The 133,469-nt window shown below is 56.7% G+C and overlaps 9 protein-coding genes across 17 annotated transcripts; 5 read left to right on the top strand and 4 right to left on the bottom strand.

The window, feature by feature from the left end:
- The first annotated feature begins 16,946 nt into the window (after positions 1 to 16,946).
- On the top strand, positions 16,947 to 27,387 carry LOC104350292 (epoxide hydrolase 1). The gene is made up of 10 exons (XM_086460548.1): positions 16,947 to 16,975; positions 18,290 to 18,313; positions 19,226 to 19,439; positions 20,232 to 20,412; positions 21,193 to 21,408; positions 21,790 to 21,919; positions 22,868 to 23,082; positions 25,730 to 25,838; positions 26,160 to 26,285; positions 27,186 to 27,387. Exons 1-10 carry the CDS (start codon positions 16,947 to 16,949, stop codon positions 27,385 to 27,387), a joined length of 1,446 nt encoding a protein of 481 aa, XP_086316674.1.
- A 1,816-nt stretch (positions 27,388 to 29,203) lies between these two features.
- On the bottom strand, positions 29,204 to 30,809 carry MAD2L1BP (MAD2L1 binding protein). Its single transcript, XM_086461863.1, has 2 exons — positions 30,414 to 30,809; positions 29,204 to 29,734 (listed from the first exon to the last, which is right to left on the bottom strand). Exons 1-2 carry the CDS (start codon positions 30,807 to 30,809, stop codon positions 29,204 to 29,206), a joined length of 927 nt encoding a protein of 308 aa, XP_086317989.1.
- Positions 30,810 to 32,195: 1,386 nt separating this feature from the next.
- GTPBP2 (GTP binding protein 2) lies at positions 32,196 to 41,369 on the top strand. Of its 3 annotated transcripts, XM_086460528.1 has the most exons (12): positions 32,196 to 32,399; positions 34,697 to 34,723; positions 35,368 to 35,552; positions 35,857 to 35,965; positions 36,497 to 36,694; positions 36,961 to 37,135; positions 37,780 to 37,999; positions 38,285 to 38,420; positions 38,822 to 38,880; positions 39,588 to 39,759; positions 40,031 to 40,195; positions 40,620 to 41,369. In XM_086460528.1, the coding sequence occupies exons 1-12, from the start codon at positions 32,196 to 32,198 to the stop codon at positions 40,815 to 40,817; spliced, it is 1,848 nt and encodes a 615-aa protein (XP_086316654.1). In that variant the 3' UTR covers positions 40,818 to 41,369. The 3 variants fall into 3 exon arrangements, with proteins under 3 accessions (XP_086316654.1, XP_086316655.1, XP_086316656.1); XM_086460529.1 differs by lacking the exons at positions 32,196 to 32,399; positions 34,697 to 34,723 and having other exon boundaries at positions 35,381 to 35,552; positions 37,783 to 37,999; XM_086460530.1 differs by lacking the exons at positions 32,196 to 32,399; positions 34,697 to 34,723 and having other exon boundaries at positions 35,381 to 35,552; positions 38,312 to 38,420.
- Positions 41,370 to 44,966: 3,597 nt separating this feature from the next.
- POLH (DNA polymerase eta) lies at positions 44,967 to 54,397 on the bottom strand. 2 transcript variants are annotated; one of them, XM_086461823.1, is made up of 10 exons: positions 54,261 to 54,397; positions 54,023 to 54,157; positions 53,680 to 53,930; positions 53,153 to 53,322; positions 50,204 to 50,307; positions 49,080 to 49,199; positions 48,352 to 48,475; positions 47,650 to 47,715; positions 46,796 to 46,959; positions 44,967 to 45,968 (listed from the first exon to the last, which is right to left on the bottom strand). In XM_086461823.1, the coding sequence occupies exons 1-10, from the start codon at positions 54,395 to 54,397 to the stop codon at positions 45,119 to 45,121; spliced, it is 2,121 nt and encodes a 706-aa protein (XP_086317949.1). In that variant the 3' UTR covers positions 44,967 to 45,118. The 2 variants fall into 2 exon arrangements, with proteins under 2 accessions (XP_086317949.1, XP_086317950.1); XM_086461824.1 differs by having other exon boundaries at positions 53,710 to 53,930.
- Positions 54,398 to 54,686: 289 nt separating this feature from the next.
- XPO5 (exportin 5) lies at positions 54,687 to 83,914 on the top strand. 4 transcript variants are annotated; one of them, XM_086461821.1, is made up of 33 exons: positions 54,687 to 54,791; positions 55,132 to 55,253; positions 55,853 to 55,925; positions 56,520 to 56,657; positions 56,962 to 57,144; positions 58,126 to 58,167; positions 59,032 to 59,058; positions 59,348 to 59,533; positions 60,197 to 60,273; positions 60,709 to 60,808; positions 62,184 to 62,267; positions 62,704 to 62,829; positions 63,069 to 63,159; positions 64,608 to 64,736; positions 65,548 to 65,663; positions 66,611 to 66,766; positions 67,191 to 67,232; positions 67,847 to 67,936; positions 69,248 to 69,447; positions 70,062 to 70,161; positions 71,024 to 71,205; positions 76,109 to 76,209; positions 77,308 to 77,404; positions 77,908 to 78,044; positions 78,606 to 78,703; positions 79,197 to 79,243; positions 79,428 to 79,522; positions 80,388 to 80,450; positions 80,903 to 80,985; positions 81,745 to 81,852; positions 82,037 to 82,174; positions 82,322 to 82,486; positions 82,829 to 83,914. In XM_086461821.1, the coding sequence occupies exons 1-33, from the start codon at positions 54,687 to 54,689 to the stop codon at positions 82,967 to 82,969; spliced, it is 3,642 nt and encodes a 1,213-aa protein (XP_086317947.1). In that variant the 3' UTR covers positions 82,970 to 83,914. The 4 variants fall into 4 exon arrangements, with proteins under 4 accessions (XP_086317947.1, XP_086317946.1, XP_086317945.1 ...); XM_086461820.1 differs by having other exon boundaries at positions 67,829 to 67,936; XM_086461819.1 differs by having other exon boundaries at positions 67,829 to 67,936; positions 82,037 to 82,201.
- A 3,076-nt stretch (positions 83,915 to 86,990) lies between these two features.
- Positions 86,991 to 90,316, bottom strand: POLR1C (RNA polymerase I and III subunit C). The gene is made up of 9 exons (XM_086460527.1): positions 90,248 to 90,316; positions 90,087 to 90,158; positions 89,900 to 90,007; positions 89,309 to 89,441; positions 89,070 to 89,189; positions 88,729 to 88,881; positions 88,397 to 88,546; positions 87,686 to 87,802; positions 86,991 to 87,308 (listed from the first exon to the last, which is right to left on the bottom strand). The coding sequence occupies exons 1-9, from the start codon at positions 90,314 to 90,316 to the stop codon at positions 87,190 to 87,192; spliced, it is 1,041 nt and encodes a 346-aa protein (XP_086316653.1). The 3' UTR covers positions 86,991 to 87,189.
- A 360-nt stretch (positions 90,317 to 90,676) lies between these two features.
- Positions 90,677 to 95,942, top strand: YIPF3 (Yip1 domain family member 3). The gene is made up of 9 exons (XM_086460526.1): positions 90,677 to 90,760; positions 90,869 to 91,081; positions 91,171 to 91,277; positions 91,927 to 91,972; positions 92,344 to 92,436; positions 92,767 to 92,898; positions 93,421 to 93,534; positions 93,926 to 94,049; positions 95,465 to 95,942. Exons 1-9 carry the CDS (start codon positions 90,677 to 90,679, stop codon positions 95,584 to 95,586), a joined length of 1,035 nt encoding a protein of 344 aa, XP_086316652.1. The 3' UTR covers positions 95,587 to 95,942.
- A 4,970-nt stretch (positions 95,943 to 100,912) lies between these two features.
- Positions 100,913 to 106,793, top strand: LRRC73 (leucine rich repeat containing 73). The gene is made up of 6 exons (XM_086460788.1): positions 100,913 to 101,184; positions 101,702 to 101,862; positions 102,883 to 103,005; positions 104,223 to 104,323; positions 104,955 to 105,138; positions 106,723 to 106,793. The coding sequence occupies exons 1-6, from the start codon at positions 100,913 to 100,915 to the stop codon at positions 106,791 to 106,793; spliced, it is 912 nt and encodes a 303-aa protein (XP_086316914.1).
- A 4,479-nt stretch (positions 106,794 to 111,272) lies between these two features.
- On the bottom strand, positions 111,273 to 122,224 carry TJAP1 (tight junction associated protein 1). 3 transcript variants are annotated; one of them, XM_086460525.1, is made up of 9 exons: positions 122,114 to 122,224; positions 119,008 to 119,036; positions 117,705 to 117,866; positions 117,004 to 117,070; positions 116,519 to 116,548; positions 115,176 to 115,283; positions 114,386 to 114,469; positions 112,118 to 112,694; positions 111,273 to 112,048 (listed from the first exon to the last, which is right to left on the bottom strand). In XM_086460525.1, the coding sequence occupies exons 1-9, from the start codon at positions 122,213 to 122,215 to the stop codon at positions 111,378 to 111,380; spliced, it is 1,830 nt and encodes a 609-aa protein (XP_086316651.1). In that variant the 5' UTR covers positions 122,216 to 122,224; the 3' UTR covers positions 111,273 to 111,377. The 3 variants fall into 3 exon arrangements, with proteins under 3 accessions (XP_086316651.1, XP_086316649.1, XP_086316650.1); XM_086460523.1 differs by having other exon boundaries at positions 111,273 to 112,694; positions 122,090 to 122,224; XM_086460524.1 differs by lacking the exon at positions 116,519 to 116,548.
- Positions 122,225 to 133,469: the final 11,245 nt, after the last annotated feature.

Genomic DNA, 133,469 nt, shown 5'->3' with positions numbered 1-133,469 from the left:
GAACATTTAGCCAAAGGTATCACCAGTTCCCCCTTCTAATTTACCCTTAGGTCCATTTTGTGCCTGCTGCGTCCCTTTCTTTCTCTTGCCGTCCTTTGCTTTGTGTCCCTCTTCTTTGTCCCCGTCCCTCCCCTGTATGTCCAGCAACGTGCCTGGTACGTTCGTTCCCTGCAGTTCAGTTGTGCTGGTCGGCTCGCGAGGGCCGGAGGCACACAGCAGCTTTGGCACCGGCTTTGACGTGAGCTCCAGTAGTCTTGGCAAAAGAACAGACCCCAGCCTGGAGCTGCGGGTTTCCTTACAGGGCTCTGCGGAGGCCCCATGGAGCAGGGATGGCCGAAGGAGAGGAACAGCGCCGAAATGATTTACTGTCAAACAGTCGTTTGGTAGGAGCTGAGGTTTGGATCAGGCTAGTGCTGTTGTAGCAGCGCTTAGGTGCCCTCTGGCCCTGCTCAGCCCTTGGGCTGTAGCTGTTGGAGCAGTCAGGCGTTCGGTCTCGCACCAACCGAACCCTTGGGCTCTCTGCCGCGGTCCCGAGGCTGCAGTTTCCAGCCTCCTTTTCCACACTTTTGGTACCTGTCATCACCCGATGCCTGGTTCAGCAAAGGAGCTGTCTGACAGAAAACATTCGGTGACTGATTTAATCCAGGAAATTAATACATAAGAAACTCTGCTTGGTACAGTCTCCATCACCAGCCTGTCAAGAGCGCTGCAGTGCTACAAGGCACACCGTGCTCCTGGATAGAGAAAACATCCCTGTGCTAAGGAACCGGCAGTCTGGTTTAGAAATGACAGATGGCAAGAGACAACCAGGAAGAAGCGAGAAGACGTGGTCGGTGGCAGGGATCTGCCGTCCCTCCAAAGCATGCACATTGCATTGCCTGGAGTGTTTATTTCATGGGGGGGGTGGAAGGAACTAGGCATTAACTGTGGTCCTTCCTCTGCAAGTGAGAGGCAGGTAGTGGAAACAAACCAGAGGGTGGAAAACAACTGTAAAGAAAGAACTCAGATGTTCAAAAAAGGAGGTGAAATGGCCTAATTGCCTGGTGCCTCCTGGGCGGTAGTCCTGAACTTGCTGTTCCCCTCCTTAGTTCTCTCAGATCCAACACACTGTCAGTTAAGGATCTGAGTCATCCTCTTGTTTATTGCCTGTTTACGGTGCCCACAGGCTGTAAATGAGAACAGATAATTGTTTGCACTTACTGCAGTACCAGGGAACTTCTGCAGCCGATCGGAATCTGAGCAAGGAATACAAACAGAAAACACAGAAGCAAAGAAAAAAGCCACGTCGCTTTCAGTCCCAGCAGGTAAAAGAAAGAGCTGGAGAGAGAAAGCATTATCACCTCCTTTTCATGGATGGGAACTAGAGCATTAAGAGCTCAAATAACTTGCCCAAAGTCCTGGAGAGGCTGGGCCAGGAAGCAAACCCAATCCCTCCCCACCCCTGGCTTGCAATCCCATCTCTCCTTTGCGTAAGGGCGCCGCTCCACCTGCGCAGGGAGTGCGGTCACTCAGCTACCAGGCAAGAGTCTGAGAGGGGGCACGAAACTCCGGCTTTAGGATGTAAGCAAGCTGGCATTTCTGTAAGGTATAAGAATTAAAGTTTGGGATTTCTGTAAGAACTGGTGCTGCTAAGGACTGGCTGCTCCAGGGACCCATGAGAAGGACTCAGTCGGATGGTTTCTGTGTTTATATGCACTTGCAGCTGGGACTTGCCTAAATCTGACAACTTAGAGGAGGTGCAATAGCCACCTAAACACTAAGGGCAATACTTTAGGACGGGAAATCAGGGGAACTGAAGTCTTGGAACAAACCCCTGTTTTGTGCTACCTGTTTTTAATGGAGACTTCTCGAATTTCCTCTTGAAGAAAGCCTGTCTGGAAGTTGCTGAGGGATGGAAAAGGCAGCTTGTTTTTCCAGCGGCTGAAGTGGTTGTAGCCCCTTGTTGTACTGCAGGTGGGCAGTGGGCATGCAGCTGGTGGCTCCTGGGAGCCCATCCATTTGCCCCTGTCATCGCAGCTGCTGGAGATCCATTCCTGCATCCTGCCCTCTGTAAACAGCAGCTCGTCACCACAAAGCACCAAGCCTCCCTGGTCCAGCATCAGCTCAGGGAGCCAGAGAGCTGCTTGCTGAAAGCTGCCTTCTGTTTGCTTGCAGACGTGTCAATATTTACTGAGCGAGGCTCCACTTTTGCCCAGCTGGAGCATGACAGCTTTGCCACTCTTGCACTCCATGGCCCTTATCTTCCAGCATTAACGTCGGGAGGTGATGAGTGACCCGTCTGGCCTGACAAATGCAAAGAGATCTGCAAACAGAGAAGGGCAAACACTTCCTGGGGGACTCAGGACACCTGCTGAGAAAGATGTTCCTCCTTGCAAGGATCGGGTGGCCGGCGCCGCTGTATCAGGACGGGCGCGGGAAGGGTGCTGGCGGGGGCAGTGGGCGCTGCGGAGGGCCCGGCTGCGAGCAGGGGCGTGCAGCGCGCGGGTAAGGTGGCCCAGCGGCGACGGCACGGTGCGGTGCGGTCGTTGCTGGGCTTTCGGCAGAGCCCTGTGAGCGCGACGGTGTGGAGAACGAGGAGCGGGGCACGACGGTCCCAGAGGTGCCGCAGCAAGGCTGATCCCTCTGCTGTTGGGCGGCGCCGGAGGGGTGGGAGGCAGGCGCAGGGCACGCTCGCAGGGAATGCGCCGTCCCAGGCGGGAGGGCAGGGAGCCCCACCGCGGGGTTACCCCTGCCGTTCCTCAGACGGAGCCATTGCATCCAAACAACAGTCAAGAGGCCAGTCTCTGCCCTTAAGTCCTGAAGCTTCATTCTCTGCGATTTCACAGCTCGCTGCGGGTGCTGTAGCAGTAGGTACAGCACAACTGGTGGTTTGAATTTGGCCAGAAGTTACTGGCATGTTCTGCTCTGCATTAGGCGGACAATAGCTCCCGAGTGGTGGGGACTGGCAGCAGGGAGGGATCGGTAAACAGCAGAAAGGGCTTAGAGACACTGAGGGAGAACATTCAAAACCAGATTAAGCTGTACAGTTTAGGCCGTTTCTTCTTGGTTAGGGTTGGTTTTTTTTCATCCTTCTCCATCAGGACCCTCTAGGGAAAGAAATTTAAATAACCGAAGACTAGGCCTTTTTGTACTGGCTAAGTGACACAGGAGCATAAGTTCTGCAGAAGTTGACCGAGGCACCTTTGAAAATCCCTCAGAGACACCAGTGTGGGTGGCAGCATTTCCCTGAGGATTTACGAAAAACAGAGGGTGAACCGGGAGGATGAGAGGGAGTCCAGGCACTATATGAGCAAGTGGTGGCTTGATACAGCAGTCCAGAATAAGGAAGGCAGGGATAGACAGAGTATTGAAAGGAAGGCTATGGACAATGAAAGGAAGGCAGGAAAAAGGCACAAAAATGTGAAATCATGTGGCTTATGCACTAAGTGAGAAAAATGAGTTTTGGCAGCTGAACTCTGTATAGAGCCGGCAGTGTCAGCAGCCCGTTCGGACTTTTCTGAGGGCAAGCTTTGCATCACAGATGGTTTAACGTGGCTTGGGACTACCAGTGGTAAAGATCTCCTCTCCCATTACCACCCAGTGGTTCAGATCTCCTTTCCCATTACGGACTGGAGGGTTCATCTCAGTGGGGCCCAGCATCCTGCAGTTAAATGCTCATGTCTTGCGATCACAGGGGTTCATTTAAGTGAATTTTTGCAGAGAGGTCACACCACACACGCCACACACCCCCCAAACCAAGCTGCCGCCTCAGGAAAGGGTACCAGCAGGGCACCGCACCCAGGGCTGTCCTCTGAAGAGCAGCGCTAGGCTGCAAGGATCCCAGCGCTGCTCCCGGGAGCTATCGGAGCCTGGGGCGGGCAGCAGCTGCGCTGGGCTGCTTCCCAGGAGCGGGGCGGACCCGAGCAGCCAACATCTGTTCCCTTTAATCCCCCGTTCCTCGCGTTCTGGCGCAGCGCTTTTGTGCGCAACGAGCTGCGCGCTCTGGCGCGGCCCCAGCCGCTCTCCCGGACGGCGGTTCCCCAGCCTGGCCGTGCTGCTCCAGGGCTGGGACGTGTCAGGAGGCAGCGCAGGCTGGACTCCAGTGGGTTTCTGGTGGCCCAGCTCCTCCTGCCCTGCCAGGCTCCGCAGGATTCCCCGGGCTCGCCGGATCCCATCAGGAAGAGGCTGAACCGTGCAAGTTGGTTCTCCTTCATGTCACTGCTCCCAGTTGTTTTGATTCCAAAGGGTTCGTGTCAGGACAACCTCCAGGGCTTCCTTCCACTCACACCCTATTACGCAGTTCGTGTCTGCACCTGCAGGGTCTGCTTGCCTGGAGCCACTGACGCTTTTGACCTCCGATGTGTGCCGTTCAGTTGTGTTGGGAGAACTGGAAAGAGGAGAATCGTGTACTAACAGTCTTCCGTAAAGGCCTTCTGCTTTCTCAGCTTCCACCGCTGCCTCCAGAAGGTCACTGCAGCCCTGGGAAGGGAGACAAAGACAGTCTTCTGCTGAGAAAAGCGGTCACAGCCACTCTGTGGCATCTTTCTCCACTTAACCCGCTGCTTAAGGAGCTCACAAAGCAGCATTCAGGGCAGCATCCTGGAGGGTGAAGGCTCCTTGTGACCAAAGGGTTTAGGCAGACCCCAGGAGGGGAGGTGCTCTTCTCTCCAAACCAGGTATGAAACTCTGGATAACTTCCTTCTGCCTTGGTGTTCGATGGCACGCTTACAACTCTCCTCCAGGTCAGGAAGCACGAGAGGATAATACTAATTGCCTTCGACCTCTGAGCCTTTTGAAACACGAGGGCCAGGATCCATGCAAGTGATCCAGGAAATCACCAGCCAGAGGAACTTACGTGGGCCTGAACTCAGCTGAAATAGTGAGGCCCCAGCTCCTGCACGACAGGGCGCTGCAGTCAGCAGAGGTAGCAATGGGGGTACGGCACAGGGGAGAGCAGTGCCGATGGAAAAGGGATGTTAGGAGTATGCAACAGGACAGATATGGGAGGCCAGCGAACCCAGAGCAGCTCCCAAAGGATTGTGAAATGACCCTTCCCCATGTCCAGCCGTAAGACAAATCTGGCCGGATCTGTATTCCCAAAACTCAGAGCAAGGAAGATGAACAGAGCAGGAGGCCCCAAGCAGAGGGGGCTGCTGGCTTCCAGATTTCCCAGACCAACCTCATTTCGTGCTGGTCAGTTTGTCTCTGCTTTGGTAGATGTGTTCTCCTCCTCTGGAAGTCAGAAGGGGAAAGGGTGGGATAATGGAACCCTGCAGTAAAGCTGAGCTGCTGCCCTACTCACGCATCCAAGAGGCAGGAGCCAGCCATGGCTGTGACCTGTTGGTGACGCCCCAACAGATATTTGGACGCCTTGTCCTGCCCCCCTCTCTGTGCTATGGGGAGGATGCTGGACTTGCCCGCCCCCCCTCCCGCGGGGTCTGTGCGGCAGGGAGGGGCTGCCATGGCTGGGGAGCACGTAGAGCTGTGGAAGCTCTTGCTCTGCCATGGGTCGCCGTTCAAGGGCTCAACCCTTTTTTCATTCTTTCACGCTCACAACAGCTTTATTTTCCAAAAGCCAGTGAAAACAGGATATGGTGAAATCAAATGAACCTCTCTGACTGCTTCTCCCAGGAAAACAGCCTATGGGCAAGGACCCTGCGACGCCAGGAAGGAACTGCCAGGACAAACAGAACCGTTTGTATCTCCCTCCTCATGTCACTGCACAGGTCATTCACTTGAACGCGTTGCTGGATGCCCTTTGCACGTCGCTTTGCCGCAGTGCAACCTAAGGGTGGGAGATATTAGAGCTCAACTCAGAGCAACAAGCACTTCAGTACTGGTCTCCTTCTTTCCCCTTCTCATCCTCGGCTCAGAGACACCCAGGTTGGGGTCCTGCAGAGATGCTCGTGAAGAACAGATTGGTTGCCAGAAAGCCATGGGTTAGTGCCCTCTATTGGAAAAGCACTTTTGCCTTTTTTTTCCCTAACAATTTATTATAAGTTTGCAGGATAAGGACCTGTCTTACGGACTTAGGTGCTCCAGGTCCCAGCTGCTGTGCCACGGGGGCATGAAGGCCCTTTGGGCACAGAGCTGCCCACACCAACTGTGCAGAACAGGAAATTTGACCTCTTTCCTGGGAATCGGCGGTTCTCAGAGCAAACGAACGCTCGCTCGGTTTGCTTTTGCTTAAACAGAAATCCAGGCTGGAATCAGTATTAGAGTAAAACCAAAAGCTGTTTGCTCTGTGGTTGCTGGTCTTTAAGAGGAACCTGGGAACAGCGGGCTGTGGGCATAACGCTCTGGTGGACCCAGCGCATTAGTCTGCCTCCAGGGTCTGAGAAAGGCTGATGTATTTGAGTGTTGACTCCTCAGTCTCAAGGCAAAAAATACTGCTCCAGACTGCAGGAAAGGGATCTGGTTAGCCGTATTTGCAAATAATAAGCCCTCTGAGAAGAGACAATAGCTTTGCCTGGTTTTATTTTTATTTAACCGTCACCATTGTTACGGTTCAGCCCTACAACGGGACTGTTGGAAGCATTAGGATTTTCTTTCTTGAATAGGAGCTCTGGGCAGGGAATGAGGGGTTGCCATCTTTTGTTGCTTTCTGGTTGGAGTCAGTTTAGTTACTTGACCTCGGTTTGCTTCCAGATTTTCAGGCCCCATCACACTTAGGGCATGCCTACCCCAGCATCAGTGTTTAACTGCAGCATAGCAACGGTGTATAAACTCTAACAAGGATGAAGTAACAGCAAGACAGATTTCCAGGAAGGCCAGTGTAGTCAAGGGCTTGAGCAAGCCTGTTAGACCACTCTGCTGTAGCTTTGCTGCTGTTGACACCCCGACTACTTGGAGCTAGGTGAGCCTGCGGGTGCAGCATTCCCTTCTCCAACTGCATTTTGAATAAGGAACATCTTGCAGATCCTTCTGCAACGTCCTGGTGTAATGAGGCGCTCCATGCGTTGGACACGTCCAGAATCACTCCTTTTCCAGTGCTCCCCAGTGGCCCCAGATCACCCTGAAGCTTTCAGCTCTGCGCTTTTTAAGGAAATGAATCCCAAACCCACGCGGTGAGCTCTGTGCAAAGAGCTGATTTTCATGCTGACATGTTCCAAGGGCTGGTGTGGCCCCACCGGTGGCTAAAGGGTGCGGATGGAGGGACAGAGAGGGAGGAAAGGGAGAGCCTGGTATGGGGATGTTGGAATTTGGGTGCCAGGTGGATGACTGACAGCTGGTAGAGGGAAAAGTGGGGAAAGAGTTGGCTCTCAGCTCTACCAGTGTCCCTCAGGCCTCACCAGCAAGGGATACTGGGAGGGGAATGGAGCAGGAGGGCTGGGTTGGTGAGGGTTAGTAACTCCAAGACCCGCAAAACCCCACCCGCTCAGTGCCACGGGGGGGCTGGGCACGGCCGAAGCGCGGGCTGGGCTTCGCCGAGCCGACAGGAGATGCCAGCCCGGGGCTGCCCTGGTTCGTAACCGCTGCTTTACCGAGCGCCAGCGGCGTGGGCGGGCTGGCAGCTCCGACCAAACGACTGGCCGTGCCCCTCTCAGCACCACTTTCTCGCGTTGGGCTCAGAGGGGCACCCTGAGCCCCCCCGTCCCCGTGAGCACTGCGCGAGCTTTTCCCTCGCCGCGCGGGGGACGGATGCTCACCGACCGCCACGCGCCGCAGCTTGAGCTCTGCAGCTTGGCGCTGCCCTCCGCGCCGGCCCAGCCTGATCCCGCCGACTCTGTGCCTTCCCAGGCGGCTAAACCCGCTCTCTGAAGGGGCTCGGGCGGCACCAGGGCTTTCAGCGCCCCAGCTCCGCCAGCTCGCCCAGTGCCTCCAGCTCACCCTCTCCCATCCTCCTCAGCCCCTGACTGGAAAACTCCTTGCGCCTCTCTCCCACCGTGACAGGCAGCTGGGACGGGGCTGAGCCGCTTCCACCGTGGGCATCCCGGGGGCCGTTAGAGGAGCTCAGCCCTGTCCACACCGCCCGGTGCCCGGTTCGGAGTCCCCTTGGGTCCCTCCAGCACAGCCCTCCTAGCCCATGGCTAACTACTCGCTCACCAGCACGGTGAACCCCTCATCACCCGCTGCCGTGAGGCTCTGCCAGGGTCGTGCCACGGTAGGCAGATCCGTGCAGTGAGGCAGCCAAACCTGGAGGGCAGGGCAGGGGAGGCTGCTGTGTCCCCCCTCCAGACCTGCCTGCACGCGTAGGGGACGCTTCACATCAGCGCTATAAATTCAGCGCTCCCCTCCACGCCGTGTTCTAGCACCAGCTCAGTACTTGCCCCGAGCAGGATGCCTCCGCTCCCCTCCCCACCAAAAAAATGATTCTCCAGAATCAGGGCAGATGGTGATGTGTCCCGTGGGCTGCTTCCAGCCACTTTCACGCCTGACCAAGGCCCAAGCACCTGCTCCCTTGAAATGGCACGGGAAGGTCGAGAAGTAGCCCTGGCCTGAAATCAGTGTCGCTCTAGAACACCCCCAAAAATACGTCACAGGTTGGGAAAAAAGAAAGAACCTTCTTGGGGCCGTATGTATTTTGAAAGTTGTGGAGGAGGGAGAGCAGCTTGGATTTCCCAGGACTTCTGACACTTTTCTTGGAGGGACAACTTCTATTTTTCAAAGAATTTCTTACCTCGTGGTACCCCTATCTTCCTGCCCCCACGACATTTGTGTGCTTCACCCACTAGTCATCTCCTGGCTGCCACACAGACTGAGCTGCTCTTCTTGACCAAGGGTCTCTATTCCTGGCCTGTGCTACGCTTACCCTGACAGAGCCTTGATCCTTCACGAGAGGATCAGGCTATGAATTCACAGCCCGGTATCTCACAGGTAGGAAAAACACAACACGAAGACCAAGCATATTTTCCTTGCCTCATTTCCACCAATTACTCATAGTTCTATCTTCCTTTATTATGCCGAACAATTTCTCTTCACTCTTCAAATATTTGGAGGCCAGGATCCTGCTCCTAATCAATCACCCCTTGGGCAAACTAGATTTTGCTTTCGTCATGTTTTTCTGCGTAGTCGCTCCAGCTTCCTAATCATCTTTGTGGCTGTTCTCTGAGCTGCTGCTTGTTTGTCACGATTTTTCTGGTACTGCGGTTCCTGGAAGCGGGAGCAGTGTTCCAGGCACAGGAGCCCTGCGTCTCCCATCGTGTGGGTGATGTTGCCCTCAGGTGGTTACTCCGGAGAGAAGATGCAGCTTTAAAAAACACCTCGGATATCTTCGGGACAGAGATGTGTACCTGCAGGGGAGCTGCGGAAAGGATGTCTCTGTGACAGAAACCAGGGTGGCACTGCTCTATTCTGGCTGTCCGCCCTCGGCTCCAGCTCTCTGTGTGCTTCCCCACGTGGACGCTGCTGTGCCTGAAGAGCAGCAGGAAGAGTCTCGGCTTTAATGAGCTGCACAAAGCTGAACGGGAATCCTAAGACAAAAGGCACAGGAACCGACAGACTCTCGCCATCACCAACATTATTAATACTAATTTTATCACGACAGCGACCTGTCTGGGTCATGTTTTTCAGCAATTCTTTTTGTTTCAAAGTTACATGCATCATAAAGTCAGATTTTATTTGTTTATTACACCAGGTGTTGTGTAACTCCTAGGTTATAATTCATATAAAGTCATGGAAGGTGCTCAGAAGGTGACAAGAGACTTTATTAAAGGTCAAATTAGAAATTCATTGTGCTTGTCTCTCCCCTAACTCAATTCTTCACACAGCTAAAATGTCCTGCTTGCTCATTCCCTTCTCTCACCACAGGGGTTATGGTGCTGGCTTTTTTTCCTGCCTTTTCTGTTCCTCTCTGCCCCTTTATTAGGGAAGTGACCACAGCCAACAGTGATTTCGAGGTGCAGATACACAGCTGATTTATTTAGGAATTATTACGGTAGTAGGTGCGTTCCTGACCCGTTTAATACATGACACTTTACTTTGGTTTTGCCTTGCTCTGCACTGAGCCTCCTCTCTCAGCACGGAGCCATCCACAGAGGTGCCCAGAGCTTTTCCCTGAGATCAGCTCGAAATCAGAATTTTTCATATAAATATCAGGAAAGTGAAACCTTTATTTTCCAGCTTCCCTTCACTTATGCTGGCATACAGAGAGCTCCACCTGCCATCGCTTTGCCCTCACTTTCGGTCCGTCCCTGCTCCCACCAAACGCAAAGGCCAAAACCCTCCCGGGGTTTAAGAGCAGGAGGCTTTACCAGGGCCTTCCCAAGGCTGTCCTGTCGTTCTGTATCTTACAGAGATTTGGCCGCCTGGCTGAACACTCCAGCCTCCGGGTGCAGTGCAAAAGGAGGCTGCGGTCTCGCTAAGGGCACTGAAGATTTTGCTCAGAACTGGACGCTTCCTCCCGGATTTTCTGTCACGACTTCGCTTTAGTTCCTTCCTACCCGCAGAGCCGATGTTGTACAGTCACTTGGTGCGTCTGCAGGTGTGTCCTCCCCGCAAGTTTTTCATCTGTTTGCTGATTTCAACAACTTCGGCAACCAGAGATTTCAAAACCAGTCCTGAAAGGTGTTTCTACACGTGTGATGGAAACTGACTGCTTTGGGAAGTGCAGGGGGATATTTATAAACATACCTAGAGAAAACAAAGTCTTAGAACAGTTCAGTTAGAAAGTTTTTGTACTTGCAAAATACAAATCCTTCCTCTTTGCAACTAGTAGCTGTATTTTGCAAATACGTGTCGGAAATGAGGCCGCCTTAGTTCCACGGCTTGTGGAGCTGCTTGTTAACCTTTGGCAAAGATTCATCCTGCAAGCTGTTGTGGCCAAGTTCTCTTAATGGGCGCTTGCAAAGGGCTTTATCCTTGTACCTTTGGGAAGGGCCAGACAGTTCCGTACGCTGGGATTTTGCTTAAATAAGTATTTCTAAGAATGCTGAAAAGCTGGAGGAAAGGAAAAAGTCATACTCACAGACTTGTTGATAGAGTCTTGTTTACCACTGATATCTTAAAACACAATACCTGAATGTTTTCCCAGCTGTATGTGTGAGTCCTCATATAAAGCCCAAGGTCCACAGTGCTCTTTTCTCTAGACGAGATGTCTGCAGTGCTATTATTACATTAGACTCAAACATCTCCGTTTTTCCAGACTAGCTGTTTTTAATGAAAAATGAAAATCACATCCTTATGTTAGAAGTTCAGCTGATTCCATCTTCATTTTCTTAATGCCTCTGGACCTGAAGAGTTTCTCCATGTTGCTGTTGCTGTTGTACCATGTAGGCATAACAACCAACAACGGACCGTAGGAAAAAATGTAGAGAGGATAAATACTTACTCAGAAAGGAGGCCACCGAAGTATTTCCAAATAGCTAGTGCAGTTCCCATAAAGGGAGGAAATAATGCACAGGATCAGAGGAGAAAACTTTCCAAAATTCCCAGCGAACTGAACGCATCATGGGACCGACTTCTCAAAACACCCGTCTCCTCTTGCACATTTCTTCAGGCTGCAAAGGGGAGCTCGGCCTCTCCAGCAGCCGCTTGGCTGCCTCCCACGGCGGTCACGGGAGCTCTGCGGGTGTCTGAAGCTCAGCTGATGTCTCTGCAAACCCCACGCTTGGATTCGGGCTTCTGCTTTTCCCCCTGAAGCCCTTCTTTGGGGAAGCTGGCCATGCAGAGCCGTGGCAGAGCAGCAGGACAGAGACAACCCGCCCCTCTCCTGCAACGCACCTGCCCCCTGCGGCCGCTGAGCACTGGTGCCCACCGAAAGCGAGACCGGGAATTTGTCAGGATAAGGATGGAGAAAAGCAACTTGGGACCTGGCCCGTGGCAGCAGTTACTCTCACAGGATCCTCAGCAGCAGTCGTTGTTATCGAGGAGGATGGAGATCATTCTCTGCCATTTCTTTTTTCCTCAGCATAATACGATAATTGCTTTTTTAGATAATTTTTTATTAAACTAAATAAATTATTGAGTACAGCCCCCCTACGCATACTGATTTATCAGCAACCCTTTGTGGAAGATAAGGCCTTTGTTTCTGCCACCAATGCCTCTGCCACCACAGTAATGACAAATCACCCGGGATATTCTTTTCCACGAGATATTTATGTCCACATTATCCTACAGATCTCAGACTAATCCCTCTCTCAAGTGCTTTTGGCCAGTTGCATTCCTTTTTTTTAATAATTCTTGCTTTCTTTGCAAGATGATCATTTTACACGGCTTGGAGCGACGGTTGCAGGAGATGCACCACGCACTCAGAGAACAAAACGGGCACAACTGACATGGGCTAAAAGTTGTACCCGTGCTGAGCGTGAGGAGTACCCTTCTGCGTAAGAAGTCCTTCACGTCCAGGCTGCTGGGCACCTGGGGCAGCTCAGCCAAGCCCACAACCCTCCTCCACACTCATCAAAACGCCCACAATGTGTCCAAGCCCGGGAGGGCTCTGTCTCACATTATGCTCCAGGATTAACACTCCTGGCGTGCGGCGTAGCAGAACCCACACCCCAGAGCACAGAACGGAGCCCCCCAGCCGCCCTTCGGCGCCGGGCCGGGTCCGCACGCAGGGACCACCGCGTTTCGGGCATCCAGGCTCCCAGCACCTGCTGCCTGCCTGCCACCCCCCAGGTTATCCCCGGGCTACCAGTGACCTAAAGACGCTGGTTTGGACTTGAAAGTTGCTTTTGTTTTTAGCCTTGCTGGGTCTCTAAAACCAGCGCACGTAACAAACTGCCTGTTTCCAAGCAGCTGTTGTGTAACTTGGCTCCCCACCCCCAGAGATGCGGGCTGGGAAGCGCCTGGGGGAACCTCTTAGCTCCCTAATTAGCAACAGAAGCGGCCAGTCCTTGCTGGAGGTAGCGGTGAAACATTTGTGAGGTCTCCTGAGAATAAGGGAGGCAGAGAAGGGGCCATTTCCAGCTGGGAAATCGCTAACTTTGTGCCATGCACAGCGCAGAGCGGAGGACTGAAGAGAAGGTGTTGGGGGGAAGGTACTTGCAGAAGAGGTGGTGGGCTTTCTAGGCAAGAAAGGAGCATTTGTGATGGGAGAGGAGGGGACGGGAGAGATTGTCCCTGGCCCTCCCAAGCTGTGCATCACTCCTGCAGTCTGGGTTTTGTACAAGATGATACCGGGGAGCAGCACAGAGGCCTCGTGGGCTGGCCGCTGGTGGAGGCAGGAGCAAGGTGTTGCTGCGAGCTGCTCTTGGAGGTTGGAGCTGGCTCTTGTTAATGAGATTCGGGAGTTAACAGCTTGGAAGTGCTGAGGAGCTCAGCGTTTCCTTCGGGGACGTGGTCATCGAGGCTGAGCACAGAGCTGCCATTCAGGGCTGGAGGAGATCGGTGCAGAGCAAATCTGCCGACCATCTGAAGGTCCTGAGACCTCTCTGGGAAGGGGAAAACTTTGCCCACCCATTGCAGCCAGGGTGATGTGCTTGGGGTTATTCCTTTAGCCCCAGGACACGGCCACGTGTGGGAAGCTCTCCAGCTTTTCCCATGGGATCCCATTTCTGAGCAGGGCTGTGTTCACACCGTACCAACTGGGAAGAGTTGCGTGTGCACGGACAGTCCCAGCTTGGGCTGTGGGGAGCATTCCCCTTCAGAAGTCACGCAGGGACATACAGCGTGTGGGATCTTCAGCCTGCGGGAGCAAAGATCCAGCGAAGCAAAGGAAAGCCTCGTTAGCCTGAAGGACCTTCCTTAAAAGCAAAGGAAGAAGGCGAAGTTCCAAGTCAGAGGGATACCGGGGGGCAAGCAGGGTTGCAGGAGCCTAGAGGAGCACGGGGGAGATCTGAAGCTTCCAGATATTGCCCTGCCCTGCGGCATCACCGGCCAGCAGCTTAGCGGTAGCGGCCGCTGACCAGATAAAAAGGAGAGAGCTGGTCCCTGGTATAAGTCAGGAGACCGTATTCCTAAAGATCCCCCGTTACTGAGCATCCTTTGCTCGCTAGTCGTATTCTTAAGAGAATGAACTTGGATCCGTGCATGGAAAAGGGAAATTATGCATCGAAGCCTTCACGCTGCGAGGTGAAGGGCAGCGCATTGCAGCCAGGGCCATAAATCCCAGTGAGGGACTTCCAAGGGCTCTAAAGGTCAGAATAACAACTTCCAAGTTTCCAGAGCATCTCACACTATGAAAGAGCTACGTTCAACGTTTTCGTGCTCCTCTCGCCCCTGTTCACTAGCTCGTTTCTTAACCAGAGGGCACCAGCTTTCCTCCTTGTGTCTCGGGTTTCGGTATTTGTTAATCCTATTTATGAGGCTTGGCTTACGATTATATGCAATTGGCAATGAGAAAAATAGAAAGCCCGAAATAGAAAAAAAAAAAAAAAAAGCCCAAATTACACAAAAAAGTGGTATTACGTGTGCTGCGAGCTCCTCTTTCCCACCAGAGGGCACCCGGGATCTGCAGAACGGCTGCTCGGGCTCTGGGTGCTTTCCCCAGCGTTCACACCAGCACCGGCGGATGGGCCCGGGAGGGCTGGCGGGTTCTGGTGCGGTTGTCCCCTCCTGCTTGCGTCCAGCTGCTAAAACAGATGGAAAAATCCATTACGGCACCATTTCCATTTGCTATGGTTGCTGCAGGGGTGATCCTGCAGATCAGTGACACGAGCAAGAGAAAAATCGAGGAGACAAGCGCTCGGGTAGTGTGTGATTTCTGCGATGGAAACTTGTGAAATCCCTTTATGCAATTATGCCAGTCGTAAAGGGACTGTGGGATGGCAGCAGCTGGAGGCCCAGGAGGAGATGCAATAGCGAGGGTCAGTCTAGCAAATGTTATTCTCCTTTTTGGGTTTTTTTTCCCTTCCCGTGCCAGAATAGCAGCTGAACCAGCAAGATCGCAGCACTGGGACAGAGAGAGAAAACTTTCTAATAGGGCTCCGAGGAGGCTTTTGAGAAGTCGGTTTGCTGAGACAGCTGTCATTAAGGGTAAGGGATCCCGCCCCAGAGCAGGGAGATGCTCTGAGACACTTTAGCAGGTCCTTTCCTGTGGGATTTGCCTTTCCAGTCATGGGGCACGCATCAAAACCTCGTGGGAGGCAGCCTTGGGGGCTCCAGCAAGCAGTTTCTGCCTGGATTTGTGCATTGTGGCCACTGGAGGTTGTAAGAGAGAGGGGGAAAACGCCCTTGTTTTCCACGGAGGAGCTGCTGCAGCACCGCAGGGCAGGATTTCCTCGGGGACCCTTTGGTCTCTGCCCACCGGTGCTCACATAAAGCTCTTGCACGTACCCTGCAGCTCAGCAGACGGGGTCCTGGCATCTCGGCCCTGGCAGATTTGTTATCGGTGTTGGTTGCCTGTTGGCCCCAAGGCGTTCATGGCCTTGGTGTACATCCCAAGCAAAAGCCGTGATTCCCTCCAAACTTTCAGACAGAAAGCAGCAACTTCTGTCTTTGTCCTGCAGCTTTAACTGGCTCTTCTGGCTCTTTTCCCACATTCCTGGTATGGATAATTTCACTCTCAGGTGTTTAACCAGACCTTCCTCCACCAGCTTCTATGCTTTCTCCTACTGCTAAGTAAGAAATAGAATTTTCCTGAGGTCTCTTTTGTCTCCCAGAGACATCACAGCCTGTTGTACCTCAACCTGGCACCTGACGGGGTGTAACTTTCCACAGGGGTTGTAATTTTTTCCTCTTGTTGCTAATAATTCTGCAGCCTTCTGACTATATTCCCTCTGCCACCAGGGACACCATCGTCCAAGAGGCCTCCAGAGAGCTGGTTTTGTTTGGGAAACAGAACCTTAAAGCTAACCCCAGGTGGACACACACAGAAACAGCCATGGTGTAGCAATAAACGGAACTTTGGCCAAAGGAAGGATTTCCAAGCTTTTCTCCCTGCTGGCTCTTTTCGATGGCACGGTGGCTGCAGATGAACTCGCAGCGATACGAGACCTAACCGCCCCAGAACTCACGGGCGATGGCACGCCGCGTGGAGATCGGAGCCCTTCCCTCTGGCAGTAAAACGCAGCTCTCCCTGGAGCGGAGCACAGCATGGGCACTGCAGACGTTGAGGAAGGAGCCTTTATCCAGTGAGATTTTATCGACCGTGAGGGACACGAAATCTCGTTCCCTGAGCTGAAACAAAGCATTGATTTCTGTGGAAAGTGAAAAACTTAATTTGTCCTTTATTTTTTTTCTTTTTTGGCCGCTGCAACTCACGGGTGCACATGGAATACAGGCCCGTGACGCACCGGTTGTGAGGGACACCTGGAGGTCAGCTCATCCCAGCTCCTGCTCAGAGCAGGTTCAGGTAGGTCAGGTTGCTCAGTGCCTTCTTCCTGACAGATTTTGAGCGCCTCCAAGGATGGAGATCCCACAGCCTCTCTGGGCCCCTCTCCCAGTATCTGAATACACCCATAGTGAACCAATTTCTCCTCCTACCTAACCAGAATGTCCCTCGTTGCAATTGGCAGCCGTTGCGTTTTGTCCTTCAACTGTTGCTCCTCCCAGATGCGTCTGGGTCCATTTTCCCGACGCTCTCCACTAGGTAGCTGCAGATGGCAGCGAGACCCCCACCCTTTGCCTTCTCTTCTCCAGGCTGAAGGAGCCCAGGTCTCTCTGTCTCTCCTGGTGCCCCATGTGCTCCAGCCCCCCGGCACCCCGGTGGCCCCACACGGCCAGGGCTGGGCTCACACCAGTCTTGCCGGCAAGGCCGGAGCTGGACACGACACTCCACGTGTGGGCTCCGAAGCGCTGAAGAGGGCAACAGACCACTTGGCTCAGCCCGCTGGCTACCGCGCTTGCGATACAGCCCTGCAGGCAGCCGGACGGTGCTGCCCCCGGCTCCGGCCCCCCGGGCCAGTCACCGCAGCGCCGCATGCCATGCGCCTGGCGCACCGCCCACGCTGGGGCACAGGGCCGTTCCCTCCCCGTGCAGGACTTTGCCTTGGCCTCCGCTGAACCCCGTTCCCAGCGGCTCGCTGAGGCAAGAGGTGGCACTGACGGATGATGTAACCGCGTTGTCACCCGGACAGGGCGCTGCCCAGGAGCGAGCCAGCAGAAGGGACGTCGGCGGAGCAGCGGCCGGGCGAGGAGGAGCAGGCATGTGGCAGGAGGCCCTTCCAAACGCCTGGTGAGATCTTCTCGGCACTGGGCGGAGGGAACCCGAAGGCTGGGGCGGGAGAAAGGCCGTCCGAGGGTGGGAGCGTGCCCCTGAGTTCTCCGGAGCATGAGTGGGGCGGAGGTTTTGTTAGGCTGAGCCTTGTTCTGTGCTGCTCGGAGAACGGCTTCTGGGACTCGCTCGCTCTGTTAGCAGTGCCGAGGTTGTGTTACTGCCGCGACAGCTGGTGTCACGGCTTTGACTCACAACACTCCGGGATGTAGGTGCAGAGGGATTTTATTACCTGTTGCATGAGCTGCTCGGCTTCCAGGGAGGCGGAGGCTGATGCTGTTTGTTCTTAGGAGCCCTGTTCTTCCTTGTCTGGGAGTGGTTTAAGGAGATACCTCCTTAAAAATCACACATAGGCTGTCTTGGAGATCGTTAACAAACTGCCTTGGCGACTGCTGTGGTCTCTAGTACATGTAGCAGGTTCTGCATCACAGGCAGTGGTGGGAAACTGTACTAGGTGAAAAGAAACACCCAGCAGGCTTGGTTTTTCATGGAATGTCGTGTCCTGGGGTTTTTTTGCCTCAAGGTATCGTGATTATGACACCAAACAGCTCCCTAATCTAGCTGCCTTCCACAAGGCAGAGTAAGAAGACTTTCTCTTGTCACTTCTAGTTTGGCTCGATTTCAGATTGTGCTTTTCTTGCAACAGAATAGACGAGGCTGAAAGAGAACCGAGGAGGACGTTTTCCTTTTCTTGCAGGAAGATGAAACCCGAAAGCTTGGGATCCAGTCAGGAGTAGTTAGAAGTAGCAGAGGTATAGCAGCTCGTGAACTCTGAACGGGGAAAGGTCCCACAAGCCCCTCCTCGTGCCAGCCCTGCAGCACGTGGCTGGCAGCAGAATAACCCTTGAGCTCGCAAGCCCTCTGCCAAGGCCGTGCACCCATCGCTGCAGAGCAGCCGGACGGTTCTCTCGGCTGCAGTAACGCAGCGGCTCGTGGGATGCAACACCGCAAGGACACCTACCCCCTTGTTCAGCGCCTTTTATCTAAATTGTGCTGAAGGAGGGAATGTTATGGCAACAAACCCTCTCGCTAGAACACAGCCCTGACACCCTGTCTCTCCGTGCAGGGGCAGTGCTCTGAGCCCCTCTTCCTCTGTCCTGTCCAAAAAGTAGGAAAAACCAGGGCAGACGTTGCTGGGCGGCTAAACAGCTTGTGGTCCCGTGGCTGGGCAGTACGTGGTGCTGGCAGGTGATGCTCTGCACCATCCCCAAGGGCTGGTACCGTTCAGACAACACTCTCAGACTCTATTTTTTTTTTTTTTTTCCCTTTTTGTAGGGAGAGCATCTTGTCCCGGATCAGGTGAGTGGAATAGCTGCTCTGTGCTGAGGCCTCCACTTTTTATTAGCACCCTGGCTGAGGCACATCACCGTCCCTCCCCTGCCCTGTATGACAACAACAGAATCTTCGTGCACAGCCCCCTGCCATCGCCCCAGACACCTCCACTAATCTCCAGGGGAAGCTGGAGAGCTCGAGGCACCGTCAGAGGGGCAGGAGGGTGCACTACCCTTAGGACTGATTGCTCAAGCATTTGAACGGTTTTCAAACACGCTGCCTGTCTGTTCGAACCAGCCCCGGTGACTTAACTCCCACGGCTCCAGAAAGTCTGGAACCCGGCTGTCTGGAGCAGAAACAGGGACACGAGAGAGACGAGCTGAGCCCCTTTCCCATGGAATGCTACGGTGAAGGACCAGCGTTGCCCTGAGAGCTGACAGAGTCTGCAGGGGAGCTATGCATGAAGCACTGCCAAGAGGGGCACGTCCAGCACATCCAGCTCTGTCCAGCGGCCGAAAACCCCTTGTCTCTGCTCCTGCTCCTCCGCCCAGTCTGTCTGTGCAGTTTTTAGTCCTGGAGGAGTCCAGCTGCCACTATCCCATTCGCTCCAGTCCCTGCCTTCAAATAGATTGGCCCATATCCTATCGACCCTTGCTGCCCAGGGCACTCGGGTTCACAAGGAGAGGGACGAGGAAGCCTTGTGATCAGCCAGTCCCAATCAGCCAGGACTTGAGGTCCCTAAGAAGCACTGGTATATGCAACCCTGCCCCAAATCTTGCCTGTGATCTTCAAAAACAGCCAAAACCCCCAGCCCCTGCTGACTCCATGGGATTTGCAGGCATCTGCTCGGGCCCAACCAATATGAACACAAGCCTCAGCACAGTCCCTTTACCCTTGACACTTCTGTTGTTGAACAGAAACCGTTTGATGCCTCCCCAGGTCTTTTGAGTATTCCCAGAAGAATGCAGTCCTGGTGCCTGCAGCCGCCCTGGGGGTTGGAGGGATGCTGCTGTACTGGCTGAGATCGAGACACAAGGTCAAGACTATCGAAATGGGTGATGGATGGTGGGGCTCAGGCGACAGACCCCCAAGAGGGAAAGAAGACGAAAGCATCCGTCCCTTCAAGATCGAAACCTCTGACAAAGAAATCGAGGTACTGGTGGCTGGGGTGTAAGGAGGGGCAGAAAGCTGCGAGGTGGAGCCGGTCTGTCACCCCCCTTTCCGCTTCGAGGCGGTGCCTTGGGGGTGACAGCCGTGCACTCACACACACCAGTGCCCAGCTCCGCCGGGCGATGCTCTGGCTCGCTGCCCTTTCTGGGTGGGATCTGAGCTCCGATTCGTGGTAATGTCCCCAAAAGCTCTTCTGAGACCACAGCACCCCCCGCTCCCCACAACCCGGGGCTGCTCCTGCTGAAAGGCCGTGCTTTGAGCAGCAGGTCCGCAAGCGCTGGAGTGAGGCGGGAGGGCGTCGGGGCAGCGGCGGCGGGGCAGGACTGAGGGGCTTCCACAGAGAGAAGGGCTGGGAGGGCGAAGAGGGACGAGGTCTCGACTGAGTGGCAGCCGCTCTGTTCCTACGTGCCTGTCCCCAGTCGCCTGGCCGAGGAGCCGCTGGCAGCTCAGGCTGAGCCGCCGCTCCCAGCCAGCAGCGCTGGCAGGCTCCTCGTGCCAAAACGCCGAAAGCAAGTCAGCAGCGAGGCGAGGGCAGGGCCCGTCGCTCCCGGGTGCCCTGGGGGAACCGGCCGTGTGTAGAAAAGAGACATTCCCCACGTAAACGATGAGGGGGGGGGGGGGGTGCAGCAGGGTACGGCGCTGCTTCAGGAGGGCTGGCAGCGCCCCAGAGAGCGACACCGAAGCTGGCGGAGCCGGGAGAGCCCGTCCATGCCCACCCTGGGGCCGGGCACGCGCGGCAGCTCTCCGGGCTGGCAAGAAGGGCTCCCCTCCGCAGGACCTGCACCGCCGCCTGGAGCAGGCCCGCTACGCCCCGCCGCTGGAAGGGGCCGCCTTCCACTACGGCTTCAACTCCAGCTACCTGCAGAAGGTGGTGAGCTACTGGAGGAACCAGTTCGACTGGCGCAAGCAAGTGGAAGTCCTGAACAAATACCCCCATTTCCAAACCACCATCGAAGGTGAGGGGGGTCTCCGTGGCTTGAGCAGGTCTCACCGAAATGCACGGGGAGGAGGGGGGATTGAAGAGGTTACAATATGTAGGACAACAGCGCTCAGTGATAGGGGTGAAATATCACTAGTGGAGGCTACATTATTAACAGCCTTCTCTAGATTAAGACCATTACACCGCGGCAAGAAGATTAGGACTGCTTAAAGGTGGGCTTCATTTCGCTCTCAACCTGTGCTAACTAACGATGAGGTTCTCTTCCGCTGTTGCCTTGAAGCCACCTTTGAAAATCGCAAATTTTACCCAGACTCTGAGGCTAGAATTTGCCCCGCCACCACCCCGTTTAGCCAGGTGAGGTTAGCCCAGCCTCGGGTAAGCGACCAGCAGGTCAGACTCCCATCTTGCACTCACCTTTCCGTGTTTGTCTTTTTGTCACCCACGTATTTAGTAATTTTGTCGTGGTTTTGCATGTGCCTTGCCCGCATGACGCTGTTCATTTAAGTGCAGCTCTACTTACACGCTGTTAGAGCAGCTTCTCAGGAGAAGGACGCTCATCCTCCCGTGACCCCAGTATCTGGGGCTGGGATCAATACCTCTGTCTGCCTGTGAAAGGTGAGACATAGGTACGATACAAGGCATCTCCTCTCAGCTAGGCATCTTCTTGCCGTGGGTTGTTTGTGAAACTTCTGCTACCAATGCTAACTACAGTTTTGCCACCCTCTTTCTCCACAGTCCAGAGCGGAAACTGGGATGGAACCAGAGCTTTAATTTATCTGTCTTGGGTGTGTGGCAGGGATCGATATCCATTTTATCCACGTGAAGCCCTCCTATGTCCCTCACGGCCGCGCTGTTCAACCTCTGCTGATGGTCCACGGCTGGCCTGGCTCCTTCTACGAGTTCTACAAGATCATCCCTCTGCTCACGAAGCCAGCTGGGGATGACGTGGTGTTTGAGGTCATCTGCCCATCCATCCCAGGCTACGGCTTCTCGGAGGCACCGCACCAGAAAGGTAAGAGACAAAAAGGCTCTGCTGGAATCGCAAGGGTTTTGGGGCAACACCTTGGCCATCCCCAGGCCCCCGGGCCCGGCAGTTTGCCAACGCAGACGCTTGGCTCTGCACTAATACCCACGTGGCGGAGGCGCTACGGCTGGATGTGGCGATTTGGAAGGCAACAGTAGCCGAAAACCAGGTCTGCTTTTCACTTTCTCCCCTTTCCACTGAATTTCTATCACCTTGTGTTCACTTCACTGACAAGGAGCGAGGCGGAGCAGCACAGGACGCTGTGCCTTCGCCCAGCAGCACGCTCACGTGCCTCTGTCAGGCCATCACCTTTGGCCAGGGGATAAACAGGGTGACAAAGAGGTCTCCTGAGTTCCTCTTTCCCTCCAGGCTTTGACACCATAGCAGCTGCTCGGATATTTCATAAGCTGATGAACAGATTGGGCTTCAAGGAGTACTACCTGCAGGGAGGGGACTGGGGATCTCGTATCACCGCAAACATGGCCCAGATGCTGCCACAGTGAGTAGCGAAAGGAATTGGTGCAGAGAAGCTGACTCCAGTTCTTACCCTACACCTCCTGGCTCCGTGGTCCTGGGCAGGACCTGCCTCTCATCCCCTGCTGCTTTGTCTCCTCCGGGGACACCCCCACCCCCAGGCATTCAGTTGTGCCCACGGGCTCGGCATCGGTGCAGTCCTCACGCTTGCTAAACTTCAGTGCAGGTTGGCTTCCCTTCCACCAGCTGTGGAAGTAAACTCGGCTGCTTTTTGATCCGAGACCTCGAGGAGACAGGTCATCATTCTAAATCACGAATTTAGAGTCAGCAGGGAGAAAAGGGAGCAGCTCAGCTCAGCCTTTCAGCAGCTGAACAGTAGCGCAAAGTCTAGGACTTCCCTACCTAAAACGTAGCGTTCAGATCAGAAAAGGAACACACCAACCTCCCTTAGAAGGTGGCATCACGGCTCGTTGTTCAGCGTGTGACGAAAAGCAGGCGCCACAGCCACGCTTAGGTCAGAGGACAGACAAAGGGGGAAGCTCTCCCAGCAGTTAGAGCGCAGGCTGAGCTGCTCGCTGTTCCCACTTGCCGCTGTGCTTCGCAGCGCCCAGAGCACTGTGGCCACGCGTGATCTGCTCGAGCTTCTCAGGGAACACCCAACCCAACCCGTTCCCTACAGCACAGACCAGCACAAGATCGACAGCCAGAGCTACCGGCGTGGGTTTGCCACTTCCAGAAACCGAGTACCTAAAGACAACGTCGTACCGGTGGCACAGCTGGATGGAGATGGCACCAACTGGACCATCTCTACCTCCCATAATCTTTTTTCTTTTCATAGTGATGAGCCTGAAGGGCTTAATGTATTTGGCTCAGTGAAATGCTTCTGTCACAGCTCCAGTCAGCCTTATTTTCTAGCAGATTTGGAGACAGAAAGTCTCTTGTTTTAACCTTCTGCTCATTAACTTAATTTTAGATCGGTGAAAGGCCTTCATCTGAATCTCATCTTCCTCGGCCAACAAGGTTTGAGAAGGATGATCTCTGTGATGCTCGGGGCTTACGTGCCATGGCTCGTAGGCCTCACCAGGGAAGATGTTCGACGCATGTACCCTTTCCTCCAGAAGAATTTCTATGACCTTCTGCGGGAGTCTGGATACTTACACATCCAAGCCACCAAGCCAGACACCGCAGGTAACGAACCGTCTCCGTATCGCTGTGAACGGTGTGTGGTAACTGCTCGTGATCTGTAAAACCTGAGAGTTGAGCAAAGGGCAACCGTGCTCGAGAAGCGACGAGCTCTGGTGACTGAACGAGGCATGGGGACAGGCACGGTGTAAGAGGAGGTTGAAAGGAACAGCTTAAAAAAAAAAAATGGGCACTACAAATATCACTGGTCAAGGTCCCCTTGTCTGGGGGAGAGAACCCCTTTGCAAAAAGCCTCTTAAAGTAAAGCACAGGGTCCTGAAATTGAAGCTTCTAGAAATAAACGTGGGTGAAAACAAGAGAAGTATCATAAGCAAGTGCAGTTTGAAACTCGCCAAAAGGCAGGCACAGCCCTAACCCCTGAAGAGCCAGAAGGCTGACACAGTTAGCGGGGCCACGAGACGAGGAGTCTGAAGAAAGATATGGCCCTCTCAGAAAAGGTAAATGAATTATTCGCATCAGTCCCCACTAGCAAGGATGGTGGGGTATTCCTTTATTGAAAGGACGCCTCATCAGCAAAGACAGGAGCTGCCTCAGGCTGCTGTCGGATGTGGGGACCACAGAAAGTAGCATCCCGACCTGGCAATCCCTGGGAAAAGAAGAAACTCAAACTAAGACACCAGCCAATGCCTCGTCTGTACTTGAGCTGGTTGCCATACCAAGGAAATAAAAGGAGGCAAACAAGATACCAGGTCGAGGGGTTTTTAAGAGCCAAACAGCGAAGCCCCAGAAAAACAAAGACCAGCGTGTGTAGTCTCTGATTAGAAAACTAGCAGAACTATTTTAAAAAGGAGAATTGATTGCCAGGTGATAATATCACAAGGAAATCATGCTTCAAAAATCAGAGCTCTGGCAGAATCAGGGAGCTGCGGATCCAGTAATGGAACGTATTTCATTTCCAAAAGAGTTTTGTGGAGGTTTGTCCCCCAATGTTCTTAAAGAAATTAAACTGCCTTAAGAAGGGGATTAAGTTCACGGGTTAACGGCTAGTTAACATGAGAATCCAAGCACAGGAATAAGTAAGCAAGTTCCAGGGGAAGGGGAGTATCACGAAAATCGGTGCTGGCACCTGTACATTTCAGCATGATCCTAATTTCCCTACAGATGAAAGTTAATGGTTAAGTGAAAACTGGACTGCCATCCAGGGTTCGGTTTAATCTAAAGGTAACTGCAGAGAGTTGCAAAAACATTGGAGCCACTGGTTGATTAAACCGGCCAATAAAAACTGGTCAACAAAGTCCAAAGCAATTTAAGTCGAGACAGAAAATCACAACGGGCCCTAGTTCGGCTGCTGCCTTACGAGAGAATCCACTGAGCCACATCCAGTGCTTTGAAACGTTAGCCAGCGCAGAGTTCGAGGTCATCTTAGGAACTCTTAAAGAAAGCTAAAAAGAGACTATGACAAAACACCAAACCCATGGTATTCAGAGTCTGCTGCACCCCTGTTCACCCTGTCTCATAAACGTGTTTTAGAATCAGAAGAATACGGGAAGGGGAGCAAAGGAAGACTGAAGTGACCGAGCCGCTTCCGCACAAGCGCTGTACTCTCTAGGACTCCTCAGCCGGGGGGAAAGAAGAGCAGGGATTTTGGAACGTGCTAGAATTGTGACATGGAGAAAACTAATAGGGGAAAAAAAAAGATGTATTCCCTACTCAGCCTCCAGAAGCACCCACATTATTGGTTTAGTTCTCATTAGGCAGGTTTAAGGCAAAACTCAAGCATTTTCACTCACCACAAGTTGGGGTACAGGTTGAGTGCCTCAGCTGCAAACAAGCCGGGTATTTCTGAGCTGCCAGTCCCTGGACATCGGGGAGCTTTCAGACCAGAAAGTGCTCGACCCCAGGCAGGTCAGGTGCTGGCTGGCACGCTCTACCCTGCCCCACCATCGCTGGCCGAAGCATTTGCTCGGCCTCGATGCGCAGCAAATCCCTCCGGGCCTGCCAGCGCGGGGAAACCGCCGTGCCAGCGCCCCAGCCCCCTCCGCCTTAGCGCCGTCAGACCGGGACCGCGCTGGGCCTCGGTGCCAGGGTCACGCTGAAACGCACTTGAGGGCCGGCAACAGACACACCGTACAACTACAGCCGAGGGTAGGGGACAGGGATTTTCCCGAGGCGAGGCTCTATCGCCCCTGAAGCCGTGCCCGTGTCACAGGTAGGAGCACAGACACCGCACGCGGTGTGCCTGCTGCGTTTGCAGTGCTGTCGGCGTTCCCCGAGGCAGGCACAGGCACAGGCGCACAACACTCCCGTCTACATCAGACCCAAAGCGATGAGCAGCACCCCGGGGCTCGGGGCAGCCACCCTCGGCAGGGCAGGGCTTCCCAACAGCCTGTCTGAAGTTCCCTCCGAGCGTAAACCCCTTACACCTGCATTTTCTGACACACAGCACCAAGCAGCCAACGGGACTTCCGTAGCTCCTCGCTTCTTTTGTGTAGGAACTACCTGAGCTCGTAGCTCTGTCAGAGCCAGAATCCCACCGGGGTGAATTTGTCAGGAATAAAGCACTACCAGGGCCGGTAAAAACCAGGCTCTCGACTGAATTCTCATGGAAAACTCTGAAGAATTAATGAAAGTCCCCTGAAGTCTTGCACTGCCGGGCAACTGCAACAGCTCTCCTGTTCTTCTCCTGAATTAGGTTGTGGACTGAATGACTCTCCTGTGGGGCTTGCTGCGTATATTTTGGAGAAATTCTCTACCTGGACAGACAAATCCTTTCTGCATAAAGATGATGGAGGCTTGGAAAGGTATGAAAACAGATGCTCCTCCATGATTAAACTCATTAAAAGCATGAGTGATGGTAACTAACAAGGAGATAGGTAAGAGACTGGCCAAAGCTGAATTTTAAGGATGAAAGATTACACACAAGTAGTGGTTTAAACTCACCGCGGGCTGCCTGCAAACTACTACTCCAGCACCAGGCAGTTTCGCTCTGGGCACACGGCTGGCAATTAATTTGCTGCTTGAAAACGAGCGGAGAGAAAGAGGAACAACTGTCCTTCGGGGCGTGAGCCAAATGTAGTGCGTGGAGAAAAAGCTTCCGATGGAATTTCTTCATCTTTCAACAGCAAATACTCTCTCGATGAGCTGCTGACCAATGTGATGATATACTGGGTGACGTCCTCCATCGTCTCCTCCATGCGGTTCTACAAGGAGAACTTGTCCAAGGACCCTGGGCTGACTGCTGATGCCAGGTAACGGGGTGGCAGGCGCAAGACACTCGCAAAGGGGATCGAAACATATTTGCCCATATAAACATTTAGATCACTTACAACAGCAAATTTAACTAGTTTTAAAAAAAAAATCCAAGTTCTTCTTTTCTTTTGATAAATAGAGGTAAGAGTCACTTTACTTTTGAGCCTTGCCTAACTTGTGGCCAAGACAGCGCAGAACTTACCAAAGTACGTTCAGACTACAGGTCTGTGCTTACTCACCAAACAAACGTCATCTGGGGCTCGGCTCAGTAAAAACAAAACCAAATCACGAGCGTTTCTAAGCAAAAAGTTCAAACTGAATTAGGAAGGGTACGGCTTGCTGGCAGATACATGAAGAACTACAGCAGTTAAGCCCAAACTTGGGGAAGCGATTTGGAGGGCGGCACTGGAAACTAAGCCTCTTCTAACAGCCCCTGGCTTCAGGGTGACTGTAAGAGAGGCTGACCAGGAAAACGCTGCTGAGCAGAATTCTCCAAATAATTGATCATACAAACAAGAGTGGTTTTCTTTGCAGACTGAACCATTTACCTTTCTTCTCTAGAAAGTCTTTCTTAACCATAAATCTGAAGCAAACATGAGCTAGCTCATGTCTGACTTTCAGAGATGTGGCATCTTGCCACACGTCACAAAACTGCAAAAGCAGCTTGAAAACCGGGAACATTTCAAGATTGAACTATGTGCAGAGTTGGCTCCACCTCGCACATCTCTGGGTGTAACACTCACACTCAGGATCCAGATCTGATGCTCTTCAGCAGAGCACAGAGCAGGTTACTGCGGTGAGGCTTCCCCAGGTGACTCCGGCAGTCCCCAGAGCCAGAAGGCTCCTGTAGGCTGTCCCCAGGACCTCCCTCCAAAACACACCTCGCTAATGTCTTCCAGGGCTCGAGTGCACGTTCCCACAGGGATTGCGGCGTTCCCTCAGGAGATAGTGCACACCCCGCGTGTCTGGGCAAAGGAGACCTTCAAGAACATCGTCACTTACTCTTACATGCCACGTGGAGGGCACTTTGCCGCCTTTGAGGAACCGAAGCTCCTGGCAGAAGACATCGTGCGCTTTGTCCGGAAGGTGGAACAGCTGTGAAGCTGCACACGTGGAGCAGGAGCTGTTCCGCCACCGCCCGACCCTCTGCTTTGAGGGATGAAATACAACCGACGGAATCGCAAACAGAAGCCAGCGGTTTATTTTGATAATGCTCACAGTACTACATTTGCTAATCGAGCTCTAAATATCTTCATAAGGGAAAAAAAAAAAAAGCATCTTGTCTTCTGTCTTCTCTCATTCCGGGCACCGCGTCCTCGCTGCTTTCGTAGTTCAAGTACAACAGAAGAGGTAAACAGTTCAGTGCAGCGACATCGCACTCGTTTGGGGAAGAGAAGGAAGGAACTGGCCCTTTGTTCCCTCCCCAGAACTAAGGCTTCTGCTCAAAAGCTTCTTTAAACACAAGCAGCTTTGGTGGCAGCGTAAAGGGTTTTGATCTCCTGAGCACAAACACCCCCACGTTCAAGTTCTATTTGGACATTTCATGCACGAGCCCCGCGATCCCGATCCCCGCGGGCAGCTGCACAGCGGGCAGCTCGCTCCACCCAGCCCTTCCTCCCCCAGAGCTCACTTGAGCAGCTCCCACACGTTGTAAACAGTTGTTGACGGACAATAAGGCAGACAGCACGCCTACCCTTCTCCAAGCTCACAACCAGCAATTTCCTCTTCCTTCTATATTCTCATTCCCTTCCAAAACGGTCAAAGTTAAAATAGCACCAAGCACAGAGGATTCCTTCAACCCTTACCCTCCCTTCAAAGGATTTTTACCACCCCGTTATGCCATTTTTGCTAGCAAGAAACTACAAGCAACCTTGGTACTAGTAGGCTCCAGCTTCTCTTCAACTCCAGAGAAGCTGAGCTATTGGAGCTCTTAAGGAAATTCCAGTCAGGAATTTGACAAGTAAAGCTAGTGCTGAACTTGATCACACTCCCCTCACCTCTCCTCCACATTTCAGAAACATTAAGAGTCTAAGATTCTAGAACTTATAAGATGTAAAAGTAAAATAACAACAAAAAAGTTGGTTTCTTGCTTAAGTGAGAATAAACTGGCACGTTGGGACAGGAGCCCTAACTTCCTCTGAAGGAAGAGGGTTAGAGCAGAAACTACTTACTTCTGAGTGTACATCTAACATTGTCAGGGCCATTGGACTAAAGGTCAGTAAAAACCAACCAACCAACCAAGACGTGCTTCCCTGCCTCCCCAGGCCTGCTTCCCATCACCAGTACGAGGCCACGCTCGGTACCAGCCCGCCCGATCGCTCAGCAGTGCCGCTCTTCCCATTATTAACTGACTGAAATTGCGTTATGGGGAAGTGACATTTTATGAACCAGCTGGGCAAACCCTCGAGTACTCGAGCCTGATCAGGCTGCAGGGAAAGGCCTCCTCACAGGAACAGGGTAGGTAGGAGTGGTTATGGCCTTTGCTATAAAAGCCACGTGTATTAATAGTCACAGACGTTGTCTGGAGCCCCAAACATCAGCTGATGTAGTAAAAATGAGCAGAGAAACGGCCACATTAAACCTCAGGAGAGAGAAGACTGCATCCAGTATCTGCCAGTTCAGTCAACACGCAGCGGGGAAGTTCTGCTCCCAAGACACCAATTCATCTCGTGTGGCACAACTCAGGTCCCTAAAGAATCACGGTATCTATGTGCAACTGCGCATTAACGGGGATTCCCTGTCCACAGCAGTTCGGGAGAAGAGAGCGGAGCACAGCCAAGCCACAGGAAGGCAGCAGGTGACCCGGAGAAGAGATCCAGACAGACAAGATCAGGCGGTTACATTCGATAAAGTTATAATCACTTCAAGCAGCACCAAAGATGATTCAATATTTCACTAAAGCTCTGCAGAGCACAAGTCATTCATGAAAGCCTCTGAGCGTCACGGGTGCTTGGAACCACACGTAGTCCTCCCAGGGAGACGCCGTGCGCGGCGGAGGAGAGGCCGTGACGCCGAGCTCTCCGTCACAGGACAAGGTAACGGTGAGTTTCCTCCCTCGGGTCGGCACTTTGTAGTTGAGCTTGGGCCGGAACCAATCCACACCACAGTCCCGGTGTCCCTGGAGCATAACAACAGTGCCCGTGACAGGGAGAGCCTTCAGCTCACTGAAGACATCCGCCACAAAGAGGGAGTGAAAGAACTTGCGAAGGCAGGACGCGGTTTTCAGGCTCTCCTCGGCGCTGCCCTCGCAGATACCCTCCAGGTTGAGCTCATAGAGCTCCTTGGGGCTCATGACGTTGCCTCCAAGGAGAATGAGCACCCGAGGAACCAGCGTCAAACTAAACATGACTTCCAAGTGCTGGAGCACTCCCTCCAGCTCCATCAGCACCTGCTGGCACTTCTTGCTTGCCAGGTCCATGGAGGAGGGCTTCTTAATCACCTCTCCACCCTGGAAAACAAACCAAAAAAAGATCAGTGTACTTCATTATTAGGACATACTAGTCCTAACACACTCTTAAGAAAGCATGGCCCACCCCATTCCTGAAAGTCAAGGAAGGCTCAAAGGGTTTTATATTCCTTTTATGAGATATAGGTACCCACATATAGAATCAGGAGATCCAAGAGGAACACAAAAGGCCTCTCTATAGCTACTCAGTTTGAACCTGAATCATACTGATGAATTCCCACAAGAATTAGAAGCCTTATCTTTTAAAGATCATCTATCACTCCAAAATCACTTAACTTCTTTATTTTAGAGCTGTTTGAGTAACAGACAGCAACATGCTTTGAGCTGAAAGTGGGAGAAGAGATAAGCAGCAACTTGTTGAGACCTTTTGCCACCTAACTGAAAGTTTTGTGTTTGGGTTTTTTGTTTTTTTTTTTTTAATGAAGTCGCAGTAACATTTAAGGCTACAGCTACAACAAGCTCTTTACTTTAGAAGCAGCTGGCACACTAAAACACCCGTTACTGAGCTGGAAGTGTAAGCGAACAGGCACAACTCCAACGCCGCAGCCCCTGCGGCGAGGCCACCCCCAGGCCCAGGGGTCCCCCCCAGAGGTTCCCCCCCAGGGGTTTCCCCCCCCCCCCAGGGGTGTTTCCCCCCCGCCGCCGCCGCGGCCCCCCTCACCTGCGCGGCCCGCTGGCAGAAGTAGGCGAGCTGCTCGTAGGGCAGCGGGAGCTGCTGCCGCTGGTACAGGACGTGCTTGAGGAGCTCGCAGGCGAAGCGGCAGCAGCTCCCCCGGGTCACGGCCCCCGGGAACACCACGGACACGGAAGGGCTGGCCGCCACCGGCCCCCTCCGCCGCGGCCTCACCCCGTCATCGCGATCCAGGGCCGGCGACGCCTCAGCGATGAGGAGCGGGGACGGGGGAGAGGCCGCCGGGACGGGAGCGAGCGCTACCGCCACCTCAGGAGCCGCCATTTTCTGGCCGGGGGAGGGCGGCGGGCTGGGATTTGAATGGCCGCCGCCGCGGGGCACCATGGGAGGCGCGGACAGCCCGCCCCTCACGGCTGCCGGCGCCATGTTCGGTGGGGAGGCGGGCGGCCCTGCGGTGCTTGGCGGGGGCCCAGTGGGAGGAGGGCCCGTGGGCGGCCCCGCCGGGCCCCGCTGAGCCCCGGGGAGCGAGGCGGGCTGACCCGCCTCCTCTGCCCTGGGCTCGGCAGCCGCGCGGGGAGCGGCCGTCGGTGGGGCTGAGGGGCGCCGCGCTGAAGAGAGGCTGCGGCGCGCCCGGGTGCCCCAGCCCGGCCAGGAGCGCCGTGAGCTGCGGCTGCCTCCTTGCAGGGCTGCCCCGGGGGCTCCGGTAAACGGGTCGACCGGTTTTCCCCCGGCCCCGTGCTGGGGCCGCCGCAGAGCACGTCTGGAAGGGGCGCGGGAGCGAGGGGGCAAATCCCCACGGGTCGCCCCGGGGCTGCTGGACCTCCTCCGCTTCCCACCGGCGGCCCCGTCGGCGGCTCCGGTGGCTTGCGGTGGGGCTGCCTCCGCCCCGCGGCGGCGGGATCCGCTCCTCCCGCCGCCGGGAGGCGGAGGCGGGGAGGGTGCGGCGAGAGGGAGCTGCTGTGTTTGGAAACAACGCAGCCGGAGCCCCATTGGGTGCTGCCTCCAAAACACGGCGTGGAGAGGGCGGTCGCTGTCGGTGGGCGGCGAGAAGGAGCCGCTTCGCCGGGGCTGGCGACGGGCGAGGTTACTTCACGGCAACCCTGGCTGCCTGTGGGAAGAGCCAAAGGGTGCGAAAGTTTGACAAGCGGTAACCGAGCGTCGCCCTCCCGCCAGGGCTTGTGCCGGTGGTACCGGGAGACCGGCAAAACGCCCGGTGAGGAGACGCCGGGGCGCGGCAGGAGGGTCTGTTGCTGCCCCTCGCCCCGGCAGGAGCTCGAGGCGCCCTTTGGGGTAGCTCCGTGGGGGGCTCCCGCCGCCCCCCCCGCTCTGGTGATGAGGTACCTCCAACGCTAAACACCGCCAGAAACGTCCCAGCTCCCCGGTGCCGGTCAGATCGGCCGCTGACAGGTCGCGGTCGCTGAGCGGGGGACCCGGACCTCTGCCCTGCTCCGCCGCAAAGCCCAGGAACGGCCAACGGCTGCGCTCGCCCGCACCGGCAGGGCACGGGCGGCGGGAGCGGCGGCACCTGGCGCGTGGGCCACTAGGTGGCGCTCCCCCTCCCTCGGACTCCAACTCCCATCTGTGCCCCCGCGGAGGGAGCCCGTAAAGGAGCGACCGGGGAGCGCCGCGGGGCAGGCCGGGAGCTGTAGTTCCGAGGGGGGGCGCTGTGCCTGCTGGGAGCTGTAGGCGGGCGGGACTCGGTTTCCCGTGGCGCCGCGCGGCGGTTGCTGACGCCGGGGCGGCGGGGCCGGGGCGGAGAGCCCGGGCGGGGAGCGGGCGCTGCACCGGGGCGGCGGGGCCGCGCCGGCCGCTATGGACTCACGGGTGTCGGAGCTGTTCGGGGGCTGCTGCCGGCCGGCGGGCGGCGGGGCGGGCGGGGCGCTGCGCGGGCGCGGGGGGGCCGCGCCCGGTGGCGGCGGCGGCGGCGGCTGCGGCGGCGGCGGCTCGAAGGCGAAGAAGAAGAACGGGCGGAGCCGGGGGGGAAAGGCCAACAACCCACCGTACCTGCCGCCCGAGGTGAGCTCCCCCGGAGGGGCCAACAGCCGCCGCGGAGGGGGCGCCCCCCGCCCCGGGGCCTGGCGCCGCGGGGGCCCGCGTCGTTCCTGTCAGGGGCGGGCAGGGCCCGGGGGCGGGGGGCGCCGCCGCTACGGGGCTGGAGAGGGCGGAGGGATGGTTCCCCCCGCCGCCGAGCGGCTCGGTGCGACGCGGGCTGGCCGCCCCGCCAGCAGCCCCGGCCCCGGGCAGGTTTGGTCGCGGGTCGGGCCGGGGACAGCTTTTGGAAAGGCTCGGCCGGGGGTGTCGGTGCGGGGTCGGGCCGGGTTTGGGCTGGCAGCCTTGCGGGCGGTCCTGCGGCCCCCCTGCCCCGGTGTCTCCTCCGGGGGTTGACGTGGCAGCGCGCAGTGGTTGTGCCCCCAGTGCCAGCGAGCTCCCTGCGGGGTCCCACCAGACCCTGGCCCTTAGTGGTATCTCGCTGCCTGGCGTCTGCCTGCGGGTGCTTTGCTGTCTGGGAACTGAACAGCTTTGGAAATAAAGCTTTGCTCAACTCGCGGTCCCGAGCATCCTGTCCGCATCTCTCCGTGAGAGCCGATCCGGCGGGTGTAAGTCCCTTTCCGTTGCTCAGCAGGTCCTAGGGACTCCCTTCCCAGCTAATTTGACAACTGTTTTCTTCCTTGGAGGTGCAGATGGTCCTGACGGAGTGCGAGGCACTTGCCTTTTGCAGCAGGAAAAAATGGCACGGGTAGTAAGTGGGTGTGTTGGTTGGTTCAGGCAGTTGGCCCCACAGCAATAGGACCGGCGCTGCGGGGAGCATTACACTGCCCTGGAGTTGACTGCTCGGCCCCACTCGGTGAGCTTTCTGTAAAATAGACAACAGCCTGCGCAGGGAGGGAGCAATTCCTCCACAAGGCAGGGCTGTGACTCTTGGCAATGAGGGAAAACAGCGCTCTGCTGCTGTTAGAGCTTCTCCGCGGGCAGGATTGTCCCCTGCAGCCGCCGTTGGGTTTTTGTTCCTTCCAGCTGGAGGCTGGGCAGCCCCCTGTGGTTTCAGCACAGCTTCCTGTCCCCGGCTACCCTGGGCAGTATGTGGCCCAGCAAGTCGAGGCTTGTTGCTTTTCTAGTCTCAGCTGCCTTGAAGGAGACCCACCTCATGTAGACGGCAGCGCAGCACGTGAATGTGTTTTTCTTTGGGCGGTAAAGAGGAAAACCTTCTTCAAGTACCCTTTTCTCCTTGCATAGCTCCGCTGCCCGAGAGCTGAGCTGACAATTCGGAACTTCCTTCTGTTGGCCTTTTGCCACTGTAAGCACCACTATGGTTAGGAGCTGAGCTGGAAGGCAAGGAGAGGACTGTTGCCTCTCCTGACATGCACACTGGCCTCCAGAGGAAAAGGAGGGTGCTTAGTGTTGGCAGCCCTGTTTAGTCCACTGGTGTGCTTGGCTTCCTGCAGACTCCAGCCCTTTCTCAGTGGTCCTTGGGCTGAATCAGTGGGAAAATGACTTCAGTATTGGCTATATGTTCTCTTTGGAAAGCTGGAGCCTGTTGTGGTTGGAATGAGCTCGATGAGTACCCGGGCTTTTCTGTGACAACCGAGTTGAGCTCCAGCCCTTCCTGGAAAAGTTCTCCTGGGCGTGTTGTGTACAGACAGTCCCCATCAGGTCTGGTTCTCCAGAACTGCCAGCCAGTGACCAGCTTGCTGTTGTCAGTAGCTTGCTTCCTTATAGCCGTAGTCCTCTCTTGGAGAGAGAAGATACACAAAGAGACGGAAAGGAGTCAATGAAAAATTAATTGAGGGAAGGAGCGTATCAGTGTGCAGGAGAGGAGGCAGTGACTTTTGTTCCCAGTCCCCTGTTTCTGTGCACATTGGGTGGATGGAAGCTGCTGGATAGGGTGGGAGTGGGATGCTGTGTGTGGCATTGTGGGTCATGGATGGGTGAGGGGGGAGACTTTCAATCACCTGCTGGCCTGTGCCCTTTTGAAACTGGAATTCTCTCTGGGCGGCTGTTAGACTGGCCCTATTCTTTACTGGCAGTAAAAAAATCCCCCCAAAACAATATTACCACCTGTGTCCCTCTCTAGTTTTATCCTCTGATTCTCATGATGTGGGATGCAAACAGCAGAAACAAACCTAAAGCAAGTTCCAGTTGAGCGTAGGAATGAATGGCAGAAGAGGCTGTGACCCAACACAGTGTATTTCTGCCACTTTCCCTCTCTCTGAAACCATCAGCATGAGCTGCAGGGTGTCTGGGCAGCTGATACCTGTAGAAGTCCCTGCTGGCACAGCATCTGACCATTCCGTCTTGTTTCCTTCTCTGACCAGGCAGAAGATGGGAACATCGAGTACAAGGTGAGCCTTTAGCGGTTGCAGAAGGAGGTCTTCCTCCCAGAGGGCTATTTTGCAGTGAGTAACTTCACCAAAGACAGCAAATGGGGAACCTGTACGTCCAAGGAAGGGACAGAAAAGTGGACACTGTACTGGGGAACTATCAGTCATCCTCTGTGTCACTGTGCCTAGCAGCACCCAGTGTGCTGAGTTGGAAGAGTTGGATCTCGGTACTCATTTTTAGGAATCTGATGCAGGATATGAGAGACTCGCTGTCTTTCCCGCAATCATCTTCCCTTGGAGAGCGCTGCAGGGGTCCCTGATGATCCTCTGTCACTTCCCTGTGGCTGTTCTGCCATCTGCACGCGCTGGGCTCCTGTGGCACAGACGGGTCCCGTGGGGCTGTCCTCACCCCCCCAGCAGGTGGGGCACAGGTCCCTTTGGCAAGGTGCAGCCAAGTTCTCCTACCCTACGCGTGCCCCTTGGTGAAACCCTTCCTCTCCTGTCCCGGGGCTCCTGTGCAGGCACTAACCTGGGCTGTCTTCCCCAGAGGTGGGTCAGGGGTGAGGGCACTGCTTCCCCCCCGCTGGCTTCGGGGGACGCTGGCTTGGGCGATGGGGTTCCCTCTGCCCCCGGGCTGTGGCTGCAACCACCCCTCCGTTACACAGCTCAAGCTGGTGAATCCCTCGCAATACCGCTTCGAGCACCTGGTGACGCAGATGAAGTGGCGCCTGCAGGAGGGCCGGGGGGAGGCCGTCTATCAGATCGGCGTGGAGGACAACGGGCTGCTGGTGGGCCTCTCGGAGGAGGAGATGCGTGCCTCGCTCAAGACGCTGCGCCGTATGGCAGAGAAGTACGTGCTCCCTTGCGTCTGCGGGACCCGCAGGCGTCAGCAGCCTCCGGGGGAGAGGCTCGGCCCCAGGCATCCCCCGAGGAGCCCGGGGCTCCATTCTGCAAAGCCCCCGCGTGACTGACCTTCCCTCGTCAGGGGGCTCTGGAAATGCAAAGGCGGTGACAGGGCTTTTGGCTGGAAGCGTGTGGCTCCTTCCCTGCTCTCCCCAGCTTTCATCCCGTGCACTTGGCCAGCTCCGATTCTGGAGGTGCAAGAGCTGCCCAGTGCAAGCGTGTCTCACTCCTTCCTCTCGTGTTCCTGGCAGGGTCGGGGCTGACATTACGGTGCTGCGGGAGAGGGAGGTTGATTACGACAGCGACGTGCCAAGGAAGATAACGGAGGTGCTTGTCCGAAAGGTGCCTGACAACCAGCAGGTAGGGACCCGCCACTGGGCCGTCCTCCTCTGCTGGAGACTGCGAGGCTTCATCCAAGCAGCTTCCTTTTGGAATGGGAGCCCAGACCCTAGAGGCACTTTGTCATAAACTGGCCCATAGCAGATGCTTTAAAGAGCTGCCAGAGGGAGGCTTGATGATGGTGCTTTTTCATCTCCAGGATTGTGGTTGAGGCAGATGCCAGGAGGGGAGGTTGCCTGGGTCAGAGCTGAGAAATTATTTCGCTTCTACGGCAACAGTTTTGATGCAGGCCGGTGCGCAAACAAGGAAGGATTTAAAGTTCCTGTTGCAGCAAGTAACCTTTTTTGTGACACATCAGAGCCCGGTGTGTCACGTCACAACTCCTGGGCAGTGGTTTGCTGGAAGCAAGAGCAGAATCTAAGCCAGGTTATAGCGCCCGGAGCCCATCACGGAGGGAAGCTCTTTGAGGCACATCTCCACTGCCATGTAGCGTTCGTGCCCACCCAGCGCAGCAGTGGTTAAGTTTTATGATTTCTCTGTTTTTCTTCCTAGTTCTTAGACCTTCGAGTAGCCGTGCTGGGGAATGTGGACTCGGGGAAGTCAACCCTGTTGGGCGTCCTGACGCAAGGAGAGCTGGACAACGGGCGGGGCAGAGCACGCCTCAACCTCTTCCGGCATCTCCATGAGATCCAGTCAGGAAGAACATCGAGCATCAGCTTTGAGATCCTTGGCTTCAACAGCAAAGGGGAGGTGAGAGAGTGGGCTGCTGAACTGGGAAAGCTGGAGGAGAATAGGACCAGCCTCCTGTTACAACTGTGAGTGGGACAGGAGGGAAGAGAGGTGGCACAGTCCCTTCAGCTCAACCTGGGTGCTACTTGTCCATTTGCAACAGGCGTCGTTGCTTGCCCCCCTGGTGAAGGATCTCACTAATTCTGAGGCCAAAGTGGGTAGGGAGGAGCTGGGTTTTCTTCACTTGCCTGCTGGGGCTCCTCTCACCGAGTCCTTATGTTCCTCAGGTGGTAAATTACAGTGACTCCCGAACAGCAGAAGAGATCTGTGAGAGTTCTTCCAAAATGATCACTTTCATTGACCTGGCTGGCCACCACAAGTACCTGAAAACCACCATCTTCGGCCTCACCAGCTACTGCCCGGACTTCGCCATGCTGGTGGTTAGCGCCAACACTGGCATTGGTGAGTGGTGCCCTGCCTGCACGGGCTGACAGCAGCGTCTGAAGAGACTTGGGGAATGGGGGGAGTGGGTCCTTGTTAGCTGGGAATGGTTGTCGGAAGAAAATCCTAGTCTGGAAGCCTCTACTGATTTCTTGTAAGCCCGTGCCTGTGAATGCCTGGGAGGGGAGCAGAGCTGGGAGTCTCTCACCAGCTGTGCACTGCATTAAACTGTACCTTGGACAGAGAGGTTTTGTTTGGAATTTGAGGCTGTGTTTGTCAGAAAAAAACAAACAACCAAACTTTGACATATTCTTAGGGGTGCTGAATCCTGATGCCTTCTACAAAGGCAGCTGGAGTTCTCCCATATCTTTCCTCGACATTTTTGTGGCCGTTTTCTGGCAAACTGGCCCAAGAATGAAAACTACTGCATCCTCCTGAAGCAAACAGATCAGTCAGAAAAATTCTTGGTGGTTTTTATTCTTCTGGACTGATGTTTGGTTTTGTTTAAAAGAATCGTTTTGTTTTTTTCACCGCCTGATGAACTAAGCAGTTAGGCTGAAGTCTCTGGAGTGGGCCTGGGGGGAGAGCCGGGACACGCAGCTCTCACATAAACAAGCAACAGTGGCGACTGCTGCTGCACCTACAGCCTCGCTTGTCTTCTGCAGCAGGCACAACGCGAGAGCACCTGGGCTTGGCCATGGCCCTCAAGGTCCCCTTCTTCATTGTCATCAGCAAAGTCGACCTGTGTTCCAAAGCCACCGTGGAACGGACGGTGAAGCAGCTGGAGCGAATCCTGAAGCAGCCGGGTTGCAACAAGCTCCCCCTGCTTGTGAACTCGGATGACGACGCTGTTACGGCAGCGCAGCAGTTTGCCCAGTCTCCCAAGTAAGGGGCCGTTTCTTTCTTCTGCTGGGAGCAGGCCGTCCAGACTGGGCTGCTGCCAGCAGAGCTGGGGAGGGGTGATCTCCGTGACACAAGCGTGGGTTGGCAGGGATCCACCGCTCCTCGAGGCGGGGGTTACTGCGGGCTTGTACCTAGCCCCTGTGCCCTCCTGCTCTGGCCGTTTATCGCTGTAGTCTCTTGCTGGACTCAGCAGACTGGGAATCCCAGCTACCTTCTGCAGCTGCGTTTTGGGTCTTCTGCTTATTCCTGTCCATTTTTGTCTGACAGCATCACCCCAATCTTCACTCTGTCCAGTGTTTCTGGGGAGAACCTGGATCTCCTAAAAGTCTTCCTCAACATCCTCCCTCCACTGACCAACAGTAAAGAGCAGGAAGAACTAATGCAGCAGCTCACAGAGTTTCAGGTGCGTGAGGGTAGTTTGTTTGCAGTTCTGGTGCTGCGCTCATTGCTGTGGCCTGTGACAAACACCTGGGGGATCTCCGTGGGGAGGGATGGGGTGAACTCCTGGGCTATTGGGAGACATTAAAGTAGAGAAAGGACTTGGCCCTTGAAAAAAGCCTGTTAGGCTGCGCTCTGTCCTGACCAAGGGATGCCCGTCTCGGGGGTAAGACTGTTTCTCTGGCTGCCACTTAAAAGGCAGAGGTTCCTCTAACGGGAGGGTAGTGGGAGGAGGTGGAAGCTCTAAGGTGGTGTCTGATGGCCAGCAGAGAGCTCACCTCTGTCTACACGAGGGGTGGGCGCCTTGTTCTCATTCTGGAGTGCTGTTTCCCAGCTGAGCAGCTTATGCTTGTTGCCTTGATGCAGGTTGATGAAATTTATACTGTGCCAGAGGTGGGGACTGTTGTGGGAGGAACTCTGTCGAGGTAAGTGAGGCCGGGAAGACAAGAGTCTGGAGCTCTCACGGGGTTAGAGTCACCCACTGCGGGGGGAAGCGGCGCGAGGCTCAGTCCTGACTGCTGCCAGGTGACCGGGCCACGCGAGGGCAAAGCCCTGCAGGGTGTTGAGGGGTGCCATGAGCGGACCATTGGTCAGGTGGGGGCAAGCAGAGCCTACGGTAAAGTTGCCAGGTTAGGAATGTGGCCTGTAGCACGCTGAAGGAAGGCATGTTGGGACCCAGAGCTGGCAGAGGTTAGCCATGACCCCAAGGCAATCACCTTCCTCCTCCCGCAAATGTAGAGGGCACATCCTTCGTGCCCAGCAGAGGTTAGCTGTGTGCTCCCCCGGGAGGGGGCGGCTGTCCCTCCGTGTCCGGGGGGGATCAGGGCACTTTGCTGCAGTGCACCGACGCAGAACAGGCGTCAGCTGCGTGTCTCCAGCAGGAACAACGCAGCGTGGCCGAGGGCTGGGGACAGACTGGCCCCTGTCTGGCACCTGGCATTCTTAGGCTTAAGCTTCTGCTGCAGGAAATCCCTGTTCCCACCCGCTTTGCACCCCTGTTAGTTGGTCCTGGGTGAGAGCCCAAGGACACTCACCTCCTCGGCCCTGGGGAGTTGGTGCAGGCTGATCTCGGAGGGTGAAGTTTCTTCCTTGCCTCCTGATGAATTCTGTCCTGCTCTTGTGCTGTGGGCAGCGGGATCTGCCGAGAAGGGGAGAACCTGGTCGTGGGTCCCACTGACGACGGGAAGTTCCTGCGGCTGAAGGTGTGCAGCATCCAGCGCAACCGCTCGGCCTGCCGCGTGCTGCGGGCCGGGCAGGCGGCCACGCTGGCCCTCGGACCCTTCGACCGCTCCCTGTTGCGCAAGGTGAGTCCTGCTGGTGCCAGGTCGCTCCCTGGTCCAGCGAGCAGGACTGGAGGCTTCCCTGGAGATCCTCCGTTGGTCGGGTGGGAAGGAAGCAGAGGTGTTTGCAGGGAACTTGCTGGAAGGGGAGGAGATAGGCAGGCTATGAAGTAGGGCGAGTACCAGGCTGAGAATGGGATGCAAGCCCAGGTTGTAGTGTGGAGATGTTTGTGGTTTTGGGGGCTGTTCAGAAGCAAGGGGACGGGCCCTAACTGAGCTTTGGGTTGTTTTGCAGGGCATGGTCATGGTGAGCCCAGAAATGAACCCCACCATCTGCTCAGTGTTCGAAGCCGAGATCGTGCTGCTGTTCCACGCCACGACTTTCCGGAAGGGGTTCCAGGTGACGGTGCACGTGGGGAATGTGCGGCAGACTGCTATCGTGGAGAAGATCCATGGAAAGGTAGGCATGGCAGGAAGGTGGACCTCCCTGTGGGGTTTGTTGGGATTCCACCATGCCCTCTACTAAAGCTAGGGGCGACTGGTGTCTTGAGTAGCTGTGTCCCTTCCTAAGAGCACGCTCCATCCCTTTATCCTGCCCATTTAGTTGCTTTTCCTCCTGACACGTTAAAGAATTCCCTCCTCGCCCAACAAGCCGTGTGATGGCCTACAGCAAGACTGCGAAGGGAGCTGAACTCTCCCTTCTCCAGAGCTTGTGTCTTTCTGTGTCCGCTCACACGTACAATAATGGGAAGGGCTCAAGCCAGGCGGTCTGAGGGGGGCAACCTGCTCACGTGCCTCGTCCTCTTGGCGTCCACATGCCCCTCTCCTGCATGAGTATAGTGGGGGGGGGGTCGGGTCTAAGCTCTTCCCCTTCTGCTTTGCAGGACAAGCTGCGGACAGGAGAGAAGGCAGTTGTCCGCTTCAGGTTCATCAAGCATCCCGAGTACTTGAAGATCGGAGCCAAGCTGCTTTTCCGTGAAGGAGTCACCAAAGGCATTGGCCACGTCACTGACCTCCAAGCCATCACCGCCAAAGAAAACGGCCTGGAGGAGTCCCTGGGGCCTGGACAGCTGAGCTTCTGACTACCACGAGGTCGGAGAGATCTCCGCTCACCAGCAACCGGGGAGAAGGATGGAAGCTCTCGTGGCGCTCCGAGTGATGCCTGGAGCTGCTGCTGTCCCATTCTGGCGTGGGCGTCCCTCCGCCACACCGTGAGATGGGGCCTGGGAGAGTTTCTCGCATTCAGTGCCATACGTGGGGCGAGTTCAGCATGTTCTTCACGTCGCCTGCAGCTTTCGTGACCCTGCCCTCCCTCAGAGTGGATCAGAGGCACCTTGCAGACCTGGGCAGGCAAGTTCTGGCTTTGTTTACTGTTTGAGAATGACTGGTTGGGAGGAGCAGAACCCTTGAAGACTAGCAGTGAAGTGATGTTTTTCCATCTCTGACACAAGATCTGGTCCCGTTTCTGCTCTCTGAGCACTGGGTTGATAACAGTCTTGTCTCGAGTCATCCTGCGGCGCATCCCTCTGGGCAGGGGGTGGAAGAGGCCCTGCTCACCACAGCAGTGGCTTGGTTGAACCTCTCAACATGAATTCAGGACACCTTTTAACCGTTTTCATCTTGGTTGGCTTTAATCTGCTGTGTGTCCGTTTGCGTGTTGGTTTTGCGTTACTCCACCGGGAGCGTCTGCCTGTTGGACCAGCATCCCGTTCCCTAATCCCGTGTGCACGCTCCTCCAGCGTCCCGCTGGCTGACTCTGGGAAAGCTGTGGCTGCTCCGAGCGGCGGCGCAGCCTCCCGCTGTGAAGGCCGAGCCTGCGCTCGCAGGAGGCCGTTGTGGGGAGCGGAGCGGGGCCTGGGCCTGGGCTGGCACGTGCGGGTGGCTTCCACGGATGTTCGGCCGCAGGTGTCACCCGCGTGTCACCAGCAGCAGTGGTTTGCAGCGGGCTTCCTGGTGTGGCCGTTCCAGGGCCCAGCCCAGCTTGCTCCTCACGTGCTTGCCTTACCGGGTGAGAAGGACAGGCCGTGTTACGAACACAGACCCGGGTGGCTTTCATTGTTTAGATGTGGTTTGGCAGTGGCACTGATTTTATTTGTGTTTCTCCGAGAGAGAGAGAGAGAGAGAGAGACTTCTTTTCTTTCCCTGGCCGCTGGGGTTTGTCGTCAGAGGAGAGCTGGCCTGGCCAGCAAGGACTCTGTGCACAGTGGAGCGCGTTTGTCTCCCGCTTGCCGTTGTGCGGCTCCCCGCTGTGTGACTGTCGCTCCAGGCCGCCTGTCGCAGGGGCCGTACAGCTGTACATAGGCTTTTGGGGTGGTTGTTGACTGTTAGACCAAACGGGTCAGCTGCGAGCAACGGGCCCTCAGCCAGCCCTGTCGCGCGGCGTGGTGGCCTGCCAGCCCCGGCCAAAGAGACGAGCGAGGGCCTGGGGTAGCGCTTGGCCACCCCAACGGCCCTTCCGCCATCCTGAGGGCGAGTTCTGCCTCTGGGCTGCTGGCTGCGGGTGCTGGGCAGCAGCGCTCCCCGCCGGGCGGGCCTCGAGCAGGGGGGGCGGGCGGCGGGTGCCCCCCGCGAAGGGCACGCTGAGGCGGGGAGAAGCCGGTGAAACGGTGGGGTGGCGGTGACGGGAATCGGAGGCAGCTCTGTCGTGACAGGCGTGACCTGCCCCTTGGGGGGAGCAGTGACCCAACTGAAAATCGGCTTCTTCCCCATCAGCCCAGCAGTCAGGCAGCAAGTGCTGGCTCCGGGTCCCTGCTCAAGCAGGATCCCTCTTTCTTCCCATCCTGGCAGCGGTCTGGGTGTTAGGGTGGCGTGGTGTTTCACCCACGCCTGCAGGGGCAGACCCACCTGCCAGCGGGCTCTTCCCTTTGGTGCTAGCAGGTCACCAAACAAGCTGCCTGGGGGGGGGGGGGGGGCTCCAGCTGTTTGCAGCAGCCCTGGTGTTTTCCGCCCCAAAGTGGGCGCGCTGTGCCGTCGCCTTCCCTGAAGGAGCTGACGGCTGGTCTCGCCTCGTCCCCGCTGTCTGTGACATGACTGTTCTTGGTGCCATGCTCTTCATCACTGCTGGTTTGTTGTCTTGGATTTTTCTAATGCTGGGGCTTGTCCCTGTTCCCCGAGCATCTCTCTGTAACTGTACAGAATAAAGACGTTTTATTGAGCTTGCCGGCCGAGTTGTACAAGGAGCGAGGGCAGAGCTGGGCTCTCGCCCTGCTGCCCTTGGAGCTGGGTGGCGGTTGGCCACGGCTGCCCTTCACCCCTTCCCGAGCTCCCTGCGCCCAGCCCTGTACATACCGCCCTGTGGTGGGGAAGGAACGCGGGCGTGCTGCGTTGGCAGCCCTGCTCTGCCTCCCGGCTTATCTGAGCCAGCCTGGGTGTGCAGCCCGGGGTGACAGGCAGCCACGTCACCCTGAGCACAGCACTTCGGGCTGTTGTGGGCGGACCAGGCTGTGGCGAGTGGCTTCCTCGCAGCCACAAATTCCCCTGGAGCCTAATTAAAGGGATGCTTTCTGGGGCACCCATCTAACCTGGGGTTTGTTTTTTAAAAATAGCTTCGACCTTCTCAAGGGGTTTGTGGCTGCCTGCTCTCCGTGAGAGCAGGTTGTTCCCTTGGCTCAAGCGGAGCAGAAGCGCTTCCCTGCAGAGGTGACTTGTGTCACCGGAGGGATTTGCCTGTTCTCAACTTGTTTTTGTGTCAGGTAGTGGCATCTGCAGAGTCCGGTCCTGCCAGACACTTAGGAAATGAGACGTGCTGCTGTCACGGGAGCGTGAGGCAACCCTGCTGGGCGGGTTGCCATTCCTCTTTATGGCAGGACTTTGGGAAACTTGTCACTTTGCACGGTGAGGGCTGTCATTAATGGGAGTGACTCTCCAATTCCTTCCTCTGCTCATTACCAGCAGAGCTGCACGCACCAGCGTGAGCTTCTTGTGCTTCCTGAAGTCTCACAACTGTGTTGTGAAGCGTTAGACCCCCAGTGACAGCAGTGGAGCAGCTTCCCAGCACCGGCTGGCTGCTGGAAGGAGAGCAGCTCGACAGCTGCAAGTAGGAGAGTGCAGTTGAGAAAAGAAAGGGAAAGAGCACATGCAACCCCAGCTGCACTTTGCATCATCAGCTGCTGCCTGAAAGGCTCTCCCCCCGCTCAGGGCGGGGAAGCCTGCAGCTGATGAAACTCTCTGCAAAGTGTCTTTCCAAACCCTACCCAGTGCTGCCTCGACGTGGCACGTTCCGCCCCCTGCCCCAAGAGCCGAGCTCACGTTATTGGCAGCAGCACTTTTGGCAGAAGGGGTGGGCTCCAGGCAGTTAGTGGTGCGGTGTGGAGCTGAGGGCAGGCCCATCTCTCACCCTGGAGCTGGTCTTGCCCTCTCAGTGCCCGCTTGTCCCCTCCACGGTATCTGCTTTGTGGGCTCAGTTGTCAGTTGTGGAGGGCTGGGGCAGATGTGAACTGTGGCCCCGAGAGCTGACCAAGCCCTTGGGCAGAGCACGATCAAACAGATACCTGTCATCAGGCCTGGGAAGGAGGAAAAATGGGGTTATACATGCTGTGATGGAGGAAAGCTTTCAGAGCACTGGGTGCCTCTGGCATGTTTCCCATCCATTCTGTGAGGGCTCAAGCAGCAGGGTGTTTATGTGGCAACAGCAGGTATCAGGACATGGTGCTGAGGGTTCAAAAAGCCCAACAAAAAGTACACCCGTGCAGCCCCAGCTTCCTCAGACCTCCCTTGACAATAGCAGACGGTCTTGGGCACTCTGGAGCTGGTGAGAAGCACCACACACTGGACTGCGACACAGAGGGAATTGCCAAACCGTCTGCACCAAAAAATCCTGAGGAGAAGGGAATAAAACCCAGTGTCTTCCAGGTGGAAAGCAGAGGAGCAAGCACAGGGCTAAGCTACTATATACAAGTTGTATAACTTATAGCAGGGCAAGGCCTGCAACTGCAGCCAGAGGAGCACCACCTCCAGTAAAGGGTTCATACGCAGTGACTGGATGGGGATTCAAGCCTAGGCCGGGCTGGAGATGCCCTGGGATAAACTGCTGTGCTTGCAGTGCCTGCTTTTGCTGTAGGAACAGAATTACTGAGCAGTGATGCTACAGAAATGCCCGTGGTGGGAGGCGTAGGTGGGAGTACAACGCAGCTTCTGGTGGCACCAGGCAGGCAGAGGCAAGCCAGCTGCCACCAGCTGAACTGCGCCTGTCCAGCGTCATCCGCAACTCACGAGTTCCAGTTCCTCTTAGACTGGGGTCGAGATAATTTATTAGACTTTTCTGCATTAAAACCTGACAGGGTGGATAAAAATTTTGAACTGTATTTAAAAACACTGAGTCTTTAAAAAACACTGAGTCCTTAAAAACACTGATTATCTAAAAAACTCCCAGGGTGGCTGGGAGTTACGGAGGTAAGCGCTTAAAGAAAAAATCTAAAGTTCTTGTCACCCCTTCTCTGGGTCGTTTTGCACTAGATCCTGCTGGAGTCTTGGGCTTGTTCTTTGCCCTGGAAGGAGACCTGGAAGTTGCAGCCTTTGGGCTGGGAGCTGCTGCTGGAGCCGTGGGAGCGCTGGGCTCCAGGAAGGAGCTCTGCAGCTCCAGAGCGAAGTGGTAGTCCATGTGCTCAGGGAACTCCCACACCAGCACGAGCTGGCCGCACTTCTCGCAGTGCTGCTGGTCCCCTGGCGAGGCAGGAGGGAGCGGGGCGAGCTCGGGAGAGGGTGGCAAGTTCTGCTCGTTTCCCTCCGTCGCTGGCTTGAATTTCGGAAGGGTCCTGGCGCTGGGTGGAGTCGAGGGTGGCTGCGTGGCGTCAGACAGCGCCTTCTCACCAGGAAGCCTCTTGTAAGGAGAAGTTGGGCTCCCGTCCCTGGGACTGCGCTTCACGGGGGACTCCAGGTGACGCTGCGGAGAGGCAAGTCCACCGCCACCTTCCTCGCGGTGCTCCGGGGAGCTGGGCACAGGCGGCTCTGCAGCGGGCTGGCCAGTTGCTGCTGCCACCTGTGACTGCTGCCTCTCTGCCGCCTTTTGGAAGAAGGACTCGATGGCATGAGCTGGCTTCTGCCTGAGCTCTTTGCTTGGGCTCCTGAAGAACTTGACCCTGGGCCTCCCAGAAGATGGGGTGTTTTGGCTGGTGGTGGCAGTGCCATCAGGCTGGGTATCGCTCGTCAGGAAGGTGGCGATGCCCGCAGAGAGGAGCGTGGCAGGCTCTGAGAACTTGTTGGCCGAGAGAAGCACTGATATGAGAGGTGGAGACCTGCAAAGGACAGACCAACGTCAGCTCAGACACCAGCCTGGGCAGCAAGAAGTCTGGAGGTAAGACTTTAAGCAACATAAAATGTTCACAGGCAGGGGACAGGGCAACTGCACTCCGGGTACCTGGCAAGGGCTGGGAGAGATGTTTCCTCTGCCAAAACGGGAGCATTGCTACCTCCAGAGCAGTCTCACAGACGTAGCAGGCTGCGCTGGGCGGAGCAGAAAAAACCTTTTCCCAGAAAAGCATTTCCCAAAGTGGAGCAGGGGCACCCGGCTGCCAGCCTGGACTTTCAGTCCACCACAGGCCAGAGCTGCTGCGGGACAACCACGGGAGGCAAGAGGGCCTTAAGGGAGCAGCAGCCTTGTGGGAGCCCAGCGGAGAGGACCTTCGTGCCTTCACTACGCCCCAGCCTCCACCGCAGAGCGGGAGGGAGGGAGGGAGGGAGGGAGGAGGTAATGGTGAACGCAGGAGCTGTGCACCTCAGTTTTCCTTCCTGCCCCAACAAGCCTCCTCCCAAGAAGCACCTCTGTCCTTCGGGGAGAAGAGCAAGAACTGAGAAGAACTGCCTCGCTCCAGCAGCAATCATCAGCTCCAAGCGCAGAGGTGCCTCACCAGAGGTGGGGCCGGGAAGAGGCCAGGCTCTCGCAGCTCTCCTCCCCCTAACAAGCCGGTGTCGCCGCACTCTGCTCTGCCTGTGCTGGGGATCACCCGTCCGGCCAGTCGGCATAACACCCCCGTTCCTTTCTGTCGGGTCCCTGGCTCATCCTGCCCCTCCCGCAGCAGAACCACCCCTGACGGGGCCGGGAACCACCTCCTCGCTCACTCACCAGGCCGCCTGCTGAGCCCCAGCCACGTTGCAGCTTTGGATGAGGGCAAAGGCATCGCTGCACATCTTCTGGGCGTCGTAGCGGGACAGAGCGCAAAAGCGCGACACCCGGGTGTCCCCCTGCATGCGGATGACCACCATCAGCTGCTTGGCCACCCGCTGGTTCTGCGAAGAGAAGAGGTCGCTGTGCTTCAAGCGACACCTGCAGGAGAGGGCAGGGAAGGCCGAGGAGACCGTCCCGCTGCCCAGAACCCTCTGCTGACCAGCTGCCGCCTCCCGACGATGCTGCGTGACAGGCGGCAGCTTGTCCTGCCCTGCGAGGGATGAGGTACAGGGCAGCAGGTGCTTGTGCAGCTGGGCCACACGGGATGGGAAGCGGCGAGTCCTCGCTTTTCCGCCAAAGGCCGCCGTGCAGCTTTCCTCCGCCCCGCTGCAGCCAGCAGGGCAGCCTCACCCCGGCCTGCGGGCTGCCAGCCGGCCCCGAGCGCGGCGGCTGCTCTCTCAGCCCCCAGCGCAGGCAGCGCTGCGTCAGCCAAGGGCTTGCAAGGGAGCAGCGGGAGGAAGGGGCAGTGGCTTTCCAGTCCCTGCATCCTCAAGCACGGGACAAGGGCTGTCCTCAGCCCTGCAGCGTTCTGGGGCACAACTGTCCTTCCTGGGGGGGGTGCCTGCACCCCTCTGCTCGGGGCAGCTCGGGGCAGCTCGGCGCACGGGCACGCAGCCGAGGGCGAGCGGATGATCCCCCCCACCACCGCATGCCACCCTCGGCCTCCTGCAAACAGCGCAGGGTGCAAACGCGCGGCGTGGCTTCCTGAAGGCCAGCAGGGAGAGGGCTGTCCCCGTGCCCCCCCTCCTTACCTGGCTCCTGTCCTTGATCAGTCTGGATTCCAGCTCCAAGGCCAGCTGCAGGAGCCAGTGTTGCACCTGGACAAAAAAAAACCCAGCGGGAACGGACAGGCTGGGCCTCTGCTCACAGCACCGCCCTGCACCCCGGGGGATCGGACTGGAACGGGGACAGACTGTCACCAGGCCCCGTATCCGGGTACCCCTGGAGAGGATTCAGTGCTGGAGGCAAGGGATGGTAGATAGCCCACAAGTCCTGCAGTGTTGCTGCTAGACTTTGCCAAGTAACGTGGGTCCCCTGCCCTGGAGCTCCCTCCAGCTGGGTCCCCGGCCCTGGATCCCTCTTTGCGTCTCCCTACAGCTCTGCGAGAGCCTCACCTCAGCTAACAGCTCCCTCCCTCTTTGCTAGTTACCTTCTTTCTAGCACCCTTGGTGCCATGAATACCTGTTGAACAGCACAGGCCCCCAGTTTTGCTCATGGAAGTTACAAGGAGGTTGGACCTCTTTGGGCAGGAGTTCACCAAAGCAGTGCTGTCGAACGGGCACTTCCCTTATTTCTGGGGCCCAAACCACCTCCTCCCACTGAGCTCCTAGGCTGAGTGTCAGGGCACAGTGGCACAGAAAAGCAGCAGTTTCGCGAGGTAGTCTCAGCTTTCAGCGTTCTCGTCTTCTCCAGTGCAAAGGCCGAGCCTGGTGCTAGACAGAGGCTTCTCCTACCTCCTTCTGCGTGGCCAGGGCTGTCCTCCCAGGGAAGTTCTTGCTGCAGCCAATGGACTGGGGCAGGTACCGGTTTTTGACAGGCTCATCTTCAATCCCTCTGCACAAGTCATAGAGCCAGGACCTGAAAGCCACAGAGGAAGCACGAGGTGAAGGCAGCCACAGAGCAAGTCCGCCTTCTGCAGAGCCGGGCTTTCGGCTCCGTGCAAGCTGTGCCTCTGCCTCGCAGCCCCAGGGCGGCAGCGGCAGCCGCAGCCGAGCAGGCAGGCTTCCTTCGGGCCGCAGCTGCCTGTCAGGGCAGCTCCTCCGCCTCTTCCCCTGAAGTGGCAACAGTTCACCAGTCTGCAGGGCACCCCAGCCGCTGCTCTCTGGGCCCAGAAGTGGCGTTTCAGGCTCCAGCCCAGCCTTGTAATTTTTCTCTGTAATGAGACTGTCGAGCCTGTCTGCTTCCCAGCCTGCAGGGAGCCTTTCCACAGCCTGGCCCCATCCCGAGATGCTGCAGAGGAAGGCAGAGGAGCTGGCTGGCAGGCAAAACATTATCCTGGGGAGCGTGCCGGGGAGCAGGCGAGACTGGAAACCCGTTTGTGGGCCTGCCAGACCAATGCTTCTCAGAGCCATCGCTGAAGTTTTACCTTCCAGCCTTTCTAATCGCAGCAGAACCACCCGTGAGCGAAAGGAAGTTTCAGTTCCCGCCAAGAGCCAAGTCGTGGTGAGTGGCTTATCGTTACCCAGTTTTGTCTCCAAAGTGAGTCTGGAGCTCTGTCTCACTGAACTGTGTCAGCTCTCCGATGTACTCTATTCCCAGGATCTCTGTGATGGCAGTGCCAAGCTTGCCTCCCAGGTTACGGCTACGGCAGAGAAAGAAAGAAAAAGAGGCAGAAACAGAAATGAAGAATCATGTGGAGACTATGCCAAGTCTTGCAGCAGCTGCCCCTAGATCAGGGCAGCCAGAAGCAGTCGGGCAGCAGCAGAGCAAGGGGAACACTTGGTACGTCACAGCTCGTAGCAGAAGAACGCACAGGAGCGCAAGTGGGAACTGCTCCTGGGCTCACCCCGTTTCAGTGCTTCTCCCTCAGCTCCACCTTCAAAATGTGATCCCGCACCACGCGCTGAAGAACGCCCCGCACGCTCCCCGCTTCCTCCTGCCCAGACAGGACCCTTCCCCACGCCCCCCGCCATCCCTAGCGAGACGCTGAAGGCAGAGAGCAGCGCTGCAGGTCTGGAGAGCAGGACCGGGGGGTCCCAGTTCCCCTGCAGCAGCGGTGCTGGGAACCCTTCCCAGGAGAAGGACTTGTGTGCAGCGGGGACGCTCCAAACCAGCACAGCTCTGTCACTCACGCTGGGGGACAGCCATGGCGTCCTTGCCCACAGCTGCTCCTTAGCCCCACGCACCCCGGGAGCCACCCTGAAGGCAGCTGCACCCCGGGAAAGGCTGCCCACAGGATGCCAGCGGGCTCTGCCAGCGCGCTCCTTTCTCTGGCAGGGCTGCCGCCCCCCAGCACGCTCCTCCTGCGCTGTCCCTCACAGCTCTGAGGGGTCACTGCCAGAATTTCCTCTCCATTCCTTACAGGCACTGACGAGCGGTCACTGTGGAGCTGAAAGCCTTTGCTGGCTGCCATCAACTACCATCAAATTGCTTCTCTGTTGGAGGTGGCCGGGAACAGCTTCCCCCCCCCCCCGAGCCACCTCAGCGCTGCTCGCACAAGCGGTAACGGCACAGAAGCCCCACCACGATGACCACGAGGGGGGCGCTCTTCCTGCCAAGAGCCCGGAGCACCAGCGTTTCGAAGGCAGGCTCTTGCCCCAGAGCAGCTTGGCCCCAGCCCCCCAACGGCAGCCCCCCCGTACTCACATGTTGCCGACGGGCAGCTGGCTGAAGAGTTGCGGGACGAACCGCGACGACACCACCGTCTGGCGGTTGGGCTTGTTTAGCCCACAGGCCAGTTTGGCCAGTGTCTGTAACGCAGGAGAGGGGGGGGGGAAACCCTGTCAGTACAAACTCCGCGCTCGTGCTGCATCCCCTCTCAGAGCCGCCTTCGGAATTCTTGCTGGGAAGGACGTGCGGGTTGCGCCGTGGCTTGCTCCCAGGGAGGACCCACCCTGGGACTCGGCACGCCCTGGCTGGGTGCTCTGAAAGCACTGCTGCTTCCAGACTTGGAGCTCTGCAGGGGGCTGGACTCCTGCTCCGGGCAGCTTAGGGAATCTGGGTTTATCACCTGTTCGGGTGGGCTCAGTTTTCCATCGGGGGGCCTGCTTGAGCTTCCAGAGCTCCCCCATAACCCTCCCCAGGTTATTTCTCTCACGATGTCTTAGCTTCTCCATCTGCTCCCTTTGTTCTGCTTTTTCTCAAGGTCCCTATTTTAACCTTCTCTCTGCGAGGCACGCAGCAGCACAACGCTGCAAAAGGCAATCTGCAAGACACAGCATTGCCAGCCTGGAAGGGATGTTATCTCTGCTCTATCTGCTGTACAGCTTCCCCTCCCACTCTACCACAGGACCAGCAATACACAGACCAGCTTGAAATACGTTTAGCTGGGTGTCTGGGGGTTTTTTGAACAAGTCTAATAATTTCCTCTTTCACTGCTTTACCGCACATTCTATAACAAAGCAAAGTTTCTTTCCTGCCTCTTGAGCTATGACCTTTACTAACAGCCTGTTTTACAGGCTTACCTACATCCTCACTCTTTTCTAGACTAGGCAGATGCCTTCAACTTTTCATACCCAGGCATTTTACAGATGTCCAATTATTGTTATTCTTCTTTCCCTGGAGACTCTTCCAAGTTTACCCACACTGCTCACCAAGTGAAGCGCTGCGAGCCCATCACTGCGGCTTCACGGGGAGAAAGAATTTACTTTTTCTGACACCTTCTCTGACCTGCACACGCTGAACCAGGATTTGCCATTTCCACAACAGCACTCGTGTTACTGACTCATCCTGCTGCTTGTCCACAGTAACTCCAGGCTACTTCCTGACCTACGGGGACTTCGCCATACGCCTGCCGGTTGGGTTTTTGATATAAACCACAAAACAGCCGGCGAGGAGCATGAGGTGCCCTGCTTGGTGACGTCAGGCGGTTCAGGGCTTCTCCAAGCCCAGCGTTTTCAGCTCTAACTTCATCTCCCAGAACTCGGACAGCCCAGGCCCTGAGCCCCCCCTGTGCTCAGCAGCTCTGAATTCCTACAGCTGTCCCCTCCCTATAGGCTTCCGTGAAAAGTACTGGCTCTTTGTGGACTTCAGGCAGATTCCCCCAGGATCCCATTCTAAACATCCCAATTTGAGCGTAACTCACTGAACAAAACCATTATGGAAACCAGTAAGATTTTCTTCAGCTGGCTGCCCTTCAGAGAGCCTCAGCCATGAGGCTTGGAGGAAGAAGAACACCAGTTTGGGGCACTGGGGTGAGTCGGGCTGCTTGTCCTTTCTCTGGTCAAGCAGCCTTTACCCCGCTGGCCGCGCTTGGGGGGGTGCTCAGCCAGCTCTGAGCCGCCGCAGGAGCACTTGGTGCGTGACAGCAGCTGCAGGGACAAACGGACTCTGAGGCTGCAGCTACAGAAGGCTTCCTGCTGGGTGAAATGCAGCGTGGTTTCCTGAGAGCACCCAACACTCGCTTCGTGCTCTGCAGAAAAGGGTCTGTACCCGCAGAGGCGGGCGGGCTGGGGACGCCCTGCAGCGTGTTCCGCACAGCCCCGCGTCGGCTCTGGTAACCTCTGCGTTGTGCTTGCTGGTACAGACAGACAGACAGCACAGTACATCATCATCTCCCTACTCCCTTTTAAAAAGGAAAAAAAAAAGAATGCTGGCATAGAAAATGGAAGCTGGGAGAAACTGGCAGGGATAGCAAGGATGTTCTCCGTTATTCCCGATGAAAGATAGCAAAAGGGCAAATTGAACATCCCTTCCCCTGGGAATTTCTACACCAGTGATCTTCCCCAGCTAGCTCATTTCTGCCTCACTGTCTCTCTAGTTCCAAGGTGAGCTGGTGCAGAACTAGCCCCAGCACCTGTGTACGGCCGGTAACAGTCCCAGTTGTTGCTGCAGCAGTCCAAGATGAAATTTATCTTCCTTATGTTCCAGAGCATCCATTTAGGCTTTATCCTTTTTTTTTTTATTCAGAGCCTGCATTTTTAAAGTCATAACTGTACAGACAGGCTCGTTTTGCAAAGAATGACACGAGCGGTAGGTGCTCCCAGGGGACCACCCTGCACTTCAGCCCATCGGAGTCTGTTTGTCCCTGCAGCTGCTGTCACGCACCAAGTGCTCCTGCGGCGGCTCAGAGCTGGCTGAGCACCCCCCCAAGCGCGGCCAGCGGGGTAAAGGCTGCTTGACCAGAGAGAGGACAAGCAGCCCGACTCACCCCAGTGCCCCAAACTGGTGTTCTTCTTCCTCCAAGTCGCTGGGAATTTGGGTCAGTAAAAGCCATTCCTTGGCTACAGCCACTGTGGCCTACAACTCAAGGTGGAGGTCTCCTGCATTAAGCTCTCGGGTTTTTTTCCTGAAGAAAGTTCTCCTGGGGCATTTAAAACCCTTTTCTTCCTAGGGAGATAACCCATTAGGGTACACCAGGAGTCCAGGCAGTAAATTAACTGAGTGCTAATTGCACAGACTGCATCTCTGGAAAAAAAAAACCTCCTCCCCTTCGCAGATGCCCTATAACTTCCCTGAAGTTGTGCTCGTGCACGGCTGCATTCCCCACTCAGCTCATCTCCCACGGGAGACTTGGAAGGATGCGTAGGAGAGGGTCTAGAGCACGTTCCGACTCTGCTACTCGGCAGAAATCAGGCTGAGGTGTCACACACTTACCTTGTTGTGCGAAATCCCGGCTGAACACCTGAAGCTGGTGGCTGCTTCTACAGCCACCCTTATTTCTTCCACAATCACCGCCCCCACGGTCAGCTGCAGGTCAGGGCAGTTGGGGTTATCGAACGACAGCGACGCCAGCCACTCGTCCAAGCCGCGCTGCCGCAGCTCCTCTGGGGAAGGGGACACGGAGGGGAATCAACGCGGGCATTTCTCGCCGAGCCCACCAAAAGGACCCGCCAGCCCCCAGCCACAAGCTTCTGCAACCACGAGCCACCAGCAGGGACGGGAAGCGGCCGCCCCAAAAGCCGTTCCTTGGGGGAAGCACAGACCCCATTCACCACGCTCCGGGGGGCAGAAAGCCGCCCACCCTCCACCTCCGCTGGTGTCCAGGCAGCGTCGCCGGTGCAGCGGGCAGGGGACAGCGCAGGGGGCCCGGGGGGGGAGCGGCGCTGGGCTCCCTTCTCGCTGCGCTGCCCGCCCTGAAAGCCAAGCCGGGCGAGCCGCCCCGCAAACCGCCGGAGCCCCGCGGGGCCACCCGGTGCCGGGTCGGTGCGTACCCTTCCCGTCGGGCTGGCGACCGGGGCCGGGGGTTTCGTCGGGCAGCCCCTGAACGAAGGTGGTGGGCAGCAGCGCGGCGGCCAAGGGGCGGCCCCGCAGGGCCCGCAGCCGCTCCCGCACGCTGCCGGTCAGGTCCAGGTACGCCTCGTCGATGCTGGCCCGCTCGATGGCGGCGAAGCGCGACAGCACCTGCATCACCTCCGCGCTGGCCTCCCGGTACCTGCCGGGCGGCGGGCACGGCCTCAGGCGCCGTCCCGGCGCAAGGCGACCCCCGCCGCCGCCCCCCCCAGCCCGCCCCCCGGCCCCGCTCACCGGGTGAGGTCGGCCTTGCCCCGCGCCTGCGGCACCCGCGCCAGCGCCAGCTCCGGGCACATCGCCCGCGCCTCCGTCGCCCACATCCCGCGGGACACGCCGAAGGCCCGCGCCTCGTAGCTCACCGCGATGACCCTGCAAGACACGGGGAGAGGGGGGGGGGGGGGGGCAGTGCAGGGCGGGCGCGGGGGGTCCGGAGCGGGGTGCGAGGGGCCGGGTCCCGCCGAGCGGCACCTACCCGCCGCCCTGCCACTCGGTGTACTGCACCACGGCGCAGGGGCGGCCGCGCAGCCGCGGGTCGAGGCGCTGCTCCACCTGCATGAAGAAGCAGTCCATGTCCACCAGGGCCACCACGCGCTCCCGACCCCGCGACATCGCCCCGCCGGTACCACCGCCGCCACCACCGCCACCTCCCGCCCGACTGACGGACCGCGCCGCCTCCCGGGCGCCGTAGCGCGCCCTTCCGCGCGGGGCACGCCGGGAGTTGTAGTCCCGGCGGGGCGGGGTTTCGCCTCGGCGCATGCGCGCTCTCCCCGCCCGCTCCTCCTCTCTCCCCGCCCGGGCCCATGCGCAGAGGCGCCGCGGTGCCGCGCGTGCGCCGCGTGCCGGCCGCCCCCTCCCCTCGCCCGTCGGTGGCCGGTGGCGCGGGCCCGCCGCCGCCGCCATGTCCGCCGAGCAGGTGAGCAGCCTCTGCGAGCAGCTGGTGAAGGCGGTGACGGTCATCATGGACCCGGCCTCCACGCAGCGCTACCGCCTGGAGGCGCTCAAGGTACCCGGCCGGGGCGGGGGAGGCGCCGGGCGGCGGCCACGCGGCTGTCCCGTCCGCACGGCCCCGGGGCCCGCTCGGGCCCGGCGGGAGAGAGCGGGGGGGGGGGGGGGGGGTCGGGCAGGTCCCCGGGCAGCTCCTGTGGCGCTGGGAGCCGTCAGCGGGCGGGGGAAGGCGGCAAGGGGTGCGCCTGCGCGGCGCTGGGGGGTGTCGGGCGGCCCCCCACGGTGTGCTCCGTGAGGGGTCGGGGCTGCCCCCCCCCCCCCCTCCCTCAACCCCGCCGTTACCGGCCACCCCGGCCCCGCTCTGGGGTTCTAACTGCGCGTCCCCGGTCCTTTCCCAGTTCTGCGAGGAGTTCAAGGAGAAGTGTCCCATCTGCGTGCCCTGCGGGCTGAAGCTGGCGGAGAAGACGCAGACGGCCATCGTCCGGCACTTCGGCCTGCAGATCCTGGAGCATGTGGTCAAGTAAGGCCGCCCGGCAGCCCCTGGCGGGGGCTCTGCTCCCCTTCCAGCGTCTCCCGCTTCAGGGAGGCACTTGCTGCACGGAGAGAGGCTGTCCTGCAGCAGGGGACAGTGGCTGTCCTGCAGCAGGGGACAGTGGCTGTCCTGCTCTGTTGGTTTCCTCCTTTGCAGCAGAAGGAGAGGAGAAAATGGCTTTCGGGCAGGTTGGGAGGGTGAATTTAACGATTCTGAGACTCCTGGAGTCGCAGACGGGGTTATCAGTAGGTCTGTGCGGCGTTCTCTGTCCTTAGCCTCACACTAACAAAGAGGCTTTGTGTTAGTTCGGTTCTGAGGTTCCTCTCTGCCGCCTCTACAGCCCTGATGCTTTGTGCTTTCGCTGGGTCTGTTGGCCTCGGCAGTGCACGGCCATTTGCCAGCAGCAGCTTTAACTCAGCCTTTTCACGAAGGGATTGGGCGCTGGCAGAGTCAGTGAGCTGTAGTGTCGCTCTCTGGTTTAGATAAGGGAGGGATGGTTCACTGAGAATCAGGTCGGAGGTCTTTATAGATGTTGTGACTCGGTGTCCCTTTTGTTTCTCTCTTGGTTTTTTCATTCTTTCACACAGGTTCCGCTGGAACAATATGCCTCGCCTCGAGAAAGTTTATCTAAAGAACAACGTCATGGGCCTCATATCCAGTGTAAGCACCTTCTGCCCCAGACTTTCCTCTGAAACGTGGTTCTCACTTGGGGATAGAAAGGGGGAGCAAAAGGGAAAAAGATTCCCGTTAGTTAGCACAGATGACCCCAATTCAGTTCTGTATTTCATTACTTTCTTGCTGTGCATCCCTGGTTGTTGCAGAGCCTTTTCTCTGTCCGGTGGTCGGGTCAGTGACCACGTCTCCTCCCTCGGCAGGGAGCTGTGAGGCTTGTATAGCACACGTGAGGTACTTTTTCTTTTCTTGGGGGGAGATCCAGCAAACATGGATGTTCTTACCTTTTGTAAGAATCCTAAAGTCATTGTTTTAGTCATGTTTTTCCTATCCTTGTGATCACTCTTGTGACCAAGTGACATTCTTTTGAGGAAAATGCTTTTGGTTCCCAGAGTTCAGTGTCTAGGGGTGCTTGGGAGGGTCATCCAAGGTAGCTGGGCTGAAGAGCTGCCCGATGGTCTGTTTTGGTGTTTTTATCCTGTGTGGTTTAGAATATTTTCAACCACCGTTCTTCCCAGGTCGGAATCATAAGTGTCTGGTGTTTGCTGTTTTGTGTATAACTCCGCCCCACTTCCATCACAGGGAACTCAAAGTATTCTGGAGGAGGAAAGTCACATCAAGGATGTTCTTTCTCGCATTGTGGTGGAGATGATCAAGCGCGAATGGCCTCAGCACTGGCCCGACATGCTGAAGGAGCTGGATACCCTCTCCAAGCAAGGGGTAGGACTCACACCTGTCTGTTCCCTTCTGCTTGCTCACGGTATGGGTTTCAGTCTTCTGTCAGTGAGCCGAGCTCAGTCGTGGTCAGGTGGGGCAGGCTGATGGGCGACTCACAAATCCCTGTAAGATTAAGTTACTCTAGGGGATGATTTTAGCAGAGGGAGGGGCACCCTCCTGCCTTGTTTTCCCAAGGTGCGACCTGTGTCTGCGTGCCCGCTCGCTTGCTCCCGCATCTCTGAGCTGGCCTCCAGAGAGTTTGCTGCTTGGGTTGTGCTGATGGAGTGTTTTCGTTCTGGGACGTCAGGAGACTCAGACGGAGCTGGTGATGTTCATCCTCCTACGGCTGGCAGAGGACGTGGTGACTTTTCAAACTCTGCCTACCCAGCGGCGACGAGATATCCAGCAAACCCTCACCCAGAACATGGAGAAGATCTTTAGCTTCCTGCTGACTACCCTGCAGCAGAACGTCAACAAGTACAGGCGCATGGTAAGGGTCTCCTTTCCTTGGGTTCCGTCAGGAATGGGGGTGCGACTCGCAGGTTGTTGGGGAAGCCAGCGCAGAACCTGTCTGAGATCCGTTGGTGTCGCTGTGAGGTAGGGGTCTGCTGTGGCCTGGGCAGCCGGTGCTGATCAGACTGGGCACACTGGGCTAACAGGGTTAGTGGTGGTAGTTTGGGTTTGCTCGAGGAGATGTGTGCCTCGGCCCTGCTGCTGGGATGCTCCGCTCGCACTAGGGCTGTACGGCTTCGCACACCAGAGGTGTGGTTGTGGCAGAAACGGTGAGATTTGGGGTGATTTAGGTGACACAGAGCGGTAAAGAGGTGCCCTCCTGGGCTCACAGCTGCTCTGTTACGCTGCAGTAGGGTCTTTGCGGTGATGCACCAAAACGCACGAGTTTCTGATGTCTCAGCATTGCATCTGGGCCTCTGTGGTCCTTTTCTCCGAGAGCTCGGGTCAGGAAGCCCTTTTTTTGTCAAGCTGTGGTGAGGAAAGCTCTTCCTTTTTGTGCAAAGAGACTCCTTTCCTGGATTCTTTCCTAGAGTCAGAGCTGTGCGGGTTGGTCAAGAGGATGGTGAAGGCAAGTCTCTACCCCAGCCTGCTCCTGTGAGAGGGAAGTGGATTTGAGAGCGAAGCACAATTGAGAAACCCATCTAGTAACAAGTTGCTTAGGGGTGTCTCTTGTTCTTTTTTCCTGTGAATTGAAATCCGGGGTTGCGCTGAACGTGCAAGTGGGAGGCGATGAAAAACCCTCTCCTGCCTGACTTGTGTTCGTTTTCCTGATGTACTGACAGGCTGAACAAACCTGCCTGTAGAGCAGTTTCTGTGCAGTTCGTGGTGGTGGGTGGGAGACCCTGGTGCATTTTGTAGTCTGGCTGAAATGCCTTTCCAGGTAAGGTTTGAATTGCAATGCTTGAGGCTCTGAAGTGTGGCTGCTTCTGCTAACGGTGGAATCTTTCTGATTGGCAAGGTTGGAGCACCCCAGGAGCAAGAAGCCCTCACCACTCCACAGGTTAGCAGATCTTTGGGATGCTTGTGCACAGGGTGAATTGTGAGGGTTGGGTGTTCAGTTACCTGTCTGCACACTGAGGCTGGGGGAGACGGTGGACGGTTCCCCAAGACTCTAATCACCCGCAGTGCCTGTGAGTGTGCGGGCCTGGTGTGCTGGCTCAGTTGTGGAGCGCTTGGGACGCAACCAGATGAACGTAAAGACACTGCACTGGATACGCTGATGGGCAGAGTTTCCACAGCAAAGCCTTGCAGCAGAAAGAAACGCTTGTGGCGGCCTTGTAAAACGAATCAGACCCGAGCGCCTGAGGGACTCGGTTGCGTTGGTCAAAACGATGGCGCGAGCCGTGCGTGGCTGCTGGGAGTGTTTGGAGCTGGGGGTCAGGCGGTGAGCTCCTTCCCCAGCTGCCTTCCTGACCCTGGGCAAATCACTCACCCTCCTCAGACATTGGTCTTGGTACGTAAGAGCCACCAGCATCTTTCAGAGTTTGGCTTCTGGATGTAAGATGCTCTAAAAGGTCAAAAGCTTCTTCCCTGGAAGCTTCCAGGCAGCGCTGAAAGGCCTTTCCTCCTTGTGCCCTGTGTCTCCCTGGTGCCTGCTGACTGGAGCGTCATCTTTGGGGCGAGAAGGAAGTGGTGGCTTAACCTGCAGCTCCAAGGCCTGCTGTTTTCCCTGCCAGGGGGCTGCGGAGGTGGCTGTGGCGGCTGCAGCAGGGGCCGGAGCGGGAGGCTGCGCTGCAGCCCCTTTCGCTGGGGAGCTGCTCTGGGAAGCTGCCGCTGGCTGCCTCCTGGAGCACGAGCCTGCCCAGCAGCGGCCGGGTGGAAGGGTGTGCTGTCGCTGCTCACTGCCTCTTGTTTTCTTTTTCAGAAGACTGAGCTGGCTCAGGAGCCAAAGGTGAGTGGAGCTGTGTGGGAGTCGGTGCTTTAGTCGTTCTTAAGACCCAGATTGCTTAGAACTAGGCTTTTCCCAGGCTTTGGAGTCTGTTACCTGCAGTTCTCCTGTACAGGAGTATGTTCAGCCATTGTACAACCTCCTTGAGAGCAGAGGGGTGAGGGGTGGCAGCAGAAAGGCCCGAGTCTCTCGCTCTCTCGGGGTGGTTCTGGTCCCGTTCTTCCCGGGTGGATGGCTTTAGGTGAGGGTTGGTGTTGCTGGCTCTGACCTCTTGCCTCCTCTCTGTTCGCAGGCCCAGGCCAACTGCCGCGTGGGGATAGCAGCGCTCAACACCCTGGCCGGCTACATTGACTGGGTGGCCCTGAGCCACATCACAGCAGACAACTGCAAGCTCTTGGAGATGTTGTGTCTTCTCCTAAATGAGCCAGAGCTCCAGATAGGAGCGGCAGAGTGTCTTCTGATTGCTGTGAGCAGGAAAGTGAGTTCTTCCTCCTCAGCTCCTCTGGCTCCCCTTTGTTTTCCTCCTCTTCTCCCCTGTAATTCTTCAGACTGAGCAATGATGCCTTTGCCCTTTAGTATTTAAGAAACAAAATTCAAATTTGGCTGCTTACATTAACGATAATTAGCGTGAATGTCACGCCAGCACGAGACACACAGCAGCTGTTGGAACCCTCTCCAGCTTCTGTGCTCGCCTCTCCTCGCGGTTTTGAAGTTGGGGATCCCCGTTGAATTCTTTTTCCCCACTTTCTGCAGCTGCAAAGTGGGAAATGTTGTCAGCAGCTGCAGCTCGGGGAAGCGAAGCAGGATCTAAAGAGGTGATTTGCCCCACACCTTCACAAGCAGCTTAGTGTCGCGGCCAAGTGTTTATCAGCTGCCTTTAGGTAACTAGCCAGTCTGCCGGGAAGGAGAGTTAACGTCTCAGAATCAGTTTTTCGGTTCAAAGTTCCTGTGGTGGGCTGGCTTGGGGAAATTTTCTGATCAGGATTGCCTTAGATTTTTTTGGCAAGTTTTTACTGAAATTATTTGTGGACTGTAAGCGCCTCCCCAGATGGAAGGACAACTGGTCATCTCCTGGTTTCCCCTGCAGGTGGGAATAAATAGTTACGTGCTAATTGAGGCATTTGGCGTGTTTTGCCCACAGGGTAAGCTGGAGGATCGGAAGCCTCTGATGGTCTTGTTTGGAGACGTTGCCATGCACTACATTCTCTCTGCTGCCCAGTGAGTACCATCATGCTGCTATAATTTCACCCCAAACTGCGTACAAAACGGCTTTTTAGATGTGATTTGCAAAAGATACTGCTGCTGAAGTGCAGGGAGCTGGGGCTGGGTTAGGAGAGGACAAACCCACCGTTTCTTTCGCAGAACCTGAAAAACTGCGAGTTTTTTCAAATCCAGTCGTTGAAGGACAAAGTGGTGTAAATGTCACAGCTTCCCCGGCTTTCTGGTTCAGCCTGAAGCTGGGAGGAAGGGACTCTGAGAGGCAATTTCAGAGGTTTTAGACGCCAGTAAAGCAGCACTTCTCGATAGTAGCAGAGAAAAACCCACTGCAACACAGTCAGATTGCTCTAGTCCTTTTCTGATCTGCGAGATAGACAGCAGTGCGCCTGTTACCTGCAGCGTGAGTGACTGTGACCCTGTCTTCCCCCTCCCCAGGACAGCAGACGGAGAAGGCCTGGTGGAGAAGCACTATGTTTTCCTGAAGAGGCTCTGCCAAGTTCTGTGCGCCTTGGGCAGCCAGCTCTGCGCCTTGCTGGTGAGTCTCCCCTACCAGCAGCAGCCCTGTCCAGGCTGGCTTTTCGGGCTGGGGCTGAGGCAGCCCTGATCTCGGGCAGGACCAGGGTTCTCTCCACGCATTTGGAAAAGGCAGAAAGGGCTCTGCTCCCAGATGGGATGACTGTATCCTGCCAAGTCGTGGGAGTGTAGGATGGGGGGACCCTGAGTGATTCCAGGCCTTTGCTGTCATCAAGAATCATCTCCTATAACCTCTGTAAAATGCTGAAGCTTCACTGAAAATCAGTCAAGTTTCTTGCTGTCTACTGGTACAGAAAAACCACTCCAGGAAGTTATTCTTGTGTTGGAAGCTTTTTTAATGTCCCTGTTAAAAATAACTCGGAGATTTTAGCTGTTTGTTCTACCACGTTTCTCTCAAACCGAAGGAAGAAACAGGTTTTGTTCTCACTGTTCAGCTTCACGACGCTTTGCGTCGGTGCGGAGGTGAAGATGCACGTTGCTGCTTCCCGCGCGTGCTGGTCGCTGAATCCCTTCCGTTCAGCGTGGCGCTTCCCCAGTAGAGAAGGCAGACTGGGAGACAGGCGAGGCAGCCAGCCTGTGCAAGTGGTGGAGCAAAGTGAATTCTCACAGCGGGGGAAAGAGGGAAAAAAAAAAAAAACCACCCCATCTTTGAGAATTTTTCTCTAAAAGGACTGGAGGGGAAACAAAGGGTTAGTTCTTACTTCCAGTGACTTCACTTGCTGTTGGCAGCGGGAGCTGTCAGTCTGTGGTGAAGTGATGAGATGGGGATTTGAGTCCTCTCACCCAGGTTCACCCAGGAGAGGCAGCACTGAGCTGTACAGGGGTCTTGAGGGCACCACGTCATGTTACAGTTTGTGAGGAGCAGCTGAACCGTGAATTTATGGCTCTGGGCAATATTTATTTTCCCAATAAACTTCCCAGAAAGTTGCTGGTGAGAGATGTCCGCATGTTAAATGCAGGAAACGTTTTGAGGAATGAGAGTGACATCATCTGGGTGTCATTCTGCCGTCATGAATTGCTCCACTTCAGTACTGCTGGGTGGGCTTGACCCAATGGGAGTAAAATTGTGACTCCTGGCAGCAGCAGCGGTTCTGAATTTGGTTTTAACGGCCCTCCAGTAGCTGAGGAGTCACACTTTCCTCTTGAATGAGGGTGGTGGTGCCTCCGGCACCCCCAGGCTGCTCAGCAGAACTTGCTACTCCTCAGGCTGTACTGGTTTCACAAAACAATCACAGTTGTGCCGTGGTTTTTGTCTGTGCTCCTTGATAGCCTGTGGCCTTGGTCGTAGTGCTCCTGCTTTACCCAGAGACGTACCACTGGCGAGCCCGGCGTGGCAGAGTTGGTGTTTTGTCTGAAGGTGTTTGTCTTCCTGACAGGGCTCGGACTCTGACGTGGAAACACCAGCCAACCTTGGAAAATACCTGGAGTCGTTTTTAGCCTTCACAACCCACCCCAGCCAGGTACGTGACGGGCTGAAGGTCTCGGCTGTGTCTGTGTGAGAACGGGAACGCGTAACTGAGCTGGCCCGCGGAAGGCTGCCGAGCTGGAGCGGCCAGACGCTGCTCTCCAGGCTCCCCGGTTCAGCTGGAGACCTGGCAGGCGGAGCGGTTCCTCCTCCGTTACCGCAGCGTTAGGCCCAGGGCCTGGCGCAGAGGGGCTGAGCAGGAGGGGCAGGGTTTGCAGTCGGCCCTAGGATTTACTTGGACACTTCTGGCACTCCGGGAGTTTGGGTTGTGCCTGCAAGGTGCCTTGGCCTCAGCCAGCTGGTCAGTGGAGTTTGCTGTTGCCTTCTGATGGCACCGCTGAGTGCTCGCAGCGGAGATCCCAGCACTGACGCTCTTCTCTGTTCCCCTCTTTTCTCTCTTTTTTTACCGCCCCCCCCCCCCCCCCGCCCAGTTCCTGCGCTCTTCCACCCAGATCACGTGGGGAGCCCTCTTTCGGCATGAGGTTCTGTCGCACGACCCCTTGCTGCTGGCCATGATTCCCAAGTACCTGCGGGCATCGATGACCAACCTGGTGAAGGTGTGTGGGTGTGAGGAGGGGCCTGGGCGAACGCGGCCTGGGGGTCGTGGGGGAGCAGGCAGGCGGTTCGTGTGCCAGCCAGGGGCGCGATCCCCAGGCTGCCGAGCCGAGGGCTGGGTCTGAGCCGAGGGCTGGGTGTCCACATCTTACTGTCTGCTCAGCCTTCATCTCCCTGAAGCTGGCCTGAGCTGCGGCGGGGGGCACCTCTCCCCTCCTGACCTTGTCTGCTCTGTCTCTAGGTGGGCTTTCCCTCCAAAACAGACAGCCCCAGTTGTGAATACTCCCGCTTTGATTTTGACAGCGATGAGGACTTCAATGCCTTCTTCAACTGTAAGTGGCCTCACCCTGTGTGGGTGCTGCTGTCTGTGCCTTCCCTCGTACTGCCAGCTGCTGCTGAGCTTGGAGCCCAGCCCGTTGTCACGGCAGCTCCCGTTCGTGTCTTGACTCTTTCAGCCTGGACCGTGGGGTTAAGTTAATGTAGGATTTTCCTCTGGCAGCTCAGGTGTTTCATTTTACTTACTTTTTGCTGTTATTTAGCTTGCTGGCCAGGTAGGTGGCCTAGCAGCGTTTGCTGCCTAGTGTCAAAGAAAACGTGCCCCTTGGTCAGCTAGAGGAAGAGATGAAGCAGCCTGGGGGCCTGCTCGGCTTCGGCGAGGGGGGCAGCCTATGAAAGACTTAAAATGTCATTCCAGAAAAAAAAAACCTGTCTTGGCCCCGCTAAGAAGGTTCTGGTTCAGCACCAGAGCTGGAGTTGAGCAGTTAAAATAGCCAGATTTAATCATGATCTTAAACCAGCAAACTGGAGACCATGGACATTAATGATTTTCTTTTTTTCTTTGGTATTTTACTTCCTAAAACCAAGGTTGGTTCTCGTTGGCTGGTACAGTTTGGTACTCACTTGATGGCTGGGAGGATACACTTAAATTACTTAAATTCTTACTTTTTACATTTATGTTTGAGGATTTTAAGTGTTGTGGGTTTTATTACTTACTAGATAGTTTGTTTTTTGCTTAGTGTAATAAGTCTGTTGGGGTGGAAGTCAAAAAGTAGCTGAATGCACAAAGCCAGAATCTGAAATAGTTTTAAGGAGGTAAATTACGTTGAAGGTATTACATACATAAGAAAATAAAACAGGTTTGAAATGCAAAATAAAGTTACTTGATAAAACAACTTTTTTAAATGATGCGAGTTGCTCCTGTAGTCAGCAGAGATGATTCTTTTGTACGGTCACGTACTGGAATATTTTGGAACAAATTAAATTCCTGTTCTGTAATTTTAATATCCTTGAAATTGAAAACAAGACTTTGTTGGGGTTTTTGGGTTCACTTTAGTTTGTCAGCGCAGGATCTGAACTGGGGTGAGTCGAGTAATCTAGAAAAAGTGTGTTTAGCTGAAGGAAGTGGTAGTTACCTGCTGCTGGTTTTCTGTCTCTGTATCTCAAGGCGCTTTGTAAGCAGCAAACGTGTAGTTTGAAGAATTTTTTAATGGAAAATAGAGGCTTAATCGTAGTAAATCTGGGGTTAGCCTAGATTTTCATAATTCATATTGCATTTTAATTGCACTTCTTTTTGTGTTCATCCATCACTTTTGACGTGCGTTTCAACTGGTTCAAAAGTTGCCCACCCTGTTACACCTGGTGTGCTGACTGTGTGCCTGAGCTGACCCCGCAGCTGTGGCCGGAGCCACCGTCCCTAACGTTCCCAGGGCTGAGGGGAGCGTCGGGGAAGGCCGCGTTTGCAGCAGCAGCTGGCTGCAAGGTGTCTGGTTTCTCGCCGCAGCTTTCCGCGCCCAGCAAGGAGAGGTGATGAGGATGGCCTGTCGCCTGGACCCTCGAACCGGCTTCCAGATGGCTGGTGAATGGCTGAAGTACCAGCTCACAGCTCCCGTTGATACTGGACCCATGAACTGTACGTGACCCGAAAAAAAAAGGGGATGTGGGATTTGGTTTTAATTCAAGCCAAGAAGAAACTGTTTTTTCTTTTCCTTTTTTTTTTTTTTAAGGGGGAGCCAAGACTCAATGCCAGGTTTTCAGGCTTTTAAGATCTTTGCAAGTTAAAAGCAAAATCAAATCAAACCCACCCCAGGTTGGAAGAGCTAATTAAAGCCCTTGGCTTCTCCTTTCCCTCCCCCAAAACTCTCCGCATGAGAGATGCAGCTGCCCCTCCTGGTACAATTTCACAATTATTTGGGGCTTGTTATCTCCATGATATATTGATTATTTCTGCCCAGGGAAGTTCTGCCTGTCTGGCAAATCCCTCTGTCAGTCCCTTTGCTTTCCCCCCAGGAGGGGAGGCCCCGTGGCGCCCTACGGAGTCACACCGAGGGCCGCCTCGCCTGCAGCGCTGGCTCTGGCCCGGTGGTCTCCCTCCTTTCCTGTTCCCTCCTTTGCTGTGTGGGTGCTGCTCCCCGTAGCCTCTCAAAGGTCAGGCTTGGGTCTCGGGAGCCTGCCCGTGAGTGAGGCAAATCCCACGGGAGCGCTTTGGTGGCTCCCAGTGCACTGATGGCTCCCAGTGCACTGGTGGCTCCCAGTGCACTGGTGGCTCCCAGTGCACTGGTGGCTCCCAGTGCACTGGTGGCTCCCAGTGCCTTCCTGCCAGGCATCTGCAGGGAGGGCCGTGGGACGCACACCCTTGAGAGTGCTGGGCGGGAGCTCACCAGCCCGCTGCCGTGCCTGCAGGGAGGAGCACGGTGAGAGCTCAGGCGTTCTCTTCCTTTCAGCCAAGACAGGCGAAGGCCTCTGCTCCATCTTCTCTCCATCCTTTGTGCAGTGGGATGCCATGACCTTCTTCTCGGAGAGCGTCATCAGCCAGATGTTTCGAACCCTGGACAAAGACGTACGTGTACCGGACGCTCTTGCCTTCTCTCCTGCCTTGTTCTGGGTTGACACAAGTGGGTTTTTTCAGCTACGTTATCCTTGAAAATCCATTTGTGGTAACTGGTTACCGCCGTGCAACAACCTGGATTGTGCGGTGGGCGATTCTCCTGAGGAGCAGCAGCCCTTCTGTGAGAGGGGCCCAAACTCCTCCTGGCTCACTGTCGGGCCTGTCTTGGTGCTGGACACTGTGCCATGGGCGTACAGGCCCAGGAGAGCGCTGAGGAGGCGTGCTTTGATGCGGTGCCTTGCTAGAGGAGAGGAATGCTTAAGCAGGAATTAGTCTTTTTAATTATCCCCTGATTAGAATTTTTTTTTTTTTTAACTTGTAACTAATTGAGAGAAACTCATGGTCAGGGAGTAAGAGATGAGAAGCAATATCTGTCTGCTTTTCCTTCAGCAGCAGGCCAGGCAGAAGGAAAGCATTTTTTTCTCAGCCTGGTGTAAACTGACTTGATTTTTCTATCAGATTAGGCTGCTCGTGCGCTTCAGTTCATCACTCTGATCACAGTAAAGTCATGACATGGGTTGATGTAGTTTGTTACGTGTGGAATCTGTTGGACAGAGTCAAGAGGAGAACTGGGAACCAAAGTGAGAGAGAGGAAACTTGCCTTTCCTGGAGGTGCAAGTCTGGGGACTTGAGACTGACATCTCGGGGCTGCCCTCCCAACAAGGGCAGCGCTGCGGTCCGTTGTTCTTCAGCAAGTGCACGCAGCGCCCCGTTAAACTGAGGCTCCTGCTGCTTTTCTTTCTGCTTTGAGAGCAGCTGTGCTCAGCTGAGAGGCCCTGTATGGCAGCAGCAGCTCCGTGGCCGAGCTCTAGGGGTTGTAGGGTGTGTGCTGCAGGCTGAAGTACTCGGTGTTGCCTCCTTTTTACTTTCCTTCTTCGTTCCCTTTGCTGCCTTTGTAGGAAATCCCCGTGAATGATGGCATAGATCTGCTGCAGCTTGTCCTTAATTTTGAAACAAAGGATCCTCTCATCCTCTCCTGTGTGCTCACCAACGTCTCCGCTCTCTTCCCGTTTGTCACGTACCGACCAGAATACCTGCCGCAAGTCCTCTCCAAGGTAGGGACTGGCAGGCCACGCTGAAATCAGGAAGGCGTTTTGTGGTGCAGGGCACTTGTGCTGAACTGCAGGAGTTAATCCTCTTGGTGTCACTGTCAGGGAAGGATTATCCTTCATGTTAAAGATGGGAAAAACTGAGAGTGAGTCTCGTTCGAGAGGCAGCAACGTCAGATAACGCGGGTTTTGCGGTTCCTGGCCTTGAATCTGAACGTTGAGTGCACGCTCTGGCCGGTCAACACTGTGCCTTATTTCAAGGCCTGGCTGTGCTGCTGATTCATCTTTCAGCTTAGTCGAGTGTTCTTTGCTGACTTTAATGAAATTGCACTGAAGTTTTATGATCTATTCCTTGAGCTCAGAATACACGTGAGTGCTAGATATGAGCAAATGATTTGAGTTTTTGGATTTTTCCTCCCTTTTCTCACAGCTGTTTGCTTCAGTTACCTTTGAAGTTGTAGAAGAAAGCAAGGTACGTCCGATTTGTTATTTATTTACTGATGGGCTCTGACAGTTGGATCAGATCATTCTGTCTGAGAGCAAGCTGAGTCTGGAGACTCTGCTGTAGGAGGCTTCTCAAGTATAGTCGTGCTCCTGGAAAGGGCTGGGAAGTCTGGATAGAACTGGTCTGTTCTTGGCTGCTGTAGCCTGATAAGCTTTGGCTCACCTACTTAGAGGGCCCAGGCGTGGTGGAAGGCCAGTGTGCTTAGTCCCCCGCTCTGCGCTGCCCTGCCGGAGGGTAAACACCCTTCGTTAGCTGTGGGTGTCCTTCAGGAGCTGGCCCACGTGGCCGGGAAGGGCGGCTGCAAAGCTGGCAGCTGCCTAGGGAGAGCTTGGAGTCCTGGCACAGCGAGCAGGATCCGTGGCCTCCCTGCTGCTGGAGTACAGCTGTTCCGACGTGGGCTTCTTGGGGTGGAGGGAATGGGGTCGTTGCATGATCGTTTGGGGTGGGGGGGTGTGGAAATGCTTTTCTGGTCTGTGCTCAACAGTGCAGCAAACTGTATGCAATGCATTTGCCTTTGGAAGATCCCCTGCATTTGTCTGAACTCTTGTTTTGTTGCATTGAAGTTTGTTGTGTCTGTCCAGGCTCCTAGAACTCGAGCAGTGAAGAATGTGAGAAGGCATGCATGCTCTTCCATCATAAAGATGTGTCGGGATTACCCTCAGCTTGTCCTGGTACGTTACTGCGACTCACCACGGAGAGTCTGGCCTCCGTTTCAGCTGGGTTTTGTGGGATCCTCAGCTGTCTTGGCTACAGCCTCTGTTTTTCTTACACAAAACATTCCTGCTGTGCAGATGGCAAAGTGTTTTATTCTCCCCTGGCCCCTGGAAAAATCTTCTGCGTGAAGAGTTGAATGGTAGAGTGATGAGTTCAGCGAAAAGGTGATGAGTTAAATGCAAAGGGGCTGCTGAGGAGGATACGAGCAGCACTAGATTGGTTTTATGGGAATGTTTGCTGAATTCCCACGTTGTCACCCGTGGTGGTCTCGATTCCTTAGCTGAAGGTGCTGGCATGGCTAATCCCAGGCTGTCTTCTGTTACGTGCCAGCATGTAGGAGCGAGAGGAGAGTATGTGTTTCCTGGCTTAGCTGGAGGGGACTAGAGAAATCAAAACGCTTTTCAAATCCATGAGCGGGTGTTTGGGTTGGTTTTGCTGAACTAAACAGCCTGTGTGCAACACGCGTAGCTCTGAGCTCCTTCCTGTAGTGGCATTTGTGTGGAGTGGCTCTAGGAACGTGGGAGCACCGTGGGACGTTGCTAGTTTAAACCAAGACGTTCTTTGGGGGATGCTCATTAAGGTAATTTAGGGGTTCCAGTATGCATTCTGCAATAGCTGCTAAGAACTGGCAGGTTTGCCTGTGTCCCACCGTACTGGTCCTTGACCTATAGCTCGCTCTCTCCCATCCCTGGCCAGCCAGCCGGGCTCCCTGGAAGAGCCGAGGGCCCAGAGCTGCTCCAGACTGCGTTCAGGTGGCTTTGCTGAGGGGGTGGTGGCTAATGCTTGTACAGAGTTACAGGAAGACGTGGTTGTGACTAGAGCGGGTGGGGAAGACGCAGCCGTTCCCGGGGAGCCAGTGGTAACTGTATGAATCGTTATTAACCCCGTTGTGAGCAGAGAGGTGGAAGAGTCCCAGGTCTGGCACTTAGGAGCGAGGTCCTTCTGTGAGCTAAGAAAAGCACCAGAACTCTTTGGAGGTGTGACACTCCTAGAAGAGAGAGATTTCCTCCGCTTATCTCAGTCGTTCTGGAGACTTAAGTAAACTCGATGCAGGATGGTGATAGAGGGATGGGGAAGAAAAGGGGTTCTTTTAGACTGAACATTCAGAGAAGCTTGAGATGGAGGTGGTGATGGCTGTGTAGAGAAAAGGCAGCTTAGACATGCTCCTCCGGCTGTTCTGCCGAGTACAGTACATCCCGCCTCTGCCTGCCCCGGTGGCCACCCTCCCCACCAGACGCGTGACACTTCCATTTCCTTGTGTCTTCTAGCCAAACTTTGAGATGTTGTACAACCACGTGAAGCAGCTGCTCTCCAACGAGCTGCTCCTGACGCAGATGGAGAAGTGTGCTCTGATGGAGGCCCTCATCCTCATCAGCAACCAGTTCAAGGACTATGAGCGGCAGAAAGCTTTCTTGGAGGAGCTCATGGCTCCCGTGGCCGGCTTATGGCTCTCCCCGGAGATGCAGAGGTACGGGGCGTTTCTCTGAGCCTTGAGCTGGAGGTGTTGCGGAGGTAACGTGCCCACGAGGGAATGTGCAAACCAGACGAGGGTGGCGGAGGGGGGTGTGGTGCCTCGTCATGTCCTGTGCTCTGGCGGTCCTGGCAATAGCTCTCCTGCAGGTCAGCAACTGCCAACTGAGTCTAGATGCTCCTTGTCCAAGAAGGGTCACTGAGAGTTGTTTAAGGTAGTAGAGGAACACTTCCCAGCATGCTCAAAGCATCTGCAGACAACGAGGAGTAAAAGGTGTCTGTTCCTCTCCAGGAGAAGCTAGGAAGCTGAGCTCTCCTTCCGAAAGCTGAGGTGTCCTGCAGCCCCGGGCAGCTGGGCGTGCACAAGAGTTTTCCCCAGTCTTCAGGAGAGATTCAAAGGTTTTAGGTCCTCGTGGCCCAAGAGAACTGGAGATGTTTGGAGAGTTCCCACGTCTCTGGTGCTTTTTATCCACGTTCCCACGTACGGTGTGGAGCGCCAGCCAGTCCCTCGAGCCTGCTGTGTTCGTTCAGGTGTCCATTGCCAGTGCAAAGCTCTGCCCAAAGCCCCTGGTACCAACAACAATCCCTGTTGCTGTCTTTTGCTGCTGCCAGAGTCCTCTCGGATCCCGAAGCCTTCATCTCCTACGTGGGTGCGGACAACAAAATTGCCGACCCGGTCCTGGAAGATCCTAGTGGCCTGAACCGCTCCAGAGTGAGTATCGTTACCGGGAGAAGTGTCATCCTGAGCGAGGTGGGACTTGCTCCTTCCATCCCCCGTTGCTGCTGATCTCTCCTGATCATCTCCTTCCTTAGGGTGTGGGTCAGTGGGTTTTTCAGATTGCAGAGTAACAGGCTGGCTTTTTTTACTTCTTTGGGCAAGGAGCACATAGGCCATGCAAAACCAGGTTGTTCAGCAGAGGGAAGCGTGCTATTCCCTGCTCTTCGTGTGTCAGAGTTTGGTTTTGGAGAAGCAATTGGTTTACGTGATTTTTGGAAATACGGTGCAGTGAGTGGTGCTTTTTTTGAGCCAGGCAGTATGGAAAGCATCATGCTGAGACTGCAGCGTGGAATATGATTAAAATTCATCTGAGGAGACTCGTGGTGTTTGAGTTGTTAGTGAAATGTCCTCGCTTCTTGGACAGACTGCAAATGGAGTTGCTCCCTTTGGGTCTGTAGAGGACACTGAAATGCAGTCCACAGAGCCGTGGTTTGGGGCTAATGCGGTTTGATCGCTGCCATCCCAGGTCTCTGCGTCCGGGCCGGCCCGTGGAGGGGATGAGGAGCTGGTGGCGCAGACCCTTCCTCTCAGAGGGCAGCCTGCCTGGTTGCTTGCGTGCTCGTGAGAGCGCGTGCGTGGGCGCTGTGTCTGCCAGCGCGTTCCCAGGGCTCCCTGGAGAGGATGGGACGTAGCGGGATCGTTGGCTGCGTGGTCGTGGCGGCGCGTTCCCGTCGCCGGACGGGGCTCCCCGCAGAGCGGTCCCTTTGCGGTGGGGTGCGGGTGGGTTTCCCTGGAAGCCCGTTTGCTCAGGTGGTGCTCGGGCTAAGGAACGCTCTCTCCCCGTCTCTCGCTGCAGATAAGCTTCTGCGTGTACACCATCCTGGGAGTTGTGAAACGGGCTCGCTGGCCTGCTGCCACTGAAGAGGCGAAAGCTGGAGGGTTCTTGTTGGGATACATGCCCAGTGGAAGTCCAATCTACCGTAATCCCTGCACAGAGCAGGTCCTGAAGCTTTTTGACAATTTACTGGCTCTTATAAGGTGGGTCAAGTTGACTTGAAATCATTTGCGTTGACGTAATGATCTCTGTAAAGCCAAGTAGATACGTGGAATGCTCAGAGCATGTTCTCCCCGTGAAGTCAGTGGGAACACAGGCTGGTGCAGGTACCCAAGTACTGTTCCTGACTGTTCACAGTGGGGAATGGCACTGGGGAAACTGGAGCCTTCTGAGTGTTCATTGGCCCGGCCTGCAAGAGCCCACCAAAGCCAGTGGGAGCTTGGGCTGGGGTTGCCTCCCCCACCTCCACTGCTATAAATCTGCCACCCAGTTAATCGTTTCTCGACTAACATCTCTGCTCTGCCCTCAGCCCCTACGAGGCCACCTCTCCAGTCACCACCGGGGCAGTCCCAGCTCTCGTCGCACCCTGTTGGTTCTGTTCTCTCTTCAGTGTTAAATTCAGCTGGTGTCGCCGAGCGCGACCACCAGCCTCCTGACGCGCTGGCTGCTCTTGAGAGCAGCGGATGCATACTCTCAGGCTGTTGCTACCTTGCAGTGCCTCTCTGCCTGTCACTGGTGGTGTGTACCTCCAGGGCAGCCAGAGGAGGGAGCGAGAGAAGGCAGAAAAGGGGAATCCTGAATAACGCAGTTCCCAGAATCATAAAGGAGGAATCTCTCAGGGTCACTGCTGACGCTGGGATTTTGCCAGTCCTGTGAGATACCACCCCGTGTTGTGTACTCAAACGCTCGAGGCTCCATCCTTGGCCAGAGCCTGTTGGGAAGGAGCATTTTCAGATCCACTTAGACTTTTCAGCTCGCAGGTCTGTGAGGGAAGGAGCCGTGTTACTCGAGCTCTGTCTAGTCAGGTATGTCCGGTAGTCGCTGCTTCCAGCGGGACTGGTGGGACAAGCAGGTGCTGTCCTGGCCCGCCCTGGCTGAGCTGCTCCTCGTGGAGCTCTGTGCAGCGCAGCACGTGGCGCTTTGGCCAGCGAGCGGCGTTGAACCACCTCGTTACGGCTGCGGAGTTGTGCTTCGAGTGTTTTTCCCTCTGACTCTGGAAGGCTGAAGATCCTATCGATGAGCTCTCGGGAGCGGCTGGGTAGAGCAGAGTTGCTGAAGTAGTGGCAGCCTCGTGCCATTTCTTCCGGAGCCTGGAACTCCGTGTTGTGGGTAACCGACTAAAACCGTCCCTGAGGTCTGAACAGGCTGCAACAGACGGACCTGTTGTCATCACTGTTCTTGCCAGAACTCGGGCATTATTGAAAACACTTGGGATCTCTGTGACAAGCAGCTTAGGAAACTTGTCAAACTCTCTCACGACCTGTAAAGAAGCAGGAATTCTGTGCCTGCTTGTTTACCACCCCCGGGAGAACACGAGCCACGCTCTGTTCCCAGTGCTTCCCCCCCTACCTAAAGGAAGAGGCTTCCTGGCCGTGTTTTGAGATGATGCCCCTGTGTTGTTGGAGCGTCCCCCCTGCAGACCAAAACCTTTCCTGAGCGCGTGGCAGTAACCTACGCGGAGCAGCCTGTACTTCCCTCGGAGGTATTGGGGCTTTTTCTTAAGGCTGGATGCTCCCACAAGAACCAACGAGTGACTTATCGAGAGCAGCAGATCCCCCGCCTGATGCCTGTCCCGGCTGCTGCTGGATGTAGAGGCCTCTGTGTGGGACAACTGCAGGCTCGTAGGTGTTCAGCGCCAGTGTTGGTGATGCTCCTGTCTTTTTGGAGGACTTGGAACCTCTGCTACGGAGCTTCTGGTGTGGTTTTCGCTGGCTTTGAGCGCCTTTTCCACGTACCGCTTCCTCGGGCCCTCTAGTGTGGCTTCCACCGGAGAGCATGGCGCCTGGAGCAGCCTGGCAGGAGGTACAGGGGTATGAGGAAATCTGGCGGCAGGGAAGCTGCCTGTGTTGGGGCTGCCTTCAGGAACATAGCTGTGTTGCTGTTTGGGGGGGGATCCTTCTGAGCCCTGCGCCGTTAGGCTGCTTTCTGTGCGGATAACCAAGGCCCAGTGCTGCTCACGGGCTTCCGTAGGAAGCAGAGGTGGAAGCCCTCACCGATGTCGGTTACCCTGTGAGCAGAGCTGCAGGTAGCAGCAGCACGGATCCTACTGAGCAGCTGAGCTGTGCACCAGGTCAGGCACCCGTGTGCAAAAAAAGGGCTGAGCAGTTGGGTTTGCTGCTCTCTGTTGGGTTTGCTGCTCTCTGTTGGGTTTGCTGCTCTCTGTTGGGTTTGCTGCTCTCTGTTGGGTTTGCTGCTCTCTGGATGTGGTGTGACATTCTTCTGCCGTGTGGGCAGACAGAAACAGTGAAAGGTGTTAAGTCGTTGGGTCTTTCCCAGATTAAGTCACTTGAAAGTGGGTCATGGGTGAGACGAAAGAGCTGAGGGGAATGAGAGGGAGTTCAGGTAACAGGAACAATAAGGTAGCTTTGAGTAGCACCTTCTCGTGCCTACCCATGTTCATCTCTGTCTTGGTAGCTGTGTTTACTGAGTGATTTTGAGGTTGCTTTGTGAACCACTGCTTGCAGCTTTTTGGGCGATGATTCTCCTGTCCTCTGTGGTACCTCATTTCATCCAGGTGTTTCCTAGATTCCAGCTTAAATTGTCCTCTCCTGAATTCAAACCCACACCATGATCTCCAGCCACCTTTAAAGGCGCGTTGCTGGGGTCAGCAGCTGACTGGCAGCAGCACCTCTGTTGTGCTGGGATTTCGCTTGTCTCTTGTTACAGACGGGCTGGTCGGGCTCAGCAGACGCTTTGCGCGGGCAGAGGCTTTTCTGGAGCTCCTCTGGGTGAGATGCTGGTGTTCCCAAGGCATTAACGCTGGGGAAGGAACTCTTGGGTAGACATGGGTGCTGTAGGCGTTTTCGTTGTAGGCGGGTCCAGCTTTGGATAAAGATTCTTCAAACATGGACTGTCTTAAAGGACTCCTCTTCTGGCCTCCAAGCCCGTCTCTAGGCGTCAGACACTCTCTCCAGCAGAGCTGTGACCATCGCTGAGAACCCCCCCAAGTCCTGCCATACCCTTTGCGTGTCTTTTCTAGAGCATCAGCGTCTCTTGAGTTTTGTTTTGCCGTGTTCTCCTGTGGGGGGGGTGCCCAGGAGTGCTGCTCGGTGCTGAGAGTCTCAGCTGGAACACGCCTAGGGGCTGCCCCTTCGTCCTGTGTGAGGGCTGTTGGATGCTCTTTTAACTCCCGTGGGGAGCAGCTGGCCAGCCATTTTCTCCCTGTTACCACTGGGACCTTGATTAAAGTATTGATAAGGGAGAGATCGGCCTGTGAGTGAACATCTGCCCTCCCAGCAGTCAAACTTGAGAAAACGCTTCAAGGACTCCGAAACGACCAAGGACCACGAGCACAGCTCCGGGATGTGACTGTCTGGCCCGTCCTGCTGGGGTTAGAGCAGTGGGATTTCGAGGTTCACCACCGCAATTCCACAGTCCCTGGGTTTGCCCCCCTGCCCTTCTGCCTAGCGTGAGGCAAAGCTGACGTTGGCCCGGAGCAGGCAGGAGGCGTACAAGAGGAGATGGTTTTAGTAGCTAGGTTTCAGGATAGCCCCGAGCAGAAAGGCACAGGTGTTTGAGTCAGTGGAACAACGTGACCCAAACTTTTTGTGGAGGCTGGTCTGCTCCCTGGCCCCTCTTGGGAAAGTAAAACCAGCTTGTGCCCCCTTTGAGGCCTGTGGCATGGTGTTAGACCCAGCCCAGAATGAGAGTATGAGTCGTTCCGAAGCCGTTTGTGTAGCTCTTACGGAACTTACGTACTTGCCTCCCTCACGTGCAGTGAGCAGGGAAGTATTTAACACTTGCAGAGAGAAATGGGGTCGTTGCCGTTTCGGAGCTGACTCAGGCTGTCTGCAAACTCAGGCAGACGTCACTGCATCGGGGTTGCCAGGATTGTGAATGTAGACCTTAAAAAAACAACCAAAAAAAAAAAAAAAATTAAAAAAAGTCATTACGACGTGAGTGAAAGCTGAGGCTCTGGAGAACGTACTGCGGTCTGTCTGCGCTCCCTTCCCCCAGCCATTCCCATGTACCCCCTGCTTTGGGAAACGCTGCTCGAGGGGGAGATACTGAGTTGCCCTTGATCACCTCTAGCAGCAGGTACAATGGCATTGCAGTTTTGGAGGAGGCTGCAGGATTTGTGCTGTGTGCAGCTGGCGACACCCAGAGTGGAGGTCTGAGGTCTCAAAGGAGAGAGGTAGGTGAGAGAGACACCCCCTGCCGAGTCCAGCTCTGAGTGTCAGTCCCCCCGGCTACGAGGGGACCCGTTTTGGCCTGGATGGCAAGAAGCAGCCACCCGTGGCTGAACGGGTGTCCCTCGTGGAGAGCTGACCGTGGCCGCCTCCCGACGGTGTGGAGTTGTTCCCAGATGGATGTGCTGTCCAGGGGGCACGTGTGCCTGCCACAAGTGACGTCTGATCGGACTGACGTTCTCCCTAGAGGCCCTCCAGTGCCACCTGCCGTTCTGGGGACTGTGACCCAGCCCTGGGGGGCAGTGTGTGTGTTTTGGAGCTGAAAGAGCCCCTCCCTCTGCAGGGGCCTTAGGTGCAGAAGATCTTTTGGGATGACGGAGTCCGTGTCTTGTCAGTTTTTGAAATAACATTCTCTGATCCCTGTGGCCAAGCTAATGAGCTGTTGCCAGCATCAGCTGGAGAACTGCTGGGAGTTTTTACTGCCAGTGCTTGCGAGGGGTGGGGTGAACTGCAGTAAGTGGAAGGGGCAGCCAGGAGGTTCAGGACATGAGGTGGAGTCACTCCATGTCTCTGTCAGGTCAGCTTCCCCAATATTTTTGCAGGTGGGGAAGGGGGATCCCATGCACACGTGCTTGGTCTCACCTTCCTCATCATCTGCCTCAGAGGAGCTGTTCACAAGCTGAAGGAGAGGATCCCACTGTCAAGGGCAAAAGGGGTTGGCCCACGTGAGTATAAACCAAGTGCCCTTCTGTTTCAGGACTCACAACAATCTCTACACGCCAGAGATGGTGGCGAGACTGGGGGATACGTTTGCAAAGGCCTTAGACATGCTGGAGGTGGAGAAGAACGCCATCCTAGGTGAGGGGCTTCTCTGCGGGGAGGAGTGTGGGGGCAGATCCTCGGGGGTGTTTGAGGCCGTGGGGCATCAGTAGCGGTGAAGTGAAGAGGGGCTGGAGAGCCAGCTGCTTCCTGGGAGCAGCTCCGCTGCGCTTGGAACTTGCTGAAATGAAGAAGTTCAGTAAGTTGTTGGCTTCCCCCGTGTGCAGTGAAGGGTGCCCTGCCAAGCTGCTTGTCCCAGCTGGGCGGTGGGCTCTGCAACGTGGCATTTCAGGCTGGAGGGACCGGGGGTGCTGTGGTGGTCTGCCTGGGAGCAGAACGAGTGCTCAGCAGGGGCGAGTGCTGGCGCAGAGGCCTGTCCCGGAGGGCAGGAGCCAAGGTCTGCAGTATGGCCCTGTCATTTGTTTCCAGCTGGGGTATCGGAAAGAGGCTTTTGGAAGAGTCTGAAAGCGGCTCTGAGCTTGTGAGCCCAGAAGCCTTTCCAGGCAAGCAGCAGCGGGCGGCCCTGGGGGTGGTGTGGGCCGTGGCTCGGCAAGCTGGGGGTTAATTTCGGTTCTGACAGGCAGCGAAATATTTCGGGGAAGGTGCTTTGTCTGCCTTATGTCCATTTCCCGTCTGTAAAACGAGGAGATGATTCCTTACAGGTCACAGAAAGCCTATAAAACCTGTAAACCCTCTGTCTGTGAACCGCTGCCCATAAAGCAGAGGGGCCTTGGTCTCTGGTCTGACTTTTCAACGTCATAGTTCAGCGGTCGTTTGGGTCCTGACGGAGATGGATCCCCTGAAGGGATGGATGGGCTGTTAGAGAAGCCGCACAACTGCCGGCTTTGCTGCTGACTGGGCTCTGGTAGCTCCAGGACGTTGTGCTCTGGAGAGGTGAGGGGGCTCTAACAACGGCAGCGGGAACAGCTCTGCTCCGGGTACAACGGACCGGAACTTGGCCGACCTCTGAGGGGAGGGTCTGCCCCAGGGTTGCTGCCCCTCTCGCCGTTTGGCTGAAGGTTGGTCTTGCCAAGCGCTTCCCTCGCTGCCCTCGAGCTGGCTGGGGCCTGCCCAGCCCGTTGTGAAGGAGCACTCGGCGCTCTCGTTAACGTAGCTGAAGCCCGTTCTTTCCCACAGGTCTTCCTCAGCCTCTGCTGGAGCTTTATGACTCTCCTGTTTACAAAACGGTCTTGGAAAGGATGCAGGGCTTCTTCTGCACCCTCTACGACAACTGGTAAGAGCCCCAGCCATCCCCCGCAGCACCCAGCGCGGCAGCAGGCTGGTGCTGCCTGCGGATTTCCACAGTTGGGCTTTTCCTGGGAGCTGTGTCCTGTGACACCCGCGTACGAGCTGCAGCGGTGAACTGTCCTCGGCGGTTGTAACCTACCACACGTGGAACACAGCTGCCGGAAAGAGGACAGCAACGTGTGGATCTGCTTGTAGCTCTCCTGCAGGGAGGTGGTCGGGTTGGAGCACCTACCTGATATCCTGACCTAGGTCGTCTCTGCTGCCTCTAGGATACATCAGCACTTGAAAGTGCATTTTAGTGCTTGAAAGCTTAGTTCATTGTTCCTCTGCAGGTATCCCAGGGGAAAAAAAAAAAAGAAATACTGTGCTAAAATTTCTCTGTGGTGTTTGTTTAAGAACATGGCAGCTACCTAATCTCAAGGTGACAGTGCTTTTGGCCATGGAACCTGTTCCCTAGCAGGCTTGCAACTCGCTCGTGTTTTGTTGCAGTTTCCACATCCTGGGAAATGCAGGCCTCTCCATGCAGCAGGATTTCTACACCGTTGAGGGTCTCGCCACGCAGCTCCTCAGCTCGGCTTTCATCAACCTCAACAACATTCCTGACTACAGGCTGCGTCCCATGCTCCGTATCCTTCCCGCGCTGTCCCGGGCAGCAGTTGAGAACCTGCCTCGTTGTCAGGGTGGCCAAGCCGAGGAAGGGTGACTGGGGAGCTGGACAGAGAGGAGTGCACCTGCAGGGCATGAGTAGGGGCAGCAGCGCCTGGGGCCAGGGGGGATAAACGCGTGGGGTTTGTGGGGTCCTGGAGGCGCCGCGAGAGGTGGGTCCTGCCTTCTGGGGGGCAGGGGGGGCTTGGATAGCGTGGGAGCTCGGCAGCGGGGTGTCTGACCGGGCTCGGCACTTGTGGGAGGCGGCCTGAGGTTCCCAAGGCACTGTGCAGGGCTGGCCCTTGAGCCCCCGGGTAGGGAGCGGGCGGTGAGCGCCCTGGGTGCTCGCGGGGGATGGGGCCGAACACCTCGTGCCCCTCCGGTGTAGAGGTGCCCCTTGTTCGCTGCGGGCTGCGAGAAGGTGGGCTTCGAGGGGTCTGTGCTCAGCCTCCCGGTGGGATGGGCTGGTTCGGGCGGCGTGCTGCCGTCCCCCGAGCAGCTGGCTGCGCGTGCTGGATCCCTTCCTTGACTGGTCTGTGCAGGCGTGTTTGTGAAGCCCTTGGTGCTCTCCTGTCCTCCCGAATACTACGAAACCTTTGTCTGCCCGATGCTGGGGCCGCTCTTCACTTACCTGCACGTGGTAAGCAAGCAGCTCCTTCCATGCCTGTTCCGTGGCAGCCCAGGCCCCTCGTAGCAGCGACGTGCGAGAACGTCTGGGTCCCCAGAGCCGGCAGAGACGAGGGCAGAGCCTCGGTGCTGCACGATTTTGTCGCTGTTTGGGGGGAGCTCTTGAGGTGTGCTGAGCCCTGGCTGTTGCACAGCACCCCTTGCTGTGAATTCGAACCTGTGGATATTAGCTCTTCAACTGTCAGCCCGGAGAAGTTTTGTGGGGTTGGGTTTTTTTGCCTGTCCCCTCGTTTTCCTGACAGCTCGCTCAGATTCCTGCAGCCAGCACAGGCACAGCATCTTCGGCACAGTCGGCAGCAGCTCTTGTGCCGTTCAGAACGGGGCTTGGCGCGAGAGCTGTGCTTAAAGCTCTCGTGCTTCTGTCAGCAGCTGTCACTTGGGCCTCTTTGCAGTGTCCAGCGTGGCTCCTTGGGAACATACTGACCCTTCCTTTTTGTCTTGAACAGAGGTTGTCTCAGAAGTGGCAGGTGATCAACCAGCGAAGCATGCTCTGGTAAGCTTCTGCCCCTTGATAGGAGGGGGAAATTGGGAGTGGGGTGGAGCTTTGGTCCTTTACATGGCCATTTGCCCAGGGGACAGCTCTGCCAGCACAGGACTGGTGACTCCTTCCTTGTGCTCGGGCAGAGGGGATACTTTAGGGCATTGTCTCCCTTCGCACTAAAACCTGTTCTCCTCAGCGAGGACGATGCTGTGGATGACAACCCCGAGTCTCAGGAGATGCTTGAGGAACAGCTAGTGAGGCTACTGACCCGAGAAGTCATGGATCTCATCAGTAAGTGACATCAAGCTAGGTCCCCTGGGATTTTGGGGATGTTTACCCTGGAGGGGACAACTGGAGGGAATTTCCAGTGTGCAGAACTGAACTGTAAAGGCCAGTGGCATTTAACATAATCCCAGGAAGCCAGGTGTGAGACAGTTAACCCTGCCAAAATCTTAGGTAAAACCTAGTAAGAGATCAGTTAAAAACCTCCAGAAGAGAGTTTCTTCCTTTTTGTTTGGTTGGCGTTTAGGGCCCCATGGGTTTTGCGCTGTCCCTGTGGGAGTCTGCTCCTTTGGAATCGGGGTTCTCCCTTTTTGTGCCCTGGAGCCCAGTATGGGACCTAAATCTGAGTGTTAGAGCGGTTTTGTTGCCGGTAATGGCCGTGTCTCTAGCCAGACAGAAGGGAAGAGTCCCTTCCCCAAAGCAATCTCCCTTCTTTGTGTTCCCTTTCTCCAACATGGTGTTTTTGTCAGCGTGGCTTTGAGCAGGGAGGCTGGGAAAATTGAATCCACGTAGAGATTACAGATCCCCAACGTTCTGTCTCCTTTCCTGACGGGCCTCGTTGCCTTCAGAGGGTGGTGGTGGTCTCGGGTTATAGGCTGCCAATGCCTTTGCACGTTCCTGTTCTCCGTAGTTTGAAGCGGCCTCCGTGCAGCAGGTCCCGCTGTGGGAGGATGCTGTGGGTGGGGTGGTTCAGCCCTCCAGGTAGTGCAGCGTTTGGCTTTGATACTGGGCTTTCAGATTCGGCAGATACTGTGTAAGAGCTGGGGGAGCTTGAAGCAGCTGAGAGCCCGTCAGAGTCTGTAGGATAATCTCTGCATCTTCTGAAGTAGCATCTCCCCTTTTCTGCTCCTCTGACCTGCAACTGTTTTTGCAGCTGTTTGCTGTGTTTCTAAGAAAGGTGTTGAGCATAACACTACTGCTGCTGTAGATGGAGATGGTGAGTAAAGGCCTTCCTCTGCCCTTCCCGCCCTTGGCGCGCACAAGCACTTTTCCGACTTCTTCGTGCGTTTCTCGAGGGAGCGGCTGGCCTGTTGGTGGCAGCCCTGCGCGAGGGGTGTAGGCTGGGCGAGAGGCATTCCGTCTGTCCTGCCCAGCGTGTCTGGGGCCCACGGAAAAACCTGGTGCAGCCCAGGAGCAGCCCCGCTGTAGGGTTCACGGCTGGCACGTTGGAGCAGCCGGCTCCCAAGTACCAAGAGGCGGGAGATGCACAGCCCTCCCTGGAGCGGGAGGGGGCTAGTTGGGTGCCCGTCCTGCCCCGCAGAGGGGGGTGCTTCCTGCTGGGAGAGGGGTGTCCTGCAGGCCGTGCCGGCCGCTGGCGCCCCGCGGAGCTCTGGCCGTGCCTCGCTGGGTCGGCCGCGTTCACGGTGCTGCCTTTGCTCCGCTCCGCAGATGACGAGGCGATGGCCACCGAGGTGACCCCCCCCGCCAGCGCGGAGCTCACCGAGCTCGGCAAGTGTCTGATGAAGCAAGAGGTAAGAGCACACGCTCCCGCTCCCACCATCCTTTCCCTGTGCTCCGTCACGCTTGTCTCCAGGGCAGCCAGGCGCTGCTACCAAGGTGGAGGCTGCTGGAGCGTTCCCCGGCGTGAGGATCTTCCCTGGGGACACTCGTGTGTGTGAAGGGCCTTGTTGCAGGAGCCACAGAGCAAAGGGGGGGTGGGATCCAGAGTTTCAGCCCTTCTGCTGGCGAGGCCCTGGGCGTTCAGCCCCCAGGGTGCTCCCTGGCTCTGCCTCCATCCTGGGCTCCAGCCTTCCTGAGGAACAACTTCACCAGCAGCTGGCTTGTTTGGTTTGGGGTTGGGGTTTTTTTGTGAAATCTGCCAGAGCTGGCACAGGAGCCACGGTGTTAACACAACCCCCTGCGCAGAGCACCCCCATTCCGATACCTCTGCACTCCTCTCCTGGGGACACCGCAGAAGTTCTTGCAGAAGCTTTTGCAGTGACTCGAGAGTAGCAGCTGCTGGGGGTCCCTGGTTGGTCCAGGGCCTTTCCAGGGGAGATGAAGGGACGGGTTTGCTTGACGTGGGTTCCTTGTGGCTGCGATGGTGCACACTGGGTTCCTTTTGAGCACCTTCGGCTGGAGGAGCAGCAGCACACAGGGTTCTCCGAAGACAGCACCGAGGAGCTACTGCAGGGTCCCTGGATTGCTGCTTGGCTCCCTTCAGGTTTGATTGAACCCTGGAGGTGGGACCTAGTTCCTCTGACAGGCTTCCCTCTGTGACTCCTTTTCAGGACGTTTGCACTGCGCTGCTGATCACTGCCTACACGTCCCTCTCCTGGAAGGACACCTTGTCCTGCCAAAGAACCACAACGCAGCTCTGCTGGCCGCTGCTCAAACAGGTACCTCCGGGAGGAGGAGGAAGGGGTTGGTTCTGGAGGTGTTGGGCGAGGAACTGCTCCGGATGTAGGGAGAAGCGCGGCCGCTTCACCCCTGGGCACCTTCTCCCTCGGGAGGAGCGAGCTGCCGCGGAAGGGCAGTCGCCTGTCAGCGCCTGCTGCTGTGCTGACGGTCCCTCTTCCCCAGGTGCTTCCAGGAAACCTCCTGCCTGACGCCGTGTCCTGGTTTTTCACGAGCGTGCTGCGGGGCTTACAGACGCACGGGCAGCACGACGGCTGCATGGCAGCTCTTGTCCACCTGGCTTTCCAGATCTACGAGGCCTTGGTGAGAAATTCTGCTCTTTATCCCGAGGCAAGGCTGGCTGGGGAGCGGTGAAAAGCTAATCTTGAGGGGCAGAGGAGCTGATGGCCCCCCAGGGAGGGCAGGGCTGCTCCTCTAGCGGAGCTGTGCTGACCGTACTGCTCCCTGCAGCGCCCTCGCTACACCGAGCTGAAGGTGGTGATGGAGCAGATCCCGGACATCCAGAGGGACTCTTTGGAGCAGTTTGATTCCAAGCTTCTCAACCCCACGCTGCAGAAGGTGGCAGACAAGCGCCGGAAGGATCATTTCAAGCGCCTCATCACAGGTTGCATTGGGGTAGGTGATATCCTGGAGGAAGGACTTCTCCCCGAGAGGCGGGGGGTACCTCACCCATGGGTGCCCACGGGAACGGGGCGTTCAAACGTTTGAACCAAGCTGTGAGGTGGGGGCGGGGTTTTTGTGAGGATGGGGGCGTTGGAGCCTGCTGGCATTACAGGAGAAGCTGGGGAGCTGGTGGTCACCTCAGCACCCCGGCCCTTGGGAAGGACCAGGCCTGAGAGTCCCCAAAATCCAAGCATGAGGTCCCAGGCCTAGACCCTGGAACCTGGGGTCTGCCCCCGGGCTGAGCGGGGCCCTGCAGGCAGCAAGGACTGATGCCTGCCTGTCTGTCCTCCGCAGAAGCCACTCGGGGAGCAGTTCCGCAAGGAGGTTCATATCCGGAACCTCCCGTCTCTCTTCAAAAAGGTGAAGCCATTACTGGAGATGGATGTACTAGAAAATGAGGACGGAGAGGGCCTCACTGCGCTCTTTGAGCCCTAGCCTGGGATGCTGCAGCCATCTCCTCCACTACCTTTTATTTTGTCTCTCCTCACAGTAAGCACATTAGATTCTCCTTGTCGTCGCCTCCACAAGCATTCATCTGAATAAAGCCCGGGGCGGGTCCCGTCCCATTCTCCTCTCTACACTGGGACGGGGCCTGCGGTGGCGGTTGAACCAGTCTATGAAGCTTTCCCCGATTCCTTCCCCTCCCCTCCTTTGGCTGAGCATCTTTAGAGCTCTGCTGCTCCGCACCGTGGGAGCTGAGCCCACAGACTCCGTTAGGTAAAGCCTGGTCATCCCGTAGCCTTGGGTCCCTCTTGCTCCACCTCTTCATCCCCTGGGGTTTAGGATTAATGCAACAGGCAGAGCCGTGTGGCAAGGGGCTACCCTCATCTTCCTCTGGGTGCTAGTCGCCAAGCTTCGCAGGGAGCACATCGGACACTCCCGTCAGGCCTGGCAGCGGTTGTCCCTAGCAGACTGGTCTTCTGACGAATCCGTTTCCCTCCAGGATGCCTTGGGCTGAGGGCTGCGTGCCAGGAAGCCTGGCAGTGCTCTAGGATCTCCCTCGAGATCAGCCTTTCTGAGGTGCAGCTGCTCTCTAGAAAGAGGCAGACACTCACACATCTATAGACAGGCGTGTGTGTATATACACGGTCATACAGCTTGTTCCACCCAGAGCCAACGGGAAGGCTTTTACTTCGTGCCAGCCTTTCTTGGGCATCTCTCAGGGGGAGCAGGACAGATTTTTTTTTATATTTTTTATTTTATTTTTCTTTTTATCACACCCTGTAGACTAGAACATGGCCAGTGCAGGGTACACACAATCTGGACCAATACCTGAAGCACCTGCCAACCAAAAGGGATCTCCTCGCCCCGTTGCTGTGGCGGTGACAGCAGCCCGTGTTTTTACCCAGTCTGGCACCTCTCGGAGAACTGCACGGTGGCGCAGGAGGGGCGGGGGGGGGGGGGGGTCCCACTGCAGTTACAGGGAGGAGCCAGGTCAGAAACTGGGTTTTAGATGAGGTGGGACTCCAGCGAGGCACTCCGGTCTGCAAAGCTGGTTCTTCTGAGACGACAGGGGGTTCACTCGGTCTGTCTTGGCGTTAGCGCAGGAGCTGGCAGGGTCTGTCCGGGGCCACCTGGCAGGGTCTGTCCGGGGCCACCTGGCAGGGTCTGTCCGGGGCCACCTGGCAGGGTCTGTCCGGGGCCACCTGGCAGTTCTGCCACCTGGGAGGCAGAACAAGTAACAACCTGGCGGGTGGCGAAGGTGGTGTCTCCACGTGGTGAGACTGGACAGAAAAGCTGTGGAGTTGGGAGGGGTGGGAGCACGGAAGGGAAGAGCAGGCCTTGGGGATCCAGTCGCCCTCCTGCCCCTGCTGTTCCACCAGCACCCTCCACTTTCCTCCTGGCCTCAGACTTTTTTAACGTCTGAGCTGACGTGGCTCCTGGCTTTAGCAAAGGCTGGGTGTATTTATTGTGTTGTGGTATTTTTAACATTCTGTGACTTCATGCTAGACTCAAGGGGGTTTTTTTAAATGGTTTTTAGAACCTTTTTTGTAGGAATGTTTAAATCCGAAGCTGTCTCTGAACTGGTTGTGTTACACCTCTGAATGTCAGTAAAGCTATTCCAGTTTCATACACGTGCTGTCCTGTTTCATGTCTCTCTCAGTCAGGTCTGAGGCCTCTGCTCTGCCCAGATGCCTTCCAGAGGAGCGTTCAGCGCTCCTCCCCCCAGCTACCGAAAAGGAGCGCCTGTGCCACGCCAACAGACGCGAGGAGGGAGGGGATGACCCATCCCTGACCGTGGTTAAAGGTCATTTAGATGTGGTGCTGGGCGAGTGGTTTAGGGGTGTCCTTGCTCGAGTAGGGCTGATGGTTGGACTCGATGGACTCAAAGGTTTTTTCCAACCTGAATGGGTCTGTGATTCCAGACTACCTAAATTATATAGCATGGGGAAAAACTGCATTTTAAAGTGTTTCTGTCACCGGCAGCTGGTTTATATTAATTCCACAACAGCTGCTGGGTCCTGGTTTACAGCTCGCAGGGTACCTGGGGTTAGCATGGCTGTTCCAGGGGGTGTCACAGAAGGGGCACGGGAAACGTGCACAGCAGTAGCACTAAAGCAGCCTCCGAGCCCACCCCAGCCACTGCTGGGAGGAGCAGTGTCCTGGGCCAGCGCTGCAGGCGGGCCCTGGCCCTCTCAGCTGGCCCTTGCAGTAATTCAGGAGGTGATGGAGCCATTGCCTTCGCTCTGTCCCCTCCCCTGAGGAAGGGCAAGAGAAAGTCTCTCTTAAGCAGAAGCAGAAGCCCTCAGAGATGCACCTGAGCAACCTCAACGCAAGTTTTTGTTACAAAACCTTGTTTCCAAGGCCTCAGCTGCAATCCAGCTCAGCCTGGAAGCTGCTTTAGCTCTGAACTGCAAGGATCCAGCTAGAAATCGCTGGTGTTCAGAGGGGATTAACACCTCAATGGTGTCCATTAGGAACTAGCCCCAGTCCAGCTGGAAAGAAACTTTTCTGTGCTGACGCTGGCACTGGGACCAGTGTTCCTCATGCGCGTGGGGCAGGTGCCGCCCAGCGGAGCTGTCTGAAGTTTCAAGCAAGCAAGAAGCCCTGGGGAGGTGTCCCAGGTTCTAAAGCAGGAGGTGCTGCCTGTAGGACTTGGGCCGAGCGCTGAGGTTCCCCCGACTCCCCTCTGAGGGACGGGTCCCCCCAAGGCTGCGGAAAGATGAGGGGCGAGTCGCCAAGCGCTGCTGTGGAGCGCTGACAGCTCCCAGCACAGCCCTGACGGGGCAGCAGCTGCTTTCCCCAGCCACCAGTTACCGGCTGGATTGACTAAAGTCAGGAAGCAGGGCCTGGGGTCTCCACCACAGGACAGGCTGGGACTGGGGCCAGGCTACGAAGTGTCCTGCCCTCCCCGCAGCGTATCCACCCTCCCAGGGGTAAGGAGGTTACAGGGTGGCTGTAACCCCGTCACACGGGCAAAGTGCCATTTGCTACACTAAGTTCTAGCCTCGGCGTGAGGATTGCCATAAGCACCGGGGAGGCACCAGTACTCCCAGCCACTCGCTGAAGTTCCAGTTCCTTCATCAGCTGGTCAAGAGAGCCGTTCACCAGCCCAGACGTAGCCGGTGCTGGCTAACCGTGGTGCTCACCGTGACCCTGCAAGCTCTCCCAGGCTTCCCTGGGTGCAGACAGGCCTCTGACTGTCACCTGCCCCCCCAAGCACGCTCAGTCACCGAAAGGGAGAGCAGAGCAGTCGAACCCGGCACCGGGGAGGCAATGCCTCACCTTCTGATACTTAAGGAGGGACGGTCGGTCCTTACAGAGCAGGTTTTTAAACCCCACCTTTGCCCAGAGAAGCCCAGTACTGTAGCATGGAATCGTTCGGGCTGGACGGGACCACCAAAGACCCTCTAGTCCAACCCCCTGCCATGGGCAGGGACGCCTTCCCCTCCATCAGCTTGCTCCAAGGCCCCTCCATCCTGACCTTCAGCACTGCCAGGGAGGAGGCAGCCACAGCTGCTCTGGGCAGCCTGTGCCAGCAGCTTGCCACCACCCTCATTCTAAAGAGCATCTGATGTCCGACCTAAGCACACCCTCTTCCAGTTTAAAACTTGCCCCTTGCCCTGTCACTACAGACCCTAGCACAAAGTCTTTCTCCATGACCCCTTTACATAGCTAAAGGTCTCCCCTAAGCCTTTGCTTCTCCAGGCTGAAGCACCCCCACTCTCAGCCTTTCTTCAGAGAGATGTCCCAGCCCTCTCACAGCACAGCCTTCGACCTCCCCCACTGAACTGCCCTGGAGCTCATTTGAGACCCCTGCCAACCAGTCCTGTGCTGACACTAACGGGCTGAAATCTCACTGACCTGCTGCAAAGTGCTCTACTGCCGTATCAGTCCTCTTCACGTACGGCACACAGTCTGAAACAAAGGCTATTATTCATCTTTAGACCCGCTGCCACTTTCTTCTCTGTGTGTTATGGCCTCAACAATTGTTAACAGCACAGGAGGAAACAGCTGTAAAGAAAAGCCTTTATTTTAGTGCAGCTCCTCACTGAGGCTCATTCCCAACAGAGAACAAATTCAAAGAGACGGCCCTAGGGTTCTCCACAAGCCCCTCTCAAACCTCTTGCCTAGGGAAGAGGGATCGCCCCTGCAGGCAGGGGCAGGCCGCCCACAGCAGCAGCGCAGGGACACGCTTCCCAGCTCCAGCCCGCTCACTCCATAGCCACGGCGTCCAGCTCGTTCAGGAAGCGCTGGCACTTCCCCATCAGGATCTTGATGGCTTCGCTCACCAGCACGTCTGGAGGCAAGATACCCGTCGACTCCACTGAAACTGCACAGAGACACAAGTGAGCGCAGCCACGAGGCGGCTGCAGCCTCTCCTGCCCCCAGCAGCCTCACCTGCCCCCAGCAGCCTCACCTGCCCCCAGCAGCTCTGTCCCTCCCCTCCCCTCCCCGCACACCTCTGGCAAGCCTGCTGTGCGCGGCCAGAGGAGCAGAGGTGACGTTTGCCGGCGGGAAGCACGACCACAGCCAGCCCCAGCGCCCCACCGCACCCCAACCGCAGGAGTCACCCCCTGGACTACGAGCGCACGAGCGCCGAGGACACGGGGGGGGAAGGGGGAAGCACAGACCCAGCTGTAGGTGCTGGCCCCTGGCCACCTGTGGGCACGAGCCCCAGCAGGCCCCCGTGGCCAGCGGGGCACTCACAGATGTAGTGGTTCCGCACTCGCGCCAGGCGCACGCGGTTCTTCAGGCCCTCGTGACGGAAGACTTCTCTGCTGAACGTGTCCAGCCGCGCGTTGGCCACTCTCGCCACCTTCTTCCCTAAAGGGGAAAAGAAACGAGACGGGCGGCTGCAGCGGGTGGGCGCCCTGGGGTCGCAGCGGGGGCTCACCCGTTAAAACACGCGCTGCCCCAGCAGCAAAGGCAGGGAAGCCCCCAGGGGGAGGGGTCAGCACGTTCCCAACGTGCTAACTCCAGAAACGTGCTAACTCCAAGAACTCCAACCTGACAGAACTGCTCTTTCGAGCAGGTCCAACCCAAACACAAAGCCTGTATGTACCTCTGGACAGGACACAAGAAACCTTCTCCACACCCAGCTGCTGGGAAGGGCAAGCTGACCTCCCTACCCAGCCTCACAGGCAACTGAGCAGCACTGGAGGCTGCACTCAGCAGCTGCAGAGCTCTACAGACAGGCACCCGGTGCCTGCGCATTTCAGGGAGAGCCCAGTTCGTCGCCCAGCACCGCTGCAGGTGACAGCCACTCATCCACGCGCAGAGGCTCGCAACAGCACGAACGGCTGCTGATCGGTGAGGCAACACGACAACGTGGGTTTTGTCCCTACGAGGTTTGGCTCTGGTCTCTATCCAGCCTCTGCTAAGGCTTGTAAGGAACACTTAGAGCAGGAAAAAAAGTACCCTTGATATTCTGGATCTCAATGACTCCAGGGGAAAAGCACTTCTGCAGCAACTCAGCCGCCTCATCCTCCACAGGCTGCAGCAGAGTAATGTCAGGAAGCAGTCGGTAACTAGCCGTGGCCACGGGAGAAAACTTGGCGTGATCTTTACCTGCGTGAGGAGTTCAGAGTCAAGGATGAGGGCAGGCCTCAGGGAACGAGAGCAGAAGGACACCGGGGCCTTCAGGCCCGTTCCAGGGGGAAAGTCAGCTCTCTGCCCTTCCCCTCCCCGCAGCTGCGCCCCAGCCCAAGCACTCACACCCTCCTCCCGCTGCGCCAGGCCCCAGGACTCACCGACACCCTTCACACAGTGCATGAGCACATCTATCTCCTGGCCAGGCCGCAACAGCGCGATGAGGATGTCATCGTGAACGGGTCGGAAGTCGGCATCCGGGAAGAGGTCTGTCTGGTTCCCCAGGGGCACCCACGTCATGTGTTTGCTGTACACTGCGGAGGGAAGCCACCAGCATCAGCCAGCTGCTGCCTCCAAACTGGTCGCTGGCTGGAGACAGCAACGAGGGAAGTTTAGCAGAAGAAGGGAATCGGCTCGCTCTGCTCACGGGGCGGAGAGGACAGACCAAATCCTGTCTCCCAAGACCGAAAAAGTCAGCGCAGATCTTTAGGAGAGATCTCACCTTTGTGATTGAAATACAGTTCATTAGGATCAGATGACTCCTTGGCTGCCTGAGGGTTTCGGCTGCATTTTATTTTCAGCTGGAACTGCAGAGTATCAATTTCTGTGCCTTCTTCATCTCCTGAGGAGGGGAGAACAGCATGAGCCTCTGTGGAGCCGCACTTCTGTTCAGTTCACGTGAGCCTGATCTCCTGCTTTGGGGAAAACCTTCAGTGTTTCTACTTGATCCAAGACTCTCACCTTGGTTCCTGTATTCAAAGAGTCGAGGGTCAGCTCGGATAGGGATGAGGCCCAAGCGGTGAGCCAGAATTTCATCCTGCACAATGGATGTGTTGTTGTACACAAAGACTTTCTCTACAGCCATCGTTGGCACCTCAGGGAGACAACAGATCAAGCCAGTGTAAGATGACAGTTGAACTACAGAATATCCCTTCTCTCCCATGAATAACCCCCCTGCAGGCTAGTTCCAGTGGTATTTCTACCAAACCAGGCTACCCCATAGGCTCTTACCCCAAACATACCCCCTTCCCCGGTTGCTTTTCTAAGCAAAGGATGACAAGAGGCAGGGCAGGCCGATCCAGACGCCACCAACAGCGCCCTGAAGCGCCACAAGCGCTCCCACCCGTGCTGCCCGGGCCCTCGCTCTCCCGGGGCTCCCGCCACACTCGCAGAACGAACCTGCGCTCCTCTTCCCCACCCAGAAGCCGCCCGCAGGGGCTGACACAAGGCGGGGCCCTGCCCGCTGCCCGCCCCCCACGACCACCCCCCCGCTCCCAGGCCGCCACCCCCGGGGCCTTCCCCGCAGCTCCCCGGCGCCCCTCGCAGCGGTACCTCGGCCAGCAGGATGCGGCGGAAGGCGTTGGCGATGGCGGCGTCGATGCCCACCATGTCGAACTCCAGCGCGCCCTCCTCCTCGCGGATCACGTCCACGCGGAACGTCTGCGCGACACGCGCGACACGCGCGTCAAGCCGGGCCCGGCACCCCCACCCCCCCCACCCGGCGGCGCCCCCCACCCACCTCCTCGAAGCGCCGCTGGTCCCAGGCGTCCTCGTAGCCGGGGTAGTTGCCGGGGAAGTCGGTGGTGTGGACCTGCGAGGGGGGGGCGAGACCGGCGGCGCCGTGAGGGAGGCCGGGCCCGCGGCGGGAGCCCCCCCGCCGCCCCGTCCCGCCCCACTCACGTTGCGGACGCCGAACTCGCCCAGCACCACGCGGTCCCGCATCTCGTCGGTGACCCGCTTGGCCGCCATGGCCGCCGCCGCCGCCAGCGGGGGGCGCGGGGGGCGGCGCTCCCCGGCACGTGACGGGTCTCCGCCCGCCCACGCGTGGCCTCTCCGCTCCCGGGCAGCGCGGCGCTGCCTTCCCGCCGCCGCCCGGCCCCGGGGTCCCCGCAGCGGCGCATCCCGCCCCGCCAAACCGCCCACCCCCCACACCCGCCCCCCGGCCGCTCGCACGGCCCGCTGCGCCCTTCCCGGCCCGGCGCCACGCACAAGATGGCGGCGCCGCCCGCCCGCCCTCAGCGGCCTCGCGAGAGGTGCGGGGGGGGGGGGGGGGCTCCGCGGTGAACGTCACATCCGGGCGCACCGCCAGCAGCCAGCGCGGCGGGCAACATGTCCGCGCCGGGGGCGGCGGCGGGAGGCGGCGGCAGGAGCGGCACCGCCGCCGAGTGGGGCGGCTTCGAGGACAACATGCAGGTGGGGCCGGGCCGGGCCGGGGGTGGCGGCGGCGGGGCCGGGCCGGGCCGGGCCGGGCCGGGCCGGGCCGAGCGGAGCGGGCGCTGACGCTGTGTGCCCCCGGCGCAGGGTGGCGGCTCCGCCGTCATCGACATGGAGAACATGGACGACACGTCGGGCTCCAGCTTCGAGGACATGGGGGAAATGCACCAGCGCATGAAGGAGGAGGAGGAAGAGGAGGAGGGCGAGGCGGGGGCCGCCGAGGAGGAGGAGGAGGAGGACGGGGAGTTCCTGGGCATGAAGGGGCTGCGGGGGCAGCTGGGCCGGCAGGTGGCTGACCAGGTGAGCGCGGCCCCCCGCCGCCCCCCGCCGCCCCCGGCCCCGGCGGGCCCCCGCCCGGCCGCTGCCAGCTGCCTGCCTTCTCTCCGCAGATGTGGCAGGTGGGGAAGAGGCAGGCCTCCAGGGCCTTCAGCCTCTACGCCAACATCGACATCCTCCGGCCCTACTTCGACGTGGAACCGGTCCAAGTGCGGGCCAGGTGGGTAGGACCCGGCCTGGGCCACCCCCTCCACCGGCGGGGCACGGGGAGCAGGGGGATGGGGGCTTCTTGCCCGCGGGGGGCTGGCTGTCCCCCCCCCAAAGCGAGCAAGCGAGCGGGGAAGGGCTGCCAGCCCTGCGGGGGAACACGCTGCGTTTCGCCCTGCTCTCCTCAGGGAGGTCCCCCGGGGGGGGCTGGCACCCGGCATTGCTGCTCAGGGTGGGGGAAAAAAAAGGGCTTTGGGGCATCTTCAGGCTTCTGGTACTGAGCGGCGTGATGTGGCTTCTGTGGGGTTTGCGACACAGCTGTGGTCAAAAAGGCAAAGTGTTTTTGAGGCGGGATGAAGAAAGGTGCCTTTCCTTCCTGCTGTTCTGCCAGTGATCTCTCACCCCTCAGTGGATCCCTGAACGGTTTTACTGAATCCCCCCCCCCCCCCCCCCCCAACAAAGTTAACCCACTGTCAGTAAGTTGTTTTTTCTTTAGTTGCCTTATGTGACCCTTTAGAAGGAATCTCTGTCCCCCAAGGCCAGTGACCCCAGCAGAAAACACTGGTGATGAATGTTGGGATCTTTTACTTTTGAATCATTTTGTTAATTACCCTTTTGTCCTCCCTGCTCCTGATGTCATTCCCCGCTCTGTGGTGATGCAGACTGATGGAGTCCATGATTCCCGTGAAGATGATTAATTTCCCACAGGTGAGTTCCCTTTTCCTGAATCAGACTCCATGGGCAAGTGAATGTCCTACAGACACCTTGTAAACCTAAAGCACTCCACGTTGTTAAGGACTGGAGTTCGTTAGGTGTTTATCTCCCTGAAAATGTCGGTGAACCCTTTCCTGGGGTTGCTCCAAGGCTCAGTGCTGGTACAGTTACAGACCTCTAGACTTCACACATCCCAGGCTCCTCATCACACAGCCTATTCTGCCAGGCTCCCATCAGCAGTGGCCTTGCTGTTACCTTCTCGGGTGGCTAAACTTCATCCAGGGCACTTCTCGCTTTGCTTAGGGTGGGGAGCCCTGTATTCAGGAGCACTAACCAAACCTTCCCTGACCTGTCTCCTCCTGCAGAAGATTGCAGGCGAGCTGTATGGACCCCTCATGCTGGTTTTCACGCTGGTGGCCATCCTTTTGCATGGGATGAAGACCTCGGACACCATCATTGTATGTCAAGTCTCACTGATAAGTTGCGGTTTGACTGGGCTCTGGATTGAAACAGAGAGGAAACCTCTTCCATGGCTGAGTAGCGGCTTGGCTGAAAAGCAGGTCGATTTGAGGAAGAACCTGTTGGTTCGGGGGTGGGAGGAAGGATGCATCAGAAAGTCTTGATGCTCTGCTGCTGGGAGAGGTGGGGGGCAGGTCATGTGGCCCCCTGAACGCTGCTGGCCAGCTATTTAATAACGCCTAGAAGGGCTGTAGGACTCTCTGAGGTGGAATTTGGGTGCTGGCAGGTCCCTTCCTTGAGTCTTCCTCACCCTGGCGCTGTCTCCCCAGAGAGAAGGCACGCTGATGGGCACGGCCATCGGCACCTGCTTCGGCTACTGGCTGGGTGTCTCCTCTTTCATCTATTTCCTGGCCTACCTCTGCAACGCCCAGATCACGATGGTGCAGATGCTGTCGCTGTTGGTATGTACAGGCGGAGCTGCCCCGAGAGGCAGGTGGGCTGCGTGGTGTCCAAGCACAAGCTTTTCATGGAGAACGGGAAAAGTCCCTGTAAATTGGTGGTCCCAGTTAACTGCACTGGGACAGCCCGGCATCCCAGGGTGCTCTTCTGACCTGCCCTCCCTGAGGCGCAGCAGCAGCACAGAGAGGCAGCTCCTTTGTGCCCGTCTCCTGCTTTGCGCTTCCTGATCTCAGAGCCTGGTGGTAAAAAAAGCCCAGGAGATCCCTGTTTCTCTGGAATCAGAGGCTCTTTCCTCTGTGTCCCGAGATGCTGCCACTTTTGACGTCCCTGTGAGCACTTGAGGCGGGTTATCTGGGTGTGAGCTGCCACTACAGCTGTTGTGCTGTTGACTCTTTGGGGTGGAACGGGTGGTTTGTGCAGCTTTGCCTCGGTGAAGCCTTGCAGGAACGGGCTGCTCGTGCTCCCGATCAGCGGCCCTTTGTGCGGGGCTGGCGCTTGTGACACGGGCGGTTTTGTTTTGTCAGGGCTACGGCCTGTTTGGACACTGCATCACTCTCCTTGTTACCTATAACATCCACTTCCACTCCCTCTTCTATATCTTCTGGTTGGGCGTTGGTGGACTCTCTACACTACGAATGGTAAGGCACGGGCAGCCCGTGGGACAAAGAAAGGGAGGGCGGTGGTGTTTGCGTTCTGCTCCTTGGGCCTGGCAGGCCATTTCACGGCCTGTGAAGGACAGCCTGGCACTCCCGGGTCATTTGGCCACTGGAGTAGGGAGGTGACGCCTGGATTGATACCCTCAACCGTTCCCACGGCTGCAGGCGGTTTATCCCCTACAGCCCTTGCTGCCGTGGAGCGCTGTGCCCGAGTATCCCGCGCTCTCGGCGAGGTTCATCCGCGTCAAACAAAGTCAGGTTACGCCGAATTTGTTGGTGCGAACTGCAGACCAAGGCTCTGAGCCGTGTTTCCGCTGGCTGCCGGCGGCTCACGTAGCAGCTCCCTCGTCCCTTGTCTCCACCTCTCCCCTAGGTGGCCGTGCTGGTGTCGCGCACCGTGGGGCACACCCAGCGGCTCATCTTGTGTGGGACCCTCGCTGCTCTGCACATGCTTTTCCTCCTCTACCTGCACTTCGCTTACCACAAGGTGGTAGAAGGTAAGCCAGGGAGACGCGAAGACGTGTCCCGTTAGACCTGGGGGAAGAGGCGCTGCTTTTTGCTCTCTCTGAGGGAAAGGAAGGACAGTTTGGAGCTGACCCGAGGGCCTCTGTGCCAGTTTCCAACCCAGGAACGACAAGCACTAGCTTCATCGGAGGAAGCTGTCGAAGCAGGGCACCAAGCACACATGGGGCAGTTTCTGTGCGCCGAGCTCTAGTACTTTGTGGGGCAGGAGGCTTATTCTTTCCCCACAAGCGAAGCGTAACAGCGCTGACTGTTCTCGCATGCCGATGCCCAGTCCTTTCCTGAACCTTGCAGAAGGCAGGCTGCTTTTCTCTGATCAGGAAATGCGTCATTAAGACTTTTTCCTTCTTTGTGTAACACCGTTTTATCTTGTGTGGGACGCCACCGACAGCAGAAGCTGCGTCTTCCCCGGCTGGTGCTGTTTACCAGCCTGTGCTGTGCGTGTGCGGGTCCCCTTTTTATGTCTCCTTTAGTTTTCTCCTGACCAAGTCTCAAATCTCCTTTTTAAAAAAAAAAACTTTTAAAAGTCTTCCCCCACCCCATCGCTGCAAAGTTTCCAGATCCCTAAATAGGCAATTCTGCAAGCCTCTTTGTGAGTTCAGGCAGCCAGACCAATTCGTGAGATTTCAGACAAATCTGCATCGTTTGGGGTTACAGCATTACAAGTCCTTTTAGATGTAAATGCTGTTCTTTCCTGGGTCCCTTCTTAGGGCAAAGGTTCTGAGCCCTGATCTGCAACTTTTCAGCAGGTGAAATAGGATAAAATATCCAAGCAATCTTCTTGGCTTGGATATTTTATCCTTGACAAAAATCTTGACTAATGATCAGTCTTGAGAGGGTAATTGACAGGACTGGAGGACACTTGCATCGGTGTTTCCTGCCAAGCGTGGTCTGTGTTTGTACTGCAGCGATAAAAATCCCACATTGCGCCCCCAGCTGCAGCTCCTGATGCAAGTCTGCGAGTCTGTCTCGGGACAAACGCAAACAGTTGGTCTAAGAGCAGGATCTGTCCTGGGATGGGGTGGGGAGAGGATTTGATCAGTCTGCTTCGGCCGAGCAGCGTCCGTGGCAGCGCCTGCCTTCGGGTCAGGTGGCAGGGGGCTGGGGCTGGCGCCCTCAGAGTGAAAGGATCGATGTTCCCCTTGGGAACACGCAGTCCCCCTGCCCCAAGGACAAGCTCTGACACACCCTGTGGCCTCTGGATGGAGGTGTTTGCTCCAGTTCAGTCTTTGGGGCTAGATGTCTTCCCCCTCCGTTGCCTGCAAGTGCTTGGCGTGACCTGGGCCCTGCCACCACCGCCCACTGCCTGGCCGGAGAGAAGAGCAGTCAGAAACGTGCCAGCTGCATCTGAACTCCCTCTCATCGCTCCCCTTTCCTCTGTTCCCTGCAGGGATCCTGGACACGTTGGAAGGCCCCAACGTGCCGCCCTTTCAGAGAGTTGCCCGCGACATTCCAGTTGTTTCCAGCGCTGTCCTGAACACCACAGCCAAAGCCCTTGCATTGACCCTGTAGTTTCACAGGCTTGGACTTGCTTCCTGCACTACTTTTGGGGCTGCACGGGGCCACGGTAACCTGCTGCCTCGTAGGAACAGGACAGAACGAGACAGAAGACGGCTTGGGTTTGTTTTCCTGGACCTGCCCTTTGGGTTGCAGTTTTGGGCAGCTGAGCGGACTGCACCTCGGTGACTCGGGAGAACTACGCTCCTCCCCGCCCAGGGCTGGGCTGTCGCGAGTAGAGTGGTTCTGTCGCCCGCATTTCCCAGCGCAGTTTGTCCCTCACCCCTCTGCCCACTCGCTGATGTAACCCCGGGGGTACCTGCCCTGGTCCTGTCCTGAAGAGGGAAAAATTAAATTGATGTTGGTGCTGAGTGATGTCTTGTTTGAGCCTACTCGTGTAACGGGAGAGCGGGGCTGGGCCTCGGCACCTTTTCCTGTCCTGTCCCAGGCTCGAAGCAGCAGCTTTCTGCTGCCCTGCATCAAATGTGCTGTGACACTTGGCGTGTCTTGGGCACCTTTCCCTAGCCCAAGGGGCACGGGAACTTTGGTTCCGCTGGAGCTTTTCAGGAACAGCACGAAGTTTAACCACATGCTCCTCCTTGTCACGTTCCAGATCGATCCCTCTCTTTGGACTTGGTCCCAGCTGCTGTCTCGCCTCACTGTCCCTCCTCCTGTGCATGTCAGAGATGTGTGTGTCCCCACGCTTTCACAGCCCGTGTTGCTCTGTGGGACGGCAGCGCTGGCTGCGGGGGCGGCATCGCTGTGCGTGGATGTTTCTGTGGAGGGGCCGGTGCAGCCCCCCCCCCGCCGTGCAGCGTGCCCTCACGCCTCCCAGCCGTGGGACTTTCACCGCAGGGCTCTGAGCAGGAGCGGCATCCTGCTCCCCCAGACAGACCCCCAGCCTGCTGTGTACCGTCTGGCTTTTCCAGCGGCGTCTAGGCCTTATTTCTGAAAGGACTCCTGCAGTCTGGAGAGTCTCTGGCAAGTTTTTCTCCAGTGTTTCCACCATTAAAGGGAGAAACAGAGGGAGCGGGCAGTGGTAGTAGAGTTGTACCTCCAGCGTACTGATGCAGGAAAGCCCCAGTAAGGACGGGGAAGCAGAGCAGCCCAGCCGAGGCTTACTTGCCCTGCAGGAACTCCCAGCTGCGTGGTTCAGATGGAGCCTTCCCTTGCCCTGGTCCAAGCCTGGAAAGCTGTTGGCTCTGACTTGCCCTGGTCCAAGCCTGGAAAGCTGTTGGCTGATGACTGGCTTCACCTCTTCTTTCCCTGTAGCTCTGGATGATTGGGGGAGAGGAGTCGCCCCTCGGAGAAGCTCACCGTTACTTTCGGGCTGAAAACAGCCCAAGAGGGTTCCCTTTCTTGGTGCACCCACAAGTTCGCTGTGCACGAGGCAGGCAGCACGTTGGAACTTCACTCCTCGGTCCCTTGCCTGTGCTAGTGGGAGAGGGTGCAGCTGCAGTGGCAGGCTAGAGCCAAGGTGCAATGAAAGGGTGGAAGATAGCGGCAGCTACGGCCGTCAGGCTGGTCATCTGCTTCAGTTAAAGCTGTCACCAGATAGGTCTGTGACAGAAAACGCTCCAGTCCTGCTTTCCACTGTTTGCCTGTTCCCGAGTTCATAACTAGTTCCCTTTCCAAGAGCAAGAAGCTTGTCTGCTAACAAACACATACCCAGTAGACATCTTCTCTCATTCTCCTCCCCTCTGCCCCCCTTGGGAATCTTGTTTTCACTGAAGAACTCCACTCGGAGCAAGTTATTCGGGGGATCATCTTCATTATTTGGGCTAGCAGTCTCCACAGGTTTTGGACCAATCGAACCACTCTAAGGTCCTACAATCTATTGCTTTCAAACTTTACAGAAGGGAAGGGTCAGTTGGCAGTGCTGTCTCTGGTATTTCGCTCTCTATAACTCCACGGGAGGTTGGTTTCTCAGTCGCACTGCTTGCCCTAGCAGCCTGGAATGAGCCTGTTCCTCTTGGGGCAAACTCTCCAAGCACAGGCAGGGGGGAAGGAAGGGAGAAAGAGACAATTGTCACTAGAGTAAGCCCAGCCAAGAAGAAAAATCATTCTGTGCCAAACTATCGCTGCTGATCTACAGCCCCTGCCAGAGAGGAGCTGTGCTCCCCTCCTGCCCTGGCCGCTCGGCTGAGTCAGAGCGATGAAGCTGTGCCCTGTCTTCTCCGGCAAAGCCCGGCAGAGAGCAGCGAGCAGACTCTTCGTGCCTCCCCCGCGCAGCTTGGGTGTTGTGTCAGCTGGGGACAGGTGACCAGGGTGACAACCACCCGCCCTCCTGGAAAGCGGTGGGGCTTGCTCTGCTCCAGTGCTTCAGCCCCGATTAACTCTCTGCGCAACGGCAGCTGGAAGCTGCCAGAAATTCCGTACGCGGCTGAGAGCTTCCGCACCTCCTCTTGCTGACAGAGGGACCGCTTCTGCAGGGAAATGCAGGCGTGCCGCAGCTCCCGGGAGCGTGCTGAGCACGCAGCCCTTGCAACGTCCTCGTGGGAGGGCACCTCGCGGCTTACTCGGGTCCTCTAGTTCTCAGGCCCAGCCTTACAGCCCTAGCGTGCCAGGCTATCTCTGCCTTTGTTTCCTGCCGTGGCTCTTGCAGCAAATGTAAAACAGTTTTCTCCCTCCTCCCTTGCAGCAAATCTGAAATAATTTCCTCCCCCTATCGCCTCCCCCTTTTGAGGGAGGGCAGCTCTGCGAGAACTGTGTAAGCCCCTTTTTGTTAAATAGGAAATAAACATATAAAGCTGTCAGATTAGAAAGAGGGAGATAAAAGTGTGTGTTAAAGCATGACCTCCTCCCCTCCTCTGCGGCACCTGGGAGCCCAGCCCTTCTTACAGCCTCTCCTTGTTGCACCAACTGTCACCTCAGTCGTGTTTTGGGTTACACGGAGGCTGGTTTATCTCCCACTTGTTTTCCTTCCTGTGTCTAGTCCCACTCTAGCTGCTCCTCACCCGCTGTTTCTCTCTGCTTGTACGTTAGCTCTTAATGGCGTCAGCCTAGAGAGTCAGCGCTCGTTCCTTGTGCCCCCAGTAAGTGAGCAATAAGCCACCTTCCTCACACCTCCTGGGTAACCACACATGACTAGAAAGCAATATCCCCTTCTTCACAAAATACCGCTGCCAAATTTCCCCCCCCTGTGTAGCCCTTAATCATGTTTGCTGAGCCAAAGCTTTGAGCCCTTTTAGCTCCTGGGCCACTTTTCCCGGCATATTTAGGAGCATAAAGCGAGGTAGGACACTTGTCTCCTCAACGTGCTGCTGCTCTGACAACAGGCAGTGAAGATGCCAGCACCAGGGCAACTTCATTGATGCTTCGGGGCTGCTGTCAGCTGAACTGGGACATGTCCCAGGGGCTCTCCTCCAAGCACCTCTCTAATAATATCATGTTTAATGAAGCACGGGTTAATTAGTGCCTGGCAGTAACAACGAGGTGGGACGGAGCGCACTCTTCCACTCGACCTGTACGGATCTGGAGCTGGTATTTCCTTGGCTACCCCCTCGTCCACCACTCCCACCCAGCCTCGGCCCCTCACAGCCCCGTGACACGTCGGATCCCGCTCTCGCCTGGACCGTGTCATGGGATCTTAGAGATCAGTCGCTCCATTTTTGGAAGCCATCACCTGTACCACGGCCGGATACTTGCACAGTCCCCGTGCAGGTATGTTGCCAGGCCAGCGCCCTGTTCGTGGTGTGTCTTGCAGGTACAGTATCAAGCCCCTACACCCCTGTGCAACAGGGAAAGAGAGGGGTGTGTCAACAGCTCTAGAGAACAGCAACGGGCATGATGGCACCTACACTGTCAGTTCGATGCTGCAGCCACAGCCTGAAAGCTGACATCCGAGCCCAGCTTCTCATCTGCTGCTCCCCTTGTCTCACTCAGGACCTAATGCACAGCCCTCAGCTCAGGTGACCTGCTCCTCCATTTCACTGGAGGAGAACTGCTTCATGTCCCCCTCCACATCCCATTTTTGCCCCCCCCCCATTTTCCACCCCCTCTCTCCCACCCTGGACTGCAAACCAAGCAGAGGAGCCTGGGTTTGCCCCAGAGTTACCCACCACACTGGAATTCACTGGAGCGCTGCTATATGCAGCAGCCAGATTAGTTACGTGCAGAAAGCTGCCTACTTAGGCGGTTTAACCTAATTTCCACATCACTGGCTTCCTTCTTCAGCTCAGCGGAGTTGAAAACGCAGGGGCCCTGCTTCCCATTCCTTTCCAAGTACATCGTTACCCGGTGGGGGGAGAGAGGGGACGAACCCCTCGGATCCGTACCTGCGAATTAGCAGGCGGCACGGTACAGCCCTCACCCGCGGGGTCGGGCTGAGGGTGCTGCTGCGACAAGGACGCCCGTGGCGCCTCCCCAACACTCCACCTTCCGCTGGCGGCCTCCGAGCACCGGCTCCGCGAGCCCTGGGCCACGAGGAGAGGCCATTCGCAGCCACCTTGCCGTTCAGCCGCGGGTCCAAGCCCGAGGGGTAGCGGGTTTCAGAATAAACGTCCCCAAAGCCGACAGGAGGCTGCTGGAAGCAGCCGGAGCACGCCATGGCCCAGTGGCTTTGGCCCCTTCCCCAGGCGGGAGCGGGCTGGCAGGGAAACCCCTTCCCAGGGGCTTCTCCCACTCCTGCGCCCCCCTCGGCAGCCTCTCGGCCCCGCCGTCGCCTCAGGGCGGCAGAAGGAGCCAGCGGGCACCGGCGTCGGCCCTCACGGGCTTCGAATGGCGCCGGGGCCCAAGATGGCGGCGGGGGGGGCCGCCGCGGTGGGATGGGGGTGTCCCTCCGCGCCCAGCCCGCTCCGCGAGTAGGCGGGGGGGGGGGGGGGGGAGGCCGGGGGAGGCCGGCGGGCAGCCCCGGCCCGCTCCGGGCGGTGGGAGGGCCCGGGGCGGCGGCGGGAGGAGGCGGAGCAGCCCGGCAGGTGCGGGCGGAGCGGGGCGGGGCGGGGCGGTGAGCGGCGGGGCTGCCCGGCCCCCGGCCGGGACGCTGCGGGGCGGTGCGGTCCCCGGCGGGGCTCGGAGCTGGGCGCCGCTCCGGAGGAGCCGCCGCCGATGGCTCCCCTGGGTCACGGCGCCCAGCGGAGGAGGAGCGGCGGTCCCGCCGGGTAGAGCGGGGCGGCCCGGCGGCCGCCGGTAAGGCTGCGCGGTGACGCCCCCGGGGCCGCGGTGGGCCGGGCCGGCACTGCCCGGCGGCGGCGGCGGCGGCAGCAGCGGCGGCGGCGGCGGCGTTGGCGCTCGCCCCGGCCCGCAGCGCGCAGCGCGGCTCCCCCTCGGCGCCCAGCCGCCGCGACGGGATCGGCGGGCGGCGGCGGGCGGCGGCGGCGGCGGCTCCCCGAGCGGGGGGAAGATGCTGCCGGGGTCCATCCAGATCTCCGGGGAGACGCTGTCGGGGGCGGAGATCCGGGACATCTGCGAGAGCCTGCGGGAGAACTCGGTGCGGCTGCTGTCGCTGCGGGGCTGCCAGCTCTCGGAGCGGGACTTCGGGCACGTCTGCCGGGGGGCGGCCGAGTCGCGCTCCCTGGCCCAGCTCAACCTCAACCTGGGCATCGTCTCCAACATCAACCGCGTCAAGCAGCTGGCCGAGGCCCTGAAGACCAACCGCTCTGTCCAGTCCCTCTTGTGAGTACCGGGGGGCGGGGGGGGGTGGGGTGGGGGGGGTGATGCTGCGGGGGGTGCCCCTGGTCCCGCTTCCCGGGCAGGGACGGGTCTTTTCGGGGTCTCGCAGCTCCCGGTCAGCCCTTGAATTGTAAGTCTTGTCGAAGGGAAAGTGCCCTTGGCATTGCAGAGGGTGACCCCTCGCCCTTCGGCCGGCTGGGAGGGAGCCACCTCTGCCCCCTCGCCGCTGGGCACGGCCCTGGCTCTCAGCCCCGGTGGCTCCGACCCGGTTGCCCCAGTAGTGGGGGGATGCCCCTGCCCCGCTGGCATCCCCTGCACCCCCCCTCATCCCGGCCAGGAGAGGAGGGCCACCGTCGTGGCCAACTGACTCTCACAGCAGAGGCTTCCCAGGGCTTTTCCCCCTTTTTCCTGGGGTTAGGATTTGTCATCCTCCTCATTTCGTCTGCTTCTCCCTCCCCGTCAGGTTAGTTAGCCCCCCGGGAAGAAGGCTCCGTAGTAATTTTCCCTTTTACCTGCACAGCCTCCATGGGAGTCCCCTGACAGATGCAGGCTTGGCCCTCCTCAACCCTGCTCTCTCCATCCACCCCTCGCTGGTGGCTCTGGATCTAGGAGACTGCATGCTGGGTGATGAAGGCATCAACCTTATCTGTGGGCTCCTGCCGCCCGACGGGGCCAAGTCCGGTAAGCACCAGCGGCCGTGGGCTGCACAATGACCGGTGGAGCTTTCACATAGAGCAGATCCACGCAGCAGTAAACCCTCAGCCCTGGAGGAGGCAGGCCCTGTAGTTTGCCTGGCTTGAGGAATTTCTTTCCCCAACTGAAGTAAAGCAGAAAAGACAAGCGGTAGAGGAGCAGGTCCCTCGGGCAGGCGCGGGCTTTCCGCTAGCGATCTGTCCTGCTGGCAGTTTGGAGCTCGGGGACCAACAGGTGGCTTCTGGTTCGCGACAGAAGCATTTGAAACTGGAGGAGGGGACAGCTTGGGCTTTGAGTTTGTTATTTTGCATTTGCATGTTGATAACGACCGTAGATAAATATATGGTTTGCCCCCACCTCAGCACTTGGCTTTGCTGCCAGTGCCTGGGAATCGCCCCTGCTTGCGAGTGTGCTCGGTGAGCGTGCGCTTGCATGGTCGTAGCCTTAGTGCCAAGGCTCAGATCTTTGCAGGGGATGATCTTTGGTGGTCAGAGGCCAGTGGGCCAGTCAAGCTGAGAGCTGGCATGTGCTGAGGTAACACACACACCCCACACACACACCCCCTCCTGACTCTCAAAGCGCTCCCCAACACCTTCTCCTCTGTGTGCTCGCAGTGCCGCCCCTCCCAGGTGCAGGCTTCAGAGCCTGCTGTCCCCATTATCCTCTCTCCAACCTGCCACCTTGTGCAACCTCCTTCTCCTGGTTAGTCACCTTGCGCACCCCTTGTGTGTTTCCGCTGTGTTTGCTATTTAGGGTAAGCAGGACACCGGCTGGGAGAGCAGAGAAATGGGGCAGCCACAGCACGGGCAAATGAAGGGCTACTGAAGGCAGGGAAATATTTCAGTGTTCAGTGGAATATGTGACGGCAGTTGTCAGAGCAAACCAAATGCTTTAGCCCGTCAGAGTACATGGGGGACAACTCAAAGCTGTTCTGGTTAGCTGAACTAGTTCCCCAGGGACTGCTCGGGTGACCCTAAGGCTCTGGTTTGGCTTCTCTCTCTTCTCCAGGCCTCAAGGAGCTAACGCTGAGTGCCAACCCAGGCGTCACGAGCAAAGGCTGGGGACGCCTGGCCATTGCAGTGGCTCACAGTTCGCAGCTCCGTGTGCTGAACCTGGACTACAACCCCCTGGGTAAGCTGAGGGGACAGCGAGGAGGAGCAGGGGGTGCTGCACTCCTGCCTCGCGGCGTTTGGGCGGCTGGGGACCAAGCTCTAGAAAGGCAGTAGGGCATCACTAGCAGGACGGGGCACTGTCCTGGAGAGGTGCCTTCTGATCCCCAGTGGCGAGTTCACCCTGCCGGGTGCCTTTGGCTGTCGGGAAAGCCAGCCTTGCTGCTCTGCTTGCCTGAGGGGGCCACACGCCCCGTGGGGAGGCGCAGAAAGGAGGTTGTGCCTTGCCCGTTCCACCACCTTCGTGGTCACGTTTCACCCTCCACGTCTTCCCTGCTCAGGAAGCCCTGGGTGCTGATGCTGGCTTGGCACGTGCCGTACGTCCCTGCGCTCCCCCCCTTAATCTTCCAGGCGGAGCAGGGAGGAGGAGGAGGAGGAGGAGAGCCTGGCACTCGTTGCCATAGAAACCAACTCTCCAGCTCTGCTGCAAGGTGGTGAGGAGGAGACCCGGCCATGCCTCCCAGGGCATCAGCAGGGCTCGCCCCACCTCTGGAACCAGAGCCTCCCTCCAGGCCCTGTCTGTCTGACCAGGTACCTCCTCCCTGGCAGGACAGGCCCCAGGGTGTCACCTGACAGCAGCCTGAGGGTGGTTTTTTTGCTGAGAGAAGGTGTCACAGTTGTATGGTATCTCGGCACTTAATAGAGAATGTCAGGAGAGGACATATTGTCTCTTCACCGGTGGGAATCTGTAATGCTTCTAGTCCTGCTGCATCCAGCCCCAAAAGTCTGCCCCCTTTCCAGGGAGGCAGTTTGTCACCTGGTGCAGAGTCCTCTGTCTGGCTCCAACCTCCCCCTTGACGAAGGTGTTTGGCTCCTCATTCTGCATCTGGGCTGCCTTACAGGGACTGTTAAAGGCCCTCGCATCCTTCACTAGAAAGGAGCTTTGGAAAGATGTGGTTCCTTGGGAAATAAAAACAATTTCACTGTGTTCCTTTGTGTTCTCCTGGTAACCAGTGACTGCTCCCCTAATCACAAAATGCTGCACCTTTGCCTTGACTCTCTTCTCAGTTAACAGCTGCTTTTTTTTTTTCCCCCCAAGGTAACTGGGATTTGGAGGCTGTCTGACAGCAGAAATACTCAGAGGGTGTTTCCGTGACAGCCCCGAGGGCCCACGAGGGCACGTAGCATTACACGAGGGAAGGCAGGCACTGCTGACAGCCCGGGTTGTTTCTCCCACAGGTGACCAGGTAGCAGGGATGCTCGCTGTTGCCGTGGCCTCCAGTCGAACCCTTGAAGTTCTGGACTTGGAAGGCACAGGCCTTACCAACCAGTCAGCCCAGGTATGAGAGCCTGCAGCACCCCTGACGTCTCAAGGGCACAGGTCTTGGCTGTCTGCAGAGGGCCTAGGACCTGTACATGCCCCCGTCCCCCTCCCTGAGTCCCCTTCCCTCCCTGCGCCCAGGGGTGCTGGTGCTTTCCCCCGGCCCCTTGCCTTCGGCCCCGGGAGGAGCTCGTAAGCCGCAGCTCTGAGCGAGGGCTCCCGGATCTCCCCCCACTCCGCAGGGAGGAACACGCAGCTCGGTTTGCAGTCGGGTCTTGTTGGAAGAAGTGAGGGGCTGGGCTTGTGACTGCGGATCGGAACTAAAGCCCTGTGGGCAGGCAGGGGCCAAGGCTTGGTAGCACAGGCTCGCCTCTCGGAGCCTCGGCTCCCAGGGGTAAGAGGGGACAAGCTTGGGTGGGTGGCAGCCACAGGGTGTAGAGCAGTCCCTTCCTTTTTAGCTAGAGCCAGGAAATCCAGGCTGAGCTCTTCCCACGGAAAGATGGGAAGTCCTCAGGCTCTCAGAAAGCCTGGCAAAGGGAGGCCAAGGCCAAGGGAAGGCAGAGGTAAGGAGGGCTGGAGGTTGCAGGGAGACAAGAGCCTTGAAGCTTTTTCTGCTGTTTGTCAGCCTGTTTATCTCGCTCTCCACCCAGACCTTGCTGGACATGGTAGAGAATTACCCCACGGCCCTGCGGACGCTCATCCTGGCAGAGAACAACATTAGTCCCGAGCTGCAGCAGCAGATCTCTGACCTGCTCTCAGAGGGCGAGGAAGAGGAGGAGATGGAGGCCCGTGAAGTCACAGCCAGGGAGAAGAACCCCTGGATCTGCCAGAACAGTAAGAGCTCTGGGACCTGGGCTGTGGGCAGGGGCGGACAGGCAGGAATTGGGGCGTCTGGGGCATTTCCAGTGCCACCGGTCTCTTGTGGTGGGCTTGGTGAATGGGGTCTGTCTCTTCTGCCTGTGAACTGGAATCCAGACAGCCTCCAGGTGTGACCTTCACGTTGAACAGCGCTGGGCCGGGCTGCGCCCGGAAAGGCAGCCTCCAAGGACAATGCGGCTGCGGCAAAGAGTGGAAACGGTACCTCAGAGGCGTTTTCCCTGATGCTGCAGGAATGAAATTCTTTGTGCAAAAAGTCTTAAAACTCAAGGGCAGGAGAATTAAAGATCTCGGGGGCCTTTGCCAGCTCTCATAGCCAAAACTCATGTCGTTCCTCACTGCTTCAGAACCTCCCCGCAATCTGCACAGCAGCAGCTATTCCTGTCTCTGTGCGAAGGGTGAGCCAGGTGCCGCAGCCTGTCGCTTGTTACAGAAAAAAAGTGTATTATGGAGAGAGCAGTAACCTGTTGTGTATCGTTTGTAAGTACGATGTTGTATATTGTTACGCCTACCTTGTCATCCTGCTGGTTTGGGGGGGGGGGTTATTACTTTTAGTTGTCCTCCTCCCCTCCCAATTCTCCTATCAGACTAGCAGCAGGCAAGCACGACAACTCCCTGGGCCTCAAAACACCTGGATCCTCATTTACTAGAGCCATAAAAATCCTTTACTGACAGCTCTGGCTAAGTTTTGGATCCAGTTTCCAGAAACTGATCCCCAAAATAGAGATCCCACGCAGCAGTTGTGAATGCGTAGGACTGGATCTGAAGCACACGGGCACTAGAGATCTCCTCCCTCACATCCAGGAAAAAAAAAAACCCAACAATTTTTTATTCCATTTAAAAAGTCTTCTGGATGGGAAGCCGGTACCCTGCTGAGTTTCTTACTTGCTATGCGCGCCCATCCTCCTTGCAGCTGATTCACTTGGCGTGGGGAGAGCCGCAGCGTTCCTGGCTGGTGCCGGGTGCCGTCGCGGAGCCAAGAGGCTGCCCTCACCGTCCTGAGGCAGGCGGGGAGCGCTGCACAAACCCTCCGTTCGTGCGGCACAGAAAGTCAGGGTTTCCAGGCCTCTGCTGCCACAAAATGGCTGCTTGCCTGCTGCGTTCCCTGCTCGGGGGAGGCAGCACCAGCACCCTGCGTGGGTTTGGTGGGCTGGCCTGGACGCTGTCTCTCTGGCCAAAAAGGCACTCGGGGAGTGCAGGTTTCGAGGTCTGCGCGGGGCTGGGTCAGCACAACCAGTATCACCAGCAAGCGTGTGCGGGGAGGGTTCCGAGCTGATGTTCCTCTCGACGGCCAAGGTAACGAACACGGATCCCTGCCCTGGGCTCTCGCTGCTGCCTCTGCCTTCCCCCCCGCCCCCTCCCCAAACATCACTTCTGTTCTGCTGCGTGGCCCGAGGAGACCCAGTTCCCGCTTAATCTCACAATCCTCTCAGAATCCGCTCTCAATTCCTCGGCCTCCCCTCTGGAGCTGGGGGGACAGCCCCGCGCTCCCCGGCGGCCTCAGCAGCTCTCACGGGTTTTTCTCCCTCTCTCTCCTCGCAGATGCCAGCTCCCAGATGGTCCTGATGACGTCAGGCCTCGGTGACAGCCTCTTAGCAGAAACAGAAATGTAGCCGGGATGCCCTGCCTGCCCCCGCCGAGAAGAGCCCCGGGCGTCCGCCAGCCCCCCACCACCCCCCGGCCCCGGGGGGCTGCCGCAGCCCTCCGCTCGCTCGCACCTCTCGCCTCCCCTCGCTGCCTCCCCTCGGCTCTCCGGGTGCCGCAGCCCGGTCCGAGGGACTCTCCGCACACGTCCCCGTGCTGTCACTCACACGTCCCCGTGCTGTCACACGTCCGTCACACATCCCCGTGCTGTCACACGTCTGTCACACGTCCCCGTGCTGTCACACGTCCGTCACAGGCCCCCGCGGCCGCTTGTGCTTGTCCAGCCGCTGCATGCCGAGCTCCCGCTGCCCTGCCTGCCCCCGCCGCGCCCCGGCTGTATTTATTCGGATGGTGTAAGGGATGTTCTCTCCATCGCTGGTGCTGCTGTCGCCGCGGGGGTTTTTACACGCGGGGTCGGTGCGGGGCGCCGCCCGGCGGCGGGAGCTGTGCTGCGCGGGGGCGCCGGCAGGGGGCAGCAGCCCCGCGCCCCGCCGCTGCCGCCGCCGCTGCCGCCGCCGGGGCGGGCCCTGCCCTGCCCGGTGCCGCCCGGGGGTGCCCGGTTCGCGGCCGCCCTGGGAGCGGGAGGTAGGGGGCCGGGGTGCGCCCCGCCTGCGGGGAGCCTGGCATCGCCCGCCGTGCACCCCCTGCCGAAGGGCTTCGGCCAGAGCCAGGCGAGGACGATCGCGTTTGGAGGCTGGGATAAGATTTAAACGGTGGCAGCAGCTGCTACTGAAGGGAACACGGAATAAAATCATTAGTTACGGGGACAAAGAAACAAGAAACTCGCCCTGTGTTACGCTTTGTGCACCCCTGGGTCAGAAGGGCAGCGGCAGGGCAACGTGGGAGAAGCTTCATCACAGCCCTCCGGCCTCGGCAGCGCCGTTCAACGCGGAAACGCTTCCCCACGTCCCTGTCAGCATCCCACAGGGACTCCCCCTCATGTTTGGAAGGCTTCCTATCTGGGGTATGTCAAATCAACCCCAACGCTCCCTCCTCACACAAAATAAAACCACAAAATACCGACACTAGAATTATAAAGTTCTTACGAACTACAAGGAGCGGGGCGTGTTACATGTTCCCACATAACTCAGATACCCTCACATGACTCTCAGAGCTGGGGCTTCAAAGAAAACCAACAAATACTAACAAAATTAGCCACACCTCATCCTACTCTAGATCAGCACATGGAGGTCTTTGCTAAGACAGACAGAAGGCCAGCCAGCAAAATACTTGAAACGGGGCAGGCAGCATTTTAAGAGTAACACTGAGGCTGCTTACAGCACAACCACCTCACTGCAGAGGTTCTGACAAGCCTGGCCTTCCCAGCCTCGAAGTAAAGTGAAAATTGTCCACATTGTTTTTTAGTATTTCTTAGTTTCCTGGTTAAATAATCTGCCTTTTTTCTTTAGCTGCTGTCAGCTTTCAAGTCAAAAGCGACACGAGAGCTGCTGCGAACACTGGACTGTGGTCTGCAGGCTCAGTCTGGTCTTTGAGCCCACAGTCTACACTGAGACCCAGAGAGCAGCTTCCAGAGCTTGGGTACAACTACAGAGGTACAACACTGCTCATCCCACCCATCCCTCCTTGCCTGGGACTGCGCCTCTTCTCCAACACAGAGGACTCGATTTGCACAAGCACCTTGAAAGAGGCTGCTGCTAAGGTGGGCGCTCAGGGTGACCAGTGAATTCTCAGCTTGCTGGAAAGTTTACAGGTCACAGGATCGCTCTGGGATCCTGGGAGCTGGGTGGCACACGCGGTTCAGCCAACGTGGGACGTTGTACCGCGAGAGGCTCTGCTCCCTCACACGCTCAGGATTGGTCTGGTCCAGGTCTCAACCAACAGAGAGAACACTATAGCCATTGCCACCTACTTTTAAAATAGTTTATTTCTGGTCTTAAAATATACATCAGTTTGAAAATTTCAGAAAAAAAAAAAACCCACATTAGTTACAGATTAACAGTCTGGAGTTGGGACACTGAAAGTGGGGTCAGCTCAGGGCCCCAGAGCCAATACTGCTGGAGGCGGGCAGGCACCACGCCTGCGGGGAGAGGGCTCTGCTCCTCCTGAGGTCACCACTCCCCCTCTGCCAACGGCCCAGCGCTGCGGAGCAGAAATGCCAGGCGCAGCATGGGGCACCCCTTTGCCACCCCGTGGGGCACCCCTTTGCCACCCCTCCATTTCTCCCCTGCTTCGCTTTTAAGCCTGCCATGACCAAAAGCAGAGGGAGGCTGGCCCTGCCCAGCGCCAGCTGCTCCAGCAAGGGCGAGTTCTGCCCCCTGACCAGCACGCCAGGGCTCACGGGCGATGGGCCTGAGCCCCGAGGTGCGCTGCCTCCCCCTCGGCAGCCGTGCTGTCCCACAGGGCAGGCCACCAGCCGCCTTCGGGCCAGAGGAGCTCGCTCAGGGAGCGCCCAGCCCCAGGTGACGTCCGTGACGCAGGAGCTGGCGGCCGCAAGCCCGCGTCCGCCCCGCAGAAGCAAGGCAGCAGCGCAGCGGCTGATGAGAGCAAAGACCCCACCGTCACGTTGAACGCCCCACGGGCTCAGGGGAGGCTTCTGCTCTCAGCACCAGCCTGTTTGCACAGGCATCAATACTGTAGTGAAATACGGAGACCCAGCTCCCCGCGAGAGGTGGCACCCAGCTCCACAGGGGGTTTTGAGGTGGGGAACAAGGCAGCAGCTCTACCCACGGTGCGTACAGCAACCCACGCAGCCGCCAGCGAGCCTGCAGCTCCCTTTCACAGGCCCTGGAGCCTCCAGGCTGGAGCTGAAGCCCTGGCTGGCCGGGTTTGGAGGGGAGCAAGGCCCCCGGGCAGCTCGTGGCCGCACACCTTGCTGTGAGCGTAGGAACAGGAGCTCCCTCCCGGCCAGAGGGCTGCGCTCCTACAGCCCCGGGAAGAGCCCTCGTTGGGTAGGGTGGGAGGACAACCCAAACCCAACTCAAAGACCAGACAGCAGGCTGAGGACAGCCCATGGGGTCTGAGGGGCGCACGGTGCAGGGAGCCACGTTGTTCTCCGCCTCGGACCCCCCCAGGGAAGCCAAGAGACACCAGACGGACGAGGGCACAGGACAAAATTAAAACAGGACACCTGGGCTTTGTAAGCCCTCAAAAAAAAAAACCTACATCTACAGACCTCTCCCCTCCCCTCCCCGCCCCCCCCCGCCCCCCCCAAGACGACACCGAGCACACAGGACTGAGAAGAAAAGTCACACAACATCACGCTACACTAGGAAAAACACGCCGAGAGGCCCTACCCAGAAGGGGAGGCCCCAGAGCCAGCCTGGAGCTCCCTGGAGAAGGGGGCGTGCGAGGAGACCCTGGCAAAGGGCTGCTGGCGAGCCGTGAGGTAGTGCATCTCCAGGGAGCAGCTCCGCAGCGCGCTGCCCTCGCATCCCTGCCGGCCCTGCGCTGAGCCCTGCCCAGAGAAGCCTGGTAGCATCCTTCACACCTTACTCGCCTGGGGTGAGACCTTGTTCTCGAGTCTGGAGGGGTTTCTGCACGCGGGAGGCCGGGATCAGAGGGGAGCGCAGCTCAGAGCTGAGCCTCCTCAACACACCCTTCACGCAGGCATCGGACCGGCTGCCAACGGCCGCGTCTGTTTATGCAGGGCGGGGAGAAAGAAAAAAAAAAAAAAACAAAAAACAAACCAACACAATACACCCCAAAACCAAAGGCTTGGAAAGAAGAAAGAAGCCCACCCAAGAGCAAAGCATCAGCACCTTTCAAACAAAACAGCAGCACGGCGAGCGCGGGGGAAGAGGTGTGAGGGAGGAGACACGCAAACACAAAGCCCATCGCCCAACAGGCAGTGCCTCCCCGAACCGCCCTGGCAGGCGGCACCCGTGCCCCACGCCGCCGCCGCAGCACCCCTGCGTTGCCCCAGCGGGGGCCGGGTGCTGCGCCCGACGCAGGAGCCAAGCGGCGGGGACCTGCCGAGGCAGATTCTGGAGAAGCACCCAGAGGGCATCCAGGGAAAACAAAACCCATCAGGAAAATGAGACACCAGCAATCCCAGCATATCCCCAGGGGCACGCAGCCAGCTGCTGGGAGAGTCCTCGTGCCCCACTCGCGGCCCCCGGGGGCTCCCAGGGAAGCAGCCGCCACCACGCAGGCGCTCTGCCCTGTTGGCACGAGCGAGAAGAGAGCGGAGCAGCTGCGGGCGACCAGCGTGAGAGCACCCGGGGCCTCAGGGAGCCGAGGGGGGAGGAAGATGTGAGCACAGAGAGGCACCAGGACGAGGGGTACCAAGAACGAGCTCCGGTACAGGCACCAGTGTGAGGCTGTGAAGAGAGCTGCGAGTGTGCCCGGGCAGCGGGCGTGCTTCTGCACACCGCGTGTGCCAGTCCTGCGGGGCCGAGGCGCCAGGCAAGGGGGACCCCAGCTCTTCCAGGTAGCAAAAAGGAGAGAATAAATATAAAATTTCAGAGCAGAGCCCCCCCCCCCCCCCGCCCCCCCGGGAGGAGGGTACTAAGGGCGGTTGGTTTCTCCCTCGGAAGGTGGATAGACGGAGGTGTCCCACAGCTCTGCAGCGTGGGGCCGCTTCTCACCCTGCCTCAGCTGAGGAGGTTGCCCTGCTCCTGGGCTTGCGTCAGACTGTCCTTGCGATGCAAGTGGTGGACCCCCATCCTCTTGGGGCTGCGGTGCGGCCGACCGAAGGGAGGCTTGACCTTGCCTTCTCCACCTTCCTCTTGGGCACCTCCTTGGTTGCTCTCCTTGCCTCCCTGCAGCAACATTTCCCTCTCCTCAGCTGGGCTCTCGGGCAAGCCGAGGTCCACGTAGTCCTTGTGCTTCTCTGGCGAGGGGCTTCCAGGCTCAGCAGTGCCTCCGCCGCTTTCCTGCAACAGCTTCTGGGCTTCATCCTGGGAGAAATCTGTACCGTAGTCTGAGGAGAAATGGCTCCTGCGAGCTCTGGACTCGGTGCTGTCTGTGTCCACGCTCGAGTCCCGGCTCACGGTCCAGCTGCAGCTCTGGGCAGACTCCTCACCATCCGAGTAAGCCGAGGCTGCCCTACCCAGCTCCTGCATGGAGCGGCTGAACCTCTTCTGCAGCTCGGGGGCCGTGTCACGGCCGAAAGCCGTGCGGTTCATCAGCACCCGCTCCGAGGTGGGGGGCGCCTTGTCCACGAACATACGCTGCCAGTTGGCCAGCAGGTCCTCCTCGGAGCTGGCGGAGCTGGCAAAGGCGCTCGGGATCTGCGGAGGGCTGCTGAAGGGGCTGCTCTGGGAAGAGCCGTGAGCCCGGGCGGCTTTGGGGGACTGCTGGCAGGAGCAGCTGGAGGCCGAGCGGTGCCCTTCCGAAGCGGGGCTGCTGGGGAGCGTCCGGTGCCGGTCGCAGCTCTCGTCTTCGCTCTGCACCAGGCTGAGGGAGATGGCCTGGCGCGTGGCGTACGTGCAGTTGGGCAGGGGGCTGTTCTTTGGGATCCTCACCTTGTCCTCCGAGAACTCAATCACTTTGCGCCCGGGGTACATAGGATGGGGAGGCGAGGGTGTCGGGTACGGGCTCAGCTTCTCAAAGGCAGGCGCCTCCTCTGGCACGCTTTCCACGCTGCTCTGCGGCTTGCAGCCACCGTTGTGCTGTTTCCCCACATCTCCTCCCTCCTTCCCCATCTGCCCTGCGCTGTGGCAGGCATCAGGAGGGGCTCCACTCATGTCCACGTGCACAAAGACATCCTCGGCCATGGGACAGCTGCCGCTGCTAGACTTGGCTGAATTCAGAACCAGAGATTCTGGTTTCTCCAAGACTCTGGCAATGACCGAGGTGGGCACAACATCGGATGGAGCCAATGTGTGGGTTGCCTCTTGACCAGGCCCTGCGGACTCCTGAGTGCTGTGCAAATGCTTATTGACCATGTCCTGCAGCTCATAGGGAAGCTAGGGAGAAGGAGAAGGACATGAGAAGGGGGCTGCCACACAAGCCATTTAGTTCCAAATAACCTGCCTCTTCCAACCAACCTTCGTGCGTACTTTGTACGCCTTATCTTGACCCTAACAGTCACCTACTCTGCCTTGAGAAAGGTATGTCCTTCCAAAGCAAACCTGCCCCACGAGGGACTAACAAGGCCCCCCAGCCGTCACACCAGTCGTGTTTCTAGGCCATGGTTCACAGGCCCCATTTTGCAACAGGAACCAGAAGTGGCACACGGGCTCAGCCCCCCACGCTGGTGAGCACAGAGCCGAGGCCCCGGCAGCACACGCTAGGAAGGGGGCTATTGATCTGTGGAAAAATCAGCTGGTGGGTGCACTGAAGTGACTCAACAGCCCCCAGTGCTGGGCTCCGCAGTGCTCCCCGCGCGCGGTCACTGCAGCCACGCTGCCCTGGCAGCCTGCCCGCAGACCAGGATCGATGCCTTCCCTGGTGCCTGCCGACCCCACCACCTCACCCCACTCCCTCCCTCGCTCCACCTCAGAGAGGCAAACGGGGGGTTTGTCACCAAAGCTGCAGGACTGGAGTCTCCACGGGGGGGGGGGGTAAGCACCACTCCTTGCCCTGCGGCTCTCCCCATCGCCCTGCCAAGCTGCCCTCGCCGTGGTCACCACAACCATGCAGAGCACGGGGAGCAGAGCTCCACAAGCCACTCGGGGGCACAGCAAGGCCTGTTCCACCCCAGCCAGCTGGAAGCTGTGCCCAAAGCTGGGGACACGGGGCACGCTGCAGGACAACCGCTGGCTGAGGCAGCCTGCCCGCACAGCTGCTCAGCACCAACCCCCCTCCAGTGGCAGCCACGTGGGACGCGGCGCGCCGGGGGGCAGAATCCAAAGCTCCAGGGAGGGGAGACAGCTGGGAGAGAGGTCAAAGTTACCCCAGCAGTAACTGATACACCGACCTCAGGAGTGCTAATTTGAGACACAATGGGGGAGGGTGACACACTGGTCACCTGCTAAGTTAAAAAAGACAAGCACGTGGGTTTGCCGAGAGGAACATAAGGAGGGACGGAGACTCGGGGTGCGGCAAAGAGAGCGCTGGGGTGAGGGCCTGAGCGATCCTCCCAGCCGAAGGAGCGACGCTACTAATGTGAAAGGCCTGAACTCCATCTGCGCTCATCCTAAGGGCAGGATGGGCTGTACAGACCCCACACGGGGGAGTACGAGGTGGTAGCAACTTCTTCCATTCAGGAGCCCCAGAAGACACCCTGAGTGCTGTCTCCCACGTTTCTCCTCAAGAGTGAGAAGTGAAGCAGGGCCAGACTAACGCTGCTTGACTCCTTATCGGGCAGCATGGCCCTTCCATGTAGCCAGGTGAGGAAGGGAAGAGGACAAAGCAGGGTAAGAGAGAGGTCTGTTCTCCTGCCAGCTCCCATCAGGCACCCAGCAGGCTATCAAATTCAAGGTTATTGTGCTTTTTATAACAGCTCCTGGCTGAGCTGTGAAATGGAGCTGGCGTGAAAGAGGAGCTGACAGAGGCTCTGTGCTGCCTTTTCAGTGGGAATGGGAACAGGAGCCCCCCCCTCTAAGGGAGGCTGAAGGAGGAGAGGCCCACAGCCCTGCAGAGGAAGCTGGAGAAAGCACGATGCCGAGGGAGACCACGAGCCCTTCTCCCCCACCTCAGCAGGACGGCTACTCACGTCAGCAAACTTGTGGTTCCTGAAGTGGGACTTGTTACACTTGAGCAGCTGCACTGCAAGGTTGCAGTCCTGTCGATAGCGTTCCTGCAAGAAAGGGCACACGTGCGCCACGGTGTGAGGCTGCCCCGCTCTCTCACCCGGAAAGGCGCCACCTGACCAGATGCTGCTTGAACAGAAGCAGGAGGAGGCGTCCGCCGAATCGCTCCTGAGGGCGCCTGCCACTCCCTCCTCTCCACACCTCTGGGTATTTTCTCACATTCAGCCAAGGTGTCCCACCTCCAGTCCTTGCTCCAGGCCTATACTCTCTGTCCGTGTACCAACCCCCTCTCCCTCCCTCTGGGGATTTTAACAACCTCCAGAAGTCCCACCAGATTTGCTATCCCATCCCAGAGCCGCCAGCCACGCCTGAAGACACTGCCTGATGTCGGGCATCTTGCAGGCAGACAGACTGGACAGAGTTGCGAGCAGTTAACAGAAACAAGCACCAGATCCAGGAACTTCTATATTAATGGCATCATCTCCCTCCCAGCTCTAGAGTAAATGACCCCTCCGTTGGTACAGCCTGGACTCAGGTCGATCCCTAAGCTCAAGAGAGAAAATACATCCAGTTTCAAGAGCAGTTCTTCCTTGCTCAACCCCTCAGACACTTTTCTGTCTGTCTGTCCCTCCTGTCGTGTATTTTCACACTTCCATACACAGTGACGTCATTCACGTGCTCCTTTACACTTTGAACCAGAGGAAGAGCCCACACCTCACACGCTTCCGCAGCCGTTTGCAGACTGACACTTACATTGAGTTCCTCCAGCTTATTGATGGTGGTTTTGGCATCAAGCAATTTATTAGTGAGCTCTACAATCTCCCAATCCAGCGTCTTGCGGTCCATCTCTGCCTTTTTAATCTGGGATGCAAGAACACCAGGTGTAAATCTCCCCAGCCCAGAAGAACCTGGCTTCACCACCCACCTCACCCCAAGCACGGCACAACGACACGTTCAGCTGGGATACAAAGACTTCCGCACAGACAGACAAGGGCGACAGCCTGGCTCTTCACCAAGGGGGGGGACTCCAGAGGCCAAACGGAGCCAGCCACTCTGCTAACTGCAAAGACAACAGGTTGAGTCTGAACCTCCTCAAGGCAGTATCTCTTCCTGCAGCACAACCATGTTTCCTCCCTGCCCTGGTTCACACAGGGCCTGCTGGAACTCCAGTGGTTTTGAGCAATCAATCCCATCCTGCCACTGGCCATGAAGACCTCTGAGCTTGGGACACCCAGCCCACATCTCTGGGGCAACAGAAGGAGAACACTGCCCATAAAGATCCAGCAGTCAGTGCTGAATGGACAAAAGGCTTTATTGGCAGGGAGAGGGCACCATCTTGAAAGAGTTTAAGCCTTGCTCTAGTGAGAAAAAGGACCTGTGTAGCTTCACCTGGACATCAGTTAATGCCCTGCCTAAAGCAGGCAATCTCACCTCTTTAGACTCCCTAACAGCTCAGGTACAGGGCCGACAGGGACCCAGATGTAACAGCAGAGAAGGGCAACAGCTCAGAACCACCAAGCCATCACCTTCTCAAGAAGTTCTTCCAACTTCTTGTCCAAGGGTGCTCTGAGACTGTGACCACCAGGGCTGAGCTGTGTGTGCTGGGTACAACGCAGCAGCACACGAGGGCTAAGGGAGGACAATGCCTCCCACGGGCGCAGTCTCTTCAGGCGCCACCATAACGAGCATTTACCCAAGAAATTCAAGTGCTACAACCAAAGAACTCTCATCCTGGGCAACGCGGCGGCAATTGGCACCTCAGCTGTTTGTCCTGCTTGCCCACAGCCCAGAAGGGGAAGGGAGCAGACGAGGCTTACGGCCATCCACACCTCGTGCAGTGCCACAGCCTATGGGCAGCCCCACTTCCCAGCGCGCCACGCTCCAGCTGGCTCGGAGTCAAAGGCTCCTGAGATGGAGCCGTGCAAGCTGGGACCTGCTGCATCTACGGGCAGCTGCTGGATCCCAGGTGAGCCCTTGGCTGGACGAGGGCCGGGGCCCCTCCATCTGGGATGGCGTATGGGAGACTGACAATGGAACCAACAGGCTGAGACGCGTCAGAGAGGAAAAAGAAAAACACACAAACGAAAAGACGCAACTGCAAAAATCCAGCTTTGGCTGAGAGAGGCCTGAGAGGTAAGTGCGCCCAGCGTGTGCCAGCAGCAGCGTGGGGAGGAGAAAGAGAGAGAGAGGGAGAGAAAAGAAACAGCCATGAGTGTTATGAATGCACACCACAGAAATACACGCACATTAGCTCTGCCCTGACTGCCCCCGTCCTCCCAGGATGACCCCCCCAAGACTGGCTGACACATCCCTGGCATTTTGAGAGGGACTGAAGCAACACGACGGAACACCATGCAGTTATGTTGTGGGGAACCAAAGCTCACGTGCATGATCAAGTAGGGGCTCAGTAAATCAAGAAAACAGTTCATGACACCAGCCGGAATGGGGAGTAGATGGTCATGGCCAGAATCTCACCCCTCACCCACTGCCACATCTGCTGGGTAAAGCCAGCGCCCCTTCCCCCATCTGCTCCTAACACACAAGTCTCTTCCACCTCCTCTCCGTAGAGACTGGCACTTACCAGGGCATGCAGCTTCTCCTCCAGGTCCTGGTTGGTTCTTTGGGAAGCGGTGTAGCTGTTCTGCAACCTGCAGAAAAAAAGGCTGTATACGTGGGAATGATCTCAGGCACCTCCTCAAGTCCCCTTCACGGCTGCCAAGCACCACAACTCCAGGAAGACTGGTACGAAGACAACTCGGCATATACACCATGCCTCACCTCTGCCACACAACGGCCTTCAGAGCCCGAGTCACTGGAGGCAAGATGAGGTTGGCTGGGTGAAAGGACCTTGCAGAGGAGGGTGTTAATGGCTTCAGAGGACTCCTCTGAGCTATGTCATGTATAAGCACGTGACCAGTGACTGGCAGTGATTTTTAGCTGAGGTACTGTTCAGGTAAAGTGGGGATTCATTTTCTCGCGGCCATCAGGAGCTCCTTCTGCACACATGGGTAACCAACCAGGCTGGATCCTGCCTTACATCCAACAGGTGAAGAATTCCCTGTTGCTGTCAGACCCTCACTGCTGTCACAGCATTCCTACGCTGTACCCTGGAGGAAGGAATGGCTGCAGAGCCTTTAACAGCCCTACAGCCCGGGGGTGCACCTTTCTGAGGACATGCCTTTGATTTCCACAAAACAGGGCACGGCCTGCTCACGCCAGCTGAGCGAGTCCTTGGCGGGAGGGATCTCTCTAACTCGACCCCTCTCGCTTTCTTTTCCATACCTACGGAACTTGTCCTTGAATTTCTCCAGCTCCTCGCGGTTCTGGCCCAGCTCCATCTCCAAGTAGTCCTGACCCGACTCCAGCTCCCTCTCCATCGCCTCCATTTTGTTAGTGACGTAGGTCAGCCGGCGGCGCAGCTCCTCGTTCTCGTGCTGCAGCAGCCTGGGGCACACAGGAACGAGGTACCACTGAGTGCACAAGGGGGACCCCACACCAGCACCCCCACCCCGTTGCGCTGCTCTAGGGCCCAAGACCCCCACACAGGGGGCCCCGGGAAGTCAGGGACCGAACTGCCAGGCGACTCCAGCACGCACAGCAAGAGTGCCTCTCTGTCGGGAGAGGGAGACTCAAAACTCTCTCGGAGCCGGGGCAAAGCAGCGCACGCCAGCCGGCCAGCCCCGGCTCCCGGCTCCCGCTCAGGTTACAGGGCTCAATAAAGCCCACCAGCCAGATGAGCCGTGCAGCTCCAGTGTCCCTCACCGGTGAATGAAACCCACTCAATAATTTATCCCAGTCCAGGCTAGAAGAGCTGAAGGCAAAAGAAGTAAAATCATCTCCTCCTCCCCTGAAACTGCCCCAAAGCCCTCCTGCCTTTAATACGTGGTGGAAAGAGGCCTCCTTACGGCCATAAGCCCAGCAGCAGAGGTGTGGGGGGGGGTGTTTGCAGATGGGATCACAGCTGCCAGTCACCCCATTCCAACACAAACTGCTCCATTCCTCCGCAGCCAGGACATGCCTGGTGGTCAGCAGGATTTCCTGTGGGTTTTCATTCCTTTGGGCTCAGTCGCCTGCAGAAACCCAGCAGCGCTGCTTCTCCCTGGCAGCGCAAGCCTTCTCCTCACCAGGGCGTGCAGCTCAGCGCCAGCAGCTCCCCGTGCCCCGCGCCACCAGCAGCAAAGGGCTCAGCTCTCGCCCTCAGTGAGCAGCACGCCTCTGCATGCCGTTTCTGGCGCCTTACACCAAACAGTGGCATCAGCAAGAAGGGCTAAAAAAGGCATTTTTCTCTCTCCACCCGTACTAAAGGCTTCATCTCCTACTTTCTTTCACGCCCACCAACTCCTCTGCCTGCACCTGCACTGGGGGTCTATGTTCCCTCTCCCTCCAGGGGGAGAGAGATGCAAGGCAGAGCTTGGCAAGGCACAGACTAAAGCTCTGCCCACACGGCCCCAAAGAAGACTGAAGCTCCGAGAGGGGCCTGCAGGGCCACTCAGCCTCGCTGTGCAGGTGGCACAGGCAGGGTGTGAGGAAACAGCACCCACGCAGTCGCAGTCTGACAGGCGTCAAGGGGGAGCAGGACACTTACTTCATCCTTTCTGCATCCGTCAGGGGTTCCTGCACGGGGAAGAAAACAGCTGTGAGATTCTTTCAGAGCAGGAGTCTGTCTCTCACCCTGTCCTAAAGGGCAGAGTCTTGGTTGCTAGGCCCTGCCTGTGGCTATTCCTCACCTGCTCTGACAGGTCACGCTGGGCAAGCTTAGAGCTGCTAGGATCTGTACACAGCGCTCAGCTGTCTGATACCAACACAGACTGTGTGTCCTGGTTCAGGGTGGAGGAGCTAGACTAGAAATCACCACACAAGTTAGGTAACTTCACTCTCCCACGGCGCAGTCTCAGCATCTCTCGTAACCTTGTCACCTCAACCGGTGTTTCAGCTTCCTCCGCATCCACAGTGAGTGGGTAGCAGGAATCTCACAGGACAGCATACACAGAGGATTAAACTGTCACCGCAGCAAGCACAACACCCTTGAAGCCCCACAAAAAGGAGGAGAGAATCATTTGGGAGCTGAATAATGCGTCTACCATTTACACCACCTGGATTCTGCCGTGAAAAGGGTTTCTTTCTGCAGACCTGAAACTAGCCACTGTGACTATTCCGGGATAGCAGAAGAAACACTAAAGTTCAGAAAAGCCTGTGAAAGAAATTAACGTTCTGGGCAACAACCCCAGAGGGGGCTGAAGCAGGGATGTGCAGGCAGGGAGGCACGGCACAGTGACAAGAGCACACAGCTCAGCTACTCTCACCTCCTTCGCACTCTTTGTGTTAACCCATGAGATGGCTGCTGCCTGCCAGCACGCCTGGGAGAGATTTAATAGGCACTAGAAGCAACCATGCTATCTACGAAAGCCCAAGACTGTGACCGTTCTCACAAAGTCCAAGATGCCCATGGATTATTTCTGGTGCTTGGTACCAACAGCACTGCCCAAACTTACAAGTGCCACACTTCAGGCTGCCCATTAAGCGTCACAGTCAGCTCTGGGACGAGAGGCCATGCCACAGGCAGTTGTGGATGAGGCTGTTGAGCTGCTAGTACCATGACAGAAGGCAAACCAGCCCAGTCCTGGCCCTAAGACATCATGGGGCTGCTTCCCTCACCAGTTCACACTTTAAAAGAACGGTCCTTACCACCTGCACACATCCTCCTGTCCCTAAAGGCAAAGCCATCCTTCTCTCACATCCTGACCCCCCACGGCAAGTGGTTAATTCATGCAGAATCATCTAGCAACTGCCTCCCCTACCCCCCCAAATACAGACACAGCAGATGTTCGTGACCAGGTAAAGGGGATAAGGTGATTCCTCTTAAAATGACACGATGGCCCCACAGCAGGCTGGAGAAAAAGAGGAGGCGGCTCACCAAGACCTGAAACCGCCATCATATAAAGACCCAGCGCCCCGAGACAGCCAGGCACGGGGCACGCACAAAGCGCTAGGAACGTCCCAGCACCTCCTGACACCAGAGCTGCCTGCACACGCCTGCTGCCCCGCAGCCTGACGGGCCTCCAGCCTGCGAGCGCCCGGGAAGGCTGCGGCAGGGAGAACAGCACCAGCTCCTGCCTTCCTAACTCCTGGGGCCAAAGGGAAGCTGGTTCCCCCCAGGAACATACACGCAGCCACGAGCGGCACCCACAAGAGAGCAGCTTCTGGTGACCAAGTACCCACAACACGAGGTCTGGGGGCCTGCTCTCGCTCTCCCCACTGGCATTACAGACTAGATGAGACCCAGGTGGGGGCTTTAGCCTTTGTGAGACCCCTGCCTGTGAGCCGGTGGCCTTGGCACCTACCTTTAGTGCCAGGCTGAAGGAAGGGGAGGATCTAGGTGGGGTAGGCCCCTCCTCCCGACTCCAGCGTGTTGGAGTGGAGAAGGATCCTTTCTCTGGGTAGTTCGGCTCCAGCGCACGCTTCTGCCCAAGTTCAGCACACAGGTGGTGTGGCTGTAACAGCCGCGAGCAGGGACTGCTTTCATCCCTCCTGCCCTCTGCACTGCTTTTCCACGGAGACAGTGAGTGCTGCTGCCCAGAGGACGTCCCTGCCAGCCCCAGGTCTGCCAGCTGCTGCGTCAGCTCATACTGACACAGATCTACCATCTTCCTCCCCAAGGAATGGAGTTTTTCCTTGCTGTCCTTCCTCCCAAGGACAGGTTTCTTTCTTAGTCTGGAAGCTCTCTCAGCCTCCTCAGCACACTTTCTCTGGCACGAAGCCATGACCAGCCCCTCACATTTCTTTTGTGCTTTTCTTCTGCTCGGGCAGGGGGATCTTTCAGTCGCACGCTTGGTTTTGACCCCTTGCAGGTGACCTTCCCCTTGGCCTCCTGGTACGGAGCTTCTGGCGAAAAGGGGAGAGTTCTGGTCTTGTTGTGCTCCCCTGGTCTCTCCTAGTGAGCGCAAGCGCATGGGACTCAGCACCCGCCGGGTAATCTCATCCAGGAATTTGGAGAACTGCAGTTTTTCCTCTGTGATCTTCTCCCTGCGCTTGACAGGGTCAGCGGCACCGCTGCTGCTGCGCTCCAGCGAGCGCTTCTCCCTGCGGCTGAGGCAGAGGTGGGGAGCGCTGTGCTTGCACGAGCCACGGCCACGGGAAAGCGTCTCCACGGAGCGGGACTTGCGTAAGCTCTCGGGGCACGGGCCTGTCGTGTTGGTCTGCTTCAGGATCCCTTTGAGAGGCAGCTGCGTAGAGGAGGCCCGAAACTTCCTCGGTGTCAGCACTTCAGGAGGCTCTTTAAACATAAGCGAGCGTTCCAGGCTTCTGCTCTTGAAAGAGCAAGCGGGATGGTGCCTTTCATCTCCAGACACCACGACTGTCTCCATGCTACGGCTCACAAATTTGCCGAGGTGCCCACGACCGCGGTTTGGGCACCGCTTCCCACTCCGCTGCCCCATCTTCCCGCCACGTGGAAGTGCCGGCGAGACAGTCTGGCTCTTGATGTTCAACTGTGCTCTGCACCCTGCCGCTTCCTTCTCACTGCTGGACTCCAGGGACCACGACGAGGAGAAGTTCAGGTTGCAAACCTCAAACCCCTCTGCCTGCTTGAGCTGGCCTGCCTCGGTGTAACTAAACCCCGTTTGCTGGTGCAATGGTGTTAAGCCCTTTGCCACCCGGCAAGCCGTTACCTGACTCTGCTCGGCCAAGATCACTCCGTCCTGGTCGTCACGAATGATGGGCACCTCGTGGCGGACCTCGCGGTGCTGCGGGGGCGCCTTGCGGTAAGGCTTCTTTGACGGAGCTGTGCTCGACATCCTCCCACCTGCGCGGCTCCAAGAGCGGGTTACCTGCCGACAGCAAAAAGGGCACAGAAGAGAGAGTCACGGGCGCTCCATCGAACCCTAGAAGTGACCCAGCAGGAATTCAGCTCCTCCGGAGTCCCCGAGCAGGTCCCCATGCAGAGGGCTAACAGAGCAGGGAAAGGACGTGGGCACCAGCCTGGAGCAGCAGCTGCAGGAGAGGGAGCAAAGTGAGAGGTAGCCGTGCCCTTCTCCCAGGCAGCGAGAGCAGAGGGCTGGCACATCCTCCCCCCTCTACACACGCTCCCTCACGTAGTTTGTGTGTGTCCAGATTATATATAGCAAACGAGAACAGACCTCACAGCAGCATATTGATCAGGCTCTTTAGGAAAGGCCTTTTCCAATATGGAAACTGCAAGCCTTACAGGCAGCAGTGACAGCTGGAGCAGGAGTTATTGATCATGTGCTGTCACTGTCAGCAGGGACTGTGTGGGAGGAGACTCCAGCCATTAAAGAGCCCAAACCCAGAAGTTTTTGGCTTACACCGGAACGCCAATGGAGCAGACCACTGGAGGCTTGTCAGGAGGTACCATACCATGACAACTGCTCACTCTGTCAGAAAAGACAAAGGCAATCTCCCCAAGTCACAGGCGGCATCAAATCGGGGAGCAATACCGTGGAGGTCGGTACCCAAGGGCAGATTTTGCACCATGCAGCAGTACCACTGGCAGACGAGTCCCTTTACCCCAGGCTGGGCTGGGCAGGATTCCTCCTGCTGCGGGAGCAGCAGCAGTACAAGAGCAAAACATGGGGCAGAAGGAAACAGCTCTCTTGTACCCATGGAAGAACCTCCTTCCTTTCCACCACTTTGGGACCGCAGTGGAGGGCAGGAAGGCTTCTGTCCAAGCAGCCAAGAGTTCCACCACCCCATTGTACCCACGACAAGAAGTCCTGGAGATGCCAAGCGGTCCCTGCAGAGCCCGATACCAGACTCCCCAATGACAATGTACGCATCACTCTCAGTCCCCCTATATTTGGGGCAAGTGCCCACTTCTCATTCCTCTTTCCCGTGATCCTAACCCTGATCAAGCCCAGCATCTCTGCAATCCTCAGCGCCCGACTTGCAGCACTTCAAAGTGCAGGACCCACCTCAACCCAGACCACCCTCTCACCCCTCTTCTAGAGGCAGGGCCATTCGACTCCCATTCACACACCTTCAAGGCAGTCAATGGACACCACCGGGCCAGTGACCTAGCAGGCTCCACTTTGTGTTTCGGCCAGTGGAGTTTTACATGTCAAGTGACTAAACAGAGCCCAAGAATTCTCTCCAATTCGTACCCATTCTTGCCTAGCTACATCTTCTTGACACTTAGGCTGAGTCCCCTGGGAGGACTGGCAAGCGTGAGGTGTCTGCCCCAAGCACAGAGTGGCTCCAAGCCACCACAGGATTTACACTTCACGGGAACGTTTGCAGGCCGTCCTCCACTCTGCTAAAAACACAAGCTCACAAAAGTCCCTCACGCCTTTCCACAGACACGAATAACTTCCCAGGATTAATCTGTAAATCTCCATCACCAGAAGGCTGGAAAATCCCCCTTGCTGCAGTCATTCCCTCAAGGTCCCTTCTCCTAAAAAAGCTCAAGGAGGTGAAGAGATCTCTAATACTTTAGAAAAATAACACCCAGCATACCGAATGCACATCCCACTGCATCCCCAAGCAAAACAGATGGGTCTGACTTGCTGGGAAGACATTTCTTCAAAGAGGAATGCTGAAATCCTGACCAGAAGCAGGTTTGTCAACGCCCCATCATCAAACAGGCAATCTAGGAGACACTTCTGTCAATTCCTGCCAGGCTAAGGACAAGAGATGCACATGGAGATATCCTGAGCTGAAATCACAATCCTTTCTCCAGCCCACAATGATCTGAGCACTTACCAGCCTGGGGTCAAATTCGAAGCTTCATGAAGCAGGGACACTCACTCAGATGCCCTGAAGGAGAGAAGCAAACAGCTTAGCATCAATCCAAAGAGCCAGTTTGAAATCCCACCCCATAAATACGTAAGGAATAGGGAATGTTTACAACCGAGGACAACTGGATGGTCATCTCATGCCAGGTAACTGCCCCAACCCATATCAGATCTTCTGAAAGCAGAGGAAACTAGCTTAGGATAGTTGGGCCACATAGCCCAGCAAGACAGGCACCTGGAAAGAACATGTCCAAGGCACTCAGGCCACCAGGAACACAAAACCTCAAAATTTGTGAAGCAATAACTTCAAGAGAACTTTGGTTCCAGGAAGGACTGAAAAAACCCCCTGTGAAATGGAACCCTCCCAGATAATCTTCCCCACTACCAGAGAGGGATGCTAACTGTGAAGCCTTTCAGAAGCTCAGTAACGCTAACAATTACTTCACTCATCCTTTAAGTCAGTGCTGCTTACCTACAAATGAGCTAGCAATTACCAGACTCTAGTTTGAGCCAAAACGTGACATCTCATGCCTAAAACCCACACCTCCACGAGAGAGGAAAGCAAGCTACTCTGACTTCCAGCAAGCAGCATGCCATGCTCTACCTAGCTGCTAGCAGGCTCCTGTAAAGCAGGGTCCAGCCAACCACGGATACAACACAAGTTCAGAAACAATCTTCCTCTCTGTTCAAAGCCCAGGGCACCCATCACCACAACAGGAGAATTCGGTCGATCTGGGAGCCAGCTGTAAGAGCGTAACTCTGTGGCCACCACTGCCACTGGCAGGAGAGAGACTGCAGTAGACCCTTCCCTTCCCTGATGCACTTCTGCTGCTTTTTCCTTGCCAATGGCCCCAAGCCCTGGGAGGCAGGATGAGAGCACAGGGTGTGGAGCAGTTGTACGCACGCGGGGAGAGCCAGACCGAAGGTGAACGGAACAGGCAGGCAACCAGGACCACGCAAACTCAAGCTTTGCCAAAACACACTGAAGAGGTGCCCTGGTGCTGGCCCTGGCCCAACAAGCTGTCTGGCCCCTTTCCTTACTACAACGTTATAGTCGGGTCTCAACTAGCACGGGAGGAAAACAGCTTCACAACAGCAAAACCACTCTGGGGGGCGAACTATAAAGTACGGGGGGAGAAAGAGGGAGAGGGAGAATGTGCACCTCCAGGAAGGACCAGGCCAGCACAGTTCGAATCTTCTTTTCCACCAACTCCCAGCAGGAGCTGGTTCAGCGTCAAGGCAAAACCAGCAGCCCCATGGGCTGGGAGGCAAGCGGAGGCTTCCAGGAACAGCTGCGCCCATGGGTCCACGCATGTTTCCATCGCAGAGATGCTCAGCACATGCCAAAGGCCTCCCTGTCTCTCAGCACACGGTTCGTCAGGCTCGAACAGGACTGTCCTACTTCCTACCCCAGAGCCAGCAACTATGCTACCTGCCATCTCCTCCCTACCTACCTGGAAAAGATACTGGGATTTGAAACCTACCCTCACGATCTGAGAATTTCCAGACACTTAAATATTAACAGTGCCTCCAGGCAACTTCCCCTCAAACAAGGACTTACAGATCCAAAGTGACGACGTGTCCAAACATTTCTGGCCGCTTGTCTCCGAATCAGCTCTCCCCTGTCAGCATCCAGCAGCATCTGGCCCACAGGTCTTGAAACATGAGAAAGGAAACCCGGTGTCAGTCACCTACCGGCACCACGCACAGAAACAGCCAGGCAGGCGCAGAGCAACCCACGGCAAGGTGCCAGCGCGGAGGTCGGCAGAAAACGGCTGCACCATCAGACAGCTATCTAACGCCAGGCCCTCCAGCGAAATAATCTCGTTGTCTTCACTGTGTCCCAGGAAAGGACGGTCTTTTAACCATCTCTCCACCGAGCGGGACGCCTGTGCAGATCACTAACCGACCTCTAAAAGGCAGCTGTTTTTTCCAGACGGCTCCAGGGGTCACTGCTTCCCCACCTGCATTCCTCTCCAACACCAGGAACCTGTCACTCTGCTCCGACCACTCTGCCACACCACCCTACCGCTGCTCTGCAGGCTCCCCTGCACTGAACAGCACGGCTAAGCCCTTCTTGCCTACAAAACCTGAGCACCCTTTGCTACCACAGAGAGAGAATCCCAAGGCGGCTCAATTCACCACACCTCTGTTCAGAGAAGAGATACTCCCTGCAGAATACACAGACCTTGTGCTCCAAAGCAGAAATGGATCTAGGTAATACCCAGAAATAGAAGGTGGCACTAATCCTGCTCACCATGTTATTCACACGCCTCTCTCTGAAGGAGCTTGCTGTCAAGTCCACATTCTGACTACCCTGGAGAAGCTCAGCTTTAGCCTGGGGCTACAGCAGGAGGTAGCTCTTCAGCTATTCTAATTAGCACTGTCACACAAGAGGAAACTTAACCTCCTGGTTCCTTTTATCTGCCCTTTCCATCTCTGATCAGTGAAGTTCCTTTACAATTCTCCTCCTAGCAGGCTACTGTCTGCAGTAGCTCCAATTCTACTGTCTTCTAGCTACTACCCACGGTAGTCCCAGGCTCGTTTCTAAGCTCACTAACAGTTACAGCTCCACTGGAACAGCTCACTGAAGGCTACAAGGCTTGTGCTCACACTCGTCAGCAAAAAGTCACATCTTCCAGGCAAACAGGCACGCACACACGAGACTCAGAAGACTGCAGTGAAAACCTAACAACTGACTTTGTTAACGCAAAAACCTGAGGATTTCTCCACCCCCTCACAAAGACAAAACACACACAATCTTTCCTCTTCACAGTGCGGGAGTGCAGTGGCAGTGACAGTGCAGCTGCACAGGCAGTATACAAGCTGGACTCCGGCTGTTTTTACCAGAGAGCGCCCCTCATTGTAAAATCCACTTGCAGAGCAGCTATGTTCTCTGTGTGATCCGAGAGGGGCAAAACTTTTACCACACACCAGGAAGAGATGTGATCTAGCACAGAATTGCTTAAGACCATTCTGTACGGGGCCCACAGCACTAACAGCCGCTTGGCGCGCAGGCAAAACCACCGCGCTACCTGTTGGCATCCCTGTTTCTCCAGTTACAAGAAAGAGGTCCGTAGCATACAAGAAAAGGTCCAAAAAGGAACCCTTTGGACAAAAAAGGCACAGAAGAAAAAAAGCAACATTTGTAGGCACCTACTGTCTTCCTGATACTTGGTAAGTCCCTTGAGGCCTGAGGTAGCTAACACCTAGCTTTGGTTCTAGGATGCACACAGTTCCTGCCCGCTCGTTGTCGCAGCAGCTGGACACTCCCTGCACAGAGGCAGAGGACTCGCAGGGTTTTCCTCATCATCACTTTCTCCGGTGTTGCCTTTTCTGACCTTACAAAACAGCCTGCTTACCAGTGCTCAGGGTCGGCAGTCTCCCTTCCTCAACAGAGATACGGTGACTATGTGCAGAGAACGTTTCTCGTTTCAGGCACTGTGTTATCTTTCCAGCCTTTTCCTCTTAAAAGCAGCATTTCTTTGACCTTGCTTTTTATTCAGAAAGATAAACTTGCATGACAGAGAAAATACATTCCATAACACAATCTGTCACATTTGTTTCCAATGCAGAGACATTTATTGGCCACCAGAGCCGGCATACTCTAAAAAACTCCCAGTGCAATACCGACGTGTAAATAAAAAAGAAAAAAAACAACAAAAAACGCTGCTACTGTCCTGTGACACACACCTGATCACCACAGCTAACCCAGGATTTTCACTCTGTGTGGGCCAACCTATACTCTGAAGGCATATCCAACACAGGACATTGGCTTTAGGAGGCAACAAGGTCTCTTCACTAACATCGTGAGAAGCAAAAGCAAGAGAGATTTGTCCAGTCGCCTTCCTGTGCTTACGGATAGAGGCAACCTTCGCTTCCACGTGCCTCAAATCAGACTACGTGAGAAGCTGCTGCAGTAAGCCCAATCAAGACAACTAATCAGCAAGACGGATGATGCAATAACTGCATCCAAAGGTCTTGTCCAGGACAGACAAACCACTCTCCATCATTTACCAGAAGTCCTGGTCAACAGGGGAGGTCCCAGACGACCGGAGGCTTGCCAACGTGATGCCCCTCTACAAGAAGGGCTGGAGGGAAGATCTGGGGAACTACAGGCCCATCAGCCTGACCTCAGTGCTGGGGAAGGTTATGGAGCGGTTCATCTTGGCACATGCAGGACAACCAGGTGATCAGGCCCAGCCAGCGTGGGTTCATGAAGGGCAGGTCCTGCTTAACCGACCTGATCTCCTCCTACGACCAGCTGACCCACCCAGTCGATGAGGGGAAGGCTGTGGGTGTCATCTACCGGGACTTTAGCCTTTGACGCAGTCTCCCACAGCATTCTCGTAGCGAAGCTGGCGGCTCATGGCCTAGAGAGGTGCACTCTGCGCTGGGTAAAAACCGGCTGGACGGCCGAGCACAGAGTGGTGGTGACTGGAGTTCAGTCCAGCTGGCGGCCGGTCACAAGCGGTGTCCCCAGGGGCTCAGTATTGGGGCCCATTCTGTTTAACATCTTTATCGGTGATCTGGACGAGGGGATCGAGTGCTCCCCAGTAAGTTTGCAGACAAATTGGGTGGGAGCGTTGATCTGCTGGAGGGCAGGAAGGCTCTGCAGAGGGACCTGGACAGGCTGGATCGATGGGCCGAGGCCAGTGCTGTGAGGTTCAACCAGGCCAAGGGCCGGGTCCTGCCCTTGGGTCACACCAACCCCACGCAGCGCTACAGGCTGGGGAGGAGTGGCGGGGAAGTGCCCGGCGGGAAAGGCCCTGCGGGTGCTGGTCGAGAGCCGGCTGGACACGAGCCAGCCGTGTGCCCAGGTGGCCAAGAAGGCCAGCAGCATCCTGGCCTGTGTCAGCCATGGTGTGGCCAGCAGGAGCAGGGAGGGGATCGTGCCCCTGGACTGGGCACTGGTGAGGCCGCCCCTCGAACCCCGTGGGCAGTTTTGGGCCCCTCGCTGCAAGAAGGACATGGAGGTGCTGGAGCGTGTCCAGAGAAGGGCAGCGGAGCTGGTGAAGGGTCTGGAGAACAGGTCTGGTGAGGAGCGGCTGAGGGACCTGGGGGTGTTTAGTCTGGAGAAGAGGAGGCTGAGGGGAGGCCTTATGGCTCTACAGCTGCCTGGAAGGGGGGGGTAGTGAGGTGGGGTTGGTCTCTTCTCCCCAGTAACAACCGACAGGACAAGAGGAAATGGCCTCAAGCTGCACTAGGGGAGGTTTAGATTGGGTATTACGAAAAACTTCTTTACTGCAAGAGTGGTCAAGCACTGGAACAGACCGCCCAGGGAGGTGGTGGAATGTGCAAAAACCATGTAGATACGGCACTTGGGGACATGGCTTAGTGGGCATGGTGGTATTGGGTCAACGGTTGGACTTGATGATCTCAAAGGTCTATTCCAACCTAATGATCCTATGACCAACAAGCTGTGTGAAGTTAAAAGTAGCACCTGTAGACTACTGGTGCAGAGTATGATGGAAAAGGACTTCAAGGTTATTAAAGGACACTTTAACATTTAATGAGAGAGATCTTTTCATTCAGAGAAGGCATCTGAATTAAAAGCACGATCAGATCCATTCTGCTGCCAGCTACTTTGAAGCTCATTTAAAAATAAAAGGATGACAGCTCCTAGTGCAGAAACTCGTATCTCAGTTCTGCTTGTATGTTAATGCTCACGATTCAGGTCTGAGTAATAGCATTATTAGTGACTCTTGGATTAAAATTGAGTTTCAGGAAGATTATTGCTCATTCCTGCTTTTCCATACCAATTAACCTTGACTGTTAGGCAGAAACCCCTGTTCCCTGCATGGGAACAATTCCAAGAGCTATCAAGAAAAAGGGATCAGACTAGCTGTTGAACAACAGTCCATGTAACAAGCCCCACTTAACACCTAACATATTTCCAAAGAAAATTAAATCCCTAGACTCTAAAGTCTTAAATAGTTCTTGTTGAATGTAAATACCACCGGACATATCATGTGTCTGTCATACCCACTGCACCCTGCGGAAGTCTCTCAAAAGTAAATCAGAATCACACTTTTCTTACAGTCCTGCTCCCTCCTCCCACAACACAAAGATCCCAGTCCCCCCAATTCAGTTGCACCCCATATCACTAAGCATGCATTTTATCATCTGCTCTCTCTGCTGTGTTAAGAGCAGTTTAGCTTCCCTAACCCTTTTATAAAAGCCAGGACACCCAAGAAACTACCATCGCTAACATGTAACTGGAATAGAGCGCAACAGCTGATGAACATCTGAACAGGAACGGGACAGGAAGCAAAGGACACGAATCCAATCCCCAGAAGGAATGTTAATGGAGAATAAAAATACCCAGGGGAGATTTTGCCCAGGAAATTAATGTGAGCTTTCTACTGCACAGAAAAGCATAGAACCACCTTTAACGGCTGCATCTGAAACCGCACAAGAGCCAGCTCTGCAAAGGGTCATTTGCCAAGTTACCTTTAGCAACGACAGCTACATCGGGGGCTAACGATAGCTTCTCATCCAGAAACGCTGACACACCAGAAGCCTGTTTAGTTTGTTCAGTGTTGCTGTTAGCTTGATCTCTTCAGTTTGTTCGGCGATCCTTTCAAATCTCACAAGGTGGTTTAGGCTACAAACTTCCAGAGACTCTTCGTCTTTGCACCTTGGGTTTCATGTCCTGCCCCGCTCTGTCTTCTTACCTGTGTTCTTTTAAGATCTTCCACGGGAAGAGTTTTGGAACAGATTTGTCAGGTATTTAAAGAGATGTATGCCAAGCCACTAGAAAACAACTCACGTTGACTAGGAGAACTCTCAAAAGTTCCTGAAAACAACTGTCTGGGCCCTGCTCAAAAAAGCAAATCTTGACACTCTAACAATATATCACAGAATGGTTTGAGTTGGAAAGGACCTTAAAGACCATCTAGTCCCAACCCCCTTGCAAAGAGCAAGGACACCTCCCACCAGACCAGTTGCTCCCAGCCCCGTCCAGCCTGGCCTTGAGCCCTGCCAGGGAGGGGGCAGCCACAGCTGCTCTGGGCAGCCTGTGCCAGGGCCTCACCACCCTCACAGGGAAGAACTTCTTCCCAAGATCTCATCTCAATCTCCCCTCTTTCAGTTTGAAACCGTTACCCCTCATCCCATCACCACACCCCTGATCCAGAGTCCCTCCCCACCTCTCCTGCAGCCCCCTTTCAGCACTGAAGGCCACTCTAAGGTTCCCCCCAGAGCCTTCTCTTCTCCAGGCTGAACACTCCCAACTCTCTCAGCCTGTCCTCCCAGGGAGCTGCTCCAGCCCCTGAGCATCTTCGTGGCCTCCTCTGGACCAGCTCGAGCAGGTCCATGTCCTTCTTGCGCTGCAGGCCCCAGAGCTGGACACAGCACTGCAGGTGGGTCTCAGCAGAGCGGAGCAGAAGGAAAGGATCCCCTCCCTCAACCTGCTGGCCACACTTCTTCTGATGCAGCCCAGGATGTGATCGGCTTTCTGGGCTGTGAGCGCACGTTGCTGGGTCATACTCAGTTTTTCATCCACCAACACCCCCAAGTCTTTCTCCCCAGGGCTGCTCTCCATCCACTCATCCCCCAGCCTTTGTCTGTGCTTGGGATTGCCCCGACCCAGCTGCAGGACCCTGCGCTTGGCCTTGCTGAACTCCATGAGGTTGGCCTGGGCCCACCTCTCCAGCCTGTCCAGGTCCCTCTGGATGGCCTCCCGTCCCTCCAGGGTGTCGACCGCACCTCACAGCTCGGTGTCATCAGCAAACTGGCTGAGGGGGCACTCAATCCCACTGTCCATATCGCCAACGAACATGTTAAACAGCACCAGTCCTAATACCAGCCCTTGAGGAATGCCACTTGTCACTGGTCTCCACTCGGACATCAAGCCATTGACCACGACTCTTTGAGTGTGACCATCCAGCCAGTTCCTTATCCACCAAGCAGTCCGTCCGTCAAATCCATGTCTCTCCACTTTAGACAAGGACGTATCTGGATGTATCTGGGAAAAAGCTAGTAGATTCCACAAGGGAAATTTGGGGCCGTGCCCTTAAACTTTCTCAAACAGAAGCCAGAGAATGGCTATAGCAAGCAGACATTTGAAGAGACGTGGAGGAGGGAGTGGGTGAACATTTCTGTAGAAAACCAACATGTAGGAATTCCCTTCCCAGACCTCTGTCAGCTCCTGAGCTGTGTAGGAGGGGAATAAAAGGGCGGGGGGGGGGGGGGGGAATAATCATACATTACCTTCCTAAAGCATAAAATCAAAAGGCATTTTTAATTAATTAATTAATTTAATTAGGACAAGGTAGGAACAGCTTAAATTCTTCAACCCCTGAGAAATGGACTTTCAGCCCCTGTCAGCATTCCCGAAGTCTCACACAACCTCCAGCAACTAATACCAGCAGTCCTCTTGTTTCAGCCTTTGGTTTCAGAAGTTCTAGGAAAACTACAGTCTCCAGATCCTCAGTGCCAGGGACTGAATGTCACCGAGCTGTTCCTCTAGCAGAGAACACAGCGATGCCAGGGAATGCTCCGTTACTGCAACCCATATACTTGCCTCAATATGCTCTCCAAAAAACCCCTCTGTCTGTGAGTCACAGCGATGCACAGATGGCTCACACACTATGCAGCACCGATACGGCCGGACAATGGAGCAGGGCACGTTATTTGCATTATTTACAGAGGACAGATGGACAAGTTGTTGCAGTGACCCAGCCTACAGAGCATCTGCAATGCCGAGGAGGCATTAAGTCCAGCTCTGACGCTCGCAGGTGCTGGCAAAAGCAAATTTCAAGACATGAAACGGCCGTTTACAGCAGCCAGCTTTATTCCAAAATGCTATCCCTACAGCCACGCTTGGGGAGTAGTTCACGTGCCAGTTTTGTTCCCATACAGCCTTCACTCGCAAGCAGAAAACACAAGACGTACCGACTAGATTTATGATTTATCCTTTTCAACAAGAAAGAGAACTGACATCTGCAGTACTTCCACAGTACCTTCTTCGCTGGCCACGGGGTTTGTACGTGCGTAAGTCTCCATACATACTGAGGCACAAACAGGGGGAGGCAGTGACGGGGAAACAGCATCAAAATTGGGTGAAATTTCTTTCAAGCTCTGCCTAGCTGTAGAAAAGTCTAGCTGAAATCTGCTCAGCCATCTGAATCTTTTGAAACATTAAACATTTGCCAAAGGTTTGAGATTGTTGCCTTTGCTGCGTACGCAGCACGCTAACCAGGTCTGCAGGCACTTTTATTGGCAGGCTGAGGAGGAACCTTAAAGTAACATTTCAGGGGTCTCGCATCTGTTCTGGACAAGAAAGCACCTTATTTGT

Source organism: Leptosomus discolor, chromosome 2 (assembly GCF_034619465.1).
Source record: "Leptosomus discolor isolate bLepDis1 chromosome 2, bLepDis1.hap2, whole genome shotgun sequence".
Taxonomy (NCBI): Eukaryota; Metazoa; Chordata; class Aves; order Leptosomiformes; family Leptosomidae; genus Leptosomus; species Leptosomus discolor.
Note: the sequence above shows the minus strand (reverse complement) of the source record. Positions and strands in the feature narration are given on the sequence as shown.

Coding starts and splice junctions, on each gene's coding strand:
- LOC104350292 (XM_086460548.1), top strand. CDS start 16,947: ATGTGGCAGGAGGCCCTTCCAAACGCCTG. Junction 21,920..22,867: donor ATGGCCCAGATGCTGCCACA/GTGAGTAGCGAA, acceptor ACTTAATTTTAG/ATCGGTGAAAGGCCTTCATC. Junction 26,286..27,185: donor GGGCTGACTGCTGATGCCAG/GTAACGGGGTGG, acceptor AATGTCTTCCAG/GGCTCGAGTGCACGTTCCCA.
- MAD2L1BP (XM_086461863.1), bottom strand. CDS start 30,809: ATGGCGCCGGCAGCCGTGAGGGGCGGGCTGTCCGCGCCTCCCATGGTG. Junction 29,735..30,413: donor TCTGCCAGCGGGCCGCGCAG/GTGAGGGGGGCC, acceptor TTTGTTTTCCAG/GGTGGAGAGGTGATTAAGAA.
- GTPBP2 (XM_086460528.1), top strand. CDS start 32,196: ATGGACTCACGGGTGTCGGAGCTGTTCGGGGGCTGCTGCCGGCCGGCG. Junction 32,400..34,696: donor CACCGTACCTGCCGCCCGAG/GTGAGCTCCCCC, acceptor TTCTCTGACCAG/GCAGAAGATGGGAACATCGA. Junction 35,966..36,496: donor AGGTGCCTGACAACCAGCAG/GTAGGGACCCGC, acceptor TTTTCTTCCTAG/TTCTTAGACCTTCGAGTAGC.
- POLH (XM_086461823.1), bottom strand. CDS start 54,397: ATGTCGCGGGGTCGGGAGCGCGTGGTGGCCCTGGTGGACATGGACTGC. Junction 53,931..54,022: donor GGCAAGGCCGACCTCACCCG/GTGAGCGGGGCC, acceptor GCCGCCCGGCAG/GTACCGGGAGGCCAGCGCGG. Junction 46,960..47,649: donor TGATCAAGGACAGGAGCCAG/GTAAGGAGGGGG, acceptor TTCTCTTCGCAG/AACCAGCGGGTGGCCAAGCA.
- XPO5 (XM_086461819.1), top strand. CDS start 54,687: ATGTCCGCCGAGCAGGTGAGCAGCCTCTGCGAGCAGCTGGTGAAGGCG. Junction 77,405..77,907: donor TGCACCCTCTACGACAACTG/GTAAGAGCCCCA, acceptor GTTTTGTTGCAG/TTTCCACATCCTGGGAAATG. Junction 78,045..78,605: donor CAGGCTGCGTCCCATGCTCC/GTATCCTTCCCG, acceptor TGGTCTGTGCAG/GCGTGTTTGTGAAGCCCTTG.
- POLR1C (XM_086460527.1), bottom strand. CDS start 90,316: ATGGCGGCCAAGCGGGTCACCGACGAGATGCGGGACCGCGTGGTGCTG. Junction 89,190..89,308: donor CTTTGAATACAGGAACCAAG/GTGAGAGTCTTG, acceptor TCCCCTCCTCAG/GAGATGAAGAAGGCACAGAA. Junction 87,803..88,396: donor TGAGATCCAGAATATCAAGG/GTACTTTTTTTC, acceptor TTTCCCCTTTAG/GGAAGAAGGTGGCGAGAGTG.
- YIPF3 (XM_086460526.1), top strand. CDS start 90,677: ATGTCCGCGCCGGGGGCGGCGGCGGGAGGCGGCGGCAGGAGCGGCACC. Junction 93,535..93,925: donor GACTCTCTACACTACGAATG/GTAAGGCACGGG, acceptor CCTCTCCCCTAG/GTGGCCGTGCTGGTGTCGCG. Junction 94,050..95,464: donor TTACCACAAGGTGGTAGAAG/GTAAGCCAGGGA, acceptor TGTTCCCTGCAG/GGATCCTGGACACGTTGGAA.
- LRRC73 (XM_086460788.1), top strand. CDS start 100,913: ATGCTGCCGGGGTCCATCCAGATCTCCGGGGAGACGCTGTCGGGGGCG. Junction 101,863..102,882: donor GCCCGACGGGGCCAAGTCCG/GTAAGCACCAGC, acceptor TCTCTTCTCCAG/GCCTCAAGGAGCTAACGCTG. Junction 105,139..106,722: donor CCCCTGGATCTGCCAGAACA/GTAAGAGCTCTG, acceptor CTCTCCTCGCAG/ATGCCAGCTCCCAGATGGTC.
- TJAP1 (XM_086460523.1), bottom strand. CDS start 122,215: ATGTCGAGCACAGCTCCGTCAAAGAAGCCTTACCGCAAGGCGCCCCCG. Junction 116,549..117,003: donor AGGAGAAGCTGCATGCCCTG/GTAAGTGCCAGT, acceptor CTTACCTCTCAG/GCCTCTCTCAGCCAAAGCTG. Junction 115,284..116,518: donor GCCAAAGCTGGATTTTTGCA/GTTGCGTCTTTT, acceptor CTTGCATCCCAG/ATTAAAAAGGCAGAGATGGA.